The 130,966-nt window shown below is 58.0% G+C and overlaps 5 protein-coding genes across 7 annotated transcripts in view; 3 read left to right on the top strand and 2 right to left on the bottom strand.

Annotated features, from left to right (window-relative positions):
* Positions 1-1,138: 1,138 nt before the first annotated feature.
* Positions 1,139-4,115, top strand: LOC137454666 (la-related protein 6-like). Its single transcript, XM_068164803.1, has 3 exons — positions 1,139-1,525; positions 1,778-1,988; positions 2,537-4,115. The coding sequence occupies exons 1-3, from the start codon at positions 1,371-1,373 to the stop codon at positions 3,452-3,454; spliced, it is 1,284 nt and encodes a 427-aa protein (XP_068020904.1). The 5' UTR covers positions 1,139-1,370; the 3' UTR covers positions 3,455-4,115.
* Positions 4,116-6,386: 2,271 nt separating this feature from the next.
* On the bottom strand, positions 6,387-17,956 carry DUS3L (dihydrouridine synthase 3 like). The gene is made up of 14 exons (XM_068164990.1): positions 17,884-17,956; positions 15,407-15,728; positions 14,224-14,787; positions 13,399-13,440; positions 13,141-13,293; positions 12,375-12,491; positions 11,950-12,015; positions 11,751-11,861; positions 11,144-11,240; positions 10,575-10,650; positions 9,644-9,832; positions 9,430-9,558; positions 7,740-8,825; positions 6,387-7,379 (listed from the first exon to the last, which is right to left on the bottom strand). Exons 1-13 carry the CDS (start codon positions 17,928-17,930, stop codon positions 8,753-8,755), a joined length of 1,986 nt encoding a protein of 661 aa, XP_068021091.1. The 5' UTR covers positions 17,931-17,956; the 3' UTR covers positions 6,387-7,379; positions 7,740-8,752.
* A 17,053-nt stretch (positions 17,957-35,009) lies between these two features.
* On the top strand, positions 35,010-79,206 carry NRTN (neurturin). Of its 2 annotated transcripts, XM_068165008.1 has the most exons (8): positions 35,010-35,076; positions 38,488-38,579; positions 38,730-38,846; positions 44,293-44,413; positions 59,998-60,117; positions 76,429-76,660; positions 77,099-77,351; positions 77,998-79,206. In XM_068165008.1, exons 6-8 carry the CDS (start codon positions 76,637-76,639, stop codon positions 78,444-78,446), a joined length of 726 nt encoding a protein of 241 aa, XP_068021109.1. In that variant the 5' UTR covers positions 35,010-35,076; positions 38,488-38,579; positions 38,730-38,846; positions 44,293-44,413; positions 59,998-60,117; positions 76,429-76,636; the 3' UTR covers positions 78,447-79,206. The 2 variants fall into 2 exon arrangements, with proteins under 2 accessions (XP_068021109.1, XP_068021110.1); XM_068165009.1 differs by lacking the exons at positions 35,010-35,076; positions 38,488-38,579; positions 38,730-38,846; positions 44,293-44,413; positions 59,998-60,117 and having other exon boundaries at positions 76,630-76,660; positions 77,190-77,351.
* Positions 79,207-88,081: 8,875 nt separating this feature from the next.
* Positions 88,082-98,622, bottom strand: LOC137454652 (4-galactosyl-N-acetylglucosaminide 3-alpha-L-fucosyltransferase FUT6-like). The gene is made up of 4 exons (XM_068164788.1): positions 98,543-98,622; positions 92,641-92,708; positions 92,312-92,542; positions 88,082-90,366 (listed from the first exon to the last, which is right to left on the bottom strand). The coding sequence occupies exons 1-4, from the start codon at positions 98,620-98,622 to the stop codon at positions 89,273-89,275; spliced, it is 1,473 nt and encodes a 490-aa protein (XP_068020889.1). The 3' UTR covers positions 88,082-89,272.
* A 20,289-nt stretch (positions 98,623-118,911) lies between these two features.
* ATCAY (ATCAY kinesin light chain interacting caytaxin) overlaps positions 118,912-130,966 on the top strand; it is a 19,054-nt gene continuing 6,999 nt past the window's right edge. The window contains exons 1-10 of one of the 2 annotated variants that reach the window (XM_068165003.1): positions 118,912-119,318; positions 121,162-121,291; positions 125,250-125,314; positions 125,633-125,854; positions 126,812-126,997; positions 128,068-128,170; positions 128,661-128,792; positions 129,407-129,493; positions 130,352-130,450; positions 130,888-130,923. In XM_068165003.1, coding sequence (XP_068021104.1) covers positions 121,215-121,291; positions 125,250-125,314; positions 125,633-125,854; positions 126,812-126,997; positions 128,068-128,170; positions 128,661-128,792; positions 129,407-129,493; positions 130,352-130,450; positions 130,888-130,923 — 1,007 coding nt within the window. In that variant the 5' untranslated portion in view covers positions 118,912-119,318; positions 121,162-121,214. Of the gene's footprint in view, positions 119,319-121,161; positions 121,292-123,178; positions 123,382-125,249; positions 125,315-125,632; positions 125,855-126,811; positions 126,998-128,067; positions 128,171-128,660; positions 128,793-129,406; positions 129,494-130,351; positions 130,451-130,887; positions 130,924-130,966 lie in introns of those variants that run through there. The other variant, XM_068165004.1, reaches the window with a different exon arrangement.

Here is a 130,966-nt window from a genome sequence, read left to right as displayed (position 1 = left end):
TCGTTGTGGCCTCTGTTGGGCTCTCTCCAGCAGTTCCCTGTCCCTCTTGAACTGGGGAGCCCAGTACTGGACCCAGTCCTGCAGCTGTGGCCTCCCTAGGGCAGATCAGAGGGGCTTGAACCTCCTGAACTCCTGACCCTGCCTTGGCCTGCTGCCCACAGGAGCCCAGGGGGCTCAGCCCAGCACTTTCCCTCCCTCCCACCACACAGTTCCCAACCAGCAGAGAAGGATGAGGGGTGGCAGGGGGTGGGGATGGCCAGGGGGGCTGACACCAGCCCCAGGGAAACCAGGAGAGTGCAACCCTCCAGAGGCAGCCTGGCACCGTGCCTGTGAGCCAGAGCCAAAGCTGGGCAGTGTGGCCCAGCCTGGCATTCACCAGGAGCAGCCCTGTGTGGCTGGGGGGAGGTCTGGGGGCAGGGGACACCTGCAGAGCTGCCACCAGGGAGCAGCCTGCCCACGGAGGAGATGCTGCCAGGGTTGAACTCGATGAGCTTAAAGGTCTTCCTCAACCCAAACAATTCCTTGATCCCATGGTTCAAGCAGTGGGGCTGAGTCTCACCCCCAGACCTCCTTCCCCATCTCCCACTCAAGCCTCAGGCCCTCTCAAGGGGCTCATGCCCTGCCCTGGGCTTCACCCCCATCTTGGGGTGGTTCTGCTGCCTCTCATTGGGGTGTGGGATGCTTCTGCAGGAAGAACAACCTTTGCCTGTCCCCCTGGCAGCACCAGGAGCCCCAGCAGTGCCCTGGGCTGAACCCTCCACCCCCCTGTGCAAGACAGAGAAACTGAGGCACAGGCCAAGATGCCTCATGGCAGTAGCTGACTCCCCCACGGGGTGCCACAGGGTACTGGTGGCAGTGGTGCTGCTGCCCCTGCCTGGGGGCTGCCCCCAGGCCTCAGCTGGGACCACTTAACCCCCAGACTGCTTTCACCTGGTGGCTGTGGGTGGGGGCAGGCCCATAACCACCCCCTGAAGCTCTTTCTGGGTGGCTGCTCTTATAAACCAGCAGCCTGCAGGGGCCCAGAGCCTTTTGCCTTTCTTCTTTTCTTTCTTTCTTTTTTCCCCCTTTGTTTTTCCTTTTTTTTTTTTAAGCTTTCTTTCCCCCCCCCCCCCCCCCCCCCCCCCCCCAATTTGTCTTCTGGGAGCCTTAGCTTGGAGGCAGGGAAGTTTGGAACTTGCTCTTGCGGGTCTCTAGGATGTAGAGTCAGAATTTTTCCCCTTCCCAGCAGTTAAGGACACAGCCACAAGCTGCATCCACTGCTCCATCCCTGGGCTGGAGCTGGGGGCTGCAGCCCAGAGCAGGACTCTGCCCCGGGGGCTGGCCGTGGCCAGAAAGTATCCCAGCAGCGTCCTCGTCCTGTGTCGCGAAGGATGCTGCCCGCACAAAGCTCTCAGGGGGCCTTAGGGCTTCCTGCCCAGCCCAGCCGCAGCAGCCCTGTGCCCTCCGTCCCGGCGCTGCACCTCCTCCCGGCGCGGAGCCGTCCGCTCGCCCTGCTCGGCCACGACCACCGCCGCAGCCTCAGCAGGTACGTGGCTGCTGCCGAGCGAGCGGGGGCTGGGCCCTGGCCTTTGCCCCCCGGGGGAAGTGTCCCCTGCCCGAGACGGGTTCTGTGCCGCGGTCCAGCGCCGGCGCTGCCAGGCTCGCAGGCTGCCGCTGCTTCCCCGGTGCCAGGGCAAAGCTGATGGCCCTGGGGTCTCCTCAGTGCCTGCGCTGCTGGGGTCTGAAACCACATCCCAGGAGCCCCCAGCTGACAGCTGTGTCCCTGCTGCTCTGCCAGGGGCTTTGGGGACGGCGGCAACGCTCGGGGAGCTGATGCTGGGAACAGCAAGTACTCCACCACCGACCTGCAGCTGGTCCAGAACATCGTGTCCCAGGTGGAGTTCTACCTCTCTGACGAAAACCTGGCCAAGGATGCTTTCCTCCTGAAGCATGTCCAGAAGAACAAGATGGGGTTTGTCAGCATCAAGCTGCTGACATCCTTCAAGAAGGTAGGGAGCCGGCGGTGCTGGCCGGCTGGGGTGGGAAGTGGGCTTCAGGCAGAGGCTCCCCAGCGGTCTGGGTGTGCTCTGGCTCCCTGCTGGGGTGCATGGGGAGGTCCAGGGCTCTGCTCAGGCTGTCTGTGTCCTGCTGAAGTGCTGGTGGTGCAGAGCTGGGTTCTGCTCCCTGCCTTTGATGTGCTGCAGCACTTCTCCAAGCAGGAAGGGTGCTTGGGGAAGGGGTGGGACAAGTCCTCAGGCAGCCTCAGGGCTGGATTCCCCTGCTCTGCCTACGGCCCCTCGGGGCTGCTCTGGGGGGAGCTCACCCAAAGCCCTGCAGGGAAGCACCGCTGGCTCCTCTGAGCTACAGAGAAGTCCCACAGCGTCCAGGGGGCGCCAGGGACCTTCCTCTGCCCCCCCCAGGGATGCTCACAAGGAAGGAGGATGTTGCCTTGCCGCGACTCCAGGTTGCTGGGTCGCAGCCTGCCTGGGGGATGGGTTTAGGGTGGTCCCTGCCTAGGGAGGCTCATGGGGACACTGTGCCCCCCTCTCTCCCGCAGGTGAAGTACCTGACCCGGGACTGGCGCCTCACGCTCTACGCCCTCCGCTTCTCGGAGCTGCTGGAGGTGAACGAGGCAGGCACCAAAGTCAGGCGCCGGATCCCCATCCCCGAGTCGCTGCTGAGCGTCCCCCCCAGCAAACTGCTGCTGGCCTGGGACCTGCTGCCCCAGGAGCAGGGCGTGCTGCCGCTGTTCCAGAGGAGATTCCTGGAGACCATCACCAGGGTGTTCAGCCCCTTCGGCCCCATCGCCTCCATCCGCATCCTGCGGCCGGGCCGCAAGCCGCCCTCCGACGTGCGGAACCTGCTGCAGCTCTTCCCGGAGATGCTGAGCAAGTGCTGCGCTCTGGTGGAGTACGAGAGCCTGGAGAGCGCCCGCAGAGCCCTGGAGGACCTCGGCCGCCGCGGCTACCCCGGCGGGCAGAGCATCAGAGTGGTCCAGCTCTGCGGGAAGGGCTTCAAGAAGAAACCTGGGGCCGAGAGGGAGACGCCGGCGGAGGAGCAGCTGGGCTGGAAGATGCCTGCAGCGGGCAGGACCTACGACAGCGGCGACTCCCTGTTCTGCAGCTCCCTGGGGTCAGACAGTGCCCTGCAGCTGTCACCTCCCACCCTGAGCAGGGATCCCCCAGCACCCACCTGGCCTGGCGATGATTTCCAGCCCAGAAGCGTCTCTGGATCGCTCTTCAGCAGCAGCAAAGCCTTCCCCCAGCTCTGGACCGGCTGGGGCAGCTCCGGCGCTGAGAGCGGCAGCGGCTGGGGCAGCATCTGGGCCCCCTGGAGCAGCAGCTCCCCTCTCGACGCCAAACCTTCTCCTGGCAGACCCCCGGCAGTGAAGCAGGCACCCGAACCCCTCGGCCCCGACGGCACCAAGGGCTTCTACAGCAGCTTGGGGAGAGGAGGGCTCCCCCTGCGGCGCTGAGGCTCCCTGACGGCTGGCTTTGAGGATCTTTCTCGTTCGTTTCTTTGCTTTTCTTTTGTTTTCCTCCTTCTCGTGAGCAGAATAATTCTCTGTGGCCCTGAGAGGTGCGGGGGGTGGTGGTGGTGGCGGCGCAGCTGCTCCGGGGACAGGACTGTTTGGGGGCAAGGCTGATGCCCAAGGCAGGGCACAGGGGAGCTGCACCGCATCCTGCCGGCGGCAATGGAGCCGCAGCTGCCCGGGGGCGCCAGAGCGGCTCCCACCGCCCCGGCAGTGTCACTGGGACTGTCCTAAGGAAGGGGCTCAGCCCCACGACCCCTGGCACCGGGGCGCTGCCCCGAACCTCACCCTGCAGCTGCTGCAGCCGGAGCCGGAACGCTGCGGCTGCTTCCCTGCGGATCCGGTGGCTGCACCGACCCCAGGCTGTGGAGCTGGGCTGGGAAATGGCCAATAAAGAGATGAAGCTCTCAGGCACCTTCTGGCTAGGGCAGGGTTTTGTTTCTTCTCCTTTGCCCCCGTTGCTGGTGTTGGGGCTGCACAAGATGAAGGTTGAGCAGGGGAGGAGGATCCTTGCCTGGCCTGCAGCTCCCTCCCTGGCCACTCCTTGGGGGGATTTGGGGCTCTTAGGCTGTGGCAGGGAGGCAGAGCCAGGCTGTGGAGCAGAGTGTGGTGGGAGCTGAGGGTGGGCAGGGCTGTGGGGAGGCTTGGAAGGGTTTGCAGCCAGCCCTGTCCCTGCTGGAGAGGATGCTGGGGGTGTCAAAGGGGACAGGGCAAGTCCCCCACCCCTCCATTGCCTGCCCCAGTGGCTGGCAGTGACTTGGCCCTGGTGAGCCTTGGCTCCAGCTGGTGCTCCCCAGCCCAGCTCTGGGGCTCAGCAGGGCTTTGGCAGCTCTGAGGAGTCCTTTGCTGCTGCCCCCCAAGCTCCCTCCCCTCCCACCAGACACAGAGCAGTGCTGCAGGAGCAACTTTTAATGGAGAGCACAAGAGGAAAGGTACAAACACAACCACCCAGACCCTACCCCCAAACCTCCCTTTAACTTCCATCTCCATCCCAGCCTTCCCATGCCTCTAGTCCCTCCTCTCTGCCCCTGGGCTGCTCCTCTCAGTCCTGTGCTTCCTGGGGGGCTGTGATGAAGATCTGTTCCTCCTCTTCCTCTTTGTCTTCCTCTTCCTTCTATTCTTCTGCTTCCCTGACACCTCAGGTTGGGATGGTGGCAGCTCCCTCTCCATATCCTCCCTCTCCACCTGGGGCTCCTGCTTGAGGGGCTTGAATTCTTCAAGGCTCAGGATGTCATCAAGGAGCCAGCTGGGGGGGTCCAGCTCCTCAGGCAGCAGCGGTGAGGGGAGGTCACAGCCAGGGATGGCTGCACTGCTGCCACCAGGCTGTCCCCCAGGCATGGGGTCGCTGCTGGGACCCTCCTGGCTCTGCCCCACCTCACCCAGCAGCAGTGAGGTGAGATCACAGCCAGGGATGCCTGCACTGCTGCTGCCAGGCTCCCCCCCAGGCATGGGGTCGCTGCTGGGACCCTCCTGGCTCTGCCCCACCTCATCCAGCAGCAGTGAGGTGAGATCACAGCCAGGGATGGCTGCACTGCTGCTGCCAGGCTCCCCCCCAGGCATGGGGTCGCTGCTGGGACCCTCCTGGCTCTGCCCCACCTCATCCAGCAACCAGGCAAAAAACTTGGATGCCTCCTCACCGAGCAGCATCTTCTCAAGGTAGCTGTCCAGGTCCCCAGGGGCTTGGTCACAGGGGGCAGGGGAGGGGCTGGGAGGCACATCACAGCCTAGAGAGGTGTTGCTGCTGCAGGCTGTCCCCAGGGAGAGGGCAGAGGCAGAGTTCATCTGAGCAGGATGCCCCTGCATGGGCTCAGAGCCAGGGGTGGGTGCTGGCAGCCCGGGGGGGGCTGGGGCTGGCCCCTCTCTTTCTGTGCCACCAACGTTGGCAGGCAGGGAGCTGCTGGGGAGGTTGTCAGGACTGAGCCCTGTGGTGCCCAGGAAGTCCCTGAGGAGCATGGAGGCTTCCTTGGGAAGCATCTCCTCAGGCACCTCAGCCATGCTTGCTGTGTCCCCAGGGAGGTAGTGGTGGGGTGCAGCTGGGGGCGGTGGTCCTCTGCCTCTCTGGGGTCTCCCAGGAGGCCCTATAAGAGTTGCCTGTGTCCCTCCCTGCTCTGTGCCACTGTGATGTGGCTGTTGCCATAGGCATGGAAGCACAGAGTCACAGAGGTGGGGTGGCTGGAGGAGGTCTCCAAGATCACCCAGCCCTGAGCCCAGCACTGCCAGGGCACCACCAACCCCTGGCCCTCAGCACCACATCTGCACAGCTTTGAGCCCCCTCCAGGGCTGGAGACTCCCCCACTGCCCTGGGCAGCCTGGGCCAGGCCTTGGCAACCCTTCTGGGGGAGAAACTGTTCCTCATGGCCAACCTAAACCACCCCTGGGGCAACCTGGGGCTCTTTCCTGTCTGTTGAGCTGGGCTGGTGTCTGTGAGGGGGAGTTGAGTGCAGTGTGGCTCTGGGCTCCCTGCTTCAGGAGAGGAACAGCTGCTGGGGGGAGTCCAGTGGGGGCTCTGAGGGGGCTGCAGCACCTCTCTGAGGCGGGCTGAGAGACCTAATGTCCCATCTAACCCTTCCCTGGGACAACTGCAGGCCATTTCCTCTCTTCCTATCTCTTGTAACTTGGGAGAAGTGTCCAGCTCCCTCCCTCCCTCCCTCCCTCCCCCCCCTCCAGTTTATCCAGGAGAGTGTTGTGGGAAATGGAGTTAAAGGCTTTGGTTGAGGCAGACACCTCCCCCCCGGGGGTGTCCCTGGCCCAGCAGGAGGTCAGGTAGGACCTGCCTGCCATGACCCCCCCCCTGCCTGCAGGGCCTGGGCTTGCTGGTGCCCCCCACCCCCCCTCCCCTCCCACCAGACACAGAGCAGGGCTGCAGGGCCAGGCTTTAATGGGAGGACCAAGAGGGAAGGCACAAAGAGAAGGACTCAAAACATTCTGAAGTCTCCCAGCCCCTCCCTGCTGCTTCTGTGCTGTCCTCTCCTGGCTGGGACCTCTTGAGGGTCTCTGCTGCTGCTCTGAGCCCTCTGGCTGGGACAGAGGTAGGGCTGCTGCCAGAGGTCTCTGCTGGCTTGGGGCTTCTGGGGAGGGTCTGGGACCCTGCTGCTGCTTTCTGCCCCTGGGGGCTGGGGCTGGGGCAGGGTCCCCTCCCCATCTGCCCTCAGCTCCTGGGGCTCCTGCTTGAGAGGCTTCAACTCCTGCTGGCCCAGGAGCTCCTCAAGGAGCCACTCCAAGTAGAGGTCATCCATCTCCTGGGCACCTGAGGCCACAGGGTCTTGCTCACAGGGAGCAGCAGAGGGCTTGGGGGGCACATCACAGCCTTGGGAGGTGGTGGTGCTGGCTGTGCCCAAGGAGCTGGCAGAGCCAGAGCTGGCAGAGCCAGAGCTGCCCATCTGAGCAGGGAGCCCCTCCACAGGCCTGGCCCTGGGGAGGGCTCTTGGCAGCTCTGGGGGGGCTGGAGCCTTCACTCTCCTCTTCTTCCTCTGGGGCTCCTGCAGCTGGCCCTGGGGAGCCACTGGCACTGCCCAGGCTGAGAGGTTCCCCCAGCCCCCAGCATCCCCCTGGGCAGCAGCTGGCACAGGAGGGGCAGCACAGCTGAGCACAGAGATGGCCACAGGGGGCTGGGGGGTGGCCACAGGGGGCTGGGGGGTGGCCACAGGGGGCTGGGGGGTGGCCACAGGGGGCTGGAGGGTGGCCACAGCGGGCAGGGGGGTGGCCACAGCAGGCAGGAGGGTGGCCACAGGGGGCTGGAGGGTGGCCACAGCGGGCAGGAGGGTGGCCACAGCGGGCAGGAGGGTGGCCACAGCAGGCAGGTTCATGACCCACTGCAGCTGGCAGAAGCAGGAGGCAGAGATGTGCCCACAGGGAGCCACCTGCAGACCTGTGGGGGTGAGAAGGAGCCATGCTGGGTGGGGGCACCCTCCAGGGCCACCCCCCCAAGCCAGCCCCAATGGCCAACAGCCCCCAGGTTTGTGCCAGGCTTGGGGGGAGCTGGGGGCCAAGGCAGTCCCTGGGGGGAGCTGCTGTGGCAGGGGACAGGGCTGCAGGGCAGGGAGGAGCTGTGCTGCCAGGAGCTGAAGCTGGAGAGGTGGCAGCAGGGACTTGGGAAACTCTCTGGGCAGTGGGTTCCAGGGCACACAGCACCCGGGGGGGCACAGATGCTGGCCCAGGCTTGCTGCCTGCTGTGGGGGAGCTGCCAGGGCTGGGGGGGCAGAGCAGAGAGGGGCAGGGGGAGTCATACCTGCCTGGGGGGCCTGCAGTGCCACCTCCACCAGGAATGGCCCTGCTGCAGGGCAGAGCTGCTGCTGCCCAGGCAGGGGGCACAGGCTGGCTGCACCTGAAAGAGAGGAGCCAGGGCTGGGGGTCACCTCTGCCCAGGCCCCCAGGAGTGCTCCCAGGCTGCTGGGCTTGGGCTGGGTTCCTACCCTGGGGGCAGAGGAGTTGTGGCAGCCCAGAAGCCTGAAGGCTCAGGGGGGCCCTGGGGCCGTGGGCTGGGAGCTGCTGTGGGGGCTGCTCCATTGCCCACTCCATCTGTGCCCCTCTGGGGTCCCCCAGCAGGCACTACAGAGGCTGCTCTGTTCCAGCCCATTGTGAGGTGCATGCTGTCACAGAAGGATGGATCCAGGGCCTCAGGGAAGCCTTCTGCTTGGAGACCTCCAAGACCACCCAGCCCAGCCCTGAGCCCAGCACTGCCAGGGCACCACCAGCCCCTGGCCCTCAGCACCACATCTCCAGGGCTGGAGCCTCCCCCACTGCCCTGGGCAGCCTGGGCCAGGCCTTGGCAACCCTCCTGGAGTAGAAATTGCTCCTCATGACCAACCTGAACCTGCCCTGGAGCAAGCTGAGGGTCTTGCTGCAGGGGGGGTGGACAGGATGACCTTTGAGGGTGCTGATCCCTTCTGTGACATCCTGGCAGGAACCAAGGCTCCTGCTAGGAGCTGTGTGTGGTGGGGAGGAGCTGGGACAGCTCCTGCCACGAATGGAGGCCAAAGCTCAGTCCTGGCCTGCAGCCTGGCCCTGGGCAGGTCACTCCCTGCCAGGGAGGCAGCTCTGGCTGTGAGGCTGCAGCCAGCTGCTGGGGAGCAGCTGCTGGGGAGCCTGTGGCAGGGGGTGATGGTGCAGGGGTGAAGGCAAACACAGCCTTAGAAACATCAACACTTTATTTCCTGGGGGTGCTGCTGAGCAGCTCCTGGCCACCTCCCAGCCCTGAGGCCTCCTCTTGACTTGCTGCCCCGGAGCAGGGCCTCAGCAGAGCTATCTGTAGGAGTTTGCTTTGTGCTTAGGCAGGAAGGTGAAGTTGGTAGGAACTGGTCCCAGAAGCAGTTCACTAGAGGAAGAAAAGAACAAAGCCAAGCTCAGAACCACAACCCAAGGAGAGGTTTGTGCTCAGTACACTTGGACTGGATGACCTCCAGAGGTCCCTTCCAGCCCCCAACCACGCTGGGATGTGGTGTCCTGGAGAGCAGGGCTGGGGAGGAGCAGCTGAGGGAGCTGGGGGGGGTTTAGTCTGGAGGAGAAGAGGCTGAGGGAGAGCTCCTTGCTCTCTGCAGCTCCCTGAGAGGAGGCTGCAGTGGGGTGGGGGTTGGGCTCTGCTCCCCAGGAGAGGAAATGGCCTCAAATGGTGCCAGGGGAGGCTGAGGTTGGAGATGAGGAAAACCTTTGCTGCAAGAGTGGTCAGGGAGGGGCTGAGGCTGCCCAGGGAGGTGGTGGAGTCCCCAGCCCTGGAGGTGCCCAAGAAGCCTGGGGCCAGGGTTTGGTGGCCATGGAGGTGTGGGGCTGCTGGTTGGACTGGATGCTCTCAGAGGGCTTCTCCAACCCAACCAATTCTTCTATCTACCCCTCCCTGGGAGGCTGCCTGCAGGCACAGGGCCTCTGTGGGGCCCTGCCATGTCCCTTCCTAGCAGCTGAAGTTGCTTCCAAGGCTTTGTTACCTTATTTTGATCCAGTCCTCCACGTTCTGGCTGGCCATCAGGGTCTCCAGGTAGTCCCTCCCCAGGTAGTAAGGTGGCCTCTCGTTGATCTTCTGAGGCAGGTGCTCCAGCAGCCCAACTGGGATGTACCTGCAAGGGAATGCAGGAGCTGTGCTGCTGCCCCCAGCACTGCAGCCTTGCCCTGTCCCAGCTCCTCCCAGCCAGCAAGAGTCACCTGCAGAGGAAGGAGAGCCACTCCAGCAGGAACTTCCTGGTCTTCTCCACTCCCTGTGTGTCTGAGCCCCAGTGCTCCAGGCCATAGTTGGTGAAGTCTTTGAGGATATCAAACCTCTGGCTGGAGGAGATGTCCCAGTGCCTCTGCTCCTTGATCTCAGTGAAAAGCCAGGGCTTGATGAGTGCCCCTCTGTAAGCACAGGACAGCTGCACTGTCACTCCAGAAGGGGCCAGGCTCTCCTCAGCAGGACCAAGGGCAATGGACACAAAGCTGCACCTCAACATGAGGAGAAGCTTCTCTGCTGTGAGGTGACAGAGCCCTGCAGCAGGCTGCCCAGGGGGGTGTGGAGTCTCCCCCTCTGCAGAGCTTCCAACCCCCCCTGGATGTGCCCCTGTGTGACCTGCCCTGGGTGATGCTGCTCTGGCAGGGGGCTGGGATGATCTCAGGAGGTCCCTTCCAACCCCAACCATCCCCTGATTCCCATGCCTGATGCTCCTGAAGGTGCCAGCTCATTTAAGAGGCTCCCAGCCCTTGTTTGCCAGCCAGTGCTGCTGAAGGTTTGTTTCCAGCTGCAGTAGGAAGCTGCTGTTAGTTCCCACAGACACAAACTGATTTCAGCTGAGTAGCACAGGATGGGTTGGCTTGGAAGGGACCTTCAAGATCATCCACTTCCAACTCCCCTGCCTTGAGCAGGGACACCTCCCCCCAGCCCAGGCTGCTCAAAGCCTTGAACACCTCCAGGGAGGAGGCAGCCACAGGCTCCCTGGGCAGCCTGCTCTGGTGTCTCACAAGACACAGCCTGACCCAGATGAAGCTTCTCCTGTTCTGGGTTTATTTAGGGGGGTGGGGGGGGTGGGTTTAAATCCCCCCTTTTTTTCCTTCCCTCTTGCAGTGAGAGAGCTGAGAGGAGAAAGGGAACCTCAGCACTTGCCTGGCAATCATCACTCCTGAGACCCCCAGCTCCAGGGCTCGGTTAGCATCTTCGTAGGACAAAATATCTCCGTTCCCTGGCCAGGAGGAAGGGAGAGGCCAGAGGTCAAAGTGAGAGAGGAGGGCAAGTCAAAATGAGCTAAAGCAGGCATGGGACAGCAGCCCAAGTGCACACACTGTCCCAAGCAGCTCTGCAGCTCCTCTTTGGAGCCTCCCAGGGATGTTGCTGCTGGATGCTCCACTCGAAAGGGAAGTGAAGGCTTTCTCCTCTCTGCTTCTCCACTCCCAGCTCCTACCCTGAGGGTTGAGCTGGGAGCTGTCTGTGCCACGCTGCCCAAGGCCCTGTGCTGGCAGCACTTCTTGCCTGCTGTCACCAAGTGCTTTGTGCCCAGCCTGCACCTTCCCCTCCTGTGCTCAGTGCCCATCGCCCCCAAGCACAGAGGCAGCTGTGGGCTGCAGAGGAGCTGCTGCTTCCCCCCAAGCCTTCCCCTGGGAGCCTGGGGCTTAGTTCTTTTGAAGACAAACAGGAGACACCTTCAGTCCCTGGGGCAAGGCAAGAGCAGCACCTACCAAAGAGAGGCATGGGGCTGGCTGCCCTGGCACACTCAGCAATGTACTCCCAGTCTGCACTCCTGGTGTACCTCTGCTCCCTGGAGCGGCCGTGGAGCTGGGCAGGAGAAGGCACAGTGAGGAGGGAGCAGCAGAACAGGAGCACTGCAGGAAGGTCCTGCAGCATCCTGGCCTGCAGGAGCAAGAGTGTGACCAGCAGGAGCAGGGCAGGGACTGTCCCCCTGGACTCAGCACTGGGGAGGCCACATTTGGAGTACTGGGGTCAGTTTTGGGCTGCTCACTCCAAGGAGGACATTGAGGAGCTGGAGCAGGGACAGAGAGGGACAACCAAGCTGGGGAAGGGTCTGGAGAACAGGGCTGAGGAGGGGGAGCTGGGGGAGCTGGGGGGGTTCAGCCTGGAGAGGAGGAGGAGGCTGAGAGGAGGCTCAGGAGCACCTGGGAAAATCCTCTCCTGAATTTTTTTCTCTGGCAATAGCAGAAACCACTTAAAACACAGAACACAGCTCTCAAAGGTCTCCCAGAGAGCTGCTCAGGGTGGGGGAGGGAGGTGAGCATGCTCCAGGCTGCCATGCAGAGCAGAGCTGCCCAGCCAGCAGCACTCCTGTACCGTGACCATGGCCGCTCCCCACTCCCGGATCCTGGGGATGATTTTGTGAGCCACATTGACCTTCTCCTGCACCCCTGTCCGGATCTTCACGGTCAGTGGGACATCCAGCACCTGCAGGCACAGGAGAGGGAGGCCAGGCTGAGGCAGGAGGTGGCTCCAGCAGCTCCTCTCTCGGGGCCTGGCAGCTTCTCTCACTCACCGAGTTCATCCCTCGGACGATCTGCTCGAACTTGTTGGCTCTGGTCATGAGGGCACAGCCTCCTCCCTGCCAGACAAACAGGGGCAGAGTCAAAGACTTTTGGCTCCCATGCAGAGTGAAGAGCCTCCTCACAGCTGCTCAACAGCAGCCCTCTAGCCAGGAGGTGCAGGTAAGACTTGGGAGCACCTCAGGGGAGGAAAAGGGCTGCAGGCAAAGAGCTTGGACAATAAAAGAGCCCAAGAGAGCTTTGCCCTCCCAGCTTCTGCCTGCTGCCAGGCAGAGACAGCACAGCACTGCCTGCTGGAGCTCAGTGCCCAGAAGTGAACTGGGAGCTCTGGCTCAGACTGGCAGGAGCTGATCAGGCTGAAGCAAAGGAGGAAAACCTCCTGAAGGCAGCAAACCAGGCTGCAGAACCTGCTCCTTACCTTCTTGTAGACCAGGTCGATCGGACACCCAACGTTGATGTCCACAAAGTCCACTTCAATGGTCTGGTTCAGGAGCTCTGCACACTTGGTCATGGTGTCTGGAAAAGCTCCCTCCAGCTACCAAAGAGGGACAGGCTGCATGAGCTGCAGCCTCCCCCTCTGCCCTGCTGAGACCCTACCTGGAGTACTCCATCCAGATCTGGAGCCTCTACCACAGGAAGGATCTGGAGGTGCTGGAAGGTGTCCAGAGCAGGGCCACGAGGAGGAGCAGAGGGCTGGAGCTGCTCTGCTATGAGGACAGACTGAAGGAGTTGGGGCTGTTCAGTCTGGAGAGAAGAAGGCTCCCAGGAGACCTTCTGGTGGCCTTCCAGTGTCTGCAGGGGGCTCCAAGAAAGCTGGGGAGGGACTTTTGAGGGTGTCAGGGAGTGATAGGACTGGGGGGTGTGGAATAAAACTAGAAGTGAGGAGATTGAGATTGGATGCTAGGAAGAAGTTGTTCCCCATGAGGGTGGTGAGAGCCTGGCACAGGTTGCCCAGGGAGGTGGTGGAAGCCTCCTGCCTGGAGGTGTTTGCAGCCAGGCTGGAGGTGGCTGTGAGCAACCTGCTGTGGTGTGAGCTGTCCCTGCCCATGGCAGGGGAGTTGGAAGTGGCTGAGCTTTGAGGTCCCTTCCAACCCTAGCAATCCCATGGTTCTGTGAGCAGCAGCTGCCCCACTCATGGCTGAGTGCTGACTTGCTGGGCTGCCAAGCTGCCAGCGCTCCCTCACCTGCACCCCGAAGAGGTCCTCGGTGTGATGCCTTTTGAGGAGAGCCCACTCGGAGGCCTGGCCCTGCAGCAGGTTGGTGCACACAGCCATCTCCCCACAGGTGACATCAGCCCCAAAGCCTTTGCAGACCCTTCGGAAAGGGAGGTTCCCACACTTGGGAGGGGCAGCAGAGAGGGTTTTGGTCAGGAGCTTTGCTGCCTCCCCCGCGCGGCAACGGCCAAATGCCTCTGGCGGAAGGGAAGAGAATTATCTACCCACCGTGGTCAGTGGAGCCAGGTAGAGCTTGCCTTGGATTTCCAACTGGAAAACACGGATGGAGGAGCACGTTAGAGGGGCTGAACCAGCAGTGGCTAAGCAGGAAGACAGTCCAGCTGGCAGTTTTGTCCCTTGCTTTGGGTAAAACCCAGGGGGGAAGGCAGGAAACCACCAGCGGAGAACCTCAACTACCCCACAGGGAGCAGCATCTGGACTAAAGAACCAGAGACTCTCTGCTCCAACCCTGCTCCCTGCTCCCACCCTGCTCCCTGCTCCCACCCTGCTCCAACCCTCCTCCCTGCTCCCACCCTGCTCCCACCCTGCTCCCTGCTCCCACCCTGCTCCCTGCTCCCACCCTGCTCCAATCCTGCTCCCTGCTCCAATCCTGCTCCCTGCTCCCACCCTGCTCCCTGCTCAGCTTGCAGAACACTCAAAGCAGGTACAGATATCAAGGGCTGGAGCTGGCTAGTGGGTGCAAGGCAGGAGGTAAGGAGGAGGGGAAAGAGGCAATGGTCTCAACACAAACCAGGCAGCCCCAGCCCCGACTCTGCTCTCAGGGCACTCCCACTCTCACTGACAGCTCAGCTCCAACCCTCCTTCATCTGCAAGTGGCTGCAGCTCCTCTTGGTCCTCACCCCTCCAAGGGCACCACCACAGCCCCACAAATTCACCTTCCTGCATCCTTCCCCTCGTGACAGCAACGTGGGCCCCAGGCAGCTCTGTCCTCTGCCTGCCTCTCGCCCAGCCCAAGCCTCTGCCTCTTTCCCAGGCACAATCTCAACCACTCAACAGGTACAGGAGGGACAGCAGCAGCAACCAAGCCCTCACCTTCCTCTTCTCACACGACCTCAGCTTTATCACATCTTCATCTGTCACTGGGCCTATTGTTTTGATGGAGGAGACCTCTTCGCTGCCTGTGGGGTCAGGACTCTGCAAGCCATCTGGCTTGGGATCTTCTCCCTGCTCTGCCAGCACAGGACCCTGGAGACCATCTCCCAGGCTCTCCTGGGGTGCTGTGCAGTTGGAGAGCTCTTGCCCTTTGCCTCCCTTCTCACCAGCCCCACGGGGCTTGGCCAGGGCTCGGAGGTACTCCTCGGCCCTCCTGAAGCTAAACCTCCTCTTGCGCAGCCGCTGCTGCAGCTCCTTGGGGAGGCTGTTCCTCACCAGCACCTTCCCTTCCCAGCGCCTGGCCAGCTCGGCGTCCACGAGGTTCTGGTAGCCCTGGCCCAGGTGGGCCTGGGCGAAGCGGCAGGTGACCCCAAAGCTGCACTGGCCAAAGGTCTGGAAGAGCACACAGCTGCTGCCCAGGTCCGCTGGCTTCGTGGCCATGTAGGCGGCGACGTCGTGCAGGAAGCGGCAGCGGGGGCCGAAGGAGCACTTCTCTGCACACCCCTGGAAGGAGGGAGAGAAGGGGTGAAAGCCTCTGCCCCCCCTGCCTGCCTGCCTGGGCACACCTGCACCTCCCAGCACAACTCAGGTGAGCCTGGCTCTGCCTGCCCCTGGAGCTCTGCACAGCACCCAGCGCTCCCCAGGAGCGTGCTGCAGAAGGGCAGCCACACAGCCACCCAGGAGGCACTTCACTCCTTCCTCTTCAGGCAGTCACTGAACCCCAGCGTGGAGGGGATGGGAGGGGCCTCTGGAGGTCATCCAATCCAACCCCCCCTGCTAAAGCAGGGCACCCACAGCAGCTTGCCCAGCATCACAGTGGCCTGGGGGGGTTGGAAGCTCTCCTCGGGAGACTTCACAACCTCTCTGGCTGCTCTCCTCCAGGCTCAACAGCCCCAGGCAGCTGATGCTTCACTTGTCCCTCTCAGCTCTCCCTGCTTCACAGACACCTAACAGAGGTGGGTTTGACCCTGGCACACCTTCCCTCCTGTGAGTTTGTCCCAGTCAGGCTCCATCTTCCATCTGCTTTCCTAGGCTTCAAGCAAGGACAGCCCTGGAGCAGGAGGAGCCCCCAGCTCCCCCCTAAAAGAGATCACACACCCCCCCCCCCACCCCCATGCCCTACCTGTGTTACTGATGGGCACAGCCTGTTCTGCTCATAGTGGTTGGGTTTCATGCAGGGCCTGCTCTTGTTCTGCCCCCGGGCTCGCTTCCTCTCCACAGGTTCCTTCTCCTCTGCTCCATCCTCTTGGCTCTCCCCCTCCTGACCAGGGTCCTCCGACCTCAGCCGCTTGGCTGGGGGCTCGCTCTGGCAGCTGCCAACCTCCTCTTCTTCCTTCCCCTTGACCTCTTGCTCCTTCTCCTTCTCACCCTCAGCCTCTGCTTGGCCATCAGGCTCACCCCTGGCCCGCAGGTAGGCATGGAACTGCTCCTTGGTGGCGAGGAACCTTTGGAGACACAGCACCTGTGTGACTCCCCCCGTGACAGCTGGAGTAAAGTGCCAGGGGAGAGGCGGATGGCAGGGGTGGGCACAGGACCAGGGCAGGTGAGGGAATGGAGCAGCCGGGCCCGAACTGGGAGGGTGGCTGTGGAGAGGCCAGGCACAGGTCTGGGGTGGTCACAGAGGCCCCGGGGAGATACCAGGGGCAGCTATGGAGGAGCTGGGCACGTCCCGGGGGCAGCTCTGCAAGCCCGGGCGCACAGCAAGCGTCTCGGAGGAGCCAGATTCGTCCCGGGGGGGTGCTGGAAGCCCCCAGACGTGTAACAGCGGGATGGGGGGCAGGCACGGGATGGGGGGGCAGGCAGGGGATGGGGGGCAGGCAGGGGATGGGGGGCAGGCAGGGGATGGGGGGCAGGCACGGGATGGGGGGGCAGGCAGGGGATGGGGGGCAGGCACGGGATGGGGGGGCAGGCACGGGATGGGGGGGCAGGCACGGGGTGGGGGGGCAGGCACGGGGTGGGGGGCAGGCACGGGATGGGGGGCAGGCAGGGGATGGGGGGGCAGGCACGGGATGGGGGGCAGGCAGGGGATGGGGGGCAGGCACGGGGTGGGGGTCAGGCAGGGGATGGGGGGGCAGGCACGGGATGGGGGGCAGGCAGGGGATGGGGGGCAGGCAGGGGATGGGGGGCAGGCAGGGGAGGGGGGGGCAGGCACGGGGTGGGGGTCAGGCAGGGGATGGGGGGGCAGGCACGGGATGGGGGGCAGGCAGGGGATGGGGGGGCAGGCACGGGATGGGGGGCAGGCAGGGGAGGGGGGGGCAGGCACGGGGTGGGGGGCAGGCAGGGGATGGGGGGCAGGCACGGGATGGGGGGGCAGGCACGGGATGGGGGGCAGGCAGGGGATGGGGGGGCAGGCAGGGGATGGGGGGCAGGCACGGGGTGGGGGGCAGGCACGGGGTGGGGGGCAGGCAGGGGATGGGGGGGGCAGGCAGGGGATGGGGGGCAGGCACGGGGTGGGGGGCAGGCACGGGGTGGGGGGCAGGCAGGGGATGGGGGCGCAGGCAGGGGATGGGGGGCAGGCAGGGGATGGGGCGCAGGCACGGGGATGGGGGGCAGGCACGGGGATGGGGGGCAGGCACGGGATGGGGCGCAGGCACGGGGATGGGGGGGCAGGCACGGGGATGGGGGGGCAGGCACGGGGATGGGGGGGCAGGCACGGGATGGGGGGGCAGGCACGGGGATGGGGGGGCAGGCACGGGATGGGGCGCAGGCACGGGGATGGGGGGCAGGCACGGGATGGGGCGCAGGCACGGGATGGGGCGCAGGCACGGGATGGGGGGGCAGGCACGGGGATGGGGGGGCAGGCACGGGGATGGGGGGCAGGCAGGGGATGGGGGCGCAGGCGCGGGATGGGGGCGCAGGCGCGGGATGGGGGGGCAGGCGCGGGATGGGGGGGCAGGCGCGGGATGGGGGCGCAGGCAGGGGACGGGGGGCAGGCAGGGGACGGGGGGCAGGCAGGGGACGGGGGGCAGGCAGGGGACGGGGGGCAGGCACGGGACGGGGGGCAGGCAGGGGACGGGGGGCAGGCAGGGGATGGGGCGCAGGCACGGGGTGGGGGCAGGCACGGGGTGGGGCGCAGGCAGGGGATGGGGGGCAGGCAGGGGATGGGGGGCAGGCACGGGGTGGGGGGCAGGCACGGGGTGGGGGGGCAGGCACGGGGTGGGGCGCAGGCACGGGGTGGGGGGCAGGCAGGGGACGGGGGGCAGGCAGGGGACGGGGGGCAGGCACGGGACGGGGGGCAGGCAGGGGACGGGGGGCAGGCACGGGACGGGGGGCAGGCACGGGACGGGGGGCAGGCGCGGGATGGGGGGGCAGGCGCGGGATGGGGGGGCAGGCGCGGGGTGGGGGCAGGCGCGGGGTGGGGGGCAGGCGCGGGGTGGGGGGCAGGCGCGGGGTGGGGGGCAGGCGCGGGGTGGGGGGGCAGGCACGGGCCGGGGGGCAGGCAGGGGACGGGGGGGGGAGGTTTCTATACGGAGGTGCCGGGGACAGGGATGGTTGCGGCGGGGCCTGGGCACGCACTAGAGGGGTTGTGGCGAGGGTTATGGAGACCCTGGGCACGTACCGGGGGTCAGGGAGGGCCGCGCAGCCCTGGCCCGCACTCACCGGGCGCGGACCGGCGCCACCCCTGCCGCCGCCGCCGGAGCCGCCATGCTGCCGCACGCGGCGATGACGCAAGGCCGGGGCGGGACCACGTGACGGGCGCGAGCCGGAGGGCGGGTATAAAGGGCGCGGCCGCGGCCCGGCCGGCTCACAGCGGCGGGCGGTGGGGCTGGCGGTAGGGGTGCTGCTGCTGCGCTGCTCGCAGCCCCCGCGGCGCTGCTGAGCTGTGCCCGTCCGGTTACGGGAGACCCTGAGCTCTCAGGGCTTGTGTGCGGAGGACAAGAGCCCTGCCCCAGGAGTGTTCGAGAACTGCACCGTGTTGGGGGCTGTCTGAGTGGGGAGGGGGCACTGCTGTCGTCCTTTGCTGTGGCTGTTCAGGGCTTCTTTTGGGGCACCTCCTGGGCGGCATCTTATGAGGGATTTGGGATGAGCAGGGGCTAAGAGCGGCCCCTGGACTGCTTTTGAGCAGAAGCAGGGCTGGTTTGCGGGAGAAGGGGCGGGGGTGTGTGTGTGTGTGCAAACTCTCCATGGGTTTCTGCCTTGTAGGTTCTGAGAGGGTCTGTTGATAGTGGGGAGAGGGTCTGGCTCCTCTGCCTCTCCCCAGCTGTCACCTGGAGGAGATGCAGCTCTCTGCAAACGTGCAGGGTGCTTGGTGTGGGCTTTTTATGCGTTTGGGGGTTTGTTTTAGCAGTGAAGGCAGGGCTGGGTTGCTCTGCCTGCCCCCCAGGGACTGAGCCATCTCCTGCTGCCGCAGAGCTGTAAATCTGCCTCGGAGCTGGCCCCAGGGCAGAAATGTTGTTGCAGTTCCACTGGCAACAAGATTTTCCATACTACCCTTTGGAAACATTTTCAGGTTCAATCCAGCTGCGGCACAGGAAGGCTTTGCCTTTCCACTGCTGGTGGCCCATGGGAAGAGCTGGTACAGCCTGGTACAGCCTTCCTTGCAGCTGTCTGTGTGCCATTGTGCCTCCTTCCTCCTGTGGGGATGGATGATGGGGCCATGAGACAAGGCTACCTTGTCTGTGGGGGCTGGGGGTGTCCCCTGACGTTGGCTGTGGCCAACATGAAGCTGACTCCACGTCCAGGGGGCTGCCACACATCCCTGATGGCTGCCTTGAGGCTGTCCTGCTGATGCCCAGGAGACTGGCTGGAGGGTAAAGTCTGCCCTTGTGTTTGCTCTGTGGGTGGAAGGCCAGGCTGAAAACAGACTTGATGTGCCAAGTGTGGTGTGTTTGTCAGGAGAAGGAACACACAGACCCCCTGCTCCCTCCTCTGGAGCCACCACATCTTCCCCAGGTGTCTGGGACACTCATTTCAGCTGGTCCATAGTCCCAGCATGCCAGGAAGGGCCAGAGCCTTGCCTGTGATCTCTGAGCCTGTGCCTGGCATGCGTGGGCCTCCAGCAAGAGAGGTCTTGCAGCGAGGGGCTTTGGTGTCTCGTGGGGTGGGACATGTTCAGAGCTCTCCTGGATGAGGTTTTCCTTTCCAGCTTAGCCTCCCAGCCCTTCCTTTGCAGCTACACTCCGTCATCTGCACAGCTTTGCTTGACTCACTCTTGGCCTGGGCTACCAAGAGGGTGAGAAATAGCTGCCCAAATGGAGCCAGACCTGTGCTCCATCTTCTTTCCTGTCCCCCCCCACCCTGCCTGAGCTGTGTCTGAGGACCTTTGCCAGGCCCTTTTAGCCAAATGAAAAAAATGACCTCTTTGTTTCCAGGAGCCAAATGAAGGAGGCTGGAGAGGCAGTTTCAGCCCTGCAGTGTGCTTAAAGGATGGATGTGAGGGGAGTCAGGAAGTCTGTGGTTGAGACTGGATGTTAGACAGAAATCCTTGACAGTGAGGGTGGGGAGACACTGGAACAGGCTGCCCAGGGAGGCTTGTGGATGCCCTTTCCCTAGGGGTGTTCAAGGCCAGGCTGGATAAAGCCCTGAGCTGGTGGGAGGTGTCCCTGCCCCTGGCAGGGTGCTTGGGACTGGATGATCTTGAAGGTCCCTTCCAAACCAAACAGCTCTCTGGATCTTTGCAGGTGCCAACAAGAGGAGGCAGAGAGGAACTTTGGAGCTTTACCTTTAGGGGCTGCTAGAAGCTGGTGAAGGAGCTGTGCTTGTGGTGCTGGGGAGTTATGGTGGTGCTGAGCTTGGCTGTGGCCATTCAGGGGTGAGGTTGCACATGGGGCAGGGTAAGGTTGCATGTGGGGCTTTGATTTTGGTGCTTTCCTGTTTTCTTGTTGCTTTCCTGCAGTCCTCTCCAGCTGCTCCACCAGAAATGTCCTTTGGGAGCAGCTGGGAGCCCCCTGGGAGTTGTTCTGGGGCTTCTTTGTCATTGCCAAGGGTGGGCAGGTTGCAAGATCAGGCCAGGCTGCTGGGAGAGGAGCTCTGGGCTGATTGGGTGTTAATTAGTTTTGGAGTGAAATATGAGGAATGCAAAATACTATTTTAAGCTTCAGCTTGGCTGAGGGAAGGAAGGAAGGAAGGAAAGGAGGCCCTGGGGATTCATGAAATGATTTCACTGATGTGTTTGGAGGGGCAGCAAGCCTGAAGCCAGAGTGCTTTTGACTCACTCTGCTCAGCTGAGGTCACAGGCTTTTGCATCTAATCCCTTCTCAGGGCACTGCCTCAGCAGCTTTATGAGGCTGTGCCTCAGGCAAGCTTCCCAAAGATCCCAAGCAAAGGGTCTGGAAGTGGAGCAGGAAGCCCCTGGGTGCCTCTTGGGCACTGAACGGGAGCCAGCTGCAGGCTGCATGTCCTGCCCGAGGTGCTGAGCAGCTTGGTGATGTTCATCACTGGTTGCCAAAGGATGGATGTGAAGGGAGTCAGGAAATCTGAGGCTGGAGGTGAGGAGGAAATGCCTTGGGGTGAGGGTGGGGAGACACTGGAACAGGTTGCCCAGGGAGGTTGTGGATGGCCAGGCTGGATAAAGCCTTGGGCAACCTGGGCTGGTGGGAAGTGTCCCTGGCCGTGGCAGGGGGTTGGAACTGGATGATCTTGAAGGTCCCTTCCAACCCAAAGAGCTCTCTGGATCTGTGCTAGGGACAGAGAGGTGCTGCTCTTGGCTGCTTTAGCTGCTTCACCCCTTGCTGTAGTCAGGTTGTGCTGGGGTTGGAAGTGGGGCCGGGGGGGAGGCTGCGCTGCAGCTGCCTGAGCCGGATGCCTTCCGCTGGCGAGAGCAGAGCCTGGATCACCAGAGCTGTCACTTCCACATCCTCCAGCAGCACTAAAGCAGCTTTGAAGAAAATTGATCCCCAAGAACTCACTGGGAAAGGCCAAGTCAGGAAAGGTTGGTTACAGGGAAGTGTGAGAGAGATACAGAGGGAGAGCTAAGTCAGACAAAGTTCAGCTGCTCCCAGGTCCAAGCTAAACAAGGCAAAGGCATCGATGAAACTGCCCCAGGCTCCTGTTCAAAGTCAGATGTGGCAAGCCCCTGGCTCTGGCTACCACACCTGGGTGTTAGCTGAGGTATGAGGCTCTGCAGCAGCCCCAAAGGTCACCTCCAGGGCTGTGGCAGGGGGAGATCTCTGGGCAGGTCACCTTTGCTTGGATGCCTTTCAGAGCAGCTCTCTGCTGCTGCTTAATGCCACAGAAAGCAGGTGTGGGATCTGCCACTGATGGATGGGCAGGGGAGCTGGAGCTGGAAGTGAGCCCCCAGGTCCTATCCATCTTCTGGGCAAAGCAAAACCCATTCCTCCTGTCTGTTGTCTGCTCTTTCATCCAGCCTTGTTTTTAAAGCCCTCTGCAAAGGAGACAATTCCCACTGCTCATAAATCTACTATCAGGAAGCTGTTTCCAAGATTAAAGCTTAAATGTTTCCCCTCTCTGGTTTCATGCCCCAGCTCCCACTTCCCTCCCTGCTGTAACCACCAGGTCTCAGCCTCCTTCCCAGCAGCTGAGGGTTGATGTGGACCTAGGCTGTGGGGTCTCTGTAGCCCACCCCAAGCCCTTGAGCAAGCCTCTGTGCCACGCTAAGCTCAAGGAGAGCAGTCCTGGGACACTCTGCCAGTGGTTTGTGCTCCTCAAATGCTTGGAGATGGCTGAGCCAGGCTGTGTGAGGGGGGTTAGAAGATTCTCTCTTGCTGCACTTCCCTCTTGGCTGGCTTAGGAGCTGTGCAGAGAGCTGACTCAGCGTTTGGCCCATGGATGGAGCCCTTAAAGGTCATTAGCTGGGCAAGGCCCCTGTGGTTTTGGGACGAGCTATCAGTGCACTGGAAGCAGGCTGGGGGTCAGGGTCTGTGGTGGATATTGTACCTCCTAGAGCAGGAGTGGTTGTTCCTGACAAACCATGGTGCTGAGCCCTTTGGACCTGCCAGGTCTGTGTGGTGTATGGGGAGGGATTCTAATGGAGGAGGAGAGGAAGCATCCAGGACATCTGGGCTCACGTGGGAGTGAGGGAGCAGCGTGGGATGCTGAGATTCTTGGCTGTGGCACTCAACCCTTCATTAGTGAAGCTTGGAGAAGACCCCAGGTCTTTCCATTAGACCCTAAAATAAGACCAAGCCAAGGCACCAGCCGCAGGAGAGGCTCTTTTCTTGGCAGAGGCTGCTCAGCACGACACAAGAGGCAGGATGTGGCTTTCTCCAGCAGCCCTGGGTATGGAAGTGGGGGATGGCCCCAGTTCTCCTCTTCTGGGAGCTCTGGGGGGGCTTTTCCCACCAGCATTTGGTGTTCATCACCCTCAGCTCTCCCACTGCTGAGGCTGTCTTGGGGCAGCTCCTTGGCTTGGTAGGGTGAGAGGTTCCTGGGAGGGACATCAGTCTTCTGACCTCCCCTGTCGCTTCTGAGGTCACCTTGTCACTTCTCTGTGCAGATTGGTGAGTCCCCCATGGCTCAGACCTCTCTTAAGAGGACTTCAGGGGAGATGAGGTGTCCCCAAGGCTCAGAGCTCTGTTAGGATTTGAGGGGAGCCAAGGAGTCCCCCATGGCTCATTCCTCTGTTAGAACTTCAGGTGAGGTGAGGAGTCCCCCATGGCTCAGAGCTCTGTTAGGACTTGATGGGAGCCAAGGAGTCCCCCATGGCTCAGTCTTCTCTTGGGACTTCAGGGTTGTTTAGGAGTCCCCCATGGCTTAGAGCTCTGTTAGGACTGCAAGGGAGGTAAGGGGTCCCCCATGGCTCATTCCTCTGTTAGAACTTCAGGTGAGGTGAGGAGTCCCCCATGGCTCAGAGCTCTGTTAGGACTTGATGGGAGCCAAGAAGTCCCCCATGGCTCAGTCTTCTCTTGGGACTTCAGGGTTGTTTAGGAGTCCCCCATGGCTTAGAGCTCTGTTAGGACTGCAAGGGAGGTAAGGGGTCCCCCATGGCTCATTCCTCTGTTAGAACTTCAGGTGAGGTGAGGAGTCCCCCATGGCTCAGAGCTCTGTTAGGACTTGATGGGAGCCAAGGAGTCCCCCATGGCTCAGTCTTCTCTTGGGACTTCAGGGTTGTTTAGGAGTCCCCCATGGCTCATTCCTCTGTTAGAACTTCAGGTGAGGTGAGGAGTCCTCCAAGGCTCAGAGCTCTGCTAGGACTTGAGGGGAGCTGAGGAGTCCCCCATGGCTCAGCCCTCTGCTAGGACTTGAGGGGAGCTGAGGAGTCCTCCATGGCTCAGCCCTCTGCTAGGACTTGAGGGGAGCTGAGGAGTCCCCCATGGCTCAGAGCTCTGCTAGGACTTGAGGGGAGCTGAGGAGTCCCCCATGGCTCAGCCCTCTGCTAGGACTTGAGGGGAGCTGAGGAGTCCTCCATGGCTCAGAGCTCTGCTAGGACTTGAGGGGAGCTGAGGAGTCCCCCATGGCTCAGAGCTCTGCTAGGACTTGAGGGGAGCTGAGGAGTCCCCCATGGCTCAGCCCTCTGCTAGGACTTGAGGGGAGCTGAGGAGTCCCCCATGGCTCAGAGCTCTGCTAGGACTTGAGGGGAGCTGAGGAGTCCCCCATGGCTCAGCCCTCTGCTAGGACTTGAGGGGAGCTGAGGAGTCCCCCATGGCTCATTCCTCTGTTAGGACTTGAGGGGAGCCAAAGAGTCCCCCATGGCTCAGAGCTCTGTTAGAACTTCAGGTGAGGTGAGGAGTTCTCCAAGGCTCAGCCCTCTGCTAGGACTTGAGGGGAGCTGAGGAGTCCCCCATGACTCAGTCTTCTCTTAGGACTGCAAGGGAGCTGAAGAGTGCTCCAAGGCTCAGACCTCTCTTAGGATTTAATGGGAGCCAAGGAGTCCCCCATGGCTCAGAGCTCTGTTAGGACCTCAGGGTTGTCTAGGAGTCCTCCAAGGCTCAGCCCTCTGCTAGGACTTGAGGGGAGCTGAGGCTGTGGCCAGGGAAGGTGCTTGCCTTGCAGCCAGCCTCTCGTGAAGGCTTTTTGACCACCAGCTGAAAACAAAAAGAGAAAAGAAAGAAAACTAAAGACAAAAAAAAATCTTTAGTAAGTCTTGCTTTTTATTTTTACATGGAGGAAAAAAAAAGGCAACTCTGAGGTTTCCTTTTGACATTTAACTCAGGCAGCAAGTGACAAACCCAATAAACAATTCCTGCTTCCCAGGGACAGAGGCTCCGAGGTCCTGCTGCGACTCCAAGGCTTCATCATTTCCGAAGTGAAATCTTTCAGTGAGAGAAAATACACTGAAAAAAAAGAGAAAAGGAACTAAAAATGACACTTTTCAATGTTTTTCTAATTATTTGCTCTCTCTCCCTCTCTCTCTCTCTCTCTCCTGGCTGAAGCCATTAGTCAAATTTGGCCTTGTTTGACAAACGCTTCTGGAGCCTTCCACAACTTCTATTTTTGGGGCCTTCCCCCCCACCACCTTTTTTTTCCCCCCTCCCCCAGTTATTGATGAATGAGAGCTTGGTCCCTGTGCCCCCCTTGCCAGCATGCTCCCTCCATGCCCCCCAGGTGTTTTCCTCTCGGCTTTGCTGCTGCCACCTGCGTTGGCACCCCAGCACCCTGCCTCCCACAGCACCTTCCCTGCCCCGGGCGGTCTTGGGGCTGCCTCTGCCCTTCCCCCTGCTGGGTGGACATCAGGAGGCAGCTGTGGGCACCTTGGGTGCTCTTTGTGTGCTCAGGCTACAAACTCTTCCTCCCCTGTGCGTCTTTCAGATGGGGATGGAGCCCCTGTGCCCCACAGAGCAGGGCTGGATGCCATGGCAGCCTTGGCAGCTGCCCCCTGGGGCATACCTCGGCCAGTGCTCTGTGCCAGGCTCCTCCCTGTCTCTGGCAGGCTCTGTTTGTTGGGTTCCAGGTGAGTGATGTTTTTCTGCCCACAGCCTGGCTGCAGCTCAGCAGCAGTCCTGGAAGTGAGCTGGAGAGCAAGGCCTGGGGGGAGCCATTTCTCCCCCCACAATCTTTCCCTCGCCTTCCTCCAGCCCCGGGAGGAGCTCTGCACCAGGCAGTGTTTGGCTCCAGAGATTCTGTCTCCCTGCAGCTGCTTTTTTAATGCTGCATCTCTGCAGGTCATCAACATCCAGAGGCTTCAGCAGCCCCTGGAAGGGCTCTGGGAATCCAGAGCAGCAAAACCTTTCCCTGTGTGGGGTGAGGGAGCAGCGGGGCTGAGTGTTTGCCACGAGAGGGGGGTATGAGCCTGCTAGAGCCAGCAGCAGTGGGTGCTGAGGGTGCTGGGGCACAGGGCAGGGTGCTCTGGCAGGTGCTGGCTGGGATGAGCATCACCCTCCCGCTGCACCGAGCAGCCTTCAGCCTTCTGGGGCCACCCCAGCCTGCGATGTTGCCGTGGGGATGGGCTGGGGGAGAAGCTTTCATCTCCTGCTGCAGCTCCATTCCGTTTGCCCTGGGATGAAGGTGGAGTGAGAGGTGGTCCTGCTGCGTGCTGCTGGCTGGCAGAGTGGGCTGGTGCTGTGCCTGGGGGGGAGGGGGGGGCTGGTGGTGCTGTGCCCGCAGCAGGGGGGCGCTGGTGGTGCTGTGCCCGCAGCAGCAGGGGGCTGCTGGTGGTGCTGTGCCCGCAGCAGGGGGATGCTGGTGGTGCTGTGTCCGCAGGAGCAGGGGGCTGGTGGTGCTGTGCCCGCAGCAGAGGGGGGCTGGTGGTGCTGTGCCCGCAGGAGCAGGGGGCTGCTGGTGATGCTGTACCCGCAGGAGCAGGGGGCTGCTGGTGGTGCTGTGCCTGCAGCAGGGGGCTGCTGGTGGTGCTGTGCCCGCAGGAGCAGGGGCTGGTGGTGCTGTGCCTGCAGCAGGGGGCTGCTGGTGGTGCTGTGCCCGCAGCAGGGGGGGGGGCTGGTGGTGCTGTGGCCGCAGGAGCAGGGGCTGGTGGTGCTGTGCCTGCAGGAGCAGGGGGCTGGTGGTGCTGTGCCCGCAGGAGCAGGGGCTGGTGGTGCTGTGCCTGCAGGAGCAGGGGGCTGGTGGTGCTGTGCCCACAGCAGAGGGCTGCTGGTGGTGCTGTGCCCGCAGGAGCAGAGGGCTGGTGGTGCTGTGCCTGCAGCAGAGGGGTGCTGGTGGTGCTGTGGCCGCAGCAGGGGTCCCCTGCCAGGAGGGGAGTGCTGAGGCACATTGCCTGTCACAGAACCCTCGTGGTTGGGAAGCCCTTCAAGAGCTGCAGCTGTGGCCTCCCTAGGGCAGAGGAGAGGAGGAGGAGGAGGAGGAGAGCCTCCCTCAGCCTGCTGGCTGCAGCCCGGGAGCCCCCTGGCCTGGGCAGCCTGAGCTGTCCCTGCTCACTGCAGAGGGAGGAGGATTCCCCCCCACCCCAACCCCTGCTACGGTCCATGGCCACAAGGGCAAATGCTGGCTCGTGGTGAGCCTCCTGCCCCCCAGCACTCCCAGGCCCTTCTCTGCAGGTCCCCCCTCACCTGTACTGGTGCAGGGAGTGCTTCCTCCCCAGGTGCAGGACCCTGCACTTGCCCTCCTTGGGCTTGCTGAGGTTCCCTCCAGCCAGCTCTGCAGCCTCTTTGGGTGGCCCTCAGGGGCAGCACAGCCTGCTGAGGTGTCAGCCACTCCTCCCAGTCTTGTGTCATCAGCAAACTGGCTGAGCACAGCCTGTTCCTTCAGCCAGGGTACTGAGGAAGAGGCTGAGCAAGACAGCAGCACCCAGGATGACACAACTGGAGCTGAGCAATTCTTTCATTCCAACACCTGGGGTTTTTTTCCCCTCCACTTCTGTGCTGCAGCTTCTGTGTTCTTCTGGCTTCTCTTTCATTTGCTCCTGCTCCATCCAGAGCCTAGGTTGCCTCCAGCAATGGTTTACTCTGTGGCCCTGCAGTTCCTTCCCCAGCAAGGTCCTGGGCTCATGCTGGATGCCAGGACATGGATTTGGTGTTTACCTTCCCCACTCTGTGGCCTTTTGCTCAGCATTTGGAGCCTGGGGAGCTGTGGAGGTGCTGGGTCTGTGGGGCTGGGCTGGGAACATGCTGTGCAGCTGCTGCTCTTGCAGTTGAATTCTTCCTCTGTGAAGTATCCTTTATGGTCTGTCTGCTGCCCTGAGATGAGTAATAGCCTCCAGTCCTCATCCATCAAGTGTAATTAGGTCCATTTCCTAATGAACCTTTGGGCTGCTCAAGTGGGAGCTGAGGGGGAGGCTGAGTTCCTTGTCAAGGGGCATCACCTGCAGGGAAGAGAAGAACCAATGGTGCTGGGGCTGGCTCCAGGGTGGGCTCCAAACTCCCAGCTACTGGACCAGCAAACAGCAGGAGCTCAAATACCTGCTCCCAAGAAATAAAGGAGAAAAGCCCCCAGCGATGAAAGCCTCAGGGGGGAGGAGGAAAGCAGGTTCTGAGCAAAGCTTTGTGCTCTTCCCTGCTCAGTGTTGTGATCCTGACCTCAATCCCTGCCTCTGTCCCCCACTCACTGGGGAACCCTGAGCAAATCTTGCCATGTTTTGGGGTATTTTCCCTCCCCCCTTGAGCAGCTTGGGTTTATTTTTGTTGAGGAAGGATTTGGTTTATAGAAGAGTAGCTCTGAAGAAAGAGTCTTGGGGGTGTTGGATGCTGAGAAGGTCCCCAGGAGCCAGCAGTGCCCTCCCGCAGCCCAGAAGGCAGCCATGAGCTGGGCTGCAGCCAGAGCAGGGTGGGCAGCAGAGGGGATTCTGCCCCTGGGCTCTGCTCTGCTGAGACCTCACCTCCAATCCTGCCTCCAGCTCTGGTGTCCCCAGCAGGAGAAGGACTCAGAGCTGCTGCAGAGAGGCCAGAGGAGGCCACAGAGATGCTGCCAGGGCTGGAGCAGCTCTGCTGTGAGGGCAGGCTGAAGGAGCTGGGGGTGTTCAGCCTGGAGAGGAGAAGGCTCCAGGAGGACCTGGAGCTGCCTTGCAGTCCCTGAAGGGATCCTGCAGGAAAGCTGCAGAGAGACTTCTGAGGGTGGCCAAGGGGGAATTGTTTGAAGCTGAGGCAGAGCAGAGTTGGACTGGAGCTGAGGAAAGAGTTCTGCAGTACCAGGGTGGTTCAGCACAGGGTGCAGGGACCAGGGTGGATGTCCAGCCAAGAGGACAGGGCTGGGGCAGCAGCTCTGCTGGTGCAGGCTTCCATGGAAGCTGTTTAGGTTGGAGCACCCTGCTTAGGCCAATCTGTGTGCCCAAAGAACAGACAAAGTGATGCCACCAGAGAGCTCTGCTCCTCCAAGTGCTGCTGCTTTCTCAGGAGAAGTTGTTGTGGAGCCTGACTTTCCTCTTTGGCTTTGCTGCCCTGGGCTGCTGGCTGGCAGGCAGAATTAACCAGGGCCAGGGTTTGTCATTCCTGGCACAGAAACAGCTCTAATGGATTTGTTCAGTTCCCTTTTATCAGCCTCTCCAGCCTGCCTCTTATCTCATTACTTTAGGGAGGGCTGGAGATGGGATTAAAAGAACCTCAAAGCCTGATAAATGGAGATAGAAGCCCAAGACCTGGGGCAGATCAATGCAGGTCCACAGTGAAGGCTGCTGGGGCTGAGTGACTGGATGGATCCCAGCAGAAGGGGAATGAGGCTGCTGTGGGATGGTGCCAGAGCTGGGGGACCCCAGGGGAATGTATCACAGCAGTCATGCAACCTGTTGGGCTGGGTGAAAGTGGAGCACATGTGAAGGCATCTGGCACTTTGCTTCCTGCTCATCAATCCTGTGCTGCTGTTCTCCTGACTCAGCAGTTTGCTGGAGGGCTGATTGCCATCTCTGCTGCATGAAACTTTCCCAGGCAGGCTTCACAGCACTGCAGAGAGCTGCTCCTGCCTCTAAAGAAGCCACTTGAGGGGAGGTTATTTGTGCTCCCTCCCCTCTCAGAGGTGAACTGGGATATGGGGGCTGGGACCATCTTAGTCTCTGTGAAAGGATGAAGCTGAGATCTGGAGGAAAAAGAGGCAGATGGAGTCCTTCTGTTTGGTGGGGAAATAAGGCTGCAAGGTTTGGAAACTTCTCCAATCCATCTACCACGAAGTGAGGTTACCAAGGGAGTGGAGAACAGGTCTTGTGGGAGCAGGTTTCTCTGCACCTGGAGCAACAGCATGAGAGTGACCTTTCTCCTGAATGCTGGGCAGGCTGATGCCATCCTTCTGCATCCTTCCAGGCTGGAGGGGAGTAGGTGCTTGTGGTAGGCTTTGGAGGCAGCCTTCTTGTCCTCTGGAGGCAAGGAGCCACCCCCCTGAGCTTCAGCAGCCTGCTGCCAGCCTGGCCACTCACACAGCCTGGCTTCTGGCACAGCCTGGCTTGTCCTCCACCAGCAGGAGAGGGCTGGAAGCTCCTTGCCCTGCAGGGGTGCTCTGGGTCTTGCTTTGTGTGGGTCTGGGAGGCTCCCAGTCTGTAGGAAGGGTGGGGGGGAAGGCAGTCCTGTGCTTCATGCCTGTTGGGTCGGGGTGGTGAGGACCTTGTGGTGGCTGTGGACACTGACACTGCTGGGTTCCAGCTGAGCTTTGCCCCCAACCAGCCAGGAGCCCAGGCCCAGCTTGCCCTTGTCCCTCCTTCAAACTGGTTCCTTCACTTCTGCTTGGAAGCTCTGAAAAGCATCCCAGGACCCTTCTGGGAACTCCTCCTCTCGAGGCCAGCTCTGCCATCCTTCATTCCTTTCCCCACACACTTTCTCAGGCTCCTGTGTCTCCAGCAAGAACCTGGGAAGAGCTTTGTCTTCACCTGGCATTGGTCACAGATCTTTGCCCAGTCTCTTCCTCCTCCCTGCTTCCTCCCCTCCCCCTGATTCTCTCCTTTAATTTGCCTTTGCTTATTTTGAATACAAAGCTCCTCCACTGCAGTGTTTATAGTTTGCAAAGCCTTGGGCCCAGTGCTTATTCCCCTTCTTATATCCCTGCTTAACCACCCTGGCTCCCTGTGCCCTTTCCCTGCTTCCAGAGTATCCAGGATGAATCACAGTCCCTGTCCCCAGCTGTCTGCTGCATAGTTCCCATATCCCAGGATCCTGGTTCCCAGACACTGCAGCAACTCAGTCTCACAAAGTCCTCCTCATTCTCAGTCCTTAAAAATTGCTGTCTCTGGAGCCAGCAGCAGACATCTTCACCTCTCTCATGAGCTTCCCGAGCTGGGAGCAGCCTGCAGGAGATCTTCCTCCTCTGCATGATGCCCAGTGGGGGCTGAATGAGTGGCTGGGAGGGCTAGGGTTGTTCAGCCTGGAGAAGAGAAGGCTCCAGGGAGACCTTAGAGCTGCATTTCAGTATCTGAAGGGGACCTGCAGGAGGGTTAGAAGGGCCTGTGGTGGCAGGATGATGGTTTGAAACTGGAGCAGGGTGGAGGACGCCAGGAGGAAGTTCTGCACCGTGAGGGTGGGGAGATGCTGCAAGAGTTTGCCCAGGGATGTGGTGGAGGCACTCAAGGTCAAACCTGATGTGGACCTGAGCAACCTGCCCTAGTTGAAGTCCCTGCTGACTGCAGGGGGGGTTGGACAAAAGGAGCTTCAGAGGTCCCTTCCAACCTGCTGTGCTTGTGTGTGGGCATCCCCCTGCTCAGCTGCTGCTTGGAGCCATCCCCTTGGAGGCTGCTGAGCCTGGTGCTGGCTGGCACGTGCTGGCTCTGGGCTTCTTTCCCTGGCAGCAAGTAAATGTCATCAGCTTGCTCTGTGTCCACTTTTCCATATCAGCTTCTCTCATGGTTTCCCTTTGGCTCTTCCCAAAATAGGTTGGTCTGCTCCAGAGCACAAACACCCAGGTTCCCTTCCCTGCCAGGGTGTGGTGAGGAAGGAGAGCTGGGCACTGCCCAGCTCTGTTCCCCTCCAACAGCTCCTGGACCAAGGGGATTTAAGTGAACTGAATCTTCAAGCCCTGTTTTATGTCCAAACAAGCAAGGTGAAGCCAATGTGCTCAGACCAAAGTCTGAGACTGAGTCAGAGCAAACCATGAAGCTCAGAGCCACAGAACTGTAGGCTCAGAATGGGTTGGGTGGGAAGGGACCTTTGGAGCTCATCCAGTTCAACTCTCTTGCACTCAGCAGGGACAGCCCCAACCAGAGCAGGCTGCTCAGGGCACCATTCCAGCTCAGGTTGTCTGGGGCTAGGGATGGGGCAGCTCCCTCCTCTCTGGGCAACCTGGGGCAGGGTCTCACCACCCTCAGCATCAAAGATCTCTTTCCCTTCTCTGCAGTCTGAATCTCCCTCTTTAGGTTTCTAAGCCATCCCCTCCTTGTCCTGTCCCAACAGGCCCTGCTCAAAAGTCTGTCTTGGAGCAGCTTGTGGTGAGGAGAAGGCTGCAGAGCCAGCAGTGCACAGCCCCTGCCCAGCTCGGGATGCTTTGCCTGGGTGAAACATTCCCACGTCCCTCGGAGCCTACTGCTGCTGCCTGCCTTTGCCTCCTGGCGAAGGGGACAGCTCTCTCCCCTGGCCTGTCCTCCAGAGACACAAGGTCTGGCTCATCCCATGCCTGTGCACAAGGAGCAGAGCCAGCAGGCAGCAGGAAAAAGCAAGCCAGGCCAGCTGAAAATAGATTGCAGTCGGAGTTTTCCATGAGACCTTGGAGACTTCTTATCTGCCTGCTGCCGTTCTGGCGCAGGACGAGCTGCAGATGGAGCAGCCTCCAGCAGCAGCTTTACCTCAGTCACCCCCAGAAGGCTTCCTGCTGCCTGGGCAGGACACGAGGCCATTGTCCCAGGGGATACTGCCTGCTGCAGGGTGCAGCCTCTGGTTCAGCAGGGCTGAGGGAGGGCAGTTAGAGGGGAAGGGGAAGGGAGGGGACAGTCACTTCTCTGGTCCTGCTCATCGCACTCTGCCTGATTTGTGGACTGAGGATGTGGTTGTCCCCCTGTACTCGCTCCAGGAAGGACACTGAAGGGGCTGAAGGGTGTTCAGAGAAGATCAATGAAGCTGGGGAAGGGTCTGGAGAACAGATCTGGTGAGGAGCAGCTGAGGGAGCTGGGGTTGTTCAGCCTGGAGGCTGTGGGGAGACCTCATTGCTCTCTACAGCTCCTTGAAAGGAGGCTGGAGCCAGGTGGGGTTGGGCTCTGCTCCCAAGGAACAAGCAGCAGGACAAGAGGAAATGGCCTCAAGTTGTAGCAGGGGGGCTTAGGTTGGACATGAGAAGAAACTTCTTCACTGAGTGGTTCTGAAGCCCTGGCCCAGGCTGCCCAGGGAGGTGGCTGGATCCCCACCCCTGGAGGTGTTTAAAAGCCACAGAGCTGTGGTGCTGAGGGCCAGGGCTCAGCCCCAGACTTGGCAGAGTCAGCTGATGGTTGGACTGGAGGTTCTTAAAGCTCTTTTCCAACTCAAATGATTCTGTGACTCTACACACTGAAGTGGAGCCTGCCTGGGGACAGGGGACGTGGAGGAGCCTGGCTTTGGGGCCAGCAGCTTTGGTGCCAGCAGCTTTGGTGCCAGCAGCTTTGGCACAGCTTGCTTAGCTGTTGGAGGTGGCAGCAGTCAGAGGATGGTCTTGTACCTGCCCTGCTGCAATGTCTGCTGCCAGCAGTGCAGGAGGCAGCAGGGGCAGCCCAAGCCACCCTAAGCTGTGTGCTCCTTCTCCTCCTCCTCCTCCATACCGAGTGTGGTCCTGCTGGGGAGCAGCCAGAGCTGCTGCTGGGCTTGAGGGCAGGCTGTGGGGCTTGAGGGCAGGCTGTGGGGCTTGCCAGGCTCCCCTGCTCCGTGCTCAGGTGTCCCCAAGCTGTAGACACGTTTGTAGCCCCGGGGAAGGTTTGGCAGTGTGACCTCCTGGTGCTTTCCACAAGTGCTTTCCTGACCCTGGAAGGATTTTCCTGTGGCCTTAATGAGCCATCTGGGGGCAATTAGTTTCCTGGTTTCCGACCTGCCTGGCTTTCCTCATGGGCTGCGGCGCTCCGGTGGGGCTCTGCTGGTTCTCCAGCCGCATCTGGGGAGAAGGGAGGGCAGGCAGGAGGTGCTGAGTCAAGCTTTGCACCCATCCTTCTCCTCCCTGCTGCTCATTGCTGTCCTGTGTGCCTGTGGCAGAGGCCAGGTCCAAGGTAATCCCTCAGGAGCTGTGGCGATGGAGGATCAGCCCTGCCCTGACCTCTTGCTCTCAGGCAAGTCCTGAGATTAAGGTTGATCCTGCTTCCCACCCACAGCATCCTGAAGTTTCCTAGAGTAAGAGATTACAGAGGGGATTAGATCTAAACCTTTGCTGCTGCACTAAATCATCTCTTTCACTGCTGCCAACTATGCAGAGAGGAGAGACAGCCTTGGGCTGGCGTTTCCCCTGGCAGGGCTGCTGGCTCCACTCCTTTCAGGGTGACAAACCACCCCTTGTCCCTGAGCTCTCATCAACTGCTCCCTTGGATGGGAAGCCAAGCAGCTTAAAGAGGAAATAACAAACATCCTTCTTCTTCTCACTGCTTTTCAGGCTTTAGGGGGGCTTAGGGCCATGTTTCAGGGGTGGTTTCCTCCATGCCTCAAATGTCTTCACCTCCAGGTTTGGGATCACTGCCCCCAAGGGCTGGAGCAGCTCTGCTGTGAGGACAGGCTGAGGGAGCTGGGGGTGTGCAGCCTGGAGAGGAGAAGACTCTGGGGGGGACCTTAGATCTGCCCTGCAATACTTGGAAGGCTGCAGAGGGACTTCTGCTGAGGGTGTCTGGTGCCAGGCCAAGGGGGAATGGTTTGAAGCTGAGGGAGAGCAGGGTTGGACTGGAGCTGAGGAAGAAGCTCTTCAGTAGGAGGGTGGTGAGAGCCTGGCACAGGCTGCCCAGGGAGGCTGTGGCTGCCTCCTCCCTGGGGGTGTTCAAGGTCAGGTTGGATTTGGTCTTGAGCAACCTGGGCTGGTGGGAGGTGGCAGGGGGGTTGGAACTGGATGATCCTGAAGGTCCCTTCCAACCTCATGTACCTTGGATGTTTTGCTTTGTTGAGTCTTGGATGTTTTGCTTTGTTGAGCAGTGCTTGAAAGATGTTTTCCTAAAGCCAGACTTGGTTCACCCCAAGAGAGAAGCCTGCTTGGATCTTCACTTGCAGACAGGGTTGGAGGCAGATTTCAGCATCCCAAACTGGTGTGAGAAAGGAGTAAATCAACACAGGCAGCAAAAGGGGTGTAAAGGAGAGGAGGATTAACTCTGTAGGCAGGGAGGGACACACAGAGAGCAAGAGCCAGCAGTCACCAAGGTGGTGCTGAGCCCTTTCTCTTCAGTCAGTGACTCCTGATGAGCAGCAGAGTGAGAGATGCTGGAGCTAGGTCCTGCCAACAGCTCAGGGAGGGCAGGGGGGGATGTGGCAGCTCTGGTGCTCCACCAATCCTCTCCCTCACCCAGCTGGGGCTGTTCCACACATTGCAGTGAGCTGTGCTGGGGTTGCTTCCAGCCCTGGGGAGAGCTGCTGGAGTGCTCTGCCCCTCAGCTCGTTAAACAGATGAGATCTCTGGCTGCAAAAAAAACCCCAAACCCAACCAATAAATCAATAACAAATAATTAGGTCCATTTCTAACCCTGAGTGCCTTTGCTCTCTGCTTTTGCCATTCTCCTCCTGATGACTCCCAGAGCTGAGATGCCAAGAGGGGAATTAATATTCAAGGCTTGCTCCTTCAGAGCTTGATTTTGATTTTCAGAGGTTGGTTTTGGTTGGTTTTTTTTCCCACTGGAGGCAGGAGGAAAGGTTCCTGCTCTTTTTCAAGCCCAGGGCAAGTGTGTTCAGGCTGCTAAATACCTGTCAGCAAGAGCCAGCAGCCGAGGGAGTGAAGCAGAGGAGACAGCCAGGCCCCGGTGGAACAGCTCAGTGCCCTTCTCCTCCGGGCAGGACTCCCAGCAGAGTGGCTTCTGCTGATGTGTTGGACCTGTTCAAGGGCTGAATCATCACAGCCTGCTTCAAACCCACAGATCTGCTTGGAGGAGACCTCCAACATCATCCTCTGGGCTCTCTCCATCAGCTCTGTGCCCTTCTTCTGCTGGGGACACCACGCCTGGCTGCAGCATTCGAGGTAGGATCTCTTCCTTAGGTGTTTTTTTCCTCCCCTTCTGAACCCTTTGACAGTTCTGAAAGTTCCTGAAGTGATTTTTTTCCAACCAGTGCCTGCTGCTTGGAGGCTTTTGTACAGCTTGGAGGGGTGGGGAGGTTGCAAGCAGGTTTGTGAAAGCTCTTTTGCTCTCTGTGTCTGTGAGTGGATGGAGAGCCAGATGTGAGCATTTCTCTCTTCTCTATGTGTCTGTTAAGGGCTGAAAGGAAATCAGCTCAGTTCTGCTGCTCAGGGCTGGGATCTGCACATTCTCTTTGGGATGTTTCATGCCAGACATTAGCTGGGAGTTGGACCTTTTTAGAGAGAGATGTATGTGAAATCAAAGTTTTAATTAAATGGGTGTTTGTGAGCTGCTGGCTGGGGGTGAGGGCAGCTTTGGCCACTCTCTTGCTCAGGAAATCAAAATGACCTCATGTGGGGGAGTTGCAGGGTGAAGGGAAGCAGCTTCCATCCTTGTTGTGTAGTGGAAGAAGGTTCCCAGGGGAGAGGGATGGTTTGAGTGGGAAGAAGTAGCCCCAGAGTTCCTGGATGCCAGAGGGATGGCCTGGAGCAGGCATGGACCAGCACAAGGCTTTGTAGCCCCCTCCAGCATGCTGAGCAGCTTTCACCTTGGTCTGGTGCAGTGGCTTTGGGAGCATCCTGAGCTGGGAAGGCTCTGGTGAGGCTTTGCTCAGAGCAGCCTGGCTTTGACTGTGAAGCTTCAATTGTGGTTTGGGAGGGCTGGGCTGAGATTATTGCATTTAAATTCAAGGCAGATTTCTCTCCCTCCTGGGGAATGAATGTGAGAGGCTGCTGGGAAACAAGCTCTGGATGCACAGACCTGCACAGAGGCCCTGGCCCCAGGTCACCTGGCTGCTCTGCTGCTGCTCAGACAACTGCTCTGCCCCTCAGCTGGGCAGCTGCTTGCTCCAGAAAGCTGCTGAGGGGCTGACATGTGGCATTTGTAGTCCCTTCTGGAGATGGGAGAAGGGCAGGAGCCTGCTGAGGGGAGGCAGAGCTGAGGAGAGGATTGTGCCTTGTGCCAGTGGCCTCTGGGTTTGGCAGGGTGCTGAAGGTCCAAGCCTCAGCAGAGCGAATCAGCACAAAGTCCGCTCCCTGCCCCTGCTGTCTGCATGCTCAGCATGAGGCTGGCTGAGGGGGATCTCATCAATGCTGATCAATACTTCAGGGGTGGGTGGGGCCAGGCACCGTTCAGTGGTGCCCAGTGGCAGAAGGGGTGGCTGGCACAAACTGGGCTCCATCTACACATGAGGAGGCACTTCTTTAATGCAAGGTGCAAGGTGAGGCAGGCTGCCTGGAGAGGTGATGCAGTCTCCATCTCTGGAGACATTCCCAACCCACCTGGATGTGCTCCTGTGTGACCTCCTCGAGGTGAAGCTGCCTTGGCAGTGGGGCTGGGCATAGAGTCAGAGAATCAATAAGGTTGGAAAAGACCTCAGAGATCATCCAGTCCAAGCTGTCACCCAACCCCTCCTGACTAACTAAACCATGGCTCCAAGTGCCACATCCAATCCCCTCCTGAACACCTCCAGGGCTGGGGACTCCACCCCCTCCCTGGGCAGCCTGTGCCAAGCCCTGACCACTCCTGCAGCAGAGAAATTTTCCCTCATCTCCAACCTAACCCTCCCCTGGTGTCCTTGTCCCTGCACCCAGGCATCCTGCAAGGCTGTGACTTTCAGTGTGGGTCTGAGGGTGCAGGAGCTCTGTCAGTCCTTGGAGCTGGAGCTTGTGCTGAGCAGGAAAGCCAAATAATCTGCCAGCCCCTTGAGAAGCAGAGCCTGAAGCCTTCAGCTCCTTTGATTGCCTCCTTCTGGCAGGGCAGAGGGTGGATGTGTGAGCAGCTGCCCCTGCCCACACCGGGGGCTTCCCCCAGCTGCACCCAGGGCTCTGCTTCTGCCCCTCTTGACCCAAGAGCAGCTCCAGTCCCTGAGCCCTGTCCTGGCATCCAGACCACCACACTCCAAGGGTGGCTGCCAGGAGGGATGGAGGCCAGCAGCACGAAGGAGAGCCTGGCACATCACAAACCCTAAGCAGCAGCCAAGCTGCCACCTGCAGCGGATCACCAACCTGCACTGGATCCATCTCCATGGAGACTAAACCCTGCTGCCACTCCAGGGGATCAGCAGGAGGGCTCTGCTGGCTGCAGGGCACGTGGGGATAAGGGGAAGTTTCTCTGGTGCTGCCTGCCAAGCCTGATCTGGATCTTTCCACACCAGCTTCCATCTCTTGGCATCTCTCTGGGAGCCACCAGACCTGTTCTGATCTTCCTCTTGTGCCTCCAGCAGCCAGAAACTGTCTCCTGCACTGAGTTTTAGAGGAAGGCAAACCTGGGATGGTGAATTTGCAGTCTCCTGGAGAAGAGGAGATTCTGGGAGCAGCTTGGTGCCCACCTGGAGCTCCTTCAGTCTGGGGCCACTCACTCTGAGAAGGGCACTGAGGTGCAGGAGCTTGTCCAGAGAAGGGCAACCAAGCTCCATCTCCAGAGATGGAGACTCCACCACCTCTCTGGACCCTTCTCTTTCCATCCCCAATCTGTGCTGCCTGAGGAAGGATCTGGGAAGCAGAAAGTTCGAGTCAGGACCTCTGTGAAGCTCTGGCTGCTGTGAGATTTTCCCACACGTTCCTCAGCCAGGCAGCTCCAGCTCCTTCCCCTTGGCTCCCAGAGGCTGAAAGGCTCCTTGTGCCTTGTCTGCCCTGACACCCACGTCCTGCAGGGGCTTCAACCTGTGCTGTGCAAAGCAGAGGGGCACTAACCCCCCTGCCACCACCTCCTGAGGGACTTTTCATCCCAGTTTAGAGGGGCAGGAGCCAGCAGAAGGGCAGAGGCACCATGGAGCTCTCAGTGGAGAGATGCCTGCCCTGTGCTGCATCCCACAAGGATGCTTCTGAGCTGAGGCATCCATCTGCGCAGGCAGAGCCAGCACCGAGGCAGAGCTGAGCTGTGCTGGCAGCTGGCAAGGTCCCCAGGTCCCCCGAGGCTGCTCTTGCTGGTGGGAACAGGGAGGTTATCAGAGCCGGGTGGCTCCTCTCTAAGATGGAAATTTCTCCCCTGGCCAGAGGCAGGGATCTTGGCTTCTGTCCCTGCTCCCTGTCACTGAGCCTCCCCACCTTCCAGGGTTCACTTTGTTCACAAAGAGCCTCAGATAAGCTTCTTGGCAGGGGTGCTCTGTTCTGCCTCGGCATTAGCATGGCTCAAGACAGGGAGGGGAGGGGGGGGGGGGGGTAACATTAACCTCTTGTATCCCTGGGAAGATGCAGCTGAGACACAGCTCCTGAAGCTGGAGGCTCTGCATCAGTGGGAAGCAGCAGCAGCATCTCTGGAGGGACTGAAAAGATGTGGTGCTGAGGGCTGTGGTTCAGTGGTGACCTTGGCAGTGCTGGGCTGGTGGTTGGACTCCATAATCCCAAAGGTCTCCTCCAACCCAAAGGATTCCATCCATCCATGCTTTTGTTCCAAGGCAGCACAGGTAAAGCTTCTGCACTCTCTGAGGGACCCATTCCATTGCCATGGCCATGCAGGGTGGGGAAGTCACCTGCTGGGGGCCTGGCAGTGCTGGACTCAGTCCTGAAGGGTCTTTTCCAACCTAAATGATTCTTTGCTTCTGTCATCACTGCAGGGTTTGGTCTCTCCTGACAGCCATCATGGACCAAGGAGATGTCAGCCTCTCTGGATGAGCAAGCTGGAGGTGATGGCAGGACCTCACCCATGGGCTGGGAGCACCTGGCAAGTCCTGGTGAGTAGGAGGAACCTTCTGCCTGCTGAGAACAGGGTTTGAACCCTCTCTGGTGACAGCCACAGGAGCTTCTGCCGTGGTTCTCAGGACAGGCTGCCCAGGGATGTAGTTGAGGTCCCATCCCTGGAGACATTCAAGATCAGGCTGGATGTGGCCCTGGGCATCCTGCTGTGGTTGGAGCTGTCCCTGCTGCCTGCAGGGGGTTGGAGGAGACGTCCTTGGAGGGTCCCTTCCAACCCAATGCAGTCTGTGGATCTGTGACATGTCCCTGGGGCTGGCTCTGTGCAGTGCCTCAGGAATGGCTGCAACTCAGGGAACACTTTCCCCACTCAGAACTGGAGTATGCAGTGTTTTTCTCTGAGTGAATTTCTTTTTGCCAGCCTGGAAGATGACCTTAAACCCTCCAGAAGCCTGCTCATGACCTTAAACCCTTCAGAAGCCTGCTCATGACCTTAAACCCTTCAGAAGCCTGCTCATGGTCCTAACCCAAGCAGTGGGTGACTGGGGTGGGGGGGGAGGGGGTGAGGCTCTCCAAGGCATCTCCTCGAGCACCTGGTGGGATGCTGTGGTCCTCCAGCTGAAGTGTGACCCCCAGAGCCCTGCCCTGTGCCCTGATTCACAGGGAAGGGCTGGCAGGCAGCCCATGTGCTGCCCTCCCCTGCCACTCAGCCTCATTTATCTCTGCTGCTTGGGCTGTTTACGCAAGCAGGAGCTGGCCAGAGGCACCCAGCCTCCGCCTGCCAGGGGAGGAAGCAGGCACCAGCACAAGCTCCTGTGGCTGGCACCCGATTTGCCTGCAGAACAAAAGGCCAGGATGCAGCCTCCGGGGCGAGGGGCAGCCCTGGCCCCTCCGTGGCTTGCGCTGGAGCCACCACCTGGGGCTCTGTGCTGGTGGCCTGAGGGCATCCAACCGGCAGGGATGCTCAGACCCCTCCAGACAAAGCCCCTGGGGGCAGAGCTCCCGAGTTCCTTTGCTCCCAAAGCCTGAGAGTGCTGTCCCTGGTTTAGCCCTCACTTAACCCTTTGTGGCGTGGGAGCTGCCTCTGAGATTGTGGTCAGAGGGAGATGGCTTAGGAGCCAGGCAGCAATCTCTGGTGTCTTAGAACCATGGAATCATTTAGGCTGGAAAAGACCTTCGAGATCATTAAAGACCTTTGAGATCATTGTCTTCCTTCCCACTTTGCTTTCTCTTGTTCAAGCAGCTCCTAGAACTCTCAGCCTGCTGCAGAGAGCAGCATCCTCCCCTGTCGACAGGGCTGGAGCAGCCCTGGGGCTGCAGTTGAGCGCCCTTGGAGAGCTGCCACCAGGGGATCTTCACCAGCCTGGAGCTCAGGGCTGGAGCTCAGATGAATGCCAAGCTGCTGACAGCCAGCTGCCCCTCAAAGGGGAAAAAAAAGAGAGCTCAGAGCACTTCCAGAGCGTTTGACAGGATTTCTGTCTGGAAAAAAGCAAAACCCCAACCCTGCTATTTTTTTGTCTGCTCCAGCAGGGCCGGGGAGGGGATTCTGCCCCTCTGCTCCGCTCTGGTGAGACCACAGCTGGAGTACTCATCCAGATCGGGAGCCTCTACCACAGGAAGGATCTGGAGGGGCTGGAAGGTGTCCAGAGAAGGGCCACGGAGAGGAGCAGAGGGCTGGAGCTGCTCTGCTCTGGAGACAGGCTGAGGGAGTTGGGGTTGTGCAGGCTGGAGAGGAGAAGGCTCCCAGGAGACCTAATTGTGGCCTTCCAGGATCTGCAGGGGGCTCCAAGAAAGCTGGGGAGGGACTTTTGAGGGTGTCAGGGAGGGATAGGACTGGGGGGGGATGGAGCAAAACTAGAAGTGGGGAGATTCAGCTTGGATGTTAGGAAGAAGTTGTTCCCCATGGGGATGGTGAGAGCCTGGCACAGGTTGCCCAGGGAGGTGGTGGAAGCCTCCTGCCTGGAGGTGTTTGCAGCCAGGCTGGATGTGGCTGTGAGCAACGTGCTGTAGTGTGAGGTGTCCCTGCCCATGGCAGGGGGTTGGGACTGGCTGAGCCTTGAGGTCCCTTCCAACCCTGCACAGTTCTGTGATTCTCTGATGGCAAACAGCTGGTGGCAAAACCTCTCTCGCTGCTGCACCTCTCAGGAAGGAAGAGCACCCCGGGAAGGTCCAAGGCCAGGGGCACTGTGGCAGGTTTAAGCTGTGCCCAGGAACAACATTTTTCCACAGACTGAGCAGGAGAGTTGGAAATAAAGAACAAATAGATAAATAGGAAAGAAATAAATAGGAAAGGAATTGGAAATGAAAGAAATCAATTGGAAAGAAATCAATTGGAAATGGGAAATAAATAGATAGGAAATAAATAGGAAACAAATAGATAGGAAATTAATTCCCATTGGATGTAAAAAAGAAAAGGGGGGGGAGGAAAAGAATGAATAAGGTCTAAATAATCCCTTTGGGCTGATCACTAACAGGTTGAGTACTGCATTCAGGTTTGGGCTCCCCAGCTCAGGAGGGACAGGGATCTGCTGGAGAGGGTCCAGCAGAGGCTGTGAGGATGATCAAGGGACTGAAGCACTGCCCTGAGGAGAGGCTGAGGGACCTGGGGCTGTTCAGTCTGGAAAAGAGAAGACTTGGAAGGGATTTAATAAATGTTTATCAATCTCTGAGGGCTGAGGATCAGGAGGGAGGGGACAGGGACAGGGACAGGCTCTGCTCACTTGCTCCCTGGGACAGGACAAGGAGCAATGGATGTAAGCTGCAGCACAGGAGGCTCCACCTCAACACAAGGGGCAACTTCTTTACTGTGAGGGTCCCAGAGCCCTGGAGCAGGCTGCCCAGAGAGGTTGTGGAGTCTCCTTCTCCTGAGACTTCCAGTCCCCACCTGGATGTGTCCCTCTGTGACCTGAGCTGGATCGCATGGTCCTGCTCGGGCAGGGGGGTTGGACTGGGTGATCTCTGGAGGGTCCCTTCCAACCTCTAATGTGCTGTGATGCTGTGACTCCTGCCTGGAGGTAGCCAAGACTCCCCCCTCCGCACCAGCACCACCACCACCCCCTCCCCACGCCCCCCCTCCCCCCGTGGCAGCAGCTTCCCGTGGTGGGCGGCGGTGCCAGCGGGCGCCGGGTGCCAAGAGGATGTGCGAGACAGAGCCTGCTTTGTGGCACGCCTGGCCCGGGCTTGCCTGCCCAGGAGAAAGGCAGCAGAAGTATGCTGGGCTCTGAGGCTCTGACACACACACCCCCCAAACGCTGCTGCTGCTCCTCCTTGGGCTTTTTTGGCGCCCCCCCGGGATCTGGTGAGGAGTTGTGGTGGAGTCTCAGGACCGGTTGGAGTCTTTTCCCCAACCCTCTGGTTTCGGGGGCTGAGTGTTTTGTTGCAGCTCTGAGTCTCAGCCCTCGTGGGGCATCGGGAAAGGTTTCTTGTCAACCTCTGGAGCAGGCTGCCCAGGCAAGTGCTTGAGTCATCAGCCCTGGAGGGGTTTAGGAGCCGTGGAGATGCGGTGCTGAGGGATGTGGTTTAGCAGCAGGCTTGGTGGTGTTGGGTCAATGGTTGAGCTGCGTGGTCCCCAAAGGCCTTTTCCAGCCTAAATGGTTGTCTGACTCTGATGAGGGATGATAAATGGTAAGCGATCTCCACCCTGACTGTGGTCCTGGCCTCTGCTGTCCATCCATCAGGCAGGGGAGAAGACCAAAGAGGGAGCAGGAGGCGACAGCGGCGCCCGGGCTGCTCACAGCTCCGTTCAGCACAGCCTAGATGCCTTCGGGCTACTCCTGGCTCCTTCCAAAGCCACAGTGGTGGCTGCAGAGTCATCTGGGGACACTGAGTGTTCTCACACCTACTTTCCAGGTGCCGGGAAACAAAAGAACCCAAGATATTTGAAAGCAGGAAGCCAGATTCTGTAAACTGTCTAAAAATGTATCCTCCGGAGATGAGATTTGGCTCTGGCTGCCAGCCCAAAGCAAAGCTCAGCTCCAGTGAAAGCCAGAGAGCAAGGCAGGGCTGGTGTGGGGGGCTAGGGGGGGAGCAAGCTGCTCTCCCCTCCTGGGACACCCCAGAAGGGACAGGCACAGGGACACCTTAGGCTGCTGCCTGGGAGCTGGGATTAAATCATCTTTAACTCAGTGACCCTGTGTGGGTTTGGCTTTAGCCCCAGGGAGCAGTAAGTGCTTGCTCTCATACCTGTGGGTTCACAGCTGCTGCTGCTGGCACTCAGGACACCAGGAGCCCCAAGGTGCCCGGGCAGCCCAGGGCTTTGCTGGCAGGAATCCTGGCTGCGTAGCTTCGCCTTACTCAAACCCTCGCAGAGAGCAGCTCTGTGCCACGGCTGCTGCCCTCCTGACTGCCTGTTGGTAGCTGGGGATTGCAGGAGGCAGTGAAGCTCAGCTGCTTTTGTTTCCCAGCCCTTGTTTCCTTGACACATAATCAATGAATCCACAGCCCTGGAGTGGTTCATCACACGCGGCTGCTTTCTGCACCTCCTCTGCCCCCTCCCAGCAGGCTCTGACTGATCTGCAGCAGCCTCTGTGGTGCCAACAGCCTGTGCCAAGCTGATCCCTGCCAGCTATTTGCTAACTCCTCTTGGACCTGAAGCCCTCTGACAAGGTCCTGGTCCAGCTTTGGAGGCGTGATGGAGCAGAGCAGCAATGCATGCCCAGAAAGTTCAGCCTCCAGAACCTCCTGAGGTTCAACAGGGCCAAGTGCAAGGAGCTGCACCTGGGCTGGGGCAACCCCAAGCACAAATATGGGCTGGGCAGAGGAGGGCTTGAGAGCAGTGCTGAGGAGAAGGGCTTGGGGGTGTTGGTCCATGGGAAAACTCAGCATGAGCTGGCAATGTGTGCCCAGGGGGCAGGAGGATGGGGCCAGACTCTTCTCAGTGGTGCCCAGACTGGCACCCAGGAGGCTCCATCTGAACAGGAGGAGAAACTTCTTTGGTGTGAGGCTGCTGGAGGCCTGCAGCAGGCTGCCCAGAGAGGTTGTGGAGCTTCCTTCTGTGCAGAGCTTCCAACCCCCCCCGGGCACTGTGCTGCTGGGCAGGCTGCTGTGGGAGCCCTGCTGGAGCAGGAGGGCTTGGACTGGGTGAGCTCCTTCCAGCCTCCACCACTCTGTGATTGTGCAAATGCTGATTTTAACCCCCAGTTTCTTTCTGGAGCTGCTGGCTTTATCCTCAGCCAGGCAGCTTAGGAAGAGGTCAGTTTGCTTTTGGATTCCTTTTTACACCACCCTTAAAGATTCCCCAAAACAAGCTGAATTGCAAAGAACTAATTGCTTTCCTTTTTCTCCCAAGCAAGCCTTGGAAGCCCAGAGGAAGACAATGCAAAAGGTTTTCATCCCCAGGCCTTCTGGATGGAGAAGTTTTCCCCTTTGCTGCCTTCAGCAGCCCTGCACTGAGCTTGCTCCACAACCTGGGTCTGATTTAAAGGGCTCAGAGGGGAAACTGTTTTCAAAACCAGCCTAATGCTTACAGACTTCTCGTTGATTTCTCAGGAGTAAAGCCAGGAGTCAGCCTGCTGCAGAGAGGAAGGAAAACCCAGGATGAGCTCTCGTCCCTGGACTCCTTTTCCTCCTTAACCTGTCCTCAGCTGACACCTTTGGGTCCTCACAGGAGGTGAGTTTTCACCCTGCCCAAAGGCTTCACCCCACCCCAGCTTGTTGGGTTTTTATAGGGAGTGAGGAGCAAGCCCCCACCAGTCCCTACAAACCCTTTAATTGCTGGGATGGAGCTGGCTAGTCCTTAACTGGCAATAAAACAGGGGGCAGGGTAGCTTCCCCCTGCCAGCACCTGGGAGCACCGCAGCGCTCCCCCTCCAGAGGGGCTGCCCCTCCCCTCCCCTCTCCCTCCCCTCCCCTCCCCTCCCCCTCCCCTCCCCTCCCCTCCCCTCCCCTTCCCTTCCCTTCCCTTCCCTTCCCTTCCCTTCCCTTCCCTTCCCTTCCCTTCCCCATCTCCCTGGAGCCAGTGTCACATTCATTCCTGCCCTCCCAAGGTTTGTCTTGGCTCATCAGAGCCCAGCAAAGCGGAGCCTTCTGTAAACGAGTGCTGATTGTAATTGGGCTGCTTTAATTGCCGCTAAGCAAACACAGACTGAAGGGCAGCAGCGTCCCCGGAGGCACGCAGGGGCTTTGTGCAACCTCTGCATAAACCCCGGGAGCAGATCCCTGTGAGTCCTCCCTGGGGATCCCAGAGGACAGGATGGACTTGGAGCAAAACCTTCATCTGATGGTGTCCTGCTCTGGTGACACAGGAGCAGCCTGAGGACACAGGGAGGGCAGGGAGTGAAGCATCTCTGTGTGAGTCTCGCAGAGTGAGGGCACCTTTGCACTGGGATAAAGTCTTCTGTGCTTCCTTTCTGGGCTGTTTGGATCTAAGTGGACATGCCAAGGGATCTCCAAAGGTGCTGGTGGATCAGGCAGTGAGTTTCTGATCCCACAGAACCAGCCAGCTCTGCCCTTTGCCTGCGAGGACCCCAGAGCTGCTCTGGCAGTGCTGTCCATGGTGGTCCTTAGAAGGCAGAGAGCATTTGGCAGGTGCCTCACAGCATGCACCAGTACAGGGGAGCAGCTCCATGGAGGAGGACCTGGCTCACCATGAGCCAGCAGTGTGCCCTCCTGGCCAAGAAGGCCAACAGTCACCTGGGGTACAGGAAGAAAAGTGTGGCCAGCAGGTCAAGGAAGGTTCTCCTCCCCCTCTGCTCTGCCCTAGGAAGGCCACATCTGAAATGCTAGGTCCTATTCTGGGCTTTCCAGTCCAAGAGAGACAGGGAACTGCTGGAGAGAGTCCAGCACAGGCTAGAAAGCTGCTGAGGGGCCTGGAGCAGCTCTGTGAGGAGCAAAGGCTGAGAGCCTGGAGCAGAGCAGCCCCAGAGGGGAGCTGAGCAATGCCCAGAAAGAGATAAAGGGTGGGGGGCAAGAGGCTGGGGCCAGACTCTGCTCAGTGGTGCTCAGTGACAGGACAAGGGGCAGGGGGCACAAACTGTAAGCCAGGAGGTTCCACCTGAACAGGAGGAGAAACTTCTTCATCATGTCCAGCTTGTCCTTGCCTGCAAGCTGGACAGGATTCCCAACTCCATCCATCCCAGTTTCCCCTTTGTATTTTGCTGAGCATGAATGACCTCAACTGTTCCCCCCTGAACCTCCCCAAGGCCTCCAGTCCCAGTTCTCCTGCTGCTCTTTCCTGCTGAGCAGGTCTGTACCTGCAGCAGCCTCCAGTCCTCCCTCCCTGCCTGCACAGCTGCCTCCAGTGGCACGCAGCTGGAGCTGGGTCCTGTGCAGGAGCAGAGTGTGAGCACCAAACCCTGCCCAGGACACCTTGGTGGAGCTGGGAACCCCTCCCTTGGCCCTGAGTGACAGCCCAGCGCCCTGAGCTGCAGCTACACCTCCAGCCACTGCCTGCTCTGATTGCTTCCAGCCTGCCACTAACATTGCTGGGTGGAAAGCAGGTTTTGTCCCTCCTGGCCGGCTGGGAGTGTAGCAGCTGGTAATTAAGAGCCAGGGAGTTGTGGGGACTGGGATCAGCAGGGCTGGAGGCTGGGGTTTGCACCAGCTCTCTGCTCTGCTTTGCTTCACACAACCTTCTGTAATGAAATCTGACTTCCAGTGCTAGCAAACCATCTGCTGCTGCTTCCCCACGGCCTGCAAGGGCATCAGCTCCCTGGGTCACCCTCTGCCAACCTCCTGCCACCGTCCCAGATGGCTTCCTGGTGGAGGGTTTGAGGCTTTCAGCTCTTGTAGCTCTCCAGAAGAATTTTTTCCCCCCCCATGAGAGCATTTTAGACTTTGGAATCATCTCCCAAGGGACCTCCTGCCCTTGTTGGTGCCACTCTGTGGCTGCCTGTCCCAAGCTGCAGAGCCAAGGTGGATGTTTGCTGCTCTCAGAGGGACTTTCCTCCTCCTATGGGGTCTGGGGCCCATGGGGGCAGCCCCCAAACCCTTCCCTCCCCCTGGCACTGCTCTGCAGCCTCTGTAATTAACTCTGCAGACTACAAAGCCCTCCCCAAAGGCCACTGAGCAGTCCCCCAGCAGCACTGCAGCCTCTCCTAATGACATTTCCCTTGTGTTTGGGTTTGGAATCTCTCTCTCAAAGGAGGAAAGAAGTCCTCCCTCTTGGGCTGAAGTGGTTTGACTCCAGCCCTTCCTTTTCTTCTCTCATTCCTGAATGCTCAGCTCCAGCACCTGGGGCTCAGCAGGAGTTTTAAATGGGCCCTGGCAGGATGCTGACCTCTTTACCTGTTTCCTTCTTGCCATCTTTGGAATCATCTCCCCGGGGAAGTGGTGGATTCCTCTCCAGGGGACAGTTTGAGGGCCCAGCTTGGCAGGGTGCTGGGCCAGCTCTGTTACCTACAAATCTCGGAGCAGATGATCCCTGGGGCCCCTTCCAAGCTGGCATTCTGCGACTCCGAGTTCTGCCTTTAGCAGGAGGTCGGTGGAGCACCAAACCCCTGGGGAGATGCTCAGCAGTGGGAAGTCTGAGCTGTGGGAGGGGAAGAGCATCAGCACGGAGGAAACATCTCCTCCCCCTCGCCTCTGCCCAGCCCTGCTCCTCTGCAGGGTTCCTCCCCCTGCGCTGCTCAGGAGCCATCTCCGAGTGACAGGGGTGAGCGGATTCATTAATCTGCCTGTCGGCACCTGGCGGCTGCCAGCGCTGCCCTGCCAGCTCTAATTAACCCACACAAAACCTGCCTTCATCTCCCGAGCCTGCCCCAGGCTGGGATCAGGCAGGAGGCCACCGGCAGCTCAACTCAGGCAGCTTCATCACACCCAAGAGCCCTGCCCCCCCCCTCCTGCCTCCCACTGAGCTGGGGAAGGTGTACCCCGCAGTGCTGCCCTGACAGGTGCCAGGAGAGGGAATGGGGTCGGGCTGGGGTGCTGCAGCCCCTCCAGTGCCCATGGGAGCTCTCAGCCCTGTGGTCTGATGCCCAAGGTGGGGGGTTCCACTTCATCAGGCTGCAGTGCTCCTAGCATACCCTCAGGTGGGACCACTGGTGTCTGTTGGAGGTGTCCTGGGTGAAACCTGCTGCCTGTTCTCGCTCTCTGAAAGGGGCTTGGAGCCTGGTGGGTGTCTGTCTCTTCTCCCAAGGAACAAGCAATGATCAGAGAGTGATCAGAGCTCCTGCCTGCGGCGATGCAGAAGCATCAAGCAAGAGCAAAAATCTTGTGAGGAGCAGCTCAGGGAGCTGAGGTTGTTCAGGCTGGAGGAAAAGAGGCTGAGGGGAGACCCTGTTGCTTTCTGCAGCTCCCTGAGAGGAGGTTGGAGCCAGGTTAGGGTTGGTCTCTTCTGCATGCAACAACTGATAGGACAAGAGGAAAGGGCTTCAGGTTGCCCCAGGGGAGGTTTAGGTTGGCCATGAGGAACATTTCTTCCCCCAAAGGGTTGTCAACCCTGGCCCAGGCTGCCCAGGGCAGTGGTGGAGCCTCCATCCCCGGAGGGGTTTCAAAACTGTGCAGATGTGGTGCTGAGGGACCTGGTTGGGTGGTGCCCTGGCAGTGCTGGGGTAAGGCTTGGACTGGGGGTACCCAAAGACCTCCCAACCCAAATGTTTCTGTGGCTCTATGCTGATGCTGCCAGCATCAGCAATGTTTGAATCAGAAGGGAAAGAAGGTAGAGAGAAGACAACCTGCTGGGAGGCCACACAAGCTGCAGCTGCTTCCAGCTCCCCGGCCCTGGAGCTGCCCAGACCCCTGCTGGGCACCCCCAGCCCCAGACTCCCTGCTGGGCACCCCCAGCCCCAGACTCCCTGCTGGGCTCTGGGGAAGGCCTTTCTGCTTCTCCTAGCAGAGGACAAGTGATCTGCCTTAGCTGAGGGAGGCAGATAAGAGCATTAGCTGGAGGCACAGCTGGGCTGAAGCTGTCATTCCCTGGCTCCCCTGAGCAAGGGGAAGCCAAGGGCTAAGCCCAGGGTGGGTGTTGCACAAATCCCTGGGCTCTGGGAGCTTTCAGCAGCTCCTTTACCTGGGTGAGCATCCTCCACAATCCCTGCCAGTGCTCCTGGCCTTCTGGGAGGTTATTTTAGCTCCACACTTTGGGGGATTTCAATTGCTCCATGATTAAGTGACTTTTAATTTCCCCTCTCATCAAATGCAATCCCATTTGCTCCTTCTTCTTTTCCTTCCTTTCCTTCCCCCCCTCCTCCCTCCCCCCTTTTCTTCCCCACCCCCTGGAAATTCAATTAAATTAACATTCCATCTAATTACTCAGCCACTTCTCTAATTGCTGAGGGGACTGTGGTTGTTGTTGCTCCTTTTTAATTAATTGAGACCTGTGATGTTTAATGCAGAGGAAGATTTATTGGCTGCAGAGCTGGTGGGCAAGGCTCATCTGGCAGCAGCAGCAGCAGCAGCTCCATGGAGAGGGAGGTTGATGCCAGCCCAGAGGGTTGGGAAGGGCTGGATCTGAAAGGATTTGGGATCCTCGTGGGTTTTTTTGGAGTGTAAACATGGAGCAAATTGCCTTCCTGGCTGGCTCAGCTGCCTTGCTGGCTGCCTCCTTTGCAGTGGTATTTTAAAGCACACCATGTCCAGAGACCTTCCTGCAGCCAGCACAGGTTTGTCCTCCAAAGGTGACCTTGGGAATGCTCCTCTGTTCCTACTACATCACCAGCAATCCCAAGGGCTCCTGACCAGCTCCCAGCAGGAGCAGTGGTGGCCAAAAGCCAAGGAGCAGGAGCAGGATGGAGAAGGAAAGGCTAAGAGCTGAGGAGAAGGAAAGGCTAAAAGCTCAGGAGGGGCAGGAGTGGGATGGAGCAAGAGGGAGCAGGAGCAGCTAGAAGCTGAGGAGCAGGAGGGAGCGGGAGCAGGATGGAGCAGGAGCAGGATGGAGCAGGAGCAGCTAGAAGCTGAGGAGCAGGAGCAGGATGGAGCAGGAGGAGAATGGAGTAGCAGTAGCTAGAAGCTGAGGAGCAGGATGGAGCAGGATGGAGCAGCAGGAGCAGGATGGAGCAGGAGCAGCAGGAGCAGGATGGAGCAGCAGCAGCTAGAAGCTGAGGAGCAGGATGGAGCAGGAGCAGCTAGAAGCTGAGGAGCAGGATGGAGCAGGAGCAGGATGGAGCAGGAGCAGGATGGAGCAGCAGCAGCTAGAAGCTGAAGAGCAGGATGGAGCAGGAGCAAGATGGAGCAGGATGGAGCAGCAGCAGCTAGAAGCTGAGGAGCAGGAAGGAGCAGGAGGGAGCAGGAGCAAGATGGAGCAGGATGGAGCAGCAGCAGCTAGAAGCTGAGGAGCAGGATGGAGCAGCAGCAGCAGGATGGAGCAGGAGCAGCTAGAAGCTGAGGAGCAGGATGGAGCCGGAGCAGGAGCAGGAGCAGGATGGCCTTGCCTGTGTGTCAGGAGCAGGAAGCAGAGGACTGGTGGACCCTGGGGGAAGAGTCTGCTGGGAACAGAGGCACATTCAGGGAGGGAGATAAAGGCTCCTGCTGTGTTTCTCCTGGGGGCAGGTTGCTTTGGCTGTGGCCTGTGAGGGGGATTTAAGCAGATCCGCTGTGTGCAGCCTGCTCCGTGGCTCTGCTAAGGGCAGGCAGAGCTCCCAGCTCCACATTTCTGTTGGCCTTTGGGTTTTGCTTTCCCACAGCCTGCCCCAGGTCACTGCCTGTGGCTTCCTCTCCAGCCTTTGGTTCAGGGCTGACCCCCAGCACTGCTCCAAGCACCACAGCCAGGCTGTGGCTTGGTTCAACTCAAAGGTTTGGTTATTCCCCCCAAGGTTCTTCTCTCCAACTGCTTCCCATCTCTTTAGGGGCCAAACCTGCCTGTGTGTGTGCAGGGCAGGGCTCTGCTCCCAGCTGATGCTTCCATATGTCACCAGCAGATCAATACTCAGAGGCAGCCAACTGCTCAGAGTGTTTTATGTGCAGACCTGCCAGGCATCTGCACATTCCAGGCATCCCCCATTTCCGTGGCAGGGAATTTTATAAGAGGCAGAACAGCTTTGAAGTGAAGCTCCCTCTGCCCCAGCAGCTCCCCCAGCGCTGGCAGCAGGGTGGGGAAGCCTGGAAGCTCCAGCTGCAAACCCTCAGCCAGGGCTGGAGCTGCAGAATGGGTCCATGAAGAGAGATGGACACAGGCTGAGACCAGCTATGGCCTCTGGAAGGATTATACCCAGCTGGAAGGTGAAGGGGAGGGAGGAAAGGGCAGAGCTCCTGGGCTGAGCCCTCCTGAGCACCCAGGGGCAGGGGAGAGCAAGGCTGGCAGAGTCCTCCTTGGAGGGCACATCTCCTGGGCAAGGAATCACAGGATCCCAGACTGGCTTGGGTGGAAAGGACCTTTCAAGGTCACCCAGTCCAACCCCCCTGCACTCAGCAGGGACAGAGCAAGTTGCTCAGAGCCCCAAAGAACCTGAGCTGGGATGGTGCCAGGGATGGTGCCAGGGATGGGGCAGCTCCCTCCCCTCTGGGCAGCCTGGGGCAGGACCTCACCACCTTCTATTTGAAAATATTCTTCCTGAATCTCCCTCTTTTAGTTCCCAACCATCCTCCCTTGTCCTGTCACAACAGGCCCTGATCAAAACTCTGTCCTCAGCTTTCTGCTCACTCCTTTAAGCACTGCAAGGCCACCAGAAGGTCTTCCTGGATCCTTCTCCTCTCCAGGCTGCCCAGCCCCAACTCTCTCAGCCTGGCCTCACAGCAGAGCCCTTCCAGCCCTCCCATCACTGCTGTGGCCTCTCTGGACCTGCTCCAACAGGTCCCTGTCTGTGCTGAGGACTCCAGAGCCACCCCAGCTCTGCAGGGGGGGTCTCAGCAGAGGGGCAGAATCCCCTCCCTGCCCCTGCTGCCCACTCACAGTCCCCAGGACCCCAAGGTGGGTCCAGAATCCCAGGTGACACCAGGCTCTTCCAAAGCCAGGCACCTCTGGCTGCCAGCAGTTATTCTGGAAGAGAGCTTGGGAAAGGAGGCTCTGCTCTGTATCCCAAGGATCACTCTCCTTGTGCATCAACCTTCCTCTCCTCCCCAGCCAACATCCAGCTCCAAGAACAAGCATCACTTGCCTCTGAGAAGCTGAAGGCAATTTGACTGCAGGGCTCAAATCCGGTGTAAAACGTTGTAGGATCTGAGTGCTGATGGGGAACATCTGGTCTGTGACCTTCACACCCCAGGAGGTGCGAAACAACCCTTTGGAGATAGCTCTGCAGCAGGCAGGATGCTTTACAGTGGCTCATTACTGCTCTGGAGCAGAGCCCCGGGCAAGCTCCTCCGGGGGCTGCTGGGGGCTGCCCACTGCAGCTTGGCTGTGATGGAGGTGGTCCAAGCTCGGGTGGAGGTGGCAGAAATGGAGAGGTCTGGGACAAGCCTGCTGCCAGGCACCGAGGCAGAGCCCACAGAAGCACCTGGGATGGGGTGCCACTTCTCTCCTTGCTTCACTTCTTGCTTCTCTTCTCAGCAGCCCTGCTCAGCCCCTGAGGAGCAGCCCACATTAGGCTGTGTCCAGGGAAGGGCAACAAAGGTGGGGAAGGGTCTGGAGAAGAGGGCTGGGGAGGAGCAGCTGAGGGAGCTGGGAAGAGGAGGCTGAGGGAGACCTCATTGCTCTCTGCAGCTCCCTGAGAGGAGGCTGAGGCAGGTGGGGGTTTGGTCTCTTCTCCCTAGTTATCAGGTGATAGGAGGAGAGGAAGCAGCCTGAAACTGTGCCAGGGGAGGGTCAGGTTGGAGAGGAGGAAAAATTTCTTTGCTGTGAGAGTGGTCAGGGACTGGCAGAGGCTGCCCAGGGAGGTGGTGGAGTCCCCAGCCCTGGAGGGGTTCAAGCAATGTGTGGCCATGGCAGCTGGGGCCAGGGTTTGGTGGCCATGGTGGGGTTGGGTTGCTGGTTGGGCTGGATGCTCTCAGAGGGCTTCTCCAGCTCAGTGATTCTGTCACAGCTCCACATCCCAGCCCCTTCCAAGCATTCCCATCTGGCCCACGTTCCAGAGAGAAGCTGAGGGACACATGCTGCTGGGACTCACATCTGTGCTGCCTGCTGCCTGCCCACCACTGCCCAGCCCAGAGCTGCAGCTCAGTCTTGGGTTGGTTTTTAGGGGGGGGAGGGAATTGTCTTTTACTCCAGCTTGAACTTTTTTAATCTGTTAATGCTCTGAGCTGCCACTCAGCAAAGGAGATGGAAAAAGGCAAAGCTCTTCTGCTGCTCAGCATGTGCCCAGAGCTCAGCCTGGGGTGGGGGGTGGGAGGAAAAGGGGCTCATAAAAAACTGATGAGATTTACTCTGCCTCATTTCAACCCAGGGCTTGCTCATAACTCATGGTGACAGAGAAGGGGGTCGCCAGGCAGGGTCCTCACCAATCCACAGCTCAGCAACCACTTTCAATTAGGACTTTCTTGGCAGCTTCCCAACTTTCTGTCAAACTCTTCTGGGGCTGCCTGGCTTTTGGGTTTTCCTTGGCCAGGTCATTTTCATCTCTGTAATTGAGTCCCTGCCGAGCAGCCAGGTGGGAGCTGGGAGCTGGGAAGGTGGAGATGTGGCCCTGAGGTGGAGTCAGAGGATTGCTTCTGTTGGAGAAGACCTCAAAGATCATCACAACCATCAGCAGCACCCTGAGGCCATCGTGAGCATGAAACCATCCTGTGCAGGAGCACTGCCCACCCAGAGGGGAAAACTGCCTCTGCCTGAATTATTCCATGGTGAATAAAAGAGGGGGGGTTGGGGAAGAGTGGATTTGGGTTCAAGAGAAAAGAGGTTTGCAAGGGGTAGCCAGCTTAAAAAAAATAGAATGAATCCAAGGAGTCTCTCTCCCTCCTGCCCAGGGGAACATCCAAGCTCCAACCAGCCTCAGGGTGGGGTGGCTGAGGTAGGACAGCTCAAGAGCAGGGAATGGCAGCTCCATGCCATCCCTCCTGGCAGCTCCATGCCCTCCCTCCTGGCAGCTCCATGCCCTCCCTCCTGGCAGATCCATGCCCTCCCTCCTGGCAGCTCCATGCCCTCCTTCCTGACAGCTCCATGCCCTCCCTCCTGGCAGCTCCATGTCCTCCCTCCTGGCAGCTCCATGTCCTCCCTCCTGGCAGCTCCATGTCCTCCCTCCTGGCAGCTCCATGCCCTCCCTCCTGGCAGCTCCATGCCCTCCCTCCTGGCAGCTCCATGTCCTCCCTCCTGGCAGCTCCATGCCCTCCTTCCTGACAGCTCCATGCCCTCCCTCCTGGCAGCTCCATGCCATCCCTCCTGACAGCTCCATGCCCTCCCTCCTGGCAGATCCATGTCATCCCACCTGGTGAATCCATACCATCCCACCTGGCACGAGCCCAAGCCCATGGCTGTCTCAGCTCTCCCTGGCTGCAGGCTGGGCTGTGGCTGAGCTGCTGCAGGCTGGGCTGTGGCTGAGCTGCTGCAGGCTCCACTGAGGAGCTGCTGTAGGCAGGGAGGACTTCACAGGTTGATAGAATGGGTGAGAAGGGACCTTGAAGATCATCCAGAGCCAACCTCCTGCCATGGGCAGGGACACCTCCCACCAGCCCAGGCTGCTCAAGGCCTCATCCAGCCTGGCCTTGAACAGCTCCAGGCAGGAGGCAGCCACAGCTGTTCCAGTGTCTCCCTACCCTCGCTGTGAAGAATTTCTTCCTCACCTCCAGTCTCCATCCCACTGCTCCCAGCTCAAAGCCATTGCCCTTCCCTGTCACTCCCAGCCCTTGTCAAAAGTCCCTCCCCATCCCTCCTGGAGCCCCTTCAGGTACTGGGAGGCTGCTCTAAAGCCTCCCTGGAGCCTTCTCTTCTCCCTCCTGAACAACCCCAACTCTCCCAGCCCAAGGGACTGGAAAGCTGCTCTAAAGCCTCCCTGGAGCCTTCTCCTCTCCCTCCTGAGCAACCCCAACCCTCCCAGCCCGTGCCCAGCGGGGAGGTTCTCCAGCCAGCCCTCTGCTCATCTTCTTAGCTTCACCCCACCTCAAGCCGGGTGCTGGCACTCCCATTCACCTGCCCTCTCCCCAGCTGCCACCTTGGCACCACCTGCTCCAGGAGAGGTGCCTTCCCCAGCACGATCTCCAGGAGGCAGCCCCAGGCGGTGCTCCTTCCCTGGGCCATCCCAAGCTCCTTCCAGTTTGGTTGTATTTCATCCGGGAGGCTTTGGTTCCGTCACGCTGGAATTTTTATGACTCCTTTGTGTGTACATAATGGGATTGCCCTGGAACAGGGGGAGATTCATCATCCTTCCTCTGCTAGGCTGCAAGGAATTTTTCTTCTTCTTCTTCTCCTCCTTCCTTTTGTTCCATGCCTGTGTTTCTGTTCATCTCTCAGGGCCTGGATGTGGGCTCCAAGGGCAGCTCAGCATCTCAGAGGGCTTCAGAGCTGAGGTTTTTTTCCCTCCCACTCTTGTTCCCAGTGGATGTGGTCTGTGACATTGTGTGCCACACATTTGGGTTGAGGGCTTTGGGCTTTTGTTGGTTGGTTGGTTGGTTTTTTCCCCTGCCTGGTTCCAACTTTTCTTCACTCCATCCCAGTGGTTCACAGCCAGGTGCTGCACTGCAGCCACACCACCCCCAGGCAGCTCTACAGGCTGGGGACAGAGTGGCTGGAGAGCAGCCAGGCAGAAAGGGACCTGGGGGTACTGGTGGACAGCAGCAGAACAGGAGCCAGCAATGTGCCCAGGTGGCCAAGAAGGCCAAGGGCATCCTGGCCTGCATCAGGAAGAGTGTGGCCAGCAGGAGCAGGGAGGTCATCCTGCCCTGTGCTCAGCACTGGTTATGCCACACCTGGAGTCCTGTGTCCAGTTCTGGGCTCCTCAGTTTAAGAAGGACATTGAGAGACTTGAAGGTGTCCAGAGAAGGGCAACAAAGCTGGGGAGGGGTCTGGAGCACAGCCCTGGGAGGAGAGGCTGAGGGAGCTGGGGTTGCTCAGCCTGGAGAAGAGGAGGCTCAGGGGAGACCTCATTGCTCTCTCCAACTCCCTGAAGGGAGGTTGTAGCCAGCTGGGAGTTGGTCTCTTCTGCCAGGCAAGCAGCAGCAGAACAAGAGGACACAGTCTCAAGCTGTGCCAGGGGAGGTGTAGGATGGAGATGAGGAGAAAGTTCTTCCCAGAAAGAGGAATTGGCCACTGGGATGTGCTGCCCAGGGAGGTGGTGGAGTCCCCATCCCTGGAGGTGTTCAAGAGGGTCTTGGATGTGACGCTTGGAGCCATGGGTTAGTTGTCAGGAGGTATTGGGTGACAGCTTGGACTTGATGATGTCTGAGGTCTTTTCCAACCTCATTGATTTTGTGATTCTATGATTCTGTGATTCTCCTCTTGCTCATGGCCCTCAGCTCTGTCACCTCCCAAGGGGTGGATGAGGGTTGGCAAGGCTTGGGAGAAGTAGCCTAGAGAGACATCAACCCTGTGGTGAGTGGAGTGGGAGTCCAGGGCTGTTAATGGCACCTCTGAGGTAGAGTCATGGACTCAAGGAATGGTTTGGGTGGGGAAGGGACCTGAAAAGCTCATCTAGACCAAACCTGCTGCAGTCAGCAGGGACAGCTGCGAGCAGAGCAGGTGCTCAGAGCCTGCTCCCAGGCTTAGAGCTGGAACCAGCTGCCCCCAGGTATCATGGGCACCCAGCCCTGCTCCCACATGGCATCTGCATCCCAGCTGGAGGAGAGGGACCAGGCACTGCAGGGAGATCTTGGCTGCTTCACCACACTGAAGCCTTCACCTCCACAGGGCCACAACAGCAAGGCCAGCTTTGATCAGCAGAGACATGAGGTCCTTTCTCACCTTCTCAAGGCTGCACAGCAGGCTGGGAGGCCAAGGCCATGTTGGACATGGTCTGGCTTCACCTTCCAATGGAGAAAAGGCAGAGCTCAGCTGCTGTGAGGCCAGAGCTGGATGGTTGCCCAACCATTCCCTGTGTCCATCATCACCTCCTGTTTACACAGCTCCAGGGCAGCCGTGAAAGCTTCCCAGTTCATGCTGCTACAGGCAACAGTTTCAGTAGCATCCCTCCTGGTCCTGGCACTTCCTGGAAGAAGCCTGAGTGGGCATCCATCTCAGGAACCCAGATGTGCACCCAGCTGGAAGAGCACAGGGGAATTTCCAAGCTGCACTCACAGCCTGCTGTCAGCCTGCAAGACATCAGCTTGGGGCCAGGCTTAAGCCTTGATGAATCAAGAGCAGCTTGACTGGTCAAGAGGAGGTAGCCAAGCCAAATAGAAGCAAATCCCAAAGCTCCTCCAGGAGCCAGAGGCTCCCTGCTGCCTTCTGGATTTCACTGCTCCACGATTTGAGGCAGGATGTGCTGGTATCAACCCTGCTAGACGCTGGCTGTGGGGCCAGCTGGACAGACTGGCACTGGGGCTCTTGGCAAACACTGTGGGAGAGGTGGGAACGAGATATTGGTGCCCACATCAGACACATCAGTAGGAGCAGGTCGGTTAAAAGCTGCAGGTTCTACCAGGCTGCTCCTCCCGAGCTCTGCGCAGAGCCCTGGCGACGTCCTGCGCCTCTGCTGTGGCTTGGTAATGGTTTTGATGCTTCCTTGGGCACGTTTGCTCCTGTTCCTCTGAGGCTGTTTTGCATTAAATTGTTTGTTTAGCAGCTACTGGGGTTTTGGCAGGGCAGCTGCTGCCTTCTGTGGGCTGCAGGGAGGGAGGCTGCCCTGCGCCGCTGCTTCGCGGAGCAGCCAAGAACGGCAAGGTGAAGCCTCCTGCTGTCAAAGAGAAGCAGACCCAGCACCCATCCCTGCTGCCTGCTCCACTGCTCCCACCGGCTCACAGCACCCTGTGGGCTCGGGCTGGGTGGCCTTTGTGGTGGGGACACCTCTGTGGCTCCCACCAGCACTGCTGGGACCCAGAGTAACCATGGACCAGGCTCCGCAGACCTCTCTGGAGAAGATCTCCCAACGGGTCAAGGTCACTCAGATCCCAGACCCCCAGAGAAACCCTCCAGCCCCTGATGTGTGCTAAAGAAAACAGCCCCAGTGTATTAATACTTGCAAAAACAAACACTGGGAAGGCAGAAGGAGGAAGGAGCCAACCATAAGGGGAGTACTGAGCCTCTCCTCCAGCCCTCCAACCCCTCCTGCTCCATGGCTGCTGCCTTTCTGAACACCCCACGACATCAGCAGCCTCTGCAGATGCCTTCAGCTGTGCCCTAGCAGGTCTGGCCCAGCATGGCCACTCTCAAAGGGGCACCTACCCCCCTCCCAGGACCAGCTTTGCCTCTTCTTCCTGCCTTTTCAGTGCCTCCCATTGCCACACAGCATTCTGATTTCCAACAGGGTGAAGCTCTGCTCCGACAGGAGGTTGTGGAAAGGTGTTCCAGGTCCAGCCCCAAAACTGTCCCAAGGGATGGGGGGGAAGTTATCATCGAATCATCAAGGTTGGAGAAGCCCTCTGAGATCACCCAGTCCAACCAGCACCCCGACCCCACCATGGCCACCAAACCATGGCCCCAAGTGACATGGCCACAGGGTTCTTGGACACCCCCAGGGATGGGGACTCCACCACCTGCTCTGGGCTGGCTCAGATCTGCCACTCCCCAAATGGGAGCCTCCACCCCCAGCAGGCAGTGGCCTGGCTTTAGTCTGTCCCCAAACCAAGCAGGTCTCCCTCATCCAAGCCTCTTCCTCACCTGCCAATCAATTCACTTTGTTCCTTGTTGCCTTCCTGCTGCTTTTCCTGTCTAAACAGGATTTCTTTTCCAGTCAGAACTGCTTTATTTTGGGATCTTGAGTTGTTTGTTTGCTCTGTGACATCTTGAGTGGTTTCCAGGAGAGCTGAAACCCCTCCAGCCTGCAGCACGGTGCCTGGGGGTGCCCCAGCTGGGCTGCAGGCTCCTGCCTCCCCTTGGCATCCCGGGGGGCACACACTGCCTGCCCCGACCTGCAGCCCTGGGGCTTACACAACAGCGAAGGGAAGCACATGGATCATGTTTCTTCCCAAACCTGCCACAGAACAAACCTGGTGCCACTTCCAGGGAGCTGCAGAGAGGGAGGGTGGGAGCAAGCCCTTTGTGCAGGATGGAGAGAAGCGGCTGAGTGATGTCTGTCTGCACCTCTGGCTGATTTCCCACCTCACAAAGCTTCACCCAGCTCTAAACCTGGGGCTGCAGCATCTGCTGGCGCCCGGGGAGAGGCTGAAGCAGGAGTAGAGAGGGAGAGAAGGTCTGGCTGTAGCCAGAGGCTGGCTGCTAACTCTGCAGAGTGATGATGTCAGGGGGAACAGCAGCAAGGACTAACCGAGCCCACGGGAAGGAGTGATCACAGGATCCTGGAATCCCAGGCTGGTTTGGGTGGGAAGGGACCTTGAAAGGCACTCAGCAGGGACAGCTGCAACCAGAGCAGGTTGCTCAGAGCTCCAAACAGCCTGACCTGGAATGGTTCCGGGGATGGGGCAGCTCCCTCCTCTCTGAGCATCCCGTGATGATATTTTCCACTTCATTTTGTAAACTGAAGTGCCTCTCTGTGGTCACCCCTGAGGTGACAGCTGCGAGGAGCAATCAGCCCCAGGGTGGAGGATGTGGGGCTGAAGGAGGCTGGGGAGGGGTTTGTGCCGTTAGGAGACAGCTGAGCGGTGGAAGAGCTTAATTAGGGAGATGTCCCTGGCTCCGCTCAAGCGTCCCCACCAAAGCCCTGAGGTGCACAAGCGTCACGTGTGGGTGCTGCCATGCTCCTTCCCACCGACTGTGTCAGTCCCCTCAAGACAGAGCCGCTATGGGGCAGCCAGAACAGCCCCTTGGATCTCAGCTTGCTTGAGGGACAACTCCAACTGTACAGATTTGCCCTAAATTTCAAGTCCTTGTGGGTCCGGGGGAAGAGGAGAGTGGGGGATTGTGAGGGGCAGCACTGAGGGGTTCAGGGGAAGGGAATTGGGGGAGCGGGGTGATGCGGGGGGCAGGACCGAGGGCTCGGTCTGAGTCGGGCGGGGCGGGGCGGGCCGGGGCGGTCCCGGGGCGAGACGCGGCCGGTGCCTCCTCCGGGAGAGCCGCGGACGCGCCGGGCTGCGGGAGGCACCGGGACCCGCACCGGGAGCGCTGGGGCTTGGACCGGCACCGGCAGCGGAGCGCAGCCCGGCTCGGGCCCGGGCGGGGCGGGGGCATCGGCCAGCTCCAAACCCGCCCCCCGCCGCGGGGAGGAGGCGGTAGCCGAGCCCCCCCCGCTGCGCCGAGCCGAGCTCCAGCCGAGCCAGAGCTGAGCCGAGCCCAGCCCAGCTGTTACAGAACCGAGCCCAGCCCAGCCGTGCCGAGCCCTTACAGAACCGAGCCCGGCTCAGCCGCTCCGTGACAGAGCCCAGTCGCGCCGAGCCGAGCCGAGCCGAGCCGCTCCGTGACAGAGCCCAGTCGCGCCGAGCCGAGCCGCTCCGCCTCTCGCCCATGGCTGTCTCCGGTCCCACGCGTGTCCCGGCCGCACCACGGAGCCGCCTCTGAGCCCTGACCCCCGACTCGGCCTCCAGGTAAGAGCCGCGGGCAGCCCTGGGCACCTGCCCGCGGGCGGGACCGATCCTGCCCCTCGCCCGGCGGTGCGGGACGGGGGAATGGCTCTGGGGGTCCTCGCGGAGCCTCTTTCCCCACTCCCACCCTCTGCCCTCCCTCCAACCTTGCGGTGCCCGATCCGGGGCTTCGCTGCTCTTCGTCTGCCCCCGCCGTGGTTGGCGGCCGGATGGAGGCACCCCAGAAATGAGGCAAAATCGGATCCTCTGGGGCACCCCACGGGTGGAGCAAACCCGGATCCTTTGGGCATCCTCGGAGGATGGCGAGGGTGAGGGGAGAGGCAGGATCAGGCCCCCAGCTCCCTCTTGGTGTCCGGGTTGCTGGAGGAGTTTGCTTCATACTTGGAGAGGATCCCGCCAGGAACACAAACAGCGCTCAGGGTGCAGCCTGTTCGCAGGAGCTGGGGAGGAGCGGGGGGAAATTTGTGTCCTGTCTAAATATTAGTGTAAGGAACGGAAGAATCTCCGGCCGGGCTCTGTCGGCATCTGCGACCCCATCACCTTCTCCCCCACCCCCAGGCTCCCACCGCCAGCTTGGAGCCCAGCTCTGCTTGTCCTCATCCAGAGCTTTGCAAGGGATTTGGGAGGCAAAAATCTCAGCCCCCGGTGTCACGGGAGGGGAATTTCCCACTCTCGCTGCGGTTTGCACGGAGGCTTTGCCCAAACAGCCCAGACCTCGGGTGCCTTTATTGCTCATATATGGTAGCCTGGAGCCAGCACCCGCTTAAATCCCATTGTTGCCTCGGGAGCCAATCCGCAATTCGGCGCTGGGTCGAGGGTTCGCCTTAGCCCAGCGGCAGAGGGGACGGATGGCTGTCGGAAGCGGCGTGCTGACATCCCAGGTCTGCAGCCAAGGACCGTCCTCCTAATCCCCAATTCAGCCTCTCGCGTTCGTGGGTGCTCCCAGCTGGAACGGCAGGAGCAGCCGAGATGCTGTGTGGCACAGGGTGGAGAATTCCAAGCTGGGTGGGGGCTCCGTGCAGGTTTTTAGGTGCCTTGGGTGGCTCCGTGCAGGATTTTAGGTGGCTTGGGCACTTGGTTTTGTTTTCCTAGCTGCTGGCTTTAACTGGGCCCTTGGTTCGGACCCAAATCTACCTACCAGAGCAGAGGTAGCGATGCTGTGCCCGAGATCTGCTCCGGGACACGACAGTGTCCCGCTGGGAGCATCCTCAGCCCCATCAGCAGCAGGCTGCCGGCTCCTCCTGCCTCCCTGTCCCCAGCAGGTCCAGGGCTGGGATGGAGGAAGGAAACCAGGCTGTCCCACGTTTCTACACCTCCAATTACACTGCTGGATCTCAAAGGGCTTATTCAGTCCTGGTCCAGCTCACGTCTTGCCTGGAGGAAGGAGCAGAGGAGGGTGAAGCACATCCCGATGCTGGCTGTGGCCACCCCCAGGGTGCTGAGCTGTCGCGTCTGCTTTGCCATCCCTCTGTGCACGGTTGCAGCTACTTCACAGCAGGATGTGGCCCCAGGGCCGGGCTCCTCCTGGGCTGCACGGCCACAGGATTTGCAAGGGCAAAGGGAGAGCTCAGCACCCTCCAGGTCCTGTGGCACCCAGCCCCTGGGCTGTAAATAAGGAGAGCTGGACCGGTCTGCTGTGGTAGAGCCAGGGGGTGTCCCTTATCACCGGGAGGCTGGCACCTCTGGGTGATGCTGGGTGCTGGAGCAGGGCTGGACTGAGGCAGTACTGGGTGCCCTCCCACGGTGCAGCCGTGAATCACAGCTCTGGCTCCACCATCTCCCTCCTCTCCCGGTGCAAAGCCCATCCGGGGCTGCCCGTGGGCTGCTCTCCTGCAGTGTGCCATGCTCGGGGGCTCCAGGACATGCTTTTGAGGTTCACTCCTGCCTTTGGGGGGCTGCAGGGTTTGCTCTGTCCACTTTTTGAGGTCCAGGCACCTCTCATGTTGCCCTAAACACAGCCCAGCCAGTAGAGTGGCCAGGGCAGGTGTCCCCTTGGCTGTCCCCAGCTGAGCCATGTGCGTGGTGTGGTGATATTCGACACGGGGCAGGCAGGACCCCATCCAGGGAGATGCTGAGCCACGCTGTGCACATGCAGGGGTGGGCCTGGGGGGGCACAAGGAGCTGGCAGCAGCCTGTGAGCATCTCAGGATACCCAGTGGGGCTGAGCCTCGGTGGAGAGGGAGATGCTGAGAGGAGGAGGGAGGGTTCAGGACCCATTGCAGGAGATGCAGTAACAGGTCAGGACTGGTGTGGGGTTTACTGGTGTGGGTTTTTTAGCCCTGGTGCCACAGACAGATTCATTGCTGGTCTAAGCTAGAGCACATCTGCATGTTCCTGCTTCCAGGACCTCCCAGCCTGGGTGGGTTAGCAGCACATGGTCCTGCTCTGGCAGCTCCCAGGGCTCCATGTGTGTGGGGAGGGGGTGAGGACCGAGGTATCAACTGGCTTCTCCACTCCCACTGTGCCAGGGATCATCTGGCATCCCAGGAGTACTGCTGCAGCAATGCAGCCATGGGCTGGGCCAGTCCCTTGCTCAGGGTGCACCACCTGCTCCAGCTCCACTGTTGGCTGGGTTGGAGGAATCCCATTCAGCTCAGCTTTTGCTGGGATTTGGCCAGTTTGGAGTAATATTTCCACGTTAAACTTGGAGCAGAGGAAAAGAGACTCAGGCTTGCTCCCTCCTGGCTGTGCTGGGCACGGTACAGGCATTGGAACAGGCTGCCCAGGGAGGTGGCAGAGTCACCATCTCTGGAGGTGTTTGAGAAACAGGGACATGGCACTTTGGGACACATGGCCATGGTGGTGTTGGGTTGGTGGCTGGATTCATACAATCATAGACTCATAGAATGGCTTAGGTTAGAAGGGACCTTCGGGATCATCTAGTCCAGCTCCCTGCCATGGGCAGGGACACCTCCCACCAGCCCAGCTTGCTCCAGGCCTCGCCCAATGTGGCCTTGAACAGCTCCAGGAAGGGGCATCCACAGCCTCCCTGGGCAGCCTGCTCCAGTGTCTCCCCACCCCCCACACTGTCAAGAATCTCACAGAACCGTAGAATCAATAAGGTTGGAAAAGACCTCAGAGATCATCAAGTCCAACCTGTCACCCAACACCTCCTGGCAACTAACCCATGGCTCCAAGTGCCACATCCAATCCCCTCTTGAACACCTCCAGGGATGGGGACTCCACCACCTCCCTGGGCAGCACATCCCAAGGGCCAATTCCTCTTTCTGGGAAGAACTTTCTCCTCACTTCCAGCTTAAACTTCCCCTGGCACAGCTTGAGACTGTGTCCTCTTGTTCTGGTGCTGGCTGCCTGGGAGAAGAGACCAACCCCCAGCTGGCTACAACCTTCCTTCAGGGAGTTGGAGAGAGCAAGAAGGTCTCCCCTGAGCCTCCTCTTCTCCAGGCTGAGCAACCCCAGCTCCCTCAGCCTCTCCTCCCAGGGCTGTGCTCCAGACCCCTCCCCAGCTTTGCTGCCCTTCTCTGGACACCTTCAAGTCTCTCAATGTCCTTCCTAAACTGAGGAGCCCAGAACCGGACACAGGACTCCAGGTGTGGCCTCAGCAGTGCTGAGCACAGGGCAGAATGACCTCCCTGCTCCTGCTGGCCACACTATTTCTCTCCCTAATCTCCAGCCTACATCTGCCCTCTTGTGATCTTAGAGGTCTTTTCCAACCCAAACCGTTCTCTGTTTTTATGCTCTCGTTTGAAGGAGCATCCCAAGACCACAGCAGCCCCACGCCCCCCCCCCCCTGCGATCAGCCCTGGGAAGGGAAATGCCAGGATCGATTCGATTCCTCTTGCTCCTTCAGCACAAACCGAGTTCAGCTCCACTTTGGAGCTCGACATCCAAAGAGCTCAATTGAAGCAATCTATTTGCCACCGAGCTGCTCTTGAAGGACAGCAAAAACCCCCTTCTGTTTCCTTCCTCTGCCGTTCAAAAGCCACACCGGCCCCGTGGCAGCCCCTGACTCACAGCGGCAGCGCCATCAGCGCTGATGTTCCCGCAGTGTTTTGCTTTAACGGAGCCACAGTGGGGGTGGGTTTGGTTGTTGTTTGGGTTGGTGGTGTCGGTTTGGTGTTTTTGTTGTGTTTTTACGTTTTCCTCCAGGTTTCCTTTGAACTTTCTCCAAGCCAAGAGGCTGTGAGGATGGCTGCCGGCTGCCGGCAGGGAGGCAGCGCAGCCCAGCCCAGCCCTTGGGGCTGGCATCCCTCACGCAGCTCCTGCACAGCAGGAGATATCCCAGGAGGGGAATTTCCTCCTTTAGCGCTGCTCCCAGGCTGCAGTAATCCAAGGCAGGAGCTGAGTTTTCCTCTGTTTCAGCAGCTTGCTTTGCAGCTGAAGGCTCTGTCGGTGCAGTGCTCGGGGCAGGGTGATAAATCCCCTGCCAGAGCTCTCCTGAGTGATGCTCGGGCCTGAGCACGGAGAAAGAACGCTCATGAGCAAGGCCTGGGCTGTAATGAGGCTGCAGGATATAAGGAGCCTTCCATTTCCTCTTGCCCTGGGTTTTTTTTCCAGGCAGCAGTGGAGGGGTGAGGTGGTTGGAAGGCTAAGCCCACTCCTTGTCCTCCCCAGGGAGAAAGGTTCCCCAAAGGGACCAAGTGAATGACAGCTTTTGAAGCCTGCTTGAAGCATCCAGGGTTTGGGGGAGGGATGCAGCAAAGAGCCATCCCTGGGGGCTCTCAGGGGCTGTCTCCCTTGCTGCCTCCAGGCCATGGCAGCTCCAAGGCATTGACAGTGGTGTTTTGAATCACAGAATGAGCTGGGTTGGAAGGGACCCTCAAAGGTCCTCTTGTCCTAGCCAGCAGGGACATCTCCACCTAGAGCAGGTTGTTCAGGGCCCCATCAAGTTTGACCTTGAATGTCTCCAGGGATGGGATTCAACCACACCTCTGAGCACCTTGTTCCAGCATTTCTGTCCCTCCTTGTGCAGAACTTCCTCCTAACCTGAGTCCACCTTGCTGTGGTTTCAGACCATTGCCTCTTGTTTTGGTTTGAGTCCTGGGGATGAGGAACCTCTTTTGCCTCACCTTTGCTGTTTCTGGGTCTCTCTTGTGATGGACATGGTCCTGTGTGACCTTCTTGGCAGGGGGGTTGGCCTCAATGATCTCCAGAGGTCCCTTCCAAGCCCTACCATGCTGTGACTCTGTGGACAGCACCAAGAGCTCGTGTCAGTGGCCAGGCCATGGGCTCCTGCATGGCTGGAAGTGGCTTTTTTGCCTTTCCTGATGCTGGGTTTGGCTGTGCTGGGGCTGACAGGGCTGGCTGGGAGCCATGGGCTCTGTTTATTGCCAGCTGTTGCTGCTCCCTGACCCTCCCCTATAAAACACCAGGGCTGCTGGACTTGGTGAAGGCTGCTGGTGGCCAAGGACCTCTTGGCACCATAAAACAGGGCAGAGCCCCCAGCCCTGCTGCCCTGAGCAGCCTTGTGTTGGGCTCCTGGAGCAGAGCAGAGGCAGCTCATGCCTGTGCCACTGACCACAGGGCTGCAAGCCAGAAGCCCAGATCCCTGTGGGGCCCATCCCAGTGGTTCTGGTCCCTGAGCAGAGCTCTGGGCTGCAGCCAGAAGAGTCTTGTCAGGAAGAACAGGCAGGAGATGGTCCCAGCAAGTGGTGGTTTGGATTCTCCCTGTGCTGATGTTGTGCAACATGAGGGGGGACCAAAGCCAGCTAAACCTTGGGTATGAACCAGAACCTCCTCACCCCCTCCAGCAGGTGCTGCAGCCCACCTGGGGTCACCAGCCCTGTCCCTCCAGGGTGTCCCTGAGGAAAGGCCTCCCTCTGACTTAACAGGGCAGCTGTTGTCTTCATTAAGTGCTGCTGGCTTATTAAGAGCACATTTTTGAGGCTTAGCAGCTCCACCAAGCCATCTGGGAGGGACAATGCCAGCAGTGGAGCCGCTGCACGTGGCAGGAGGACGCAGGCAGCAGCTGCTGGCTGTGGTGTGTCACCAAGCCAGGGTGGGCTGGCTGCTGGTGGCACTGCCCCACTGCTCCAGCCTGGGGTGGGATGTGCCTGTTTAGTGCCCAAGCTGGTGAGGGGGAAAAGGAGAGCCTGGAGGGACCCAGCCAAGGATTTGGATGACATGAGCCCTCTGAGCATGGACAGAGGGGCATGAGGGGACAGTGATGTGCTGCTGTGCCCTGGCAAAGCACCACCCAGCAGGGGACCAGCGGGGAGGAGAGAGGGGCCTGGCTCTCTGCCTGCCTCCAAGGGCAGATCCAGAGAGGTTTGACCTTTTGCATCCCCAAACACTGGCTCAGGGGCTGTGGTGGGATGGACTACATCAGCTGTGGGAGATGAAGGAGAGGTGGCATCAGCACAGGGCTCCCTGCTGGGATGGGCATGAAGCCAGGGCATAGGTCTTGGCTGTGTCTGCCAGCTCTGCTCCCACAGGTGGTGGAAGAGGACAGGCACCACCTCCAGCTCCCTGCTGGAGCTCCTGCCCTGGCCATGCCATCCTCCTCCAGCAGCTCTGAGCAGTGCCAGCTGGCCCTGCTGCAGCATCTGGGCTGGGAAGGGTGGCAAAGTGGCAGGAGAGGGGCAGGTTGTCCCTGCCTGTGTCACCTCACAGTCCTGCTGGTGTTGGCTTCTCCACAGCAGCACAGGCAGGATTTGGGGGGCACCATGGTGTCAGATGGGGACAGGAGCTCAAACAGATCCCAGGCAGACTTATGGAGAGGGACAGGGAGGGCACTGCCACTGCAGCTCTCCCATGCCAACACCCTGGGACTGTTCAGAGGGCAAAACTGGGTTTTTTTTGTAAGCTGTGTGACTTTCCCATGCAGGAAAGGTCTTGGTAGGGCTGTGAGCAACCTGCTCCAGGTGCAGATGTCCCTGCAGACTTCAAGGGGTGGTTGGGCTGGATGAGCTCTAAAGGTCCCTTCCAACCCAGCCCTGTCTGTGATTCTATGATTCTGTGAAACCCTGGGGACATCCCAAGGAGTTTTTCCCTACAGTGACAGGGAAGCTTGAGGGATGTGTCCATGTGGGCAGGGACACCTTCCCATGGCCATCTGGGACATGTTCCTCAAGGATCTGGGAAGCTGTCCCTGCCCATGGAGGGGGGAGTCAGGACTAGATGATCTTTAAGGTCCCTTCCAACCCTTTCTCTGATTCTGTGATCTGTGCTAGCACCTTGAGCAACCTGCTCTGGAGGAAGGAGTCCCTGCCCATCCAGGGGGGTCTAGGATGATCTTCAAGCTCTAGGAAATTGAAGGTCTTCTAGATCTAGGAACTGGCTGATCCTCAAGGTCCCTTCCAACCCAAACCATGAGCTGTGTGTGCTGTGCCACCACATCAGCACCTCTGCCTGCAAACAGCCAGGTGGCTCTGCCTTGCTGCCTTTGGGAGCCCCTCCAGCTGTCCCTATCACCCCCAGCCCTTTTTATCCTAAGCATCTCCCAGTTTTGAACCCTTTCCACCCAGCATTTCCGTTCCCAGCCCCACTGCTTGGTGCTGTCTGGGGGAGGAATTTCTCCTCCGAGGAGCAGCACTAAGTGCTTCAATCTGTCTGCCAGTCGCTGCTGGAGCCAGGCACTAAATGCTGATGGGATCTTGGTCTGTGCAGCATCCAAAACCCACTGGAAGGGTTTAGGGCAAATTGGATTTGCAAACCTCTCCTGGGTCTCTCTCTCTCTGCCCTTTGCAAAGCATCATAATCCCTGGCAGGCACCTTGGCAGGCCAGCTCCTGCCGTGCCAGGGGAAATGCCCTGGGCACAGGGACAAGGGGAGAGAGGAAGATGGGGCATTGCCCCGTGCCAGGCTGGGGGTGGCATCCTGTGGCACCCACGCTGCTTGAGCAGGATGTTCTTGAGGGGTGAGGATGGGTGCTGTAGAGGGGCAGGATGTGTACTGCTGAGGGGCACAGATGGGTGCTGTTCAGGGGCAGGATGGATGCTACTGAAGGACATTGATGAATGCTGTTGAAGGATGATGTTGAGGGATGCTCATAGGTGCTTTGAAGGACAGAGATGGGTGCTGTTGAGGGGCAGGATGGGTGCTGTTGAAGGACAGGATGGGTGCTGTTGAAGGACAGGATGGGTGCTGTTGAAGGACAGGATGGGTGCTGTTGAAGGACAGAGGTGGGTGCTGTTGAGGGGCAGGATGGGTGCTGTTGAAGGACAGGATGGGTGCTGTTGAAGGACAGGATGGGTGCTGTTGAAGGACAGGATGGGTGCTGTTGAAGGACAGAGGTGGGTGCTGTTGAGGGGCAGGATGGGTGCTTCTGAGGAACGCAGAAGGATGCTGTTCAATGATGTTGAAGGGCAGGATGGGTGCTGTTGAGGGTCAGGATGGGTGCTGTTGAGTGGCACAGATGAATGCTGTTGAAGAATGATGTTGAGGGATGTTCATAGGTGCTTTGAAGGACAGAGATGGGTGCTGTTGAAGGGCAAGATGGGTGCTGTTGAGGGGCAGGATGGGTGCTGATGAGGGATGTAGCTGGGTGCTTATCCCTCGTGGGCCACCCCAGGGCTGCAGCTCCCACATCCTGCCCCCAGCACAGCTTGCTCCTGGCTCAACCTGCCCTGCTTGCAGCGCTGCTGGGTCAGGGCAGGAGCAGTTCCTCTGGAGGTGAGAACAGGAGTTACTAAGGTGGGAGCTGAAGGTGCTGCAGCAGACAGATGGAAAAGCCAGAGGTGGCCTCCCTGCTCCCTGGGGAAAGAAAACAACAACAGGGAATTCCCCCATGGAGCCCTTCAAGGGCATTTTTGCAAGGGGGAAACTGAGGCACACTGCAGCACAGTGACCCCACTGAGGCTCTGGGGGGGGGGCTGGAGCACACCACAGCTCCATCCAAACCCACAAAGAAGAGGAAAGTGCTGAAAGCCTCTGTGTGGGAGGAGCTGATGCTTTCACGGCAGCCCCCTTGCTCTCCTCTGCCTCCGTTGGGATTTCCCCCTCCTGGATCCCACTGAGGCCTTTTCCTTGCTTGGGGAAAACAAAAAGGGGGAATTCTTGACACCCCTCTCCCCCCCCACCCCCCCAGCACACCCTCTGCAGCTCACAGATACCAGCAGTGTTGCAACCAGCCCAGAGGAAAGCACATCTGGGGCCTGGGCTCTGTCTCAGTGCCAAAATTGAAGCTTTTAACCCCATTTCCCCAGGCACTGGGGTTGTTCAAACAAGCCACAGTAATTAGTTTCCTCCAACTAAACCGCCCTGGTTTGGCACCATGCAGCCTTTGGGTGCTTGGGGGGGGGGGCAAGGGGTGGTGGTTTGTCACCCCCCCCAGAAAAAAAACCTCAGTCACTGATGTTCAACCTTCAGGTTTCAGCAGGAGGAGGAAATTCTCAGCTGGAGAAATGATCTTGGGTGTTGTTTGCCATCACAGAGCACCCATGGGTGCCCAGCACGGGGAGGGTCTTGCTTGTAAGGCTGATTTCAGGTGAAGGGAAGAGCTTTTGGGTGGTGTAGGCTGGCACAGGCTGCCCAGGGAGGCTGTGGCTGCCCCCTCCCTGGAGGTCTTCAAGGCCAGGTTGGATGAGGAGTTGAGCAGCCTGGGCTGGTGGGAGGTGTCCCTGCCCACAGCACGGGGTTGGAACTGGATGAGCTTCAAGGTCCCTTCCACCCTAAACCAATCTATGAATCTATCAGGTGGTTGTTTGCCACCACAGCAACACCCATGGGTGCCCAGCACTGGGAGGGTCCTGCTTGTAGGGATGTTTTTGGTGGAGCAACAGCACTGGGTGGTTCCTAAAGCCACCACAGCAGCACCCATGGGTGCCCAGCACTGGGAGGGTCTTGCTTGTAGGGATGTTTTTGGTGGAGCAACAGCACTGGGTGGTTCCTAAAGCCACCACAGCAGCACCCATGGGTGCTCAGAACTGGGAGGGTCTTGCTTGTAGAGGTGTTTTTAATGGAGCAACAGCACTGGGTGGTTCCTAAAGCCACCACAGCAGCACCCATGGGTGCTCAGAACTGGGAGGGTCTTGCTTGTAGAGATGTTTTTGGTGGAGCAACAGCACTGGGTGGTTCCTAAAGCCACCACAGCAGCACCCATGGGTGCCCAGCACTGGGAGGGTCCTGCTTGTAGGGATGTTTCTGACTGGAGCTGTCTCTGCTTTCCCTCAAGGCTACATCCTGGGTTTGGGGGGATGCCAAACGATCTGTTTGTGTTTTCCCTGCCCACCAGCAGAAGGGATTTGGCTGCAGCAGGGAGTGGTTTGGAGCAGTTTTTGTTCCCACCTGGTTCCCCCCTTCTGGAGTCCTTTTGCGTCACTCCAGAGGCCACACTCCCTGCTCCAGCTGAGTGATCCCATCCTGGAGCTCTTTATTGCCATCCTCTCTCTACTGACTCATCTCTAACCGTCAAGGGTGGCTCTTGGAATCCTGCAATCATGCAGTCATGAAACCTGGAAGAGACCCTCAAGGGTTATCCAGTCCAACCCTTAATCCCCAGCACTGCCAGGGCACCGCCAAGCCCTGGCCCTCAGCACCACATCTCCGCAGCTTTGAAACCCCTCCAGGGCTGGAGACTCCACCACTGCCCTGGGCAGCCTGGGCCAGGCCTTGGCAGTGCTTTGGGGGAAGAAATTGTTGCTCATGTCCACAGGGCTGAACCCCAACCCTGCTGCTCACATTGAGGGGCACGTAGTGAGGTGGAGGTTGGTCTCTTCTCCCTGGGATCAGGTGATAAAAGGAGAGGAAATGGCCTCAAGCTGTGTCAGGGGAGGGTCAGGTTGGAGATGAGGAATAATTTGTTTGCTGCAAGGGTGGTCAGGGAGTGGCACAGGCAGCCCAGGGAGGTGGTGGAGTCCCCAACCCTGGAGGTAGCCAAGAAACCTGTGGGCACAGCACTTGGGGCCATGGTTTGGTGGCCATGGTGGGGTTGGGCTGCTGGTTGGACTCAGAGATCTCTTCCAACCCAAACAATTCTCCTCTTCTGTGCTCCCCCTTCTGCAGCCACAACCTGGGGCATGGCATCACCCCTGGCACCACCCCTGGCACCATGCCCCTAGCAAACCTTGCCGCCTCGGCGCGGGGGCTTGGGGAGGAACTTCTTTTTCTGATTAGTTTTATTGTGCTGCTGGGGTTGTGGGTTTGCTTGGCTTGGGCTGTTGGGGTGTTCTGTTGGGTGGTGTTTTTTTCAACCCCAGCTGTTTGGAGAGATGCAAACCAAAGCCTCTGTAACTCAGCCTGCATGTAAATGTCACAGCAGCGTGGGAACGCCGCCGCTGGCTCCCCGCGCCGCCGGGAACCCCACCACGGCCCCCTCGCCTCCTCCACCATCCCATGGGGCCAGGATTGCTGCTGGTTCCTTGCCAGGGCTGTGCCAAGAGGCTGCAGCAAGGAGGGATTTTGGTGCTGCAGCAAGGAGGGATTTTGGTGGTCTCCCCAAAAGTTCCTCCCCCCAAAGGAAAAAGGCTGCGGCGGGGAGCCCGGGGGCAAGGATCTGGCTCGGCTGTGGTCAGCCCTTTGTGAGGGGGGACCAGGGGGAAGCCTGGGGGCTTTGGGAAGAGCTTTGGAGTTTCCTGCATTGGGCTGCTTTTCACTTAGGCAAAACAGAACCATGTGTCCCCTCTTCAGCTCTGGTTTTGCTTATGGGGGAGCTGGGGAGGAGGGAAGGCGGCGCCAGGGACGAGCCAGAGCTGCAGGGCTGTGGGATGTGCTGTGGTCGTCATCACTTTTGGCATCCAAAGGACAAGGCTGTGCCGGGGGGGAGAGCTGCTGGTGAGGTGTCCCCAGCCAAGGGGATGCCTGCACTGAGATGGTGGCACTCAGGGGTACAGGGGCACAGAATGGTAAGGGGTGGAAGGGACCTCTGGAGACCACCTAGGCCAAGCTCCAGAGCAGACCTGGAGATAGAGACATTCTCTTTCCTGCCCTCCTTTGTGCACCCAGTTAGGGTCAAAAGAGCAGGAAAAGCCAACAGTTAGATCAAGGTTTAGGGCTTGTTTTCCTTTTAACCCTCCTCATTTTGGGGCCAGATTTGCCATTTTGGGGGCTGGTTTGATGCTAGGGCTTTGGCCATCCTGCTGCAGGCGCTCAGTGCAGCATCCACCCCGGCTGGGGCTGCCAGGCACTGAAGTGCTCCTCGGGGAGGTTCAGGTCCCAAAGAGCACATCAGGAGCTTGTGATAGGTATTCATAGAATGGGTTGGGTTGGAAGGGATCTTCAAAATCACCCAGTTCCCACCCCTCCAGTGTGGGCAGGGACACCTTCCACTAGATCAGGTTGCTCAAGGCCCCATCCAGCCTGGCCCTGAGCACCTCCAAGGTGTTCCACAACCTCTCTGGGCATCCTGTCCCAGTGCCTCACCACCTTCACCCTAAAGAATTTCTTCCTGATCTCCAGTCTCCATCTCCCCTCTTCCAGTTTGATCTAAGCTTTGCCCAGGCTGCTCTCCTCAACATCCCCATCCCCTCCAGGACCAAGCTGATGGTTCTCCAAGCAGGACCAGGAGTTGAAGTGGAGGCTGCTGCTGGAGGAGCTGCTTTTCAGCAGCCCTTGGAGCTGCTTCACCGTGAGCCTGGATGGAAATTGTTTAATTCCTGTGGGGTGAGTCATGAGGATCCAGGATTTCAAAGCAGCTTGGCTCCCATGTAAGGCACTAAAATAAACAGTGTGTGGCAGGTGGAAGCTCTCTCTGATGTCCCATCAAGGCCTCCTTCTTTCCAAGTGCTTTATGTTGCCAAAAAAACCCTCAGCCACTCCATGGCCTCATCCATTCTTGCAGCCTGGCTGAGCCCAAGAGCTCCAAACTAATGAATCAATGCCTGGAAGCATGAATTGACTGCACATCTATGACACAATTACAATATCCTTTCTTTTGGATTCTTTGCATTCTGGGTGTGTGAAGAGGCAGGGCTGGAAGTTTTCACCACTCCTCCTCCATCCTCACCTCCCTCCCTCCAGCAAGGAGGATTTAGGGGCAAGAAAGGAAAAACAACCCCAAACTCTGCTTTTGGCCTTTTCATCTCGTGGCTCCAGGAGCTGAGAGGCAGTGGAGGTTGGGATCAGATCCTGCTTGAAAAACTGGAAATGGGTTAGAGGGGGGAAAAAAGAGATAGGAGAGGAAAAATGAGAGTGGGGGAAGTGAGGGGAGTCTGAGGATGGAGAGCAATGGCTTTGAGCTGGGAGATTGAGACTGGAGATGAGGAAGAAATTCTTTCCATTGAGGGTGGGAAGACTCTGGCACAGGCTGCCCAGGGAGGCTGTGGCTGTCCCCTCCCTGGAGATGCTCAAAGCCAGGTTGGATGAGGCCTTGAGCAACCTGGGCTGCTGGGAGGTGTCCCTGCCCATGGCAAGGAGCTGGACTAGATGATCTTGAAGGTTCCTTCCAACCCATTCCATGATTCTAAGATTTGTTGGATTCTCTTTGAGAAGATGAGAGGCACAAGGAGCTCGTGGAAGGTGTGTGAGGAGGATCTGCAGCAGCTGGGGGAGCTGAGATAACCAACTTGCTCCCTCCAGACCAAGCAATGGGAGTGTTCTGTGCTGCTATTTGTTGGTTTCCCTCAGGCTTTCCAGTTCTTTGGGATGCAGAGAGGCTTCTTCTCTGCCTGGAAAGCAGCAAGCCCTGGCAGGAGCTGGTTGTGGTGGGCATGAGCCGGGCAGGGGGTGGCAGAAGAGGTGTCTGGTGGAAAGGCTTCATGCTGGAGAGGTTTTAATGCTGGACTCTTGCTGGTTTGGGGACTGTCCAGCAGGGAAGGGTCTTTTCCTACAGGATTGAGTTTCCCACTTGGCAGCAGACACAGCAGGGAGAGACTGTTGTGATCATATTAATGGATTATCAGGAGAATGCAGGAAAATAGGGAGCTGTCAGGCTGTTCTCCAGAAGAACATCTGAGCTCAAATCTTGGCCCTTCATCCAGCCAGGGAGTATCATCCAGCCAGGGAGGATCCCTGGGTCCCTGCCTGGGATGTCAAGTGGCTGCAGGCATCCAAACCCAACCAGGATCCAACCCAAGTTCTCCTTCGCAGCAAACTCAGGGCTTGGACCTGTGGCTCATTGGTGGGGTGGCTCCAGTGGGTGAGTTTGGGGGCTGAGATCAAAATGCACAGGCACAGGGTGGCAGAGGGTGACTTGTAAATGGGGTTTGGCTCCCAGACACACATGGTGAGAGCCTAGCAGGATGCCCAGCACAGCCACACTTGCCCAGCTGCCCTGTGGAGAGAGGGATTTTTGTGTGATTCCTGTGGTGTCTTTTTCCTTCCCCCCAGGTTGGCACTCGCAGTCTGTGGCTTTGTAGAGCAAGAAGAAGCCCAAAGGCAAGGGCTGGAATGATTGATTTATTTTTCAGTCTGTATTGGTTTGCACATTGGAGCTGAGCTTTGAGTCTCTTGAAAGGTCACCGCTGAGTGGCCAGGGGCCAGCACTGCTGGCTGCTGAAGCTGGAGGCTTCTTTTATGGGAGGTGCAGCAGTTCTGAAACCACTCTCCTCAAATTTTATGGGCTTGCAGTAAGCCAGAGGCCCTTCCTCAGGTGGATGGATCAAGTGTCACAGCCTTGCTCCATCCCAGCCTTTTCCTCCCTGGTGCAGGGCTGAGTCCCGCTGGGAGCAGCTCAGGAGGTAACGATGAAGGCTGAGGTCTAAGGTTTTGTGTGGTCCTGTTGCTGGTTGTCCTCTGTGGCATTCAGCTCCCAAAACATTTCAACATCAGCCTCTTGTCCTCCAGGACAGCAAAGTATTCCATGGCTGGAGCACCTCTGTGAGGAGGAAAGGCTGAGAGCCCTGGGGCTGTTGAGCCTGGAGAAGAGCAGCCCCAGAGGGGATCTGAGCAATGCTCAGCAAGAGCTAAAGGATAGTGGGGAAGAGGCTGGGGCACGAACTGGAAGCCAGGAGGTTCCATCTGAACAGGAGGAGAAACTCCTTTGGTGTGAGGCTGCTGGAAGCCTGCAGCAGGCTGCCCAGAGAGGTTGTGGAGCCTCCTTTCTCTGCAGAGATGTGCTGAGGGCCCCAGCCAGCCTTGGCAGAGTTAGGGAATAGCTGGACTTGATGATCTTAAAGCTCTTTTCCAACCAAATCAGTTCCATGAGTCTAACGATGCTGATGAACATAGGTGCAAACACTCCCAGCACCTCCACCGCCCTCCCAGCGCCTCCACTGCTCTCCCAGCGCCTCCCCTGCCCTCCCAGCGCCTCCACCGCCCTCCCAGCACCCCCAGGATGCAGGCAGCACCCCAACCTCGCCTTTGTAGGAGGGGAAGCAGCAGCAGACAGTGAAACAGGGCTGAAGCTGGGGACAGCACCATCCCCTTCCTAGCGCTCCCAGCCCTCCCACCAGCCGGCTGCAAGCTCTCAACCCAGCAACACGTCCTGCTGCCGGTGCTTATCGGCGCCGTGTCGCGGCCAGCTCCGCCGCTCCGTACCCCGGCGGGATCCCACCAGCTCACCTCCTTATATGGCCAAACTATTCTTTTTCTAGCTTGGCATTGTTTATAGACCCGCTGAAAAATATTTAGACTCTGGCCGGGCTTCTACAATTATCTTGTAACCTACGGGCTGCATTAATTACCCGTAATGAAGGCGCAATTAGCTGCATCCCGCGCGGCGGCGTTCGCAGCCCTGCTTGTTTGCTGCGGGAAGAGGAAAAGCAAACCTGGCAAATTTCGGTTTTAAACAAACAGTTCCCCTCCTTCCTTCCCTCCCTTCCCCCCCGGCAAATGTCGTTAAATTAAAGCTAGGAGCTTCTTGTTGATTGTTTTTCCCCTTCTCTTTCTTCTTTTTTTTTTTTTCTTTTCTTCTTTCTCTCTCTTTTTTTCCCTTTTATTTTGGTTTTTTCTTTCTCTCTCTTCCCCCCCCCCTTTTTTTTTTGTTTTTATTTTGTTTTCTTCATTTTTTCCTCCCCTTTTGTCTCTTTTTTTGGTTTTCTTCTCATTTTTTAATTATTTTATTTTCCTGCTCTCTTTTTTCCCTTCTATTTTTCCTCTTCTCTCTCCTCTTTTCCTCTTCTCTCTCCTCTTTTCCTCTTCTCTCTCCTCTTTTCCTCTTCTCTCTCCTCTTTTCCTCTTCTCTCTCCTCTTTTCCTCTTCTCTCTCCTCTTTTCCTCTTCTCTCTCCTCTTTTCCTCTTCTCTCTCCTCTTTTCCTCTTCTCTCTCCTCTTTTCCTCTTCTATTTTTCCATTTTCCTTCTCCCCTTCTCCCCCTCTCTCCCCTTCTCCCCCTCTCTCCCCTTCTCCCCCTCTCTCCCCTTCTCCCCCTCTCTCCCCTTCTCCCCCTCTCTCCCCTTCTCCCCCTCTCTCCCCTTCTCCCCCTCTCTCCCCTTCTCCCCCTCTCCCCCCTTCTCCCCCTCTCTCCCCTTCTCCCTTTTTTCACCTTCCTCTCTCTCTTTTTTATTTCCCCCCTGTGGAAAATATCTTTGAAAAGCAGAAATGTTTGGAGTTTGCAAGGAGCTGAAATAAAAGGAAGCAAAAAGAAAAGGAGGCCAGGAGGCTGCTTCGAGTCGGAGCCGCTTCCCAGAGCCTGTCTTTGATGGGGGTTTGATGGCTGACTGCCTACTGACCAGAGCTCCGACCCCTACTGCCCTGCCTGCCCCCGGGGGCAGCTGGAGCATCCCACCGGATCCAACCTGCTTTGGATGGAGAACGTGGAGTGGCGTCAGGTAAGGACCCAGCTCAGCTTTGAGGCTCTGAGCAACCTGCTCTGGCTGCAGATGTCCCTGCTGACTGCAGGGGGGGTGGACTGGATGAAGTTTAAAGGTGCCTTGAACCCAAACCAGTCTGGGATTCTGGGATTCACCTGGCCAGCCAGGCTGCTGCTGTCAAGGATGGCTTGGCTGAGGACACTGCCCTGCCTCCATTGCCACTGCCAGCCCCAGGCCACCCTCACTCCTTGTGGCCACTTTCCCCCAGGCAGCACAGCCCTGGGCTGCACTTTATCTCCACGCCTCAGCTCCCCTGGAGCTTCCTCAGGAGGGTGGCAGGGCTGAGGTGGAGGCAAGGAGATGCTGGCGGTGCCCCAGGAGGCGGGAAGGGTGGGAGGGAAGGGGGCTGTGGGTGAAGGCCATGCATTAAGGATGTTTGTTTTGCCTGTTTTGCAGAGTTTCAATGTTCTGAGTTGCTCTAAGATGAAGGTATGGAAGTTGGCAGCCATTGCATCGATGCTCCTCAGTTCCATGTTATCCATTTTAGTTTGTAGAGACATGCTCAACGGGAGCCGGAAATACAGCCCCTTGCCTTCCTCGCCATCTTCCTCACGGACATCCTTCTCCTTCTCTTCCTCCTCCTCACTGCTGGCAGCTCCACGGAGATCCCCACGGGCCCTGCAACGCCACAGCTCGCTGCTGTCCCAGTGTAAGCTCCTGCCCCTCCATCCCTCCTGAATCCCTGGGATCTGGCCCCAAAGCCCCAGTGGGACACAGGTTTAGCTCCTGAGCAATGCTCAGTGTGGGCTGGTTCCAGCTCACACAGAACTCCAGCGTGGAAGGGACCCCTGGGGATGATCCAGTCCAACCCCCCTGCCAAAGCAGGGGCACCTAGAGCAGCTTGCCCAGGGTCACAGCCACACATTGTCAGGCTGTGGGGTTGGAATTTGGTAGTTGCCACTGAGTGTAGAAGGAGCCAGGAGCCAGCACTGGGAAATGGCCACCGGCCTAGGGGACTTCCAGCCTGGGCAGCATCCACCTGCCCCAGGGGACCTCCATCCTGGGAGACATCCACTTTACCAGGGAGTCTGACATCCTATGGGATGCCCACCTGTCCTGGCAACCTCTGTCCTGGGTGGGACAACCACCAAACCCAAGGAACCTCCTTCCAGGAGCACATCCTCCTGGCTAGCGGGACCTCCACCCTGGAGCACATCTACCTGCCCAAGCAACCTCCATCCTAGAACACATCTACCAATCCCCAGGGACCTCCATCCCTGGGACCATCTACATGCCCCACGGGAACATACACCCCGCGGAGGGACCCTCCCTAACAGCCCCCCCTTCTCTTGCAGACAGCAGCTTGCTGGAGAGCTACACGGAGGGGGAGATCCGGCAGCTGATCTCGGCGCTGGTGGAGCGCTACAGCCAGGCCATGAACTCGGGGGGCCACGAGCTGCCCCTCTTCCCCAGGTCGGGCAGCCGCAGGAAGCGAGCCCGGGCCCGCCACAAACCCTGCGCCCTGAAGGAGCTGGAGGTGAGCGTCAGCGAGCTGGGGCTGGGCTACGAGTCGGACGAGACCGTCCTGTTCCGCTACTGCAGCGGCACCTGCGAGGCCGCCGTCCGCAGCTACGACCTCTCGCTCAAGAGCATGAGGAGCAAGAAGAGGATCAAGAAGGAGAAGATCAGGGCTCGACCCTGCTGCCGGCCGCTGGCTTACGACGATGACGTCTCCTTCCTGGACGCCTACAATCGCTACTACACCGTCAACGAGCTCTCGGCCAAGGAGTGCGGCTGCGTGTGAAGGGAGGAGGTCCCCACCGTGGAGCGGGGTGGGAGAGGGGATGCGCCCCCGTCCCAAAATGCTGCTGGCCGCCAGGCGGAGGGACCAGGGGCTGCGGCGGGAGGAGAGGGACCGGCCCCAGACCTCTGGCTGGATGAGGAGAGACTGAGGAGCTGCTGCGTCCCTCAGCGCCACTGTCCCGCTCGCCGCACGGGACCAGAGACGTGGCCGTCGGTGCCGGCGGATGCTGCGGTGGCTGGAGCGGTGACAGCGGCTCACAGCTGTTGTGTCCCCACCGGGGGTAGCCCTGGGGTCCCTGTCAGCCCCTGTGGAGGGTGACAGCGAGCGTGCGACACGCTGTACTCTCGGCGGCATGCGTGGGGACCGTTGAGTGGCACACCTAGCGGTGGCACAGAGAGGCTGTGCCCTGGGCAGGATGTGCCACTGGCAGAGGTGGGGAGGGCACAAAGGGGCTGTCCCCTGGGCAGGATGTGCCATTGGCAGAGGTGGGGAGGGCACAAAGGGGCTGTCCCCTGGGCAGGGTGTGCCACACGCTGCACACGTCGGCTGTGAGGTGTGGGGGTGCTGTGCCCACGGGTATGGTGTACTGAGGGGGGGGTGCTGGGAAGGAGTTGTTGGATATGAGGTGGTGCCAGTGGGTGTGGACAGGGTGTGCTGCATGCACACGCAGGGTGTGTTATGGAGTGTGTTGCACACATGAATGGTGTGTGCTGGTGTGCAGCACACAGAGGGTGTGTCCTGTGCACACACAGGGTGTGTCCTGTGCACACACAGGGTGTGTTACAGGGTGTCCTGTGCACACAAGGTGTGTTACGGGGTGTCCTGTGCACACAAGGTGTGTTATGGGGTGTCCTGTGCACACACAGGGTGTGTTACAGGGTGTCCTGTGCACACAAGGTGTGTTATGGGGTGTCCTGTGCACACAGGGTGTGTTATGGGGTGTCCTGTGCACACAGGGTGTGTTACATGGTGTGTTGCACACTCAGGGTGTGTTACAGGAGTTGTGTGTGGAGCTGTCTCTGGGTTGCATTGCAGCCATGGGATACTTCAGGTGGCTGTGGGTGTCCTGTGCTGCCCCAGGATGGGGGCTGAGCCCTGTGGTTGTAGCTGCCGTATGCGAGGGTTCCCTGACTGCCATGCTGGGATCCCTGCACTGTCAGGGCAATTTGATCCCCTAAACCCCAGTGTCGGGCAGCAGAGATGCACCAATAGTGATTGTGTTCGGGGGAGAGGCTCTGGCTCTGGTTTTGCCCCCTTTGCTCCCCACAGCCCTGGGCTTTCCTCCTTAAACCTCGCCCTAATTCGCAGTAATTGGATTAACCTCCCGTCCCCCAGCGCGGGCAGCTGGGCTGGAGCTCTGCCACCACCCGGGAGGTGACAGAGCCTCACCAGGCCACCAGCGAAGCCCTGGCGCTTTCCACCCTCTGCTGGCTTTGCCACACGGGGCAGGAGCGTCCGCGGTTCGGCCGGTCCCGAGGGGCCGGGCTGCTTCTCCCGGCCGTGGCACGGAGAGCGCTGCCCAATGGCCTCGGCGGGGCTGGGACGGTGCAGGGAGGCGACCCTGGGGCTGGGGGTTGGCTCGGGTTCACATTTACAGCAGTGTCACTGCTGTTTACTCTGCGGAGAAATAAATGAGACCGCAGACTTTGGCATTCTCCAGGCAGGCCCTAGTTGCTGCCTGGGATTGATGGGTTTTCTCCCCTTGGCCTTCTTCCCAGGGAAAGGAAAAAAAGAAAAAGGCAAATCATAAACAGGAGGAGAATATTGGTGTCATGTCCTGGGCATCAACCAACGCCAGGGAAAACGCTCTGCTCACACCCCCTCCCCCAGAGCGTGGCAGCTTCCCACATCCTCCACCCACAGGCTCACAGGATGTGAGGGGTTGGAAAAGGACCTCCTCGAGTCCAACCCCCCACCCCCCCCCCCCCTTGCCAGAGCAGGACCGGCTAAACAGGGATAAAATAATCCCAGGGGAGGAGCAGTGCTGGGGCAGGTGACCACTGCAGCTGAGGGAGGCTGCTGCAAGGTTCCAGGGAGCAGGTCGGCGTCTCCCAGGGTGGGACAGTTCAGTTTAGGGGAGGGAGGCAGCTGCCCCTGAGCAAAGGTGGTCAAGGGTCCTGGCACAAGTCCTGTGAGGAGCAGCTGAGGGAGCTGGGGTTGCTCAGCCTGCAGAAAAGGAGGCTGAGGGGAGACCTCATTGCTCTCTACAGCTCCCTGCAAGGAGGCTGGAGCCGGCTGGGGATTGGTCTCTTCTGCCTAGGAACAAGAGATAGGACAAGAGGAAATGGCCTCAAGTTACGCCAGGGGAGGTTTAGGTTGGACATGAGGAACAATTTCTTCCCCCAAAGGGTTGTCAAAGCCTTGCCCAGGCTGCCCAGGGCAGTGGTGGAGTCTCCATCCCTGGAGGGTTTCAAAGCCTTGTAGCATGGTGCTGAGGGCCATGGTTCAGTGATGATCTGGCAGTGCTGGGTTAAGGGTTGGACTCAATGACCTTCAGGGTCTCTTCCAACCAAAACAATTCCATGATGCTCCCTGCTGCAACTCCTGTGGGTGAGCTGCAGCACTCCCAACCTCTGCAGAGGGCCAGGCTGGTGGAGAAGGCTTTTTTTTTTTGCCTTTGCTTTTCCTCCCAAGGCAGCTCTTGGCTGAGAGGAACCAGGATGTAGTGGAGCAATATAAACATCATCCCTCAGCAGGGCTGGCCACGCAGCCAGCAACCCCACAGGAGCAGCCTGCACTCTAACACAGAGTTTCCCCCCCCCTCACTGCAGGGAAAAGGAGAAGGCAACCCTGAGTGTGGGGGGTAGGACCAATCCAGGGGGCCCTGCACAGCCTGCTGAACCAGCACAGGCTGCTGAAGCTGCCCCCCAGGGATGCAAAAGCTGCAGAGACCAAACCCTGCAGGTGCCTGGAGCTCCCAAAACAGCCTCGCAAGGTGCTGCAGCACCACAGGGGAGAGTTTGCACTGCTGGATTGGGATGGAGATTAAAAAGGTGGTCCAAAATCAGCAGCTGAGGGAAGAGGAGGATGGAGGTGGCAGGTGAGCAGTGAGCTGTGCTGTGCTTGCAGCAAGTAAGTGGCTCACTCTTGACTTTAAATAAAAGCAAGCACCCAGATATGATGATGATAATAACAATAACAATAACTGCACTCTCAAGGGCTTGGGTGCTTTCCAGTTCTCACTGCTATCAAACTAAAATTAGTTTTGTTGCTGAAGCCTCCAGTAAGGAGGGGAAAAAAAAAGAGCAATAAAGCTCAGGAAGGTGTTGCAGAGACACAGCAGGACCAGCACCACAGGATGAGGATTTGCAGCCCTCTTTCCCCACAGCTGCCTCTGCTTGTGTCCTCCTGAGCCTGAGGAGGTGGCTGGGAGGTGTCAGAGCTGTGGCATTCCCCCAAGGGGCTCTTTGCACCCTGCTTTGGGATATTTTGGGGTGATATTTGAGGGTTTAGGGTGCTTTGATTTGCTGGCACCTGGCTGAGTGTGTAAGCCGTGGCTCTCCTGGCCCATGGGGACCCTGCTTTTGCCAGGGTCTTGCTGGGAGCAGGAAGAGGAAGCTTGGAGTAGGTGGAGGGAGCTTGGAGCAAGCAGGGGGAGCTTAGAGCAGGTGCAGAGGGCTCAGAGCAGGTGCTCAGAGCTAACAAGGGTGCTCAGAGCAGGCAAAGGGGACTTGTGCACTCCAGACCTTCCAGCTGCAGAAGCCACTCCAGTGCACCCCTGCACAGCACAAATCCAGCTTCCAACCCCACAACCCAGGCTCACTGCAGGGGGGAGCAGGGAGGAAAACCCCAATGTGTGCATTTCAAACCACCAGAATTAGCACAAATGGATCTGTTTTTTTTAAGTCTTTTTTTCCTCCTTTCACCCTTTGCCAGCCAAGCCCTGGCATGTACCAGGACGTGGGGGAAGCTCCTGCGCTCAGCTCCTGCCCTCAGCCACTGCCAGCGTGGCAACCGAGCGCCTGTCTGTTTGTCTTGGGTGCAGCTGGGTCACAGCTGGGGTTTGCAACCACAAAACCCCTTTGACCAGCTTTTGGGGTCAGCTGGGGCACCGTGGCCGTGGCCAAGGGATGGCTTTTTGCTTGAGTGTCGTCTTTCGTGCGTCTCATGCAGGGTCCACCTCCTGCAGGAGGCTCCTTCGGCTCCGCGCCGGCAGCGCTGCTCGACCCCTGTGCCGGCTCCGCTGCTGCCTGGGCGTGGAAATGTGGTTCCAATAGAAGGGCTGCTCCTTCCCTAATGCTTTCCATTTCTGCAGCCCTCTCTGCTGTAATAGGAGCTGGAGCTGTCCGGAAGAATGCCTACAATGCAGAAAGGGCAGGAGGGGGGGAAGAAAAGAAAAAGGATGGAAAAATTCCCTCCTCAAAGCAAAGCTGCAGCAAAATCTCATCTGGCTCCCTCCTCCCCATCCCCTCTGTTATTTGATGTTAATGACAATACACAACATCTGCTGGGGTCTGTTGAGGGTGGATTAAGCTGGGGTGCTGGGCTGGGGGACTTTTTTGCAGCTTGTCGACCTGTTGCTGCAGTTTTGCTGCCGGCCGCAGCGCTGCTCCCCAGCTGAGGATGCTTCGGAGTGAAACCGGGAGGTTTGGAAACACGAGGAGATGTTTAAAAAGCCTCCTCAGGGTTGTGACAGCACGAAAATACGAGTGTTTTGCTAGCCCGGCTCGGTGACAGTGAGTTATGGGCCGGTCGCCTGTGTTTTACTGCACACATCTTGTACAGGCAGGAGCCGCTGTTTGGGTAACGCCGGCCCGGGGCACAGCAGCCGGAGCTCCGCGGCTCCAGCTCACAGCCATTCATCACCCACGTCACTTGGGATCCTGGTTGCCGCTCTGCCTCCCAGTTTGGTCTTGCTGAGGGGGAAATGGATCCAACATCCTTGTTTTCACTCAATGAATGCGCCCGCAAAGGGAGCGGTTCCCTTAGTTCAACAGCTCCCAGCCGCCCGCTGGGAAGGAAGCTGTTTCCCGGTTGGGTTTCAAAGAGGTGGTCAGAAACCTGCTGCCCTTCGGCAGTGAGGCTGCCCTGGGGAGTCCTGCTGGGTTGAAGAAGGTGTAGCCTCAACGTTAAGGGCTAGAGAAGGGGGGGAGGAGGAAAGGGAAAGGGGGGGAGGAAGAAAGGGAAAAGGGGGGGAGGAAGAAAGGGAAAAGGGGGGGAGGAAGAAAGGGAAAAGGGGGGGAGGAAGAAAGGGAAAAGGGGGGGAGGAAAGGACAGTAAGGGAATAAAGGACAAAAAGTGGGGAAAGGAATAAAAGGACAAAAATGAGAGGGGGAAAAAGGAAAAAGAACCAAAAAGGACTAAAAGGGGGAAGAAAAGAAAAAAAGAAGAAAAATGGGGGAAAACATAGCCAAGGTGGACAAAAAGGGCAAAAAGGGCAAAGGGGGCAAAAGGGACAAAAAGGATAAAAAAGAAGAAAAGGGGCAAAAAGGATAACAAAAAGGGCAAAAAGAATAAAAATTTAAAATGGTGGAAAGGGAAATAAAGAAGCTAAAAGGATTAAAAAAATGAACAAAAAGGGCAAAAGGGATAAAAGGGATGAACAGGGCAAAAAGGATAAAAAATTTTAAAAGGGAAATAAAATAACAAAACAAAAAGAAATTGAAAGGACAAAAAAGGCTAAAAAAATGAAGGAAAGGGGAAAAGGTTGAATAGCAAAAAAGAAACCTGAAAAAAGACCAAAAAAAGGACAAAAAAAAGAAAAAAAAAACCAAAAAAGGACAAAAAAAAAGACCAAAAAAGGCAAAAAAAAGGACAAAAAAAGCAAGAAAACGATGAAAAAGATAAGAAAAAAAGACAGAAAAGACAAAAAAAAAGACAAAAAGGACAAAAAAAAGGACAAAAAAAGGCAAAAAAGGATAAATAAAGATAAAAAGGACAAAAAAGATACAAAGGACAAAAAAAAGACAAAAAGGGACAAAAAAAGACAAAAAGGGACAAAAGAAGACAAAAAGGGACAAAAGAAGACAAAAAGGGACAAAAGAAGACAAAAAGGACCAAAAAAATACAAAAAGGAGGAAAAAAAGGAGAAAAAAGACCAAAAAAAGGCCAAAAAAAAGGTAAAAAAAAGACAAAAAAAAAAGATAAAAAAGATGAAAGGCAAAATACCAAAAGAAAAGGATAAAAAAAGGACAAAAAAGGCAAAAAAAGGGACAAAAAAGGCAAAAAAGGACAAAAAAAGGCAAAAAAAGGACAAAAAAGGCAAAAAAAAAGGACAAAAAAGGACAAAAAAGGCAAAAAAAAGGACAAAAAAGGCCAAAAAAGGACAAAAAAGGCAAAAAAAAAAGGACAAAAAAGGCCAAAAAAGGACAAAAAAGGTCAAAAAAGGCCAAAAATGGCCAAAAGAGGCCAAGAAGGGAACGTGTTTCACCAGCATTGGTGGGAGCAGGGGGGGAGCTTGGGGTCCTGTAGGCTGTGGCTCTGCTCAGCACCACTCAGCTCAGCCCAGTTCCCCTCCAGTACGGCTGGGGCCTGCCTGCCCCTCTGCAGAAGTGGATGCAATGCATCTAATTTTTTTTACCTCTTCCTCTATTTATTCAAAGTAAATTATCTTATTTATTTAGAGCCCATAGTGTGCCATAGTTTCCCTTCCCTCTCTTCCTCTCTCTTCCTCTCTCTCTCTCTTTTCTTTTGTATTTTTATTTATTGACCCCCCCCTCCAGAATGGTGCCAAGTGCAGTTTACATGGATGATGTTTTTAGCATTTATTCTCAAACCAACCAAACAAAAAGACCAAAAAGCAGACCAAAAAAATACCCCCCAAAAAGGGCAGTGTGATATTATTACTGTTTTTGTTTTAAGCAAGTGTAACCCCTGGTGGGAGGTGGTTCCATCCTCACCACCAAGTGGAAATAAAAGGAGGATTCTGTGGATTTCTTGCTGGCTGTTGTCTGTCACTGCTGCCTGGAGCTTGTGGTGTCACAGCTGGGGCAAGGATTGTTCAGCAGCTCCATCAATGGACCTGAAAAGACCTCTGGAGCTCACTCAGTCCAAGCCCCCCTGCTCCTGCAGGGCAGCCACAGCAGCTTGCCCAGGAGCACAATGCCCAGGGGGGGTTGGAAGCTCTGCAGAGAAGACTCCACAACCTCTCTGGGCAGCCTGCTGCAGGCCTCCAGCAGCCTCACACCAAAGCAGTTTCTCCTCCTGTTCAGATGGAACCTCCTGGGTTCCACTTTGTCCCCCTTGCCCCTTGTCCTGACACAGGGAGCCACTGGGCAGAGCCTGGCTGCATCTTGTTACCCCCTGTGGACCCTTTAGCTCTTTCTGAGCACTGCTCAGATCCCCTCTGGGGCTGCTCTTCTCCAGGCTCAACAGCCCAAAGGCTCAGCATTTCCTCCTCAGAGATGTTCCAGGACCTTCAGCATCTTCTGGACTCTCCACTGGGTTCTCTCCAGTAGCTCCTTCTTTCTCTTAAACTCAGCAGCCCAGATTCAGACCCAGGAGCCCAGATGTAGCCCCCTAGGGCAGAGTAGAGGGGAAGGAGGACCTCCCTCAACCTGCTTTGGCCACACTGTTCTTCATGCACCACTTGGCCATGAGGACAAGTTGGTAGCTCAGGGCCCTCTCAGTTCTCCCTTGTGGTTCCTTCTCAGCAGTGCAGCTTCCTGGCAGAGCTGCTTCCCAGCAGAGCTGCTTCCCAGCAGGTCAACCCCATTTAAGAGGAGTTTATAAGCCTCATTTCGTGCCTTATCTGCAGTCAGCACACAGCAGCCCTCCCACTTAGCACACATCACCCATAGATAGACCCAGATTACCCCAGCCTGAGGAACACTGCCTGCATTTAACACCCATCAGGGTGCACAGCACCAATGTCCCTGGAACAGTGAAGCCCAACCATCCTTATCCTTTAAAGGCACCGCTCCAGTCTGGCCAGAACAAGCTGCTTTGGGGTGGGTTGGTTGGTTGGGGTTTGGTTTTTTCCAGTGCAAAATCATAGAATCATTAAGGCTGGAGAAAGCCTCCAAGGTCCAGCTGCCAACCCAACACCACCCATGCCCATCTGGACAAGATGACCCTTGAGGGTCCCTTCCCACCTTATGCCATTGGTGAATCTGTAAACCATGGCCCCAGGTTTCCCAACCACCTCCAGCACTGTTGGCTCTGCCCTGCTCCTGCTAAATAGCCAGGGGCATGGAAGGGAAGCTCCAACGTTCATCTCTGGGTTCCTTGCAAGCTCCACCACCTCCCTGGGCAGGCTGTGCCAGTCCCTGACCACCCTTGCAGCAAAGAAATTGTTCCTCATCTCCAGCTTACCCTTCCCCTGGTGCAGCTTGAGGCCATTTCTTCTCTATCACCCGATACGAGGGAGAAGAGAGGAACCCCACCTCACTCCAACCTCCTTTCAGGTCTCCCCTTAAAATAAGCTGCAGCTCTCTGGTGCCCATGGTGAGAGGGGGGGCACAGGCTCCTGCTTTTGTCTCCCATTAGGAGTGAAGCCAACAAGCTGCCCTGCCAGGCTTGGCACCAACCAGCGAAGACCAACTGAGGAGATGGGGGTGGGGGGGGTGGGGGGTAAGGCAAGAACAAAACAAAGCAGAAGCAGCTCCACTGCTTTTGAACCACACAAAGGTTTATAGTGGGGTTGGGGGAATGGAAAAAAAGGTCTGTTTATATTCCTTCCCCCTCCCCACCCCGATGCCACCCAGAGGCCTGACAGCCGTGGCCGGCTCATGGCCCAGTCAAACATTCAGGCTCGAAGCTCCACTCTGTAAATATTTTATGAAGCATCTTTGGAGGCTCATAAATCTTGGCTCTGTGTGTGTGTGTGTGCAAGTGTGCCTGCAAGTGTGTGTGTGTGTGTGTGTGTGCTCCAGGCACGCAGGAAAGCTCTGAGCCTGCTGCCAGCCTGCCCCTTGCCCCCAGCCAAAGAACGAGGAAGAAATAAGGAAAGAGAGAGGAGAAAAAAAGAGAGGGGGAGGGGAAAAGGAGGAGGATGAGGGGGGGAAGGGAAAAAGGAGGAGGATGAGGGGGGGAAGGGAAAAAGGAGGAGGATGAGGGGGGGAAGGGAAAAAGGAGGAGGATGAGGGGGGGAAGGGAAAAAGGAGGAGGATGAGGGGGGGAAGGGAAAAAGGAGGAGGATGAGGGGGGGAAGGGAAAAAGGAGGAGGATGAGGGGGGGAGGGAAAAAGGAGGAGGATGGGGGGGAGGGAAAAAGGAGGAGGATGAGAGGGGGGAGGGAAAAAGGAGGAGGATGAGAGGGGGGAGGGAAAAAGGAGGAGGATGAGGGGGGAAGAATGAGAGAAAAAAAATGAGGAAGAAAAAAAGGGGGGGGAAGAAAAAAAAAAACAAGCAAGAAAAATGAGAAAGAAAACGAAGAGAAAAGAAAAAGATGAGAGAGAGAGGGAGAGGATGTGGTGGATGTCTATCAGTATCTGAGGGGTGGGTGTCAAGATGAAGCTCCAGTGCTCTGTGTCTGGGGGTGTCCAGTGACAGGACAAAGGGCCATGGGTACAAAGTGGACCCCAGGAACTTCCACCTCAACATAAGAAACTCCTTTGGTGTGAGGGTGCTGAGCCCTGGAGCAGGCTGCCCAGAGAGGCTGTGGAGCCTCCTTCTCTGGAGGCTTTCGAGACCCATCTGGCTGTGTTCCTGCATGACCTGCCCTGAGTGATCCCCTCAAAGGAAAGAGCCCCAGGCTGGAACTGCACTGCCTGTTTATTAAGAAGTTCATTCAGGTCACAGTGGGATCCCAGCAAACCCCATCCCAGAGTGGCTGCAAGGAGGAGATGCAGAGAGAAACCTCTGGAAAAGTTTGCTGACTGCTGCTGCTGTGGAAAACAACTGCACCTCTGTGAGCCCTGCTGGACCCCGAGCTGATGCTCCTCATGGAAATACCTTGAGGTCAGGAAGCTTCTCTTTGGGAAGCTCAGCTCAGAGACTCAGGGACACAAATGGAACGTCCAGAGATATTGGCAGGGAGCTTGGGAAGGGCACAGCTCTGTCTGCTGGCCCCAAGCAACTTGAAATGGAAAAGAGTTTCCAGGGCTGGGGCAGGAATGGCAGCAGGAGGCTCGGGGCAGGCCGATTTTTCACTGGGTTTTAAACACTCGGCCTGGAGCCATCAGCTGATGGCAGAAGTGGCAAGGTGAAGGCACAGAGGAGGAGGGAACTCATCGTGTGCTGGTCCTGACCCTCTCCTCGCCACCAGATGCTGCAAGCACCGCAACTTCCAGTCCTTTCAGGGCATCCTTGGCACCCCACACCTCACCTGCAGGTCCTCTGCTGTCAGACCCCTCCTCAAACCCACACTGTCTCCCTAACCTGTCCCCAGTCCATCCTTGGGAAAGAAATTGAGTTGCTTTTAGGACCATTTAGCATCCCAAGACAGCACCCCAGGGACAGTCAAGGAGAGCCTGAGGTAGAACAAAGGCAGGCCCAGGGCTGTGGGGCACGGCCAGTTCTTCCTGCACCAGCTGGTAGCCTCGTGGGCATGGTCAACCTTTGTACCTTTGGGGTAAAGTCCCCAGGGCAGGGATTTATCGCAGCTCTTTCTGTTGCTCAGTTGTCCTCTTGGTAGCTTGCTTCAGCTCTCCATCTGTGGAGATGGTCTTGAATTCTTTGCAGACCTCGAGGGTGAGCTCTGAAGTCCAAGCTGCAGTCAACAAACCCAAGTCATCCAGGTAACTGAATCAGTCAACAACAAAACCAGGGTGGCACTGCTGCTCCCCAGCAAGACAAAGACACAAAAGCACCTAATTACTTCCTTGTCCGTGTTGGCTTGGAAGCCCTCTTGTTCCTCCCTTTGCTATCCAGTTCCACCTTCTTGTGGAGCCAGCAAAGACAAAGGAAAAAAGAAAAGGTTGCATCAGAGGGCTGAGCAAACAGCAGCTACACAAACCACTGGGAGAGATCAGGCACCACCTGGTACCTGCCCTCTGCTGTGTGCAGGAAGTGGCAGGCTCTGCACAGGTCTATAGCCCAGTTGAAGGCAGCGTTGGGCTTCAGCCACCTGCGCCACTGGAAGTACCTCTGGTACCTCTCAGCGTCCTCACTCAGCTCCTGCAGGTAGTGTGCCAGCTCCTTGGCAGTGGCAAAGTCATTGATGTGGATGAAGGAGTCGGGGGGCAGGAAGCGTTCGTAGTTCGCTCGGGAGGGTCCCAGCACCACGGGGACGGCGCCGGAGGACAGGGCGTTGCGCCAGAGCTTCTCCGTGATGTAGTCCTCGTGCTGGGAGTTCTCGAAGGCCAGGTAGAACTTGTACTGGGCCAGGGTGGCGAGGAGCTGGTCACGAGGCAGGGGCATGTGGTGGCTCCCGTAGATGTCCACTTTGATGTGATCCTTCAGCTCCCTGTAGTACCTTACCCGGCGGGAGCTCTCGACCCAGTTGCTGACCACCCAGGCCACCAGCTTGGTCTTGGTGGGGATGCTGAAGGGCTGGGGCTCGCTGAGGAGCTGCAGCTCCCCATAAGGAGTGAAGATGTCCGAGTCCTTCCTGTAGGACATGGTCAGGTTGAAGAGGTTGTTCATGGCACGTAAGTTTGGAGAGTGGCTGGGGGACTCCAGGTTGAACCAGATCCAGCGCTGGGACTGGAGCCTGGGGATCTGGGTCAGCTTCTGGGGGTTCCAGCACACGTCCCTGTGGTGGATCACCACGGCGTGGGCCTTCTGAGTCCAGCTGCGGTCCACGGTGAAGTGGCAGTCAGGGGTGCTGTAGTGCTCAGAGCAGTTCAGGAAGTCAAAGTGATGCCCAAAGGGCCACTGCCACAGCAGGATGGTCAGCCTGGGGGTCCCCTGCGGCGGCGGGGGGCTGCTCTTCTTGGCGGGGGCTGCTATTGGGGGGGGCTTGAGGATGGGCTTCTCCAGCCAAGGAGTCTTGAGCTGATGGAGGTAAATAAAGAAACAGAAGCCGAGGATGAGGCCGAGGGGCAGGGTGATGATTTTCTTGGAGAGCTTCTTCCCTTCCACAGGCTCCATGGATGGATCTGCAAGCAGCACAGGGGGGACAAGGTGCAGAGAGTCACAGAGTGGTAGGGGTCAGGAGGGACCCCCAAAGATCAGTCAGACCAACCCTTACCCCTGCTGGAGCACATCCCACAGGAACCCACCCAGGTGGGTCTGGAAAGCCTGCAGTGAAGGAGACTCCACAACCTCCCTGGGCAGCCTGCCCCAGGGCTCTGTCACCCTCACAGTGAAAAAGTTGTTTTGCCTTCTATTTACTTGGGACCTCCTCTGCTCCAGCTTGGAACCCCACAGGAAGGTGGCTGTGGTACATAGTGTGGCAGGAGGCACTCACAGGGCTCTGGGGATGACCTCCCACAGGCAGAAGGAGGCCTTTCGACTACCTGCATGGGGCTGCCATTTTGTTTTGGCAGCCATGTCAGGATGGGCACCACTGCTCTGTGGCCAGGAGCTGCCCCAGGCTTTGGGACATCACCCAGCTCCATGGCTGGCTGGGCACCATCGCTCCACACCTCCTCCTCACTAAAACACAGATATACAGTGGCCAGGCTGCAGTCCTCCACCTTACCACATCTGGAGTGGGCACCACCGGGGTACAGAGAAGTCAAAATATGCCCAAATGCCCCTTCAAGAAAGCCCCCAAAGGGCCCCCCAGCACAAATCCTGTCATGTGCAGAGATGACCCCCAGCACCCAAGGCCAGCCCAGCAGGACAGGAGCACTGGGCAAGCCTGAGGTTCTGCACAGGGCTGCAACATGGCTGTGGAGGTGGAGAATCAGAACTGAGTGTCAGTGTCAGAACACCACAGGTGTGGGCACAGTGAGGAGAAGGCACCCAGGGGATCCCCAAAAAAGGCAACACAAACCAGAAGGATTCACAGACAGTCACAAACTGGGTTTTGAGGTCAGGGTCACCCCAAGGTGACAGACAGGGCTGAGGGTGTCTGACAACTTCCCATCAGCAGGGCTGCTGTGCAGGCTGGTGCCATCTTTCCTGACCATTCCCAGCCATCTGATCTCTCCTGATTAATGATCAGCCTCATTTGCCTTCCATTTCCTGCAGCCTTCTCAGGGCAGTCAGTTCCTGGATGGCCACCACCACCTCCTGGACTTTGAACACTCTGCCATAGTACCACCACCACCACCCCCCTGAGGGCTAACTCCTCAGGACCAGACAAGAACCATGGCCTCTGAGGTTTGCTACTTCCCTTTTCTTTCACTGTCCCATGTGAGGCTGCTGGAGCCCTGGGGAGGGCTGCCCAGGGAGGTTGTGGGGTCTCCTTCTCTGGAGACCTTCAAACCCTACCTGGCTGCATTCCTGCGTGACCTGCTCCAGGTGGCCCAGCTCTGGCAGAGGGGGTTTGGACTCAGTGATCTCTAGAGGTCCCTTCCAACCTCTACCACTCTGGGATTCTGTGTGACCCACTTGCTGTGGCCTCTGAGAGCCTGGGGGTGATGTCTGTGCCCCAAAGCCCAGGTCTCGCTGCTTCCACAGCACTCAGGGCTGCCTGACAGGGCAGCCTTGGTTCAGTCCTTGTTCTCTGCCTCTTATTTGCCCTAAAGAGAAGGAAGTTCAGAGACCACCAGCCTGCACTTCCCCAGGATCCTGCAGGTAGCTGGAAGATCCCAGAATCCCAGCGTGTTAGGGGGTGGAAGGGACCTCCAGAGATCATGGAGTCCAACCCCCCTGCCAGAAGCAGGGCGCCCTACCAGAAGAGGATTTGCAGCAGAAGATGGTGGGCACAGCCCCTGCCACCTTCTGACCCTGCCTGTCAGAGGTACCTCCACTACTGTCAGGCACGGAGTGAAAGCAGAGAGGGAAGCAAACCCCCAGGGCAAGCAGAGCCGAAAGAGAGAATCCTCAGCTCCTCATCCCTCCTCTTCCTCACAGCCCAAGGCAAATTCCTCTCCCAACAGCTATTGGAAAAAGAAAAGAACCACAAAAAAAAACAGGACTGTGGCAACTCACCTCCAGCCTGGGTCCTGGTGAGAAGTTGTGTGGTGAAGGTGAAGACTGAAGTGGATAATGACCAGGAAAGGAGGAGGAGGAGGAGGAAGAGGAAGAGGAGTGTGGTGTCAGGGAGAGGTGGCAGCGCGTTCCAGGTGTTCCTCCGAGCCCTGCGCTGCGCATGCCAGCTCCTGCCACCAGAAACCTGCCACCCAGTGAGGAAAGCTGTAGTAAAGCCCTGGGTAGATTCCTCTTCGACAAATAAAGGGAGGGTCAGACCAAGCAGCCCTGACACCGCTTGTGGTTAGAGCTGCAAACACCCTGCGCATGCCCTGGGCTGCTTCCTCCACCGGCCCCAGCCCGCAGGGTCTGCCTCTCAGCTGCTCTCTCCTCCACCTTGCGCTGCTGGGGGACAGCACTGCACGGGGAGGACAGGCACCAGGTCTGCCAGTGACCTTGTCAGCCCCACAGGGCTTGTGGCACAGCTGTGCCCATCCCCACGCTAGGCCACACCTTCTTGTCCCCTCTCCAGGCAAAGCACAGCTCGGGGCTGCTGCCTGCAGCCTTCCCCTTCGGCTTCCCAGCAGACCTCACCTGCAGTGCTGAGTCCGGTTTGGGGCTCCCCGGCTCCAAAGGGACAGGGACCTGCAGGAGAGAGCCCAACAGAGGGCCACGAGGATGCTGAAGGGACTGGGGCACTGCCCTGTGAGGAGAGCTGAGAGCCCTGGGGGTGCTCAGGCTGCAGAAGACTGAGAGGGGATTTAATAAATGTTGATCAATATCTGAGGGTTGAGTGTGAGGAGGGAGGGGACAGGGACAGGCTCTGCTCAGCTGCACCCTGTGACAGGACAAGGAGCAATGGATGGAAACTCCAGCACAGGAGGCTCCACCTCACCAGGAGGAGGAACTTCTGCGCTGTGAGGCTCACAGAGCCCTGGAGCAGGCTGCCCAGGGAGGTTGTGGAGTCTCCTGCTCTGCAGACTTTCAATTCCCATCTGGATGTGCTCCTGTGTGCCCTGTGCTGGATTCTCTGCTCCTGCTCTGGCAGGGGGGTTGGACTGGAGGATCTCCAGAGGTCCCTTCCATCCCCTCACATCCTATGAAAGGCTTAAGCAAGCCTGCCTGGGGGCCCTGTGCTGTGGCCAGCACCACAGAGCATGCCCTGGAGTGTCTCCAGGCCAGGTGAATGCTCCTTGTACCCCACAGTCTGTGGACATGCAGAGGTGGTTTGTTTGCTAGGAATTGCTCTTGCACCAAGCTTGGCTGCACTTGGCTGGGATGCCCAGAGGCCATTAAGAGTTATTAGCAGGCTTCAGTAGATTTGGCTCTAAGGACAGGTTTGTTGGGGCTGGAATCGAGTGCCCAGGCAGAGGTTTGCCTGCAGGAACTGAGGAGGTAGCACATAGGCAACACAGGGTGGGGGATTCAACAGGCTTTCTAGCAGCTGCTCTGTGTTCCCCAGGATAGAGCTGGAGGTCACCTGAAGTGTGTCCAGGGGCCTCCTACAGACCTGGGAGCACTCCAGCACAGGTGAGAGGTAAAAATATACCTTGTCATGAGGGATGGGGACCACAGCTCCTGGCTTCCTCACCCCAGATGAGCCAGGCAGGCAGCCTGAGGTCTGACAGCTCCTCACCTGCGACTCATTAGGTACCAAGCACCCAAGTGTTCTGCCAAGGAATTCCACATGTGAGAAACTGCAGCTCCTTGCCCTTCCTCCACGGCACAGGCTACACCTCCACCTGTAACTTCCACAATAGGAGGGCACCTGGAGGCTGCAATTTGGAGCAGTCCATGGCCCAGCTCTGGCATGGTCCAGATAAAGCTCTGCCAAATGTGACCCAGGTGCAGTTTGGGAGGTACCCAAGGCAAGGAAACATTCCCTGCAGGTAGTCTGCATGTGGCAAGAGGATTTCTCTAGCATGAAGGTTGCTTAGCCATGCTGGAGCAGCCTCAAGAGAACAGGAGGCTGAGGCGAGACCCTTCTGGCTCTCTACAGATCTCTGAAAGGAGGTTGGAGCCAGGTGGGAGGTGGTCTCTTCTCCCGAGGAACAAGCATTAGGATAAGAGGAAATGGCCTCAAGTTGCACTGGAGGAGACTGAGGTTAGGCATGAGGAACAATTCCTTCCCCAAAAGGGCTGTCAAGCCCTGGAGTCAGCAGTGGTGGAAGTCCCCACGCCTGGAGGGGCTTCAAAGCCACAGAGATGTGGTGCTGAGGAACACCATTTGGTGGTGGTGACTTGTCAGTGCTGGGTTAAGGGTTGGAGATGATGATCTTCAGGGTCTTTTCCAAGCAAAATACTTCTGTGGTTCACTCTACAAGTGCAGCAGCAGTCCTGAAGTTCAGACCTCAGGCAGCTCTCTTGCTGAGGGTCCATGAGCTCTGCAGCCAGCAGCACACAGGGAGGCTCTGCGTTCCCAGACGTCCCCACACCAAGTTTTACTCAAGGCTGTGGAGGAGAAAGAAAAATTAGTTTCCCAGCACCATGGGAAGCCCTGAGTTGAAGGAACCTGCAGCACCAGATAGGAGGCTTCAGGCAGGTGGACAAGTCAAGGCTTTGAGCAATGACTGCAAAGGAAACAAAGGAGCAGGAGTGGGGAAGCCACAGACAGGAATCCCAAAGCTGTGCCTCAAGAGCTGCTCTGAGTGGCTTAGTGCAGAGGGCGATGTGAGGTTGCAGGAGGGACAGAACAAAGAGGCTGTTCAGGTAATCAGGTGCAGCTGACACAAAGATTTACTGATGTGTGATTAATAGGTGCAATAATGCCCACATCTGAACACAAATAATGCTGGGTTTGGGAGAGGCTTCCTGGTTGCTGCCCTCACTTACCCAGCAAGGACATTCAGGTGCTGAGCTCTCACCCTGGGGAGGGCTGAATTCCCTGGACCAGTGGGGCAGAGGTGGCTCACTGAGGGATGCTAGGAGGTGAGCAGCAGAAGCCTGCAAAGAGGGCACCAAGCACAGTTATTATTTCCTGGCCCCCCCTTCCCCATCAGCTTTGGGGATCAGAGCTGTTCTGTGCCTCCAGCCTGCCCCAGGGCAGCTGGGAGTTGAGCAGAAGGCTCTGTTCCTGGTGACAGTTTCCTCTTCCACTCCAGACTCAACAGCAGCCCAGCACATGGAGTGCTGCTCCTCCCTCCACCCCCAGCTGTCCCCATCCTGCCTCTTCCTTGGAATCATCCAGTGTCTGTCCCAGGTCAAGAGCCAAGATCCTACATTTCTTAGAACTTAGTAACCATGATGGGTGGTGAAGTGTGGCCAGCAGGGCCAGGGAGCTTCTCCTCCCCCTTTACTCTGCTCTAGAGTGGCCTCATCTGCAGTGGGCTGCCCAGCTCCTGTTCTGAGCTTCCCCAGCACAGGAGAGACAGGAAACCACTGGAGAGAGCACAACAGAGGCTGCAAAGCTGCTGAGGGGCCTGGAGCAGCTCTGGGAGGAGCAAAGGCTGAGAGCCCTGGGGCTGAGAGCCTGCAGAAGAGCAGCCCCAGAGGGGAGCTGAGCAATGCTCAGCAAGAGCTAAAGGGTGGGGGACAAGAGGCTGGGGCCAGGCTCTGCTCAGTAGTGCCCAGGGTCAGCACAAGGGGCAACAGGCACAAAGTGGAAGCCAGGAGGTTCCACCTGAACAGGAGGAGAAACTTCTTTGGAGTGAGGCTGCTGGAGGCCTGCCGCAGGCTGCCCAGAGAGGTTGTGAAGTCTTCTTCTCTGCAGAGCTTCCAACCCCCCCTGGGCATTGTGCTCCTGGGCAAGCTGCTGGGGGTGCCCTGCTTTGGAAGGGGCTTGAACTGGATGAGCTCCAGAGGTCCCTTCCAGCCCTCACTGGGATTCAGTGGTGGCACCAGGGTAGAATTTCAGCAGCTGCAATTAGGAAGACCTCTCAAACCCTCCTCCCACAACCAACCCAAACAGACAGCCCCAGATGCTCCAAGCATAAAAAAAGCCACACAGGAACACTGAAGCATCCTTGGGGGGTGGGGTGAGGAAGGGCCTGGTTTTCAGAAGGGCTCATTCTGATCTGAAGGCTGCCAACAGGCAGCTTTCTGGTTTAGTAGCATCCCTTTCATCTCATACAAACCCATCCCTTGCTGGGCTGGAGGAGAGGAGAGGAAGGATGGAGCAAGTCAGGCTCTTGGCTCTTTGCTTTTCTCAGCTTTGCAGGACTAGGTGGTGAGGTCAGTGCTCAACCCTCCCTTGAAGACCTTCCCAGGTTGTGCCTGGATCTCTCCCTGATGGCTTTTGAATGAAGGGATAACCACTGTGAGATTTGTTAGGGCTCAGGGAGTCCCAACAGCTGCTTCAGCCCTACCTTCCCCTCCCCACTTGTTGCCCAGCATTTGCAAACTGCCCAGGTTCTGTGTGCTGGATGCTCCCCTGGAGGTCAGCCAGCTGCCCTCTGCCAACAGCTTCACTGCTTCCAACCATTTCATCCTGGCCAGGCTTCTGTTCCCATTCCCACTCCCAGCCCAACCTGGACTCCTATGAGGATATGGACTTGCAAGGTGTGTCCACAGCTGCACACAGCCTGGGAGCAGAAAGCTCTTCCTGATGAAGATGTTGGGAAGAAAACCTCAGTGAGCTTGGAACTGCACAGCCTCACTCTTCAGCCTGCTTCTGCTCTGGGTCTGGCCACCTTCCCTAAGGGAAGGCAGTCAGGGACAGTGCTGCTGGCTGATACTTTGCCCTCCCAGCACCCAAATACCTGCTGGTCCCCTCTGTCCCTCCCAGGGAGTCACCAATCCTCCTCCCATGGGGGAAGCCCTGCAGGAATCTCACCACTGCTGTACCTTCAGCTTCACTTCTTCCTTTTTGTTTTCATCCACTGGAGGCAAAAAGGAAAATAAAAGAGAGCAGATTTGACCACCTCTGTGTTCAAAGCCCTGCTCAACATCTGGAGAAGGCTCAGGGGAGGTCACAAGACAAAGCTTTGTCATAGGTTGCTATTTTTTAAGACCAGGGAGGATCACTCCAGCCTCCAGCTGGGCCTGGAAGGATGTCAGCCACACAGGGACCAGCTGGCTAAAAACCACAGCAGCCCAGCAGCCATCGAGGTAGATCTGGGAGCTTTCATTTTGGCTTTAAAGCTGAGCAGATGAGGATCTAAGCTCTTTGTTTCCCCTCCTGCACCCACTGCTCTCATCCCACTCCATTAAGAGCCCAGCCATGGGCACAGGTGGCAAACCACAGCAGGTTGGGGTGTTCCAGAGGCAGCCCCAACACCACCCCTGGCCCTGCCATCACCCCAAGCCTCCACTTCAAGGCAGGAGGTAGATAAGATATTGCCTGCTAATAGCTTTCCATATAAATATTAGGACCTCCCCTCTCCACCAGTTTACTCAGTGCTCTGACCCCCTCCCTGGGGTCACAGGGGATGGGAGGCTGTGGGAGGTCCCCAAGTTTTACAAATGAGAGGATCTCCCTGGACACAGACACAGCCCAGGAGGCAGCCAGGAGCCAGAGCAGCTGATTGATGGCACCAAGCAGGTCTGCTGCAGGGGAGCAGCATCAGGGAGGGATTACCCAGAGATTTAACAGGTCAGGTGGATTAAGGATCATTTGTCAGCTGTCTGCTGGGGGTCTCCACAAATCACAAATCAGAGAATGGTTCAGGGTAGAGGGGACCTCAGAGATCATCTGCTCCAAACCCCCTGCCATGGGCAGGGATAGCTCTCAACTAGATGCAGCTGCTCAAGACCTCATCCAACCTGGCCTTGAGCACCCCCAGGCAGGAGGCAGCCACAGCCTCCCTGGGCAGCCTGTGCCAGAGTCTCACCAGCCTCTGACTGAGGAACTTCTTCCTCAGCTCCACTCTAACCCTGCTCTGCCTCAGCTTCAAACCTTTCCCCCTTGTCCTGTCTCCAGACACCCTGATGAAGAGTCCTTCTGCAGCCTTCCTGCAGGATCCCTTCAGCTACTGGCAGCAGCTCTGAGCTCCCCCTGGAGCCTTCTCTCCTTCAGGCTGCTCAGCCCCAGCTCCCTCAGCCTGTGCTCACAGCAGAGCTGCTCCAGCTCTTGGCTCATCTTTTTGGCCTCCTCTGGCCTCAGCCCAACAGCTCTGTGTCCTTCTCCTGCTGGGGACACCAGAACTAGAAGCAATAAAAATGGCCAAAGGGTGAAATCATTCGGCAGGAGAGCAGGAGCCAGAAATGTGGCCACTCCCTTAGGGTTTGATGGAGCTGAGGTTTGAATGTGGGACCTGACATGGGCTGATGTATGGATGCAGAGTTGGTCTGAGGAGTGGACAGGACTTGACTTGCCTCCAGCAGCCATGTGCCATCTCCTCCACCACATCATTTGCATCTCCCACCAGCTCCTTCCTGCCTGGTGCCTCAGGCATCGCCACTGCATGGGCAGGACCTCGGTGTCTCGGGGGGCTGCAAAGTCAACTCTCAGCTCCCTGCATAACCCAAAGGAGAGGAAAGGAAGGTTTGGTCTTACCAGACACTGGTCACACCCTCACAAAGCATCCTTTGGAACGGCTGAGCAGCAGCAGCACCCCAGAGGCAGCAGCCAGCAGCCGACTCCAGGTCTCCAGCTGCACGTTTGGGTTGCCAGAAGAAAGCAGATTGGGGCAGTGACCCCCTGAGCACAGCAAGGGGAGGGTCTAGGAGGAGAAAATGTCAGAGACAAGGAGGTGGCAATGGAGCTAAGGAACTTGTGATGAAGATCCTGCTAGGAACACACCTCTGGCTTCAGAGGAAATCCAGACAAGCCAAGGTGCAGGCAAAGGAGCATGGGGCTCGGATTCCAAAGAGCACAGCCCTGGACTCCTGCAGAGGAGACCACTGCAGAGCTCCCTGAGCACACTTGACTCCAACTGTTTCCCTGAAGCTTCCCAAAGGATGGGACAGCCCTGGAAGAGCCAAGGAGGCAGAGAACAACCCACCCCCAGCTAATGAAAACCAGCACCCAGCAAGGGCTTGTCAGGCAAAGCTCAGAGCAAAGCCCGGTGGAAGGGGAGCAAGCTGGGGAGCTGGGACAGCTCCCAGCTGCCATCTGCTCTGTGCAGCCTGCATGAAAACATTGCTCTACAACCGGGCTGACAAGCTGAGGGTAACTGCAGGTGAGCACCACGGGCTGAACACCAAAAATCTTGCTCCAAGACAGCAGGAACCATCAGGAGCTGCTCTGGGAAGGCTTTGGTCGAGCCAAGGATCAGCCGAGGTGTCCATCCCACTTCCTGAGATCTCAGCTGGGGCCAATTGGTTTCCTTTATCTCAAAATGCTTCCTCTGGGGCCACAGCAAACTGGGCTGTTGTGCTGCTCTGTCTTTTTTTTTTTTGGTTGTTTTGGGTTGGGTTTTTTTTTGCATTGGACTCTGCTGCCCTCGAGTTTCTAAACAGAAGTCACTTCCAAGCCCAAACTGGAAACTGTTCCTCTTGCAAATGGAAAGTGCAAATGTTTCTGTTGTGACCACAGGGCTTTGGTTGCCTTCCCACCCCCCCTTTCTCAGCCTGCTAAAATAGTTCTCTGTTGAGAAATCCATCTGCAGTGACCTTTGGCTGCAAAATGGGTCAGAGCTGACCTGCCTAAGAACAGCTTCCTAAAGCTGAAGCTCAAGGTGCCTGCTCCCAAGATCATCCTCCCTTTGCAGAGCCTGAGGGCAACCCCCTGCTCGTGGTGCCCACCCCAGGTTTGTGCCAGGGGTAGGATGGACTTGAGGGCACACACAGAAGGTCTCACAAGCAGCATATTTTTTGGCCACTGTTGGTGGCGGAAACCTGAAGCTGAACCCATGGTGGCCACCTCACTTTCCTGCTTACTGGTTCACAGGATGTTAGCATGGTGAGGGTTGAAAGGGACCTCTGGAGCTCATCCAGTCCAACCCTCCCTGCTCCAGCAGGGCAGCCACAGCAGCTTGCCCAGGAGCACAATGCCCAGGAGGAGTTGGAAGCTCTGCAGAGAAGGAGACTCCACAACCTCTCTGGGCAGCCTGCCCCAGGCCTCCAGCAGCCTCACACCAAAGAAGTTTCTCCTCCGGTTCAGATGGAACCTCCTGGGTTCCACTTTGTGCCTGTTGCCCCTTGGGCACCGCTGAGCAGAGCCTGGCACCATCCTCTTGCCCCCACCCCTCAGCACAAATACCAACCCCCTCTGCGTTTCTCAGACTCCACTCTTGATGTGAGCCCAACCCCAAAGCCCAAGCGGGGCCCCGTTTGCACTCTCCCTCCCCAGGACCACGCTCAGACCTGGCAGCAGCATGGGGAGAGGCTCAGCTGGTTCCCATCCCCATGCTCCCAGCAGCCGGCCCGCAATGAGCTCCAGCTGCAGGGCTGGGTGCGGAGGGGCTGCGGCGGAGGCGGCCCCGGCCCCGGCCCCGGCTGCCGCTTTTATCTCCGCGGCTTTGTTTATGAGAAGAGAATTAGCGCCTGGTTGCCAACACTTCCCTCCGGCCGGGGCTCCTCTCCAGCCTCGCTTCCACCGCCGTCAGGGCGAGCGGCCACTCGCCTCCCATCAGCAGCATCCTTCTCCTCCTCCTCCCCCCCACCAGCCGCCGCCACCTGACACCCAAGAGCGGCCACTAACTGCTGGGGGGAAGCTCCTGCCCGAGCCCATCCCAGCCTCCCACAGCAGCTCCACATACAACACTTTTGGTTAGAAAAGACCTTTAATGTCATCGACTCCAACCGTTGTCTGACACTGCCAAGCCTGGAGCTAAGCCACATCCCTCAGCACCACAGCTCCGCGGCTTTGAAACACCTCCAGGGGTGGGGATTCAACCACCTCACCTCCCTGGGGCATGGGTGCCTGGCCAAGCTGCCAGGAGAAGGTTCAAGGAGAGCCAAGCTCACTCTGCTCAGCCACCTCCCCAGAGGTTTCTCCTCCTTGGGCAGAGGGGGACCAGCTGGCTTTGCCTGTGGGGTGCTCCAAAGGGGTGCACGAGTCACGTCCCCAGTGGAATGCTAAGCTCTGGGTACAGGGAAGGTGGCTGTAAAATGAGGGAGCTGGGCTGAAGGAGGCTTCCCCCCAAGAACCTAACCCCACAGAACTCAAGAAGCTCTCAAGGATCACAGAACATGGGGGATTGGAAGGGACCAAGCCCCCTGCCAGGGCAGGACCACCTGGGTTAGGTCACACAGCAAGAAGCAGCCACAGGGAAGAGAGAGCCAAGAACAAAACTTCATCCAGCACTGTGGCAGCCTTGGCAAGGAGGGATCCAGGGTCTGGTATTCCAGAGCACATCTCCACCTCCCAAGTGCTTTGGATGCCACAGAAGGTGAACAACGCAGGTGGCAACCAATGCCCTCAGGCTGCAGAGAGTGCCCTTGGGCAGGGCGCTCACCTATGCTGCTGTGCCACCCATGGGCATCATCTTTCTGGAGACCTCTGCTGGATTAGGGGCAGGGTGGGAACCCAAAAGCTACTTCCCAGCAGGATGGGGTTGGTGTTTCTCCTCCCAGCACTGCGTAGGCCTGCTGATAGATAATAGGATTAGGAGCAAGCCAGCATCTGCTGAAGGTTATTTACTGCTTTTAAGAGGAGAGCTTGCCTTGGAATTGTTGTTGCCTTATCTTCTTTTGGGGTTTTTGGTGCCTGTGTTGGGTCTGAGCTATGGAAATGCTGGAGCCACCAGCGTCCTCTCTGCGTGGTGTCAAACATCTGCCAGGAAAAGCAGCCCTGGGCTAGCCCTGGGGAGGCTCTGGCAGAGGCTTCCCTGCTCTCCAGCTGACGTGAGCAGCCTCCCACGCTTCCCAAGTTGGACCACCAAGCTCTCTGCCAGCATCCTGCTTGGTTGTCCTCCCCAGGGTAGGTGGCACGGGGTGAGGGGTCCCATGGGGGATTCTCTGCAGCCCTGCTAGCTACGCTCAGTGCCTCCCTCCCTATGCCATCTCCCTCCCTATGCCATCTCCCTCCCTATGCCATCTCCCTCCCTATGCCACCAAGGGTCCGCAGCAGGAACATGGTTCAACGGTTGTGGTGGTGTTAGGTTGATGGTTGGACTCAATGATCTTAGAGGTCTTCTCCAACCAAAATGATCCTCTGGTGCCAGATGGCAGCAGCCCAGGCCAGGGTCTGGAGAACAGGGCTAGCAAAGAGCAGCTGAAGGAGCTGGGGTTGTTCAGCCTGGAGAAGAGGAGGCTGAGGGAGACCTCATTCCTCTCTACAGTTGCCTGAAATGAGGTTGGAGCCTGGTGGGGGTTGGTCTCTTCTCCCAAGAAACAAGTGCTGGGAGAAGAGGAAACAGCCTCAAGTTGCACCAAGGATGGCTTAGGTTGGACATTAGAAGAAACTTCTTCACTGGAAGGGTTCTCCAACACTGGCCCAGGCTGCCCAGGGGGGTGGCTGAATCCCCATCCCTGGAGGGGTTTCAAAGAGGCAGAGCTGTGGTGCTGAGGGCCATGGTTCAGCCCCAGCCTTGGCAGGGTTAGAGACTGGTTGGCCCGGATGACCTCACAGGTCTTTTGCAAGCACAGCACCTCTGTGATTCTATGGATTCCTCCTGCTCCATCACACACTCATCCTTCTGGTGCTCCCTACAGCTGCTGCCACTGCCCCACAGGCTCCTTTGGGAGCTGATTTGTGCAGAGCAAGAAGAAATCACAACTGGGTTGAGGGCAGCCAGCAGGAGCTGCCAGGCAGGGCAGAGGCTTGTGCCCACCACAGCATTCGCCCCCAGCTCCTGCTGCCACTTCGTTTCCCTTTGGGTTTTTTGCCTTACTTCCTCAAGCTAAGCATTGAGGAAGTTTTTTCCTCCCTTACTTCATTCAAGCTAAATATCCAGACTTTTTTTTCCCTTTACTTCATCAAGCTGAATATTGAGGATTATTTTTTTTCCTCCCTTACTTCATCAAGCTAAATGTTGAGGATTTTGTTTTCTCCCTTACTTCATCAAGCTAAGTACTGAGGATTTTTTTTCCTCCCTTACCTCATCAAGCTAAATACTCAGATTTGGTTTTGCCTTTCCTTTACTTCATCAAGCTAAATATTGAGAACAATTTTTTCCCTCCCTTACTTCATCCAGCTAAATATTGAGGGTTTTGTTTTCTCCCTTACTTCATCAAGCTAAGTACTGAGGATTTTTTCTTTCCTCCTTTACTTCATCAAGTTAAATATTCAGATTTTTTTTCCTTTACTTCATCAAGCTAAATATTGAAGATTTTTCTTCCCCTTTCCTTCCTTCATCAAGCTAAACACTGAGGATTTTTCTTCCCCCTTCCTTCCTTCACCAAGCTAAACACTGAGGATTTTATTTCCTTTCACTTCCTTAAGCTAAATATTAAGGATTTTTTCCCCCTTACTTCATCCAGCTAAATATTGAGGATTTATTTCTTCTATTTTTTTCTTCCCTTCTCCCTTATTTCATCAAGCTAAATATTGAGGATTTATTTCTTCTATTTGTTTTTTCCCTTCTCCCTTATTTCATCAAGCTAAATATTGAGGATTTATTTTCCCCCTTTTCCCCCCTGCCCCTAATGCATCTCCAAAGCCTTTTCCAGCAGGCTGCTGGGAATGAGCAGGGCCAGGACCCCTCTCTCCCAGGAGGAAAAGCCAATTAATTATGAATTACCCTTTTTTTTCCCCCCTAACCTCCCTGTTATTCCCTGTGCCTCTGCCAAGAAGGTGCTTGGTATTCTCCAAGCCTCCCAAGAGCCTGTCTGCCTGGAGATAGGATTCAGGACATCTTCTTGCATGGGGCTGGCACAAACCCAAACCTTCCTGCTTTAAACCTGTCTGTTTGGAGAGGGATTAAGCAGAAACCAGCAGCTGGTTTGCAGAGTAAGGATGGGAGAGCAGGATCTGTGCTCTTGCTTGGCTCAGCCAGAGCTTCCCAGGCAGACAGGTCCTAAATCACAGCCTGGAGAAGTCATCCTGCTGCAAAGTTCTTCCCCAGCACCATGAAGGGGTGGTGGATTGGGATGGGTTGGTTGAGGTTGTTTTGGGAGGGGGTGGGGTGCTCCCCATCCCAAAGGGATTTCAGTGGAAGTGTTTTATGACCTTGCAACATTGGAAGCCAGCAGCCAGCACTCCAGGATGGAATTTGTCCTCAGGAGGATCCCCTCTCCGTGGCAAGGGAGGGCAGGAAGGGTGGGAGAGCAGAGCCAGGTCAGGGCATGGCTCTCCAGGACGCTGTGGGGAGGATCTCCTGCTCCAAGCTGGACTCTCCCTTGGGAGATGGATGTGCAGTGGTACCTGAGCTCTACCAGTTCAACAGCACAGGGAGCTGGGAAGCCCTTCCCCAGCACCATGGAGGGGAGGGAGGGGGCACCACAGTGGGTTTGTTGGGGTTGTTTTGGTGTCCTCCATCCCAAAGGGATTTTAGTGGAAGTATTTTATAGCCCTTCAAAACATGGAAGCCAACAGCCAGCACTAAAGGCTGAGGTTTGTCCTCAGGAGGGTCCTGACAAACCTCTTCCTGGCAGGGAGGGCAGGAGGGGTGGGAGACCAGAGCCAGGTTAGGACATGGCTCTCCAGAACGCTGTGGGGAGAATCTCCTGCTCCCAGCTGGGGTTGTCCATGGGAAAGGGATGTGCAGTGGTACCTGAGCTCTGCCACTTCCCTGGTTCCATGGGCACATCTCCAGGCAGCAGAAAACATCATCCTGAGCTCTGCAGGCTGCAGAAAGTACAAGGGATGTGCAGTGGTACCTGAGCTCCTGAGCTCAAGTGGTTCCCTGGTTCCATGATCACATCTCCAGTCAGCATACAAACAGCATCCTGAGCTCTGCAGGCTGCAGGAAGCTCCAGGGATGTGCAGTGGTACCTGAGCTCCTGAGCTCAAGTGGTTCCCTGGTTCCATGGCCACATCTCCAGCCAGCAGGAAACAGCATCCTGAGCTCTGCAGGCTGCAGGAAGCTCCAGGAATGTGCAGTGGTACCTGAGCTCTGCCACTTCCTGGTTCCATGATCACATCTCCAGCCAGCTGAAAACAGCATCCTGAGCTCTGCAGGCTGCAGAAAGCTCCAGGGATGTGCAGTGGTACCTGAGCTCCTGAGCTCAAGTGGTTGCCTGGTTCCATGGCCACATCTCCAGCCAGCAGGAAACAGCATCCTGAGCTCTGCAGGCTGCAGGAAGCTCCAGGAATGTGCAGTGGTACCTGAGCTCTGCCACTTCCCTGGTTCCATGATCACATCTCCAGGCAGCAGAAAACAGCATCCTGAGCTCTGCAGGCTGCAGAAAGTACAAGGGATGTGCAGTGGTACCTGAGCTCCTGAGCTCAAGTGGTTCCCTGGTTCCATGATCACATCTCCAGCCAGCATACAAGCAGCATCCTGAGCTCTGCAGGCTGCAGAAAGCTCCATGAGTCACACCAGCAGCCAAAGGCACTCCAGTCCTCCCTTAAAAACACACCAAAGGACCTTCTGCTGCATCCCTCTGGCCCTGGATCCATCAGCTGGCTGCTGGGGTAAGGCTCTGCCTCCTGTGTCATCAGGAAGGAATTTGTGCTGCGTTTGATAGCGGGAGATGAATCGGGAGAGCAGCGAAATCCTCTGACCACAAAGCATTTCAGCAGGTCTTTCAAGCCTCCTGCTCTCCCTGTGTAAGCTGTCCAAGGGCCTGCTCATTCCTGGGCATCCCCAGCCCCGCTCATAAATCAAAGCATTCCAGCCCTGCTTTCCTCCGCGCGGCCAGGAGCGCTCACAGAGGTTTCTCCTTCAGACAAACTTCATCTGGGCAGCTGTTCAAAAAAACCTTCCAATTACCTGCTCCTTTTATGAGACAATGATGGCCTCTGGAGCCATAATTTAGCCCAGACCTGAAGATGTCTGGTTTAAGGTTAAAAAGTCCTCCAAGCTAAGCTTGCTCCACCGGCAAGGCAGGAACAGTCCTGCTGCTCCTTTGGGCTCCTCTCATGGGAAGCATCACCAGCCCATGGCCACAGATGCTGCCTCACCTCTTAAAGCTGCCTCCTGTTCCTGTGGTCACATCTCCAGCCAGCATAAGAAAGCTGGGGAGGGACTTTTGAGGGTGTCAAGGAGTGAAAGGACTAGAGGGAGGGGAAAAAAAGTAGAAGTGGGGAGATTGAGATTGGCTGTCAGGAAGAAGTTCTTCCCCATGAGGGTGGTGAGAGCCTGGCACAGGTTGCCCAGGGAGGTGGTGAAAGCCTCATCCCTGGAGGGGATGGATGCAGCTCTGAGCAACCTGCTTCAGTGTGAGGTGTCTCTGCCCATGGCAGGGGGGTTGGAACTGGCTGAGCCTTGAGGTCCTTTCCAACCCTAACAGTTCTGTGATTCTATGATCACCATGAGCTCTGCAGGGCTGCAGAAACCTCCATGAGTCACCCCAGCAACCACTTTCACCTTAGCAAAGCCAAGAAGGATCACAGTGGGCTTGGGGGATGTTGTCCAGCTTTGCTTCAGCCCAACTTCACATATTCAGGGCAAGGTTTGATCTGTTTCATGGCACCAGGTCCCAGCCAGGTTTTAAGGTGATCTGGTTGCTCATCTAATTTGATTCCCAGAGCCACCACCTGCCCTGGATTTCATGGAGAGCATCCAACTCAAGTCTTGCAAGCCAGGAGACTTTCCAAAGGTCTTCTCAAAGCTCAGCCTAGGGCTTGGACAGCTGTTTAGTTCCACCAAACCCCACCTGCCTCTAGCACTGGTCAGGGGTGTTAGGAGCCATGAGTCCCCCTGGTGCCCAGTGTCCTGCCTGGCAGTGGCAGAAGGGAACCACTCACCACCCCCCCAGTCCCTCAGGACATGGGACCCCAGCTCCCCATCCACTGCCTGCAGCCTTGCCCAGTGCAAAGTGCCTCAGATCTGCATCCAGCACAGCAGGAAAGGCCTCCAGGAGGAGATTTCACACCCTCCTACTGTTTTGGATTAGACCCCAGCTGCCTCCTGAGCTGTTCAGATTTACAGGTCTGAGAAGTGAACTTTCCACCCAGGCAGGGGCTGAGCAGAGAGCCTTGGGTTCAACAGCTCACCCCAAACAGCCACGGCCCCGTTACAGATCAGATTCCAGCCAGCATCGAGCAGAAGATGATCCTTTAGTCACCAGTCACCCTTCCATTTAGTCTCCTTTGCATCCTGGATGCCCCAGAAACACTGTGGGAATGTGCATTCCCCATGGAAAAACTCCCTGGATGCAGAACAATCCCAACCCAGCATCCCTGTGGCAGCCTCCGGGGAGCTCAGGAGGGACACCCTTGGCAGTCAGCTCTGCCAGGGCCTCAGTGGAGAATCTTTCTGACTCCCAGGAGGGAATCATAGAATCACAGGATGGTAGGAGGTTAGAAGGGACCTCCAGGGGGCACGAAATGGCCTCAAGTTGCACCAGGGGAGGCTCAGGTTGGAGAAACTTCTTCCCTGGAAGGGTTCTCAAAGACGGCAGCAGGCTGCACGAGGAGGTGGTTGCATCCCCATCCCTGGAGGAGTTTCAAAGGGGCAGAGCTGTGGTGCTGAGGGCCATGGTTTAGTCCCAGCCTTGGTAGAGTTAGAGAAGGGTTGGGCAGGATGATCTTGAAGGTCTTTTCCACCCAAACCCATCCCATGATTACTTTGCCCCCCTCCCTGTGCTGCTTTAGCAGGGCAAGGGGGAGCAGCCTCTCACCGCCCCACAGCTGCCAGGCAGTCACTGAGCAGTCACCATCCCCCCTGGCCCCAGCCCTGAGGAGCACAACCAGGACCCCAGCACTTGGCAGGCACCTCCCGAGCTTGCTCCCATGCGGGTGCCACAGCTCCAGCAGCCACCCAAGCCCTAAGTGCTTCCAGGCGGCAGAATCCCTGGCTGCTGCTGCTGCTGCTCCGCGGCGCTGGCCCCGGGGAGGGTTCTGGCATCTCCCTGCTGCCTGTGCAAGCACAGGGCAGATGTCCCCGAGGGAACATCACAGCCTGCAGCTCCCCAATTAAAAACGTGTTGGAAGGGATTTGATTACTGCGTTTGACAGAGGGAAGAACACCCTGCGGGGCCTGGCAGCAGCCAGGATTTACGAGCTGGGGCTTTGCTGCAGGTCGCTCTGCTTGATCCCGATGTGTACTGCAGCAAAGGAGGAAGACAAAAGCCCCAGGGAGCGATGCTGTCTGCATTCCTGCTGCTTGAGTCAGAGGCTTTCCCAGCAGCTCCAGGCTTCCCCAGCTCCAGGGACACAGGGAAGGTGCATGGGAGAAGGTTGTCTCTGCCATCCTGCAGCCTATGGCATCCCGCTGAGCCACATCCCAGACCAGCTCCACTATCCCATTCCTCTTCCTCTTAGAATGAAATGACCTCAGGCTGCCCCAAGGGGAGGTTTAGGTTGGACTTTGGAAGGAACTTCTTCACTGAAAGGGTTCTCACAGGCTGGTGGTTGCATCCCCATCCCCTGGAGGTGCTGCAAAGCTGCAGAGCTGCACTGCTGAGGGCCATGGTTTAGTCCCAGCCTCGGCAGAGTTGGAGAGTGGTTGGGCTGGAAGACCTTGAAGGCCTTTTCCAACCAAAACAATTTTGATTCCTCAGGCAGGAGGTGATCAGAGGTGGCAGTGCTTCACCTCCCAAGGATGTGGTGAATGCTTTCTTCCCAGTTTGCTGCAGGGCAGAACCTGTCCTGTCTCTGATCCAGGCCTGGCATTAGCCATCCATGGGCTGGGACGTCTGCTCCTCGGTACCCTCAGGCTCCCTCCCCTTCATTTTCCTGTAAAAGCATCACCCTCAGGTTGAGAAATGAGGGAAGAGAAGTCTGGCAGCCCTCTGCCTCCTCACAGCCTGTGAACAGCGTCCAGAAACGCCTCCAGACAAGACGATTACTAACCAGGGATTTGGGATCAGAGATTTATTGCCGGAGCACTGAATGGAGACATGTGGCCAACAAAGCCCAGAGAGGGCTTGGAGGAAGCCAGCCTGGGGCTGAGCATTTCTCTTAGGGGCCCAAAGCATCCCCTGCTCACCCTCCTCATCTGCTTCAGGCCATGGCCAGGGACAAGAGTCATAGATTCATAGAATGGTTTAGGTTGGAAGGAACCTTGAAGCTCCAACCCCCTGCCATGGGCAGGGACACCTCCCACCAGCCCAGGCTGCTCAAGGCTTCATCCAACCTGGCCTTCAACCCCTCCAGGGAGGGAACATCCACAGCCTCCCTGGGCAACCTTTTCCAGTGTCTCCCCACCCTCACTCTCAAGAATTTCTTCTTCCTCTCCAGCCTCAATCTCCCCTCTCCCAGCTCAGATCCATTGCCTCTCATCTTGCCACTCCCAGCCCTTATCAAAAGTCCCTTCCCAGCTCTCCTGTAGCCCCCTTCAGGTACTGGAAGGCTGCTCTGAGGTCTCCCAGGAGCCTTCTCTTCTCTAGGCTGAACAGCCCCAACCCTCCCAGCCTGTCCCCACAGTGGAGATTCTCCTGCCCTTAGGATGCTCTCAGCTGCACTCCCAGCTCCTTCCTCACTTGCCCTGCTGCACAGCACCCAAGTGTCTGCTGGTTCTCTTTAGAGCAATATTAAACTGAGAGGAGGAAAGTTATAACTTCTTTCAAAGGTCTTTGCTTCAAAAAAACAAAAGCCAACCCCCAAACACTCAACCCAAATTTACACAGCAGAGCCATAAATGTTCCTCTTCTTGCACACACCAAATAAGCCTCTGCAATATGAGGCCCTCCAAATTTATGCTTCTTCCAGGGCTATTAACTCAGCCCAGGTCCTTTTCTTCTTTGCTTTTATATCCTTTTTCCACCTTAAGGTGGATAATTCATAGCTGCCTCACGCTGGAGTGTACTTTATGAGCATTATTATGATCACTTGGCTGTGGAAATGCCTCTGAAGTTATTGCAGGAGCTGTAATACACCACAGGCTCCCCCAGAGGGATGGACAGAGAGGTGCAGAGAGACTGCACCGCGCGCTGGAGGGAAGAGATCTCTTCAGAAAGCCTTGGAGGGAGGCCAGAGGAGAGCCAGAAAGATGCTCCAAGGGCTGGAGCACCTCTGCTGTGAGGATAGACTAAGGGAGTTGGGGTTGTGCTGCCTGGAGAAGAGAAAAGAGAAAGGGCAGAGAAGAGAAAGAGGGAGGAGAGGGAGGAGAGGGAGGAGAGGGAGGAGAGGGAGGAGAGGGAGGAGAGGGAGGAGAGGGAGGAGAGGGAGGAGAGGGAGGAGAGGGAGGAGAGGGAGGAGAGGGAGGAGAGGGAGGAGAGGGAGGAGAGGGAGGAGAGGGAGGAGAGGGAGGAGAGGGAGGAGAGGGAGGAGAGGGAAGACTCTGGGGGACCTTAGAGCAGCCTTTCAATACCTGAAGGGATCCTACAAGAAGGCTGTAGAGAGACTTTCCCTCAGGGTGTCTAGAGCCAGGCCAAGGGGGAATGGTTTGAAGCCATTAGGGAGAGCAGGGTTGGACTGGAGCTGAGGAAGAAGTTCTTCAGTACAAGGGTGGTGAAAGCCTGGCACAGGCTGCCCAGGGAGGTGGTGGTGTCCCCCATCCCTGGAGGTGTCCCAGAACCCTGTGGCCATGGCACTTGGGGCCATGGTTTGATGGCCATGGTGGGGCTGGGTTGATGGTTGGGCTCGATGACCTTGGAGGTCATTTCCAACCTCTGTGACTCTATGAACTTACTTACTGGAGTGCCCAGGTGTGCAGGGAGGCACAGACAAGCCCAGCTGCCCTCACCAGAAGGCTGACCCTGCATTTTCTGTCATCCTTGCACATACCACAGGACAGCTGCCTGCTGAAAGGCAGATATGAAGACTCGTGGGGCTGTAGCCCCCCGAAAGGTGCAGCTGAAAACCATTCATGTCTTCAACAGAAAGAGGCAGAAGCCTACAGCCATGAAACCAGCTGGAGGCAGGACCTCAGCAGCAGCAGCAGAGGTGTTTGCCAGGGTCGCTGAGCCATGCAGGGCCTTCCCTCAGGGTACTGAGGAGGAAGAGGCTCTGCTCAGGCTCCTGGCGCCTGCATTTCTCCTCCTCGCTCTCCCATGCAAAACGGATCCCTGGGGGCCACCACGGCCTAGAAACTCTAAAGCCCCAAATCAAACAGGAGCATGTTTGAACTCCCCAAGAGGTGCTGGGGGACAGCAGCCCCTCCAGCACCCAGAGCCAGCTGCCCCCCATGACCTTCCCCAAGACCACCCAGAAGGGGCTGCCAAAAGAGCCCAGGAGTCCTGCCTGCCTCTGCAGCAGGGCTGCTCCCCAGGAACTCAGTCGGTTTGCCCTCCTCAAGAACTCCTCCTCCTCCTCCTCCTGTAATTGCCTTCATATCTCAAAGGTGTCCTACAGCCACGGAGGTGCAAATATTTATCCATACTTGGAATTGCAGAGTGAAGCCTAACTAAGTGTTCCCAGACACTTCAGCAGTTGTTGTTTTAAGACCTGAACCGTTAGACACCTGGCTGGAATTAATCAGCAGATGTGAAGGTGGAGACAGAGCAAAGCCCTTTATTAACCCTTCACACATCAATGTCAAGGGCAGGGGCTGTGTCTCTGGGCAGCCTGTGCCTGGGTGTCAGCTGTTAACAGCCTGAGAATCCCCAAGCAAGGAAGGAACATCCTCCACTGATCAGGGCACGAACTGGCAGCAGAGCTTCTCCTGCTCCTGTCACCACTGGCTGTGCTGAGGCTCTCACTTGTGAAGAGCAGCACCAATAAATGTTTACTACAGGATAATAAAACACAAGAGCAAAAGCACCTCCTGGCTGGGGCTCTGTCTGAAGTCAGCAGGAGCTGAGCCATCTCTGGGAGGGAAGGGTTCGCTTTGCTCCAGGTGGTTTCAAGTAGTTCACATCAGCAGCAGCTCCTCCCCAGGATTAGACACCCAAGCCCTTCCCAAGTGATCAAGCACTGACCTGGGAAACACCCAGAGCCTCTCCCCTTCCAGCTCCTCTCCCCTTCCAGCTCCTCTCCCCTTCCAGCTCCTCTCCCAGGGTAGGCAATCAAGTCACACTGTGCCAATCTCAAGCCTCCAAAAGCCACACAGCATCAATGGTTTCCCATAAACCCTGTCCTGGGCAAGTCAGGACTGGGCCATGACCACATCACTCCAGCCAGGGAGAATCCTTTGGTTCCCCCCTGCCCAAAAGCCTTCACTCTCATCAGTTCCTTTCCAGAAAGGGCCAAAAGAAGTCAGCAAAAGTTGGCAGGATGGAATCAGCCCACAATAAAACACAGCCTGTGGCACAGGGTACCAGGAGAAGCTCAGCTAAACCTGGCTTAACACAGAGCTAGAGCAAAGCCAGGTCCCCCAAAGGGTAAGTGCAGAGCAGACACCTCCCTCCTGCTCCACAGCTCAACCTCCCAGGATGAGGCACTGCGGAGTTTATCTTACTGCTGACCCTCACAGCCCCCAGGTGGGGATGTGCTTGGTGCTGATGGACTGCAGCAAGATGAAAAGCAAGGCCACCTCTGCCCCACCCTGCTGGCCCTGCTGGGTGTGAGGCAGCTGGGGATGGAGAGCTTTGAAGTGGAGACAGATCCAAGGGCTGGGCAGGTGCCGTGGAGCTCCCCCTGCAAATCCATCACTGGCAGCTTTGAGGGGTGAGAGCTGCTGCTAAGCAGATTATAGAGCTCTGCAGGAATCCCTCCACTTGGAGGCATCTTCTGTCCTCCCCAAGAGGCAGGAGAGCAGATCTCTTTTCCTTGTCTCTGATCCATGACATCCCTCTGCTGCTGAGTGATTCTGACTGGGGAACTTCATGCAGGACAAAAAGAAACCAAACCAAACAAAAAACCCAACCTGAAGTTCTAAAGCAGAAGGGAAAGAAACCTTCCTGGACCTCTCCTTGTAGGTGTGAGCTCCTCAGCAGCCACAGCAAGCTGCACTCTTGGCTGGTGCTGGTTTTTCATGGACCATTTGCTTCAATTTCCCCTCCTGGACAACTCCAGGAGCTGGCAAGCTGCAGGGGTTGGGTTTGGTAAGCTTGCTGGGAGCTGTTTCACAGCTCAGCACAAACCCCAAGGAGCAGCAGCTCGCTGGACAGCACTGCCTGGGCTTGTACCCAGGGAAGTCCAAGAGGCAGTCAGGGGAGGGAGGGTCTGCAGGGAGGAGGGGGTGGGTGAACTGTTCCTGTTTATGAGATGTAAACAAGCCCCTTGGAGCAGGTCAGGCCACCTGATGCCCTCTCACCATGAGCCATTGCATCTGGCATAAACAGCAGCCCCCATGGCAGGGCCATAATCTCTCCCAGATGCTTTTATCCATGGGCTGGATCTAAGGCTTCCAGTCTAAAGTGGGAGATGAAATGCATCCCCTCCCACTGCCTTCCTTCTCTGGCATCTCTTTCCTACCCCAAAACACAGTTCCCCAGAGCAGAAGGTTGGAGAATGGCTCCTGCAGGAGGTGGCCAGGGCTCTCCATACACCACTGAGGCCATCATGGGACTGCAGGTAATGAGGCTGTAGAATGACAGAGTCCCAGCATGGTCGGGGTTGGAAGAGACCTCTGGAGATCATCCAGTCCAACCCCCCTGCTAAAGCAGGACACCCACAGCAGCTTGCCCAGGAGCACAATGGCCATGGAGGGGCTGGAAGCTCTCTGGGCAGCTTGCTCCAGGCCTCCAGCAACCTCACACCAAAGAAGTTTCTCCTTAAGTTGAAGAGAAACCTCTTGTCTCCTGTACCCATTGCCCCTTGTCCTGTCCCTGGCCACCACTGAAGAGAGCCCAGCCAGAGCCTCTTGACCTCCACCCTTTAGATATTTATGAGCAGATCTTATTGAGAAGATCCCCCCTTGGAGTGCTCTTTTGCAGGCTGAAGAGCCCCAGGACCCTCTTACCCTCATGTAGAGCCTGGGAAGGGAAGATTGGGCTGGGGGTTGCTGGCCCTGAAGAGCTTCTTGGGAGGTAGCCACAAGCCCTCAGCCTGTCCTGAAGTTTAACCCAGCCTGTCAGTCAAGGTCCCCAATCCCCAGGGCTCCATCTCCATCACAACTGAACTTGTCTCACGAAGCCCAGGCAGAGGTGACAAGTGTTTAGAGAAGGCTGATGAGGGTCTGCACCCCAGGGACCTCGTGGATCACTCAGGCCTTGAGCTCCAGGCACACACATGCCAGTTCCCTCGCAGACAGCTGCAGCCCTAAGCCTGCTCCACTGCCCCCAGCAGCCCAACCTCCTTTGGGCTGTGCTGCTTCCCAGGGGAAGCTGGAAGGGGCAGGACCCAGCAGTGCCTCCCTGGAGCAGATGGCTGCTCCAGCAGAGAGGCTCTTGGCTTCTGTGCAAGGACCATGAGCCACCCTCCCAGCCCCAGCCTGCAGGCCTGCCAACTAGGTCAGTGAGCAGCCACAGGATGCTTGTCTTGGTGGTTTAGATGTGCAGAGCACCTCCTGGGAAAGGAAAACACCTTCTCTTCTCTTTTCAATGCCTTCAGTCTAGCAGATTGGGGTAAGAAAACCACCACACATAGCTGCTACAGCTCTCCCCACCTCTCCTCTGCTGGACTGGCCTCTGAGCCTCTCTGGAGGGGTTCAAGAGCCACATCAAGTGACAAGAGCCAGCCAGCAAGAGGCTGCGGTGCTGGGTTTGGGCCATGCATTCCTGACAGCTGCCTCTGCCCACACAGCAGCTCCTTCCAGCTGGGTCCTCAGGGCTCCAGGACCTGGCAGCCTGCTCGCAGCAGACGTGCACTACCCCAGTCCCACACAGCCCAGGCTGTGCTCTGCTGCCTCCGTGGGAGGAACCTGTGGCCAACTCCAGTGGGAGGTGGCAGAGCTGGGTTGGAACTGGACGACCCTGAAGCACTCTTCCAACCCAACCCATTCCCTGAATGAGTGAATCTGTGAACCAGGAATGAGTCTGACCCCATCCCACGATTCAAAGACATCCCCCCTCCCCCCCAGATGCCAGCATCCCCTCCTTGGGTTGCCAGAGGTGGAGCCCCAGACCCCCACAAGGAGATGCTCTGCCCCCCCTAGAGCTCCCATTCAAAAGGGAGGAAGTGGAAAACACTTTCTCTCCAGGTCAGCCCCTTCTGGTCACAGCCAAACCTTGGCTTGGGTGCTCTGGGGGGGTTTGGGTGAGCTTCTGTTTGTTTTCCCTTGGGGTTGTGTCTCCCTGAAGGGGAGACAATGCAAACATTTTGTTCTCCCCCCCCCCCAAACCAAAACTGATTCTCCTCTTTCTCAAGTGCCTGTTGGAAGGCACTTTGTGGTCCCCTCTCTTTAATTGAAGGCAGGCAGATCTCAAGTGGAGACTGTCACAGTGCAATAAAGAAGTGCAAGCATTTCATTCCCAAGCCTATCTTAAACAAAGCCTGAAGGTTTTCATCCCTAAAATGCTTTTCCCTCCCCCCCCCCACTTCCCCTCTCCCTCTTTCCCCCCTCCCTGCTTCAAACTCTGATTGGAGCTGTAAAGAATTTCAAAGGAACCAAAATAACTTTTATTTTCCCCCTGCAAACAAATGTTTCATCTTAATTTCAGCCAGGCTGGCTTAGCATGATTGGAGCCAGACTCTTCCCAGTGGTGCCCAGCAAAGGGGCAAGGACCATCAGAGGAATTCCCTCAGAACAGAGGAGGCATTTGACTTTCTGGCTTTGTTGTTAACTGTAAGGGTGGTCAAAAGCAGGAGCAGGTTGGGGAGTCTCCAGCCTTGGAGATAATCAAAACCTGATTGCACACAGCCCTGAACAACTCAAGCAGAATCCCAGCAGGGTGAGGCTTGGAAGGGACCTCTGGAGCTCATCCACTCCACCCCCCTGCTCCAGCAGGGCTCCCACAGCAGCTTGCCCAGGAGCACAATGCCCAGGGGGGGTTGGAAGCTCTGCAGAGAAAGAGACTCCACAACCTCTCTGGGCAGCCTGCCCCAGGCCTCCAGCAGCCTCACACCAAAGAAGTTTCTCCTCCTGGTCAGATGGAACCTCCTGGCTTCCACTTTGTGCCCCTTGTCCTGTCCCTGGACATCACTGAGCAGAGTCTGACCCCAGCCTCTTGCCCCCCACAGCTCCTTTAGCTCTTGCTGAGCATTGCTCAGCTCCCCTCTGGGGCTGTTCTTCTCCAGGCTCTCAGCCCCAGGGCTCTCAGCCTTTGCTCCTCCCAGAGCTGCTCCAGGCCCCTCAGCAGCTTTGTAGCCTCCACAGAAGTCTCTCCAGTGGTTCCCAACCTCTCCTGAACTGGACCCAGCAGTCCAGAGGTGGCCTCCCTAGGTGTGAGTAGAGGGGGATGAGAGCCTCCCTTGACCTGCTGGCCACAAACTTCTTCGTGCCCCCCCAGACTGCCCCTGACCTTCTTCACTGAACTCCCTCTGGCTGCTCCTGTTTTGAGCAGGGGATGGATCAGATGGCCTCCAGAGGCACCTCCCAGCCTCACTCTGTGATTCTATCCCCAGCTCCAGAAGGAGGCCTCCAGGCTCTGCAGCCTCCTCCTTGGGGATTCCCAGGGAAGCCAGCAGCCGTTAAACCACCTCAAGCTGTGGCACCCCCAGCCCTGCCAAGCCCAAGAGCTGCAGCAGAGCTTGGTGGTAATTCCACGCTCCAGCTGCTGGGATTGTGTTCTGCAGCTGAGTGTTTGAACTAAAAGGCTCATTTCTTCCCCTCACCAGTGAGGAGAAACCCTGCAACCTCTGCTTGACCTGAGAGGGGAAATCCAGACTAGCAGAGGAGAAAACCACAGACACTCAGGGGAAGCCATCCTGTGAGCAGCTTGTCTGTGCAAGCCAGATTTGCTCAGCCCTTACACCTCCTGTGTGGATCCTCCACAGCCTGCTCAGATGTGGGCTCTAAAAAGCTTCTCCCAGAGCTGGGTGTTCAAAGTGTTCTGTTCAGTGAGGGCTCTATGAGGTTTAGGAAGAGGCTGAGCTTGTGCTAGAGCAGCACCCTCAATGAGGGACCCATTCATCTTCTGGCCTCCTCTTGAAGCTTGACTTGAAAGAGGTCACCACCATGCTGGAGCATCACACTCAGCGAGGCCTCCATTCCTCTCCTGGCCATCCCTTGATAGCTCCAGGAGCTTGAGCCCACTGGCAGCGTGGCTTGAAACAGGTCAGCACCAGCACCCAGCGTCTGCTGGGCACCATCAGCCTCTCAGCCCAGCCCTAAAGCTCTGCTGAGGCCAAGGGGCTCGTTTCTGCTTTCCCTTCGGGGGAAGCGTGGCCATGGCTCTTGGGGACAGGGTTGGGGGCCGCGGTGGTTGATGGCTGGACTCGGGGACCTTAGAGGTCTTCTCCAATCTAAACAATTCCGTGGTTCTCTGGCACTTTCGGGCACCAGCCCCTGCTATCTGCTGGTGCAAAGTGACCTCTACAGCTCGCTGCCTGCATCTCCCAGCCCTGCCGGCAGCCACGGGCCGGGCCGGGGGCGCTCAGCGCCCTCCTGTGGCAGCCTGCGGAACAGCTTCGTCCGTTCCGCTCCCACCAGCGCGCAAGGAGCAGCTGCCTGCGGTGGGAGCATCAGCGCCTGGAACAAGTCGCTCCCTCCTTCCTCATGCAGGTAGGAGAGCAAACACAGAACCGCGGAACTGTTTCGGCTGGAGGAGGCCTCTGAGCTCACCCGGTCCAACCAGCAACCCAACACCACCATGGCCACTAAACCTGTGCCATGGCCACAGGTTTCTTGAACACCTCCAGGGTTGGGGACTCATCCCTGTGTGGGTGTGGTGCTGAGGGTCGTGGTGCAGTGGCAGAGGCTTAGCTGCAGTGTTGAGATGGTGAGCTCCAGGTGAGCAGCTGGACTTGATGATCTCAAAGCTCTCTTCCAACCCCAGCAGCTCTATGGTTCTATGATTCAACCCTTCTCCTGTTATTCTCTCCTGCAAAGTGGCTGGCTTCAGCACAGGAGAATTCCCAGAGGAAGTGTGGTGCTGGCAAACCAGCCTGGTGCAGTGCTGCCTCTCTACATCCCAGCAGATGTAAGGAAAATAGGTTCCCACCATGACCACTTGTCCTGGCAGGCAGCGCTGGGGCAGCTCAGCCCATCAGTATGTGCTCAATGAAATACCTCCGAGAGCAGGCTGGAAAAACAAAAGTCCTCTGGCTCCAAGTGCTGGGATGGCAGCCAGTAGATGGCATTCACAGGCTGTGCTACTCACACATCTGCCGTCCTGCTCTGTCGGCTGCAGCCGCCTGCAAACAGCCAACCGCAGGAACGTTTCTGTCGGAAAGACCTTTAGGAGCATCCAGTCCAATCATTCTCTAGCTCTGCCCAGGCTGGGGCTGAACCATGGCCCTCAGCACCACAGCTCTGCAGCTCTGAAACACCTCCAGGGATGGGGATTCAGCCACCTCCGGGGATGGGGATTCAGCCACCTCCCTGGGCAGCCTGGGCCAGAGTCTCCCCACACTCACCCTAAAGAATTTCTCCCTCCCTTCCACTCTCAATCTCCCCTCTCCCAGCTCAAAGCCATTGTCCTTCATCCTGGCACTCCCAGCCCTTGTCAAAAGTCCCTCCCCAGCTCTCCTGGAGCCCCTTTCAGGTACTGGAAGGCTGCTCTGAGCTCTCCCTGGCGCCTTCTCCAGGCTGAACAGCCCCAGCTCTCTCAGCCTATCCCCCAATCCTGCAGCCCACCACTCGCTGAGGCCACCTTTTTCCATCCTCAGTGAGTGATGCACTGTACAAAAAAGCCCTCCCCTTCCCACCCACCCCTCCCCATCTCCCACACCTCCTCCAGGAGCAGATCCTGCTGGCTGATGAGCATCCCCGGCTCCCACTGACGGCGGCCGCTGTGCCCAGCCCCTGCCAGCATCACTCATCCGGAGGAAGAGTGCAGGGAGAGCTTTGGTACCTCGCAGCCAATTGGAGGAGAGGTGACACCGAAAGGAGGATGCTTCCAGCTCCTTTCTCCACCCATCCTCCATAGCACACACACACCCCCCCCCTCCCATCACCATCACCACCACCCTCGTCCTCCTCACACACAAAAGCAGTGCAATTAGCTGCCTTAGGGGAGCTGAGGCTTAGCCAGCTGCAAGCAGAAAATAACAATATTCATAGTAATAATAATAATGAAGTAGCCTGGGAGGGGGAGGAGGAAGCAGCAGCCATGGAATACAAATAACTGCCCTCGATTCCCACCCCCCCATCCCGCCCCAAAATCCAGCTGCCAGAGCAAGGAAGGCTTTGAGGAATGCCGACCTAGATGCATCCCCGCAGCCCTCTGCTGAGGCAGCCGCAGCCCTCTGCCCCTGCGTCCCGGCGCCGGAGCTCCTGAGCAGCCCTTCTCCAGCCGGAGGGATGCTGGGCTGGGATCCAGGCAGCATCTGCTTTGTTCCTCGCTAGCGTCGGTGAGTACAGCAGCAGCTGAGCTTCCATCCTGCCGGGCAGGCCCTGGGAATGACAGACGTCAGGCTCCAGCCCGCGGTTTGCTTCGCTGCTTTGCTTTGCCTCTGCCTCCCTCCATGATGCCTTCAGGGAGAGCAGCGAGCAGATGACAGCGGCGGGGAGGAGGGGGGAAGGGGGGGTCTGTGGCAGCCCCGAGGTGTCTCCTCTGCCTGCATGCAGGGGAATCAAAAATGGAGCCGTGTGTGACCCTGGCGTGGGCACCGCAGGCAGCCAGGCGTGGGGGTGAGGGGAGAAGGCATCCTGTGTGTGCCCGGGGGGAGGATGAGAGACACCAGGCAGGGAGAGAGCCCTGCAGTGCTCCCAGCCAGCTCCTTGCTCTCATCCCTGTCCCTGCCAGCACCTGGAATAAGGACAGATGCTGGGTGGACTCAGGCCTCTCCATAGCTCCATTCCTTCAGAGCAGATGGACACAGATTGCTCTCCCTCCAGGCCATCATCTCTGTGAGGAGCAGCCTCCAAAGGAAGCAGAGAAAGCCCTGGGATCAGGATCAGGCTCTGCCAGGTGCTGATTGCCCTGGCACCAAGGACAGGCAAAAGCAGCCTGAAATCAGCTGCTCCTAAGATGAAATAGTCCCAGCCAGAGCCTGGGCACAGTCACAGTGTGAAGGCTGAGCTCAGGAAGGACATTTATTGAATCATTTGGGCTGGAAAAGCCCTTTGAGCTCATCCACTCCAACCATTCTCTAACTCTGCCACAGCTGGTGCTAAACCATGGCCCTCAGCACCACATCTCTGTGGGTTTTAAGCACCTCCAAAGTGTCCTGCAGTGGCTGGGTTAATGCATCCAGCCCAGCACAGGAGCTGACTGCACTTGAGCAGATGCCATCCAAGATGTGGCCTGACCTTGCCCCCTCCAGGCTCAGCTGCAGCAGTGTTCAGCTGAGAGCAAAGTATCTGCTCCCTGCAACCAGAGCTGCTCCTGCAGAGGCTGGTCCTGAGCCCTCAGCTGCAGGTGCAGGCCCTGGGAAATGAGCACAAAGGTCTGATCCTGGCTGGCTGGCAGTGCAGGAACCTTCCAGTGAAAGCAGGCAGCACACATGGTCCTGGGGGCCCCTTCTGCTGCTGGGGTGCCAGTGGGAGTGAAGGCAGGGACTGAGCTGAGCTCCTGCTCACAGCAGTGCAGGAGAGAGCCCAGGCTGGGAGCAGCACCTTGGCTCTGCTGGAGCTGCTCCAGTTGTTTGGCATCTGCTTTGGTTTACCTGGGAGCAGGGCAGAGGTGAGGATTCTCCAGGGGTGTGGAAGGATGTTCCACATCCCTGTGAGGGCTTCTTTGCTCTCCTCTGTTCCCTTCTGGGGGGCAGGGACAAGCCCAGGGTTGGGGCACAGGCCAGCAGCAGCCAGGAATTTCTCTGCATTTTGCCAGGCCAGCAAAGGGGAAACTGCTGCCACTGCCAGAGCAGCCTGAGAGCAGCCTGGGGGGAGCTTGCTCTTCCCTCCCCTTTCAGCCACACCTCATTCCCCTCAGCAGAGTGCTTGGTGAGGTTGAGATGAGCACTGGAAGAGAAGGAGCAAGGGAAAACCAGGTGGCCATCAGCCCAGAGGGTGCTGATCCTCAAGGAGAAGCACTGGGGCCACAACAGAGCAGAGACAGACCTGTTGCTCTGATCAGGGCCAACTTCTCCTTCCCTCTCCTCTCCAGCTCTTGTCAGGTAGCCACAACCCCCCTGGGCAGCTCTGAGGCTGCTCCTCTGTGGAGCCTGCTGGCAGCACCCCTGCCCTGCAGGCTGTGGCTGGGATTCATGCTGCCCAGTCACCATGCTCAATGCCAACCTCTCCACCTTCCAGCCTCAGCCCTTCCTTGAGGGAACCACCGTGCAGCCAACCCTTCTCCCAGCACCATGGGGACCACAGAAGCCACTTTGAGGATGGAGAACGTGGATGTGAAGGAAGAGTGGCAAGATGAGGACTTCCCCAGGTTTGTTCCTTGAGAAAAACAAAGAAAGAGCAGGGAGAGTTTCATTTCCTCCTGTATTCCACCAGCAGGGCATGGAGCATGCAGCTCCCTCCTGCCCAGCCCCAGGGCCAGCAGGAATCCTAACTCCAGCAGGGCATGGGGCAGGAGAACAGAGAGCTTGCAGCAAGGCTGCTCAGAATGCTTCAAGATGTTTTGGGGGGAGGCTTGTGGCACCCTTCTGTGAGCATGGCAAGGAGGGGGTGAGGAGCTGGGGGCAGAGGACAGGGAGAGATGGATGGATGGATGGATGGATGGATGGATGGATGGATGGATGGATGGATGGGTGAAAAGGGAGGAAGGGAGGGAGGGAGGAAGGTGCCAAAGTGGAGCTCTCACCTTCACAATCACTTTATTAACCCCACAGCATGCTAAAGCAATCCCCTGCAGCCACCCAAAGGCAGCAGCCAGCCTCATCCCCACCCCAAGGCCAAAGCTTGCTGGGGCACGGCCAGCAGCCAGCCCTGCTGCAGCTGGGCTCTGGGCTCTTGAGGGTCTTTTCAGGGCTGTCTCTCCGTGTGCCAGCTGCAGCTGTGCCCCCCCTGGGCAGCCCACACAGCTTCTGTCTTCACAGACAGTGCTGCCCTGTTCTGCTGGGCACCCAGCTCAGCCCCTCTCTGTTCACCCAGCTCCAGCTGCAGGCCTGATCTGAGCACCTCTGTGCCAGCCCCACTCCTGGCACACAGCACCCAGCCTGGCTTCCGCTGGCCCCACAGGTGGGCTCAGCCCAGCCTTCCAGGATGGGATCTTCCCCTTTCCTTTGAGAGCAGAGCTCTGGGCTGGTGGAACTCTGCCAGCCTGAGGCTCCCTCACAGCACTGTGCTGATGAGCTGCTTGTGGAGTAGGAAGGGCAGCGAGGAGATGGAGAGGTAGGGAGGGGAGGAGAAGGTATGGGGAGGGAGGAGAAGGTATGGGGAGGGAGGAGAAGGTATGGGGAGGGAGGAGAAGGTATGGGGAGGGAGGAGAAGGTATGGGAAGGGAAGCACTGGCCCAAGGTTCCCTAGGGAACATGGACACACAGCTGTCTCCCACCTGGGCTGCTCTGCCCCACACCATCACCTGGGAGCAGGAGGTGCCAGGCTCTGTTTCACGCCTGCCCTGCAAGCAGCAAACTCACCCCAGCCCCAGGCAAGCCTCCCGGGGGCATTTCTTCTGCAGAGCCCCCAGCACCACCTCCCAGGGGCAAAGCAAGGCCAGGAGGAGGCTGGCAGGGTGGCAGGGCTGAGGCCAGAGCTCCTCAGCCTGCCGGGAGAGGGATTAGAGCAGGAATGATGCAAGTGAAACCCAGCCCCAAGCAGGCACTCGGAGAGCACTGCCTGGGTTTAACCAGGCATTAAAAATAAATCAATAATCATTTCCAAGACACTTCCTCCCCCCTTCCTCCTAGAAGCATTAAGATAATAGGGCAGGAGCTGCTGCATGTGGGACAGCAGCTCTCCAGCAGCTGATTTGCTGCATAGCTATTTTTTGCTGAGCTGTGATTAACCAATCTTGCCACCAACAAACAGCAGCAAGGAGGGAAAAAAAAAGGACGAGAAATAAAACCCAAAGCCCAGGCAAAGAGCTGAGCAAACTGGATGCAGCTGCTGGTGGCAGCCACGATCCCACCCTCCCCCCAGCTGCTGAGGGGGGAGAAGCAGCTCCTGAAAAGGTGCAAAGGAGCAAGGGAAGGGTTTGGGTCCGTGTGTTGCATCCCCCTCCGGCTCCTGCTGCTCCCCAAAGGTTTAGCCTCCTGCTGCCAGTCTGTCTCAGCTGGCTGTGCGAGTGCTGCCCTGTGATGATGATGATGATGATGATGCTGCGCGGGGCGGGAGCATGCTCACTCCATCACCCACCCAGCCGTCGGGTCAGGGGCTGCTCGGAAGCCGGGGAGGAGGTGCCCGGGAGGGGGACTTGGGCAGCAGGATGGCAGCAGAGAGCAAAATGGTGGCAGTCAGCCTTTAGCGGAGCTGCTGGGTGCGGAGCACTCAGCGGCTGGGGCTGGCTGCCTGCCCGCGGGGAGGAAGAGTCGCAGGCAAGGCTGGGAGGGAGCGAGCCGAGCATCCTTCGGGAAGGTAAGAGAGGCCTTTTCTCCTCCTCTGGATTGGTCGTTGCTCTTCTGAGCCGAATCCCAGCATCAGGGAGCTGCCTCCCTGCCCTGCCTCCCTGCCCTGCCTCCCTGCCCTGCCTCCCTGCCCTGCCTCCCTGCCCTGCCTCCCTGCCCTGCCTCCCTGCCTGCCCTGCCCTGCCTGCCCTGCCCTGCCGCCCTGCCCTGCCCTGCCCTGCCCTGCCCTGCCTCCCTGCCCTGCCCTGCCTCCCTGCCTGCCCTGCCCTGCCTCCCTGCCTGCCCTGCCCTGCCTCCCTGCCTCCCTGCCCTGCCCTGCCTCCCTGCCTGCCTGCGGCACGTACTTGGGTACAGCTGGGCCACCTCCCCTTCCCCCCTCCCCCTTTTGATGCTGTATCACCAAGTTGTGCCAGGCGCCAGCTCACAGGCAGATAAACAACCAGGCAGGAGACAGGAGCAGAAGGGAGGAGGGGAGGCTGGAGGGGGCCAGAGGGATTGTTCTGGCTGCTCAGGAGTCCGGTGGCAGCCCACAGGGTCTGGGTGCTGCAGGGGAGAGCAGGCTGCCTTTGCTCAGGTCTCCAGCCCTCATGAATACACAGCAAGCAGGCAGGAGAGGATTATCCCTGGATCTAAATATTTATAGGGTTTAATTTGGCTGGTGGCTCTGGTGTCATGGCAGCACAGAGAGCAGCCTCTGCAGGGCAGAGCTAGGCTGTGTCCTCCTGCATGCTTCCTCCCCATCACCTTCCTCCCTGGCATCACCGGGCAGCAGGGCCAGCAGCTGCTGAGCACCAGCCCTGTCCTCACCTCTGCCTTGAAGCTGGTGGCTTCCCCACCCCCAGTTCACCCCAGCTCACCCCTGGGCTGTGCCAGCACTCAGCGTTTCCAGAGCATCATGGAAGGGTTTGCTTGCAGGAGCCAAGCAGGAGAGGCTGCAAGCCCTGACCTCTGCCCTGCAGCCCCAGGATGGGAGCAGTGAGGAAGCCTTTGGCTCCAAAACATGCACCTGGGGGCTGGTGCCTGGAGCTCAGCCCAGAGTGGTTTGGGAGTCAGCATCAGCTTCTGTCAAAGCTGGGGCTGAGGGTGGGGGGAAGATGGGATGGCAGCTCTGGGATCCCACCCAAGGTCTGATCCTTGTCTTAGAGGGGGAGCTGGGCTGGGTCACATCCTGCTCCCTGTGGCAGAAAGCTGCTGCAGGTTACAAAACCACTGGCAGAGGGCAAAGTGCTCCTGGGCTCAGCATCCCCCAGCAGCTCAGCTGCTGCCAGCATCAAAGCCTCCCCCACCAGGCTTAGGAAGAGCCAGGCTCAGAGGGTCTGCACAGCCTGCTGAGCTCAGGGCCTGCAGGGAGCAGGAGCACAGGCAGCAAAGTTCCAGCTCCAGAAGGTGCTGTGCAGGCTGCCCAGGGCAGTGGTGGAGTCTCCATCCCTGGAGGGCTTTCAAAGCCTTGGAGCTGTGGTGCTGAGGGCCATGGCTCAGTGGGGCCCTGGCAGTGCTGGGGTGCCAGCACCCAGTGCTTGGACTGGGTGATCCTGAAGGTCTTTCCCAACCCAAATGGCTCTGTGCTCCCTGGTCCCCTTGAGGAGGAGCCCCAGAGCTCCCTGGAAGTGTTTCAAAGCCACATGGAGGTGGTGCTGAGGGCTGTGCTTTAGGGGCAGTGGCTCAGCAGCAGTGCTGGGATTGGGAGCTCTGGGTGATGGCCTCAGAGGCCACTTCCAACCTCACCACTTCTCTGGTTCCATGACTCCAGAGCAGGGCACACAGAGTGCTCCAGGTTTGTCCCTGCCCACTGGCTGCCCTGGAGTGATTTCTCCTGAACTGCTTCTCCCCTGCCTTACCTTCTGTCTTTTCCCTCTTCTCTCCTGCCTTTGCCTGCAGACCTCTCCCAGAAGAGACAGGGATGGAGTCCCTGGGCAGCCCTACAGAAGATGAAAACACATCCTGTGAGTACCACCTTGCCTTGTCAGGAGCTCAGGGGCAAACCAGCTCCTAGTCAGGGTGAGAGCCACTTCCCTTGGAGCACAACCCCCAGGAGGCAGAGGAAATCAGCAGAGATTTGTATCTGCTGAGCTGTCTGCAGAAGCTGGGGGAGGAGAGAGATGTCTCCGGAGTGTGGGCACTGCCATAGCTGCAGGCAACCAGGACCCCCCAGCCATGAGCCCCCACCCTTAGCTCCCAAGCTCCCCAAAGGAAGCCCCAGGCCTTGCTCTAAGGGTGCAGGGTGAGGACAACCTCTCAGTTCTTTGCCTCTTTCCCTCCAGCTCCCCCAAACACGTTAAACTTTAACGGGGCTCACCGCAAGAGGAAGACCCTTGTGGCACCTGAAATCAACATCTCCCTGGACCAGAGTGAAGGCTCCATCCTCTCTGATGACTTCTTGGACACCCCAGATGACCTGGACATCAATGTGGATGACATTGAAACTCCTGATGAGACAGATTCCCTGGAATTTCTGGGGAATGGGAACGAACTGGAATGGGAAGGTAAAAGGCCAGGTGGGGGTGAAGGTCTGCAGGGGTAGGGGTGAAGGTCTGCAGGGGTAGGGGTGAAGGTCTGCAGGGGTAGGGGTGAAGGTCTGCAGGGGTAGGGGTGAAGGTCTGCAGGGGTGGGGGTGAAGGTCTGCAGGGGTGGGGGTGAAGGTCTGCAGGGGTGGGGGTGAAGGTCTGCAGGGGCTGGGGTGGGTTTGAGCCTCACCAAGAGCAGCTGGAGATAGGAGACAGGCTTGGACAAGGGCAAAAAAGGCTGCCAAGGAACAGCAGATGATCCTGTGGGCAGCAGGTCTCGGGATGTGATTGTCCCCTTCTGCTTGGCACTGGTGAAGCCACACCTCCAATCCTGGGCTCAGTTTTGGGGCCCTCACTCCAAGAAGGACGTTGAGAGGCTGGAGCAGGTCCAAGAAGGGCTGGGGAAGGGTCTGGGGAACAGGGCTGGGGAGGAGCAGCTGAGGGAGCTGGGGGGGTTCAGCCTGGAGAAGAGGAGGCTGAGGGAGACCTCATTGCTCTCTCTCTCCCTGAGAGGAGGCTGCAGTCAGGTGGGGATTGGTCTCTTCTCCCTTGTCTCAGGTGATAGAGGGAGAGGAAATGGCCTCAGATTGTGCCAGGGGAGGATGAGGTTGGAGAGGAGGAAAAATGCCTTTCCTGCAAGAGTGGTCAGGGCTTGGCAGAGGCTGCCCAGGGAGGGGGTGGAGTCCCCAGCCCTGGAGGGGTTCAAGAAACCTGTGGCCATGGCACCTGGGGCCACGGTTTGGTGGCCAGGGTGGGGTTGGGTTGCTGCTTGGACTGGATGCTCCCAGAGAGCTTCTCCAAGCCAAACCATTCCAGGGTTCAGTGACTAAGCTGCAGAGGCAATGGCTCCTCCTCAGCCTGGGGCTGCTGCTGCCTCTCCCTGCACCCCAGAGCTCTTGCAGGACCTCTCCCCAGCCTGGTTGTCCCTTTTTGCAGATGACACTCCTGTAGCCACAGCCAAGAACATGCCTGGGGACAGCGCAGACCTGTTTGGGGACGGTGGGACCGAGGATGGGAGCGCTGCCAACGGCAGGCTGTGGAGGACTGTGATCATCGGCGAGCAGGAGCACCGCATCGACCTGCAGATGATCAAACCCTACATGAGAGTGGTGACCCACGGAGGTGAGCCCCAGGGACCCTCCTCCTGCCCTCCTGCCTTGCCTTTGCTCCCTCTTTGTCAAGCTGGAGGAGCTGCCCTGAGTGGCTGTTTCGGCTCTTTGAGGGCAGACCGCTGCTCATTCGGTGCCACTGTGTGGCAGACGAGCCCCAAAGAGAGACCTCCCGGTGGCTTGTCAGGGCTGAAAGGGGACTGTAAGAGAGCTGGGGACAGACTGGGGAGCAGGGCCTGTGGGGACAAGACAAGGGGGGGGATGGTTTGGAACTAAGAGAGGGAGATTCAGACCTGATAGAAGGAAGACTTTTCCTACATGCAGGGCGGTGAGACCCTGGTCCAGGCTGCCCAGAGAGGTGGGAGATGGTTTGGGGCTCTGGTTGTAGATGTCCCTGCTGACTGCAGGGGGGTTGGTCTGGATGAGCCTCACAGGTGCCCTGAACCCAGACCACGCAGGGGCTCTATGGAAAGCACCCAGCCCATGCTAGACACCAAACAACCAGAGCCTGCAGCCAAGAGCAGGGACAAAGCTGGCTCTGAGCAAGGCTGAATATAGCCTGGCCCAGCCCTGGCTTCAGGCAGCACAACCAGCCAGGAGGGGACTGCAGGAGCTTAATCCCTCCATAGCTGAGCCCTGAGCTGTCCCTGAGGCACAGCTGAAGGCCACCACGTCCCCAGAGTGCCCATTCCTCAAGCTGAGCAAAGCCAAGCAGCTCCCCCGGGGCAAAGCTCCCAGCCCTGTGCTTGGGCACGCACAGATCCCTTCCCTGAGCTCCAATGTGCATTGTGACAGCCAGAGTGAGGCTCAGAGGCAAATGTGATCATGGAAGAGAGACAAGAACTTAGCCAGAGCTGGGGAGAGGCACACAGCCAGCCCAGCTCCACGTTCAGCAATGTACAGACTCGGGGAAGGGGTTGGAAGGGACCTTTAAAGGTCATCTCGTCCAAGCCTGCTGCAGTCAGCAGGGACATCTGCAGCTAGAGCAGGTGCTCAGCTGCATCTTCACTGCTATTGTCCCTTCAGCTCTGGCATCTCCCCCTGGAAAGGGTCCCTGATGCTGCCTCTGTCTGTCCCTGCCAGGGTACTATGGAGAAGGGCTCAATGCCATCATTGTCTTTGCTGCCTGCTATCTCCCGGACAGCAACCTGGCTGACTACCACTACATCATGGAGAACCTCTTCCTGTAAGTGGCTGCTCAAGGTCTGTGAGGGAGAGAGGGCAGGGAAGGTAACTGGGGCGCTGGGGAATCATTTTCCATGTGCTCATTGCTGGAAGGAGTTTGAATCCAGGCCAAACACACCCCGAGTGCAGCTGCGGGCCGGGTGAGACGCTGCCCACGGCGTTTCTGTCCAAGTCCAGTGAGTCAAAGCACTCAAAGCCTCAGTGTTAATGATGCCAGTGATGGACTCCCAGCCAGGCCAGAGCATATGCATGCAATGCTGAGCAGCTGGGAGCTGCTGGGCAGAGGAACAGAGCAGGGATGTCCAGCAGCGCAGGCACTCTGCTGACAACCTCCAACAGTCCCAAAGAATCACCCCGGGGTGCCAGGAGAATCCCAAACCTCTTCCAAGCTCTAAAGGAAGGGGACTGGAGTCCTTGGGGGATGACACACAGGCAGCTGAAGGAATGCCAAGGGACCTTTTTTGAGTCTCATGTCCCTCACCACCCTACAGGTATGTGATCAGCAGCCTGGAGCTGCTGGTGGCTGAGGACTACATGATCGTGTACCTGAACGGAGCGACGCCCCGCAGGAGGATGCCAGGCCTGGGCTGGCTCAAGAAGTGCTACCAGATGATAGACAGGAGGTGAGAGTCCTCTTGGTGTTACCTCTTCATTCTTCCCAGTCCCCTGCTTCCACCTCTTCCAAGCCTTCCTCACTCCCTGCACTCTGGATTCCCTTCCTCTGCCGCAGCATTCTGACCTCCTCCAGGCTCCCTTCCTCACCTCTGCTTCCCCTTCCCTCCCCAGGCAGCTTCAGAGAGATCAGAGCAGTGCTCCTGGGAAGGGTCCTGTGAGGAGCACAAGTCCTGTAGGAAGTGGCTGAGGGAGCTGGGGATGTTCAGCCTGGAGAAGAGGAGGCTGAGAGGAGACCTCATTGCTCTCTACAGCTCCCTGAGAGGAGGCTGGAGCCTGGTGGGGGTTGGGCTCTGCTCCCCAGGAACAAGTGACAGGAAATGGCCTCAAGTTGCCCCAGGGGAAGTTTAGGTTGGACCTGAGGAACAATTCCTTCCCTAGAAGAGTTGTCAAGCCCTGGCCCAGGCTGCCCAGGGCGGTGGTGGAGTCTCCATCCCTGGAGGAGTTTCAGAGCCATGTGGAGATGTGGTGCTGAGGGCCATGGTTTAGTGCTGACCTAACATATTCCAGGGGGTTAAGAGCAGGTTCTTGGAAGCTGAATTTCCATCCCATGGCTTTTCCACAGGCTGAGGAAGAACCTGAAAGCTTTGATCATTGTGCACCCATCCTGGTTCATCCGGACAGTGCTGGCCATCTCCAGACCCTTCATCAGGTACCTGCCAGAGCTTCCCCAGCTCAGCTGCCTCTAGAGGGCAAGTTCAGACTCATGAATCAGATCTTCAACTCACCTTTAATCAGTGGCAACCAAGGTGGGACTGCCACTCCAGATGGCTGGAGCAGGTCCAGAGGGTGATCAGAGGGCTGAAGAACCTCTCCTGTGGGGACAGGCTGGGAGAGTTGGGGCTGGTCAGCCTGGAGAAGGCTCCAGGGAGACCTTAGAGCAGCCTTCCAGGACCTGAAGGGGCTCCAGGAGAACTGGGGAGGGACTTTGGACAAGGTCTTGGGGTGACAGGACCAGGGACAATGGCTTAGAGCTGGGAGAGGGGAGACTGAAACTGGAGATGAGGAAGAAATTGTTGAGAGTGAGGGTAGGGAGGCACTGGCACAGGCTGCCCAGGGAGGCTGTGGATGTCTCCTCCCTGGAGGTGTTGAAGGCCAGGCTGGATGAGACCCTGAGCAACCTGTGCTGGTGGGAGGTGTCCCTGCCCATGGAACTGGATGATCTTTAAGGTCTCTCCCAACCCAAACCACTCTGAGTTTGCTGTAGTGGTCTGGATCCAGACCAAAGCTTGTCCCAGTGGATAGTGCATAAAGATTCCCTGGGGAGGGCAGGAATGGAGGTCCCCTCTCCCTCCTACAGCTACTGAGGTGGGGGTCAGTGCAAAGCCAGGTGGCATCTCACCACCACTGGCAGTCAGCAGCCTGCTAGCCCCGGGGGGGTATGGACACCCTCAGCCTGCAGGGGATGCAGCAATGCAGCACTCCCAGTTCCCCCCAGGAAAACTCTGACTGCCTAAGGAGAGAACATCCAACCAAGCCCTCAGGCACTTCCTCTTCCCCTCTCTGCCAGTGTGAAGTTTATCAACAAGATCCAATACGTTCACAGCCTGGAGGAACTGGAGCAGCTCATCCCCATGGAGCATGTACAGATCCCAGACTGTGTCCTACAGTGAGTATCCCAGGGCCACCCCGGGGCACTCCCAGCTCTGAGGAGGCACAGGACAAAGCCCCCTGCAGCAGGACCTGGTGTGGAGTCAGAGCCAGCCCAGTTCTGGGCCCCTCAATTTAAGAAGGACATTGAGAGACTTGAAGGTGTCCAGAGAAGGGCAACAAAGCTGGGGAGGGGTCTGGAGCACAGCCCTGGGAGGAGAGGCTGAGGGAGCTGGGGTTGCTTAGCCTGGAGAAGAGGAGGCTCAGGGGAGACCTTCTTGCTCTCTCCAGCTACCCAAAGGGAGGCTGTAGCCAGGTGGGGGTTGGTCTCTCCTCCCAGGCAAGCAGCACCAGAACAAGAGGACACAGTCTCAAGCTGTGCCAGGGGAGGTGTAGGCTGGAAAGAGAACAGTTCTGGGTGGGCAACACTGAAAGAATGTTTCCTGTTTGTCACAGATATGAAGAAGAGAGGATCAAGGCCAGGAAAGAAAGGTAGGATTCAGCTGGGGGCAGGTGGAGGATGGGGATGTCCTTG

This window comes from Melanerpes formicivorus, unplaced genomic scaffold (genome assembly GCF_026170545.1).
Source record: "Melanerpes formicivorus ecotype bairdi unplaced genomic scaffold, bMelFor1.0.p_v2 SCAF_83, whole genome shotgun sequence".
NCBI classification, from domain to species: domain Eukaryota; kingdom Metazoa; phylum Chordata; class Aves; order Piciformes; family Picidae; genus Melanerpes; species Melanerpes formicivorus.
This window is presented reverse-complemented; position numbering and strand designations above follow the sequence as displayed.

Excerpts from the sequence above, each read along its gene's own strand:
- DUS3L (XM_068164990.1), bottom strand. The coding sequence starts at position 17,930 with ATGGCGGCTCCGGCGGCGGCGGCAGGGGTGGCGCCGGTCCGCGCCCG. Across the intron at positions 12,492-13,140 it reads AGGACCTCTTCGGGGTGCAG|CTGGAGGGAGCTTTTCCAGA; the intron begins GTGAGGGAGCGC and ends CCTCTTTGGTAG. Across the intron at positions 9,559-9,643 it reads TGGCTCTCCTTCCTCTGCAG|GTACATCCCAGTTGGGCTGC; the intron begins GTGACTCTTGCT and ends ATTCCCTTGCAG.
- NRTN (XM_068165008.1), top strand. The coding sequence starts at position 76,637 with ATGGAGAACGTGGAGTGGCGTCAG. Across the intron at positions 76,661-77,098 it reads AGAACGTGGAGTGGCGTCAG|AGTTTCAATGTTCTGAGTTG; the intron begins GTAAGGACCCAG and ends CCTGTTTTGCAG. Across the intron at positions 77,352-77,997 it reads CAGCTCGCTGCTGTCCCAGT|ACAGCAGCTTGCTGGAGAGC; the intron begins GTAAGCTCCTGC and ends CTTCTCTTGCAG.
- LOC137454652 (XM_068164788.1), bottom strand. The coding sequence starts at position 98,622 with ATGCCTGAGGCACCAGGCAGGAAGGAGCTGGTGGGAGATGCAAATGAT. Across the intron at positions 92,709-98,542 it reads ATGGCACATGGCTGCTGGAG|TGCTGTCCCCCAGCAGCGCA; the intron begins GCAAGTCAAGTC and ends CTCCCCGTGCAG. Across the intron at positions 90,367-92,311 it reads CACCAGGACCCAGGCTGGAG|ATCCATCCATGGAGCCTGTG; the intron begins GTGAGTTGCCAC and ends TGCTGCTTGCAG.
- LOC137454666 (XM_068164803.1), top strand. The coding sequence starts at position 1,371 with ATGCTGCCCGCACAAAGCTCTCAGGGGGCCTTAGGGCTTCCTGCCCAG. Across the intron at positions 1,526-1,777 it reads CACCGCCGCAGCCTCAGCAG|GGGCTTTGGGGACGGCGGCA; the intron begins GTACGTGGCTGC and ends CTGCTCTGCCAG. Across the intron at positions 1,989-2,536 it reads TGCTGACATCCTTCAAGAAG|GTGAAGTACCTGACCCGGGA; the intron begins GTAGGGAGCCGG and ends TCTCTCCCGCAG.